Source organism: Notolepis coatsorum (assembly GCF_963971535.1).
Source record: "Notolepis coatsorum genome assembly, chromosome: 10".
In the NCBI taxonomy this organism is placed as follows: Eukaryota; Metazoa; Chordata; class Actinopteri; order Aulopiformes; family Paralepididae; genus Notolepis; species Notolepis coatsorum.
The window spans coordinates 46,228,695-46,372,873 of record NC_140174.1 but is presented as its reverse complement, the minus strand read 5'-3'; the positions used below and the strand labels follow the sequence as shown (position 1 = coordinate 46,372,873).

The following is a 144,179-nucleotide window of genomic DNA, read 5'->3' as shown; positions in this document are numbered from 1 at the left end:
CCATCCCGGTGCAAAGAACAATCTTGTGGTCAGACTCCACGACCGTACTCACATGGATCCGGTCTGATTCGTGCAGATACAAGGTCTTCGTGGGAGTCAGAGTCACCGAGATTCAAGAGTTAACAGAAGTAACCAGCTGGAGGTATGTGGACACCAAACAACCCAGCTGACGTCATCACCCGGGGAATGTCCCTGGATGACCTCACCCGTCACAACCTCTACAGTGACGGGCCAGAGTTCCTCAAGCTCCCCGAAGAAGAGTGGCCTACACCCACCCCACAGGAGGCGAGTAAAGAGGAGGCAGAGAACAAGAAACCTATGTTCTGTGGGTTGACACACACTCGTCCCCACAGACCCGGTTCTAGACGATTGCCTCACCCTAGAGAGTGCGCAGCTAAAGACATTTCTGTGGCACCACCCAGAGGCTCAGCCCACAACTGACATTTCAGCAGCTGACTACGAAGAAGCAGAACTCCTTTTACTACAACGAGCCCAGAGAGACTCGTTCCCCGATGAGCTAGCCTGTCTACAGGGAGGAAAGCCCGTCCCATCAGACAGCAGACTGCTCCACCTAGCCCCCGAGAGCGACGCCCATAATCTCATCAGAGTGGGTGGTCGTCTGCGGAGAGCCCCAGACCTACCGGATGACGTTAAGTACCCGATAGTCTTGAACAGCCGACATAAGGTCACAGAGCTGATCATAAAGAAATACGACGAGGATGTGCACCACGCAGGGGCAGAGAGAGTCTTCGCGGAGATCAGACGTCGTTATTGGATACTGCAAGGGAGAGAAGCAGTGCGGCGCTTCCAGCGAACCTGTCTAGACTGCCGTAAGTGGCGCGCGCAGCCCAGTATACCCCGGATGGCTGACCTACCTCCCTGTCGCCTCCGACTTGGCGACAAGCCCTTTCACTCCACCGGTATGGACTGTTTTGGCCCGCTGTATATAAAGAAAGGAAGAGGAACCGAGAAGCGGTGGGGTATTGTATTCAAATGCATGACCACCAGAGCGATACATATCGAACTCCTACCAAACAATAGCACAGACTCATTCCTTATGGCCTTCCGAAGATTCACATCACGGAAAGGAAAACCGTCTACATTGTTGTCTGATCACGGGACAAACTTCAAAGGCGGAGAAAGAGAGCTGAGAGAGAGCTTCCAAGCTATGGGCCCAGAACTTAAGACCCACCTCGCTCCATCCCAGATTGACTTCCAGTTTAATCCCCCGAACGCACCTCACTTCGGTGGAACCTGGGAACGAGAAGTACGTTCCATAAAGACAGCCCTGTACGCCGTGCTTGGGGCCCAGACCGTGGCGGAAGAAGTCCTAATGACAGTCCTCACGGAGATCGAGGGAGTATTGAACTCAAAGCCCCTCGGTTACGTCTCAAGTGATGTAGCAGATGTCGACCCAGTCACCCCCAACACCCTCTTGATGGGGCGGCTGGACCCCGCGCTACCACAGACAATGTACAGGCCTGAAGAAGCGAACGGCCGAAGAATGTGGAGGTACAGTCAAGTACTGGCTGACAAGTTTTGGAACAGCTTCCTACTCCACTACCTACCGTCTCTACAGACCCGCCAGAAGTGGGTAAAAGAGAGAGACAATTTGACAGAAGGAACAGTCGTCATGATTATCGACCAGTCACTACCCAGAGCTATGTGGCCGGCTGGCCGCGTAAGCAAAGTGATCACCGGTGCCGATGGAAAGGTCCGAGCAGCTGAAGTGCTCGTCCAAGGACGGACTTACACCCGACCCGTGGCGAGGCTGATAGAACTGCCAAGGCTCCCCGATACTATCGATGACGACCATGACCCTATGACTTTGTGAGTTGACTGACCCTTACAGCGGACATTGAGTAGTGGACAGTGCGGTTAATCTGTCTCTGTTTAGCTAATTAGGTGGGACTAATTAGGGGGCGGCTGTTGTGAAGGATCAGATTAAACCGAATATATATATTTATTTATGGATATATATTGAATAGTATTTGTATATCGTTTGATATCCCTTGTATATTCCTTGTACATATACACGGAATATCCCTTTATTCTACTACAGCCCATAATAGTTCATTCTCTTATTGGACAAAAGGACCAGGCGCCAGGGACCAGCCCCTGGCGTTCAAGTTCAAAGGTACCGACGAGACATGCCCTTACTAGCCCCGGCTCCGCGCAGGAATGCGGCTACCAAAAGCAGAGTGGCACTATTTGTCCACCGTGCATATAAATATGGCGCAAGAAATGTAGAATTCCTCTTAGTCCTTTACCCTTCTACCCAACTAAGTAACAGAACGTGAAGCCTCACCCCACGATACCGCGTGCGGTGTAGTATGGCCTGTTTGGCCTTAGAATAGCAGTGAGACCTCGTGCGAATTAATAGCTGAATTGCCAGAGTTTGGCACCGTATTTCTATTGAGTAATAATAGTCTATTATGTATGGTGCATCGTGCGGTTAGAGTTCTAAAGTGAGCAGCACCCCCATCGCTTCCTCGTGTTATCTAGAGTCTTAACCAGGTTGGGCAGACCACACGTGGTGCTTTCATCCGAGGAGTTCTAGGCGAGGACCGAGTGGACCTGTACATTGGATTACCTACCCGACGACTGCTGAGCCCTATGCGGCATGGAATATATATTTGCTTTGGTACTTTGATTTGTGGAGCGGATAATCGCCAACACCGGTGAGTGTTGGATCTACCCCGAAAGGAGTCAAGGTGAGACGGCGCTCAGACCAGACTGAGGTCGCCTCGCTTCTTCTTCACTGTGGAGCTACAGCTACAGCCTACAAGAGAGCCAAGGTGTATTCATCTGTGGATCAAGATTCTACTGCACCGTCTTCTGTACGTGAAGTCTCTCTAGACATCGTTGACCAGACGGGATACTGCCGACGGCTCTCCTACCCCCCCTACCGACCTACAACCGGGAGGACCCCTACAGTATATCCAGCTATAATCATTAAGTGACCATAGATATAATTCCTTAAGAGCCAGGTTGTATACTTGCTTCCTGCGTAACCAGAGATTGGACATTCAGTGTTGATTTGCCTACGAGTACTCATTTGCCTTACAAGAGCATTCAAATCATAAATGTAATGGTGAATATTATATGTACCTTTTGCTATATATTAAATATTTGATTATTACCTTTGTGTGGACCTGGTTTCATGGTGGGAAAGTGTTCATCATATTTAGATATTGTGTACTGTATGGCCAGTAGTTAAAGTACATAAAGCGGTAGTGGTTTAATGATACCATACTTATCAATACAGTCAGGGAATTGTACCCCTCAGTTACAAGTAGGCTATGATGTGTTCTACCCCAAAATGCCCCGAGTGGGAGGGTAGTTTATTTACCAGTGTTGTGGCTATGTTTGTGAAGAAAATGTTTAAGTAATTGGCCACATCCAGCTGGTCTGTGATGAGCGTGTTGTCCGTCTTTATATTTATGTTAGAAAATCTGTTTTTTTACTGCAGCCTAGTTGTAATTTCCAAAGTTCAGGGTTTATTTTTGTTCCTCAGTTCATTGATGAAATTCTTTTTTGCAGTTTATGTCATTTCTTAGTCTGTTTCTTTGCAGTTTGAGTTCAGTCATGTGGGCTTGGGGCATTTGTCTCAGATTTTCATAGCGGTCAATATTTCTGAGTGCATCCACGGCTCAGCAAAATGTTTTACCCTGGTGGTTCTTAGGGGGGGGGCATGTCGTTTAGTACCGTTGAGAATTTAGTTTTGAAACCGAGCCATGTTTCTTCAACCAGTGTACCACTGAGCTCTTCTGACTAGTCCAGGCTCTCCAGTTCTAGGTTAAAGGCCTCGCTAGAGTAGGCTTTGAGGTCTCTAGATGCGACAGCCAGCCTTTTGTTTTAGCAGGTACAGAATATCATAAATGATCGCTTAACCCACATGCTATAACCTTTACTGGAGATCTTGGATTTGTCAGAATGAGATCAATGGTAGTCTGTTGATTCACATAACCGGGTGGGTTGGGTGATTAGCTGGCTGAAGCCATGCCGATCACAAAACCTACTGAATGACCTGAAGACTGGTGCATCTATTTGTTGCATATGTGTTCCAGTCTCCAATAATAATTGCTTCTACATCCTCAACTCCAGCTAAACACCCAGCCAGTGTATCATAAAAGCCACTCTGTTCTGTAGATTGTGCTGACTAATACTGATTTAGCAAAAATAATTTCAACCCATAGTTTCAAGAGTCTCGTGATTCAGGTCAGTATAATGAATTTGGTGTCTTTATGCATGTACATGCAAACACCACCTCCATACATGTTCCTGTCATTTCTGACTACTGGGTAGTTCTCAATTTCTATCTCAGGGTCTGTCACAGAAGTTGTGTTTCCGAGAAACATGTTAGCCTTACCGTTTATGAATAATTGTTCAGCCAGTTTGTGTCTCAGGCTGTTTGTATTAAGGTGATTAAGGATTTGATTGGCCCAGTTTTTAAATAAAGTGCGGCCGCAGGATTAATAACGTTAATTCGGCCAGAGAAACAAATATACTAATTAAAAATTGGACCTGCAAGATTGTACTTTGAAGGTCTGCATTTTAAATGAGTAAAAGGTATGTTTTTTCTCTCAGTAAGTGAGTAAAAGTACAAGTATACAAACCTAATAATACTTGAGTAAAGTACAAATCCCCAAAAACAGTACTTAAGTATTGTAACAAATTACTCAAGTACTTTACACCCCTGGTGACCAGGCATGTGCTCTAGCCTAGGTGGAGGTGGTGAGGGGGGGCCCAGTGGGATCATTAATCCCCCAGGCATCACACACACACGTCCTGATGCAAATTCACGCATATTTTGATATATAAAACTATTACACCAAATTATTCAGGATCAGACCTACTGAAATGCTCCATACATAAATCACCATTTTCAGAGCCACAAATGGATAATGAAAGACATTTTTATTTGCAAACAAACATAGAATAATTAGACCAATGAGGGTAAAGACTTTTAAAATTCAAAGGTCTTCTTCACTTCCACAGGTTGAAATACAAGACTACCATCTGTAGTTTCTGGCCTCAGGTTCTCAGCATCAGTCTCCTGGGTGGACAAAATAAATTACAATTCTTTAATATAAAAAACTAATTCACAATTTTAAAGCTACAGTGCAGACATTTTGTTTCCACCTACTGGCAGTTAGCGTACGTGGTCAGTGTTTGCCTTTTTTCTTCTTAATCTGGAGCTTCCACCCCATAAACCTATTTGAAACTAGGTTCACCCAGTCACTACTGTTCTCTGGGCTCCAGTCTGGCAAACTAACATTGTTGGTAGACGTAAAAATCACCACTGGTGCACCAGCACAGGAATGTCTACACAGACACTACTCTAGTATACCGAGAAACACAGAGTCCCCATGACTGCGATAGGCTTAATCAGCATTGTGTAAACTTGCTTGGCAAGGGCTTCAATGTAGACGTTCCATGTCATGTAAGTGAAATTAACTGCATTGGAAGACATTTGTATTAAAAACAGCTAAATCTACCAGCACCATAAGATAAATACTTCATTGATAAGTGGAAAGAAGCAGGTTGTAGCAACTCACAGTAGAGAAGTGCTTCTCGATGAGGCTTTGGGCAGCCAGGTACACAGTCTCGTTCTTATGGCTCTGTAGCATCTCAAGCCGGTCCAGCCCTCCCAACTCCTCAACCAGCAGGCACAACTTCTCAGACTCTCCAAGCTTCTCTGCCGCCTAGAACAGGAGTCAGTTTTAGGACCACTTGCAGATTTTACAAAATGAGTTTCTGGAGGAAGTGAGACCAATGGTGAAATTCCCCCAAATGACAGGTCTGGTGACCCATGCGATTAAAAAAACTACAACTGGGAGAAGAGTCCACCTCTTACCGGGTCCTATAGGACCCGTTTTGCACTTGCGCGCACGTCACGCCATTTTGAGAGCGTCTGGCAGCTCGGGTCTGCATTTTTCATAAAATATAGAGTTCGAATGCCACCTCACTCGACAAAATCCGTTCAGTGGTTCTCGAGTTACATGCCGATATGTCAGGCGTGCGACTTTGTACACGCAAGAGTCAAGATTACAACTACATTGTAATGCTCCCGATGCATGATGTGTGGCGGATTATGGACGATAAGACACCAATACTGGGACTCGCAATCAGATAATTGGAATATTCTTTTTGGGGTACATCCTAGTGGGGGTAAGGGCTATATGATATCAGTCCTGCTGTGATCCGACCATGACTTCACCTCGATCACAAAATGCGTGTAACGTTAGTCCACAACGTATGCCGTTGGTGGCATCAAAAAACGACACCCCCCACCATTTCATGATGAAACATACAGATATAGATTTGATTTAAAAATAGCAGCATGTACAGGCGAGAAACGGCAACATTTAGTGAAATGCACCCATTGTTGCATAGCGTTGTTTTCTGAGATTAGACAGGATTACTCTAAAAACTCTACTCATATTCACCACGGTATAAAACGGGAATGTATGTGTAACAGAGGTATTGTGTGTCTATCCTACAGTCACGATGGACAGTGTTGTGAAGTGACTGGACGGCAGCGGTACTGCAAGTAAACTCACTCCCCAGAGGCGTCCAGACCCATTAAGAACTTGAAGTGAATTCACCTCTTGGTATAGTGGTCTGTGATGCCGCCCGTGGAGCGGGAGACCGGGGTTCAACTCCCACTCTGGGCATGTCAAATAAGACCGGTTACATATGGATGAAAAAATTATTTCTTTAACACGTATTGAACGATAGTCGATGTCAAATGGGCCATAGTATTGTATCCATAGCTATAATATAGAATATAGTTATAGCCCTGCAAACAGCGCCACTTATTCCCATCTCTTAGAGCTTGGCATGGCAAGTACAAACTATGCTCAACTGTGTGGCGTCCATTGAGTTAATATGCATGTATTTGTATTTGTATTTATTGGTTTAAAATACAGAGACAGTGCATATTAAGGAACATTCGACTGTAAATATGCCAGTTTAGCCAAGTTGGCTAATTTTCAACTGTAGTCTCTGGGGCAGGTGACATGAGCACAACAATAATTAAAACACAGTAGGAATCAGTATAGGTTACAATACTGTAAAATACAGACAAATAAATACATTAAAGTACAACCCCTCAGTTAAAATGGTCGCACACTTGACCATCTCTCAACCATGATTTTAAGTTAGTTTTAAATGAGATTTAACTTTGATACTCCCTGAGCCGTGTTGGCAGACTGTTCCAGGTGTGGGCTGCTCTCACGGAAAAGGCTGTCTGACTAAAAGCAGACCTCCTGTTTGGGACTACACAGTCCCCTCTGACTACAGACCTGGTATATTTATCAGCAGACGCTTTCTGTTTTATGAAAGTACAGAGGGGGGGAGGAGCCAAGCCATGTAGGATTTTATAGGTAAGGCAGGCATCTTTGAATTTGACAAGATTGTCCCAGCTCAGTAGGTTCTGGTTTGCTATGCTATAACAATGGTGTAATATGTATATAAATAAGGACTCCTCACCATGAAGATATTGTTGATGGCATCCAGTATGACCAAGATGGTTTTTGCATCTTTGACCTGGAGCAAGTTAACAAGGCCGTTCAGGCCTCCGTTCTGCACCAGGAAAACCACCTGTTCCACGGTGCCCCCACTGGTCAGGTTGGTCACTGCCCACACCGCCTCACGCTGGGTCTTGAAGTCTCCCTGGAAGACAAGAGATGGGAATCTGCTTACTATACCAACCTATTCATAAGACTTCCATCTATATCTCCTGCACATTTCCTTTCAATGTAAACTGAATAACCCATCTTGCATGTAGGTGAAGTATTGACATTGCTCTTGATATATACTAGGACACATGGACAGTTAAACAGTACACTCACATTTGTGAGCAGCTGAATCAGTGGAGGCAGCAGGCCACAGGTGATGAGCTGTTGGATCTGCTGACAGGGCCCTGCAGCGATGTTTGACACGGCCCACGCCGCTTCCTTCTGCACACTGGCCTTGGTGTGCCTCATCAGAGGCGGCAGGGCTGACAGGACACCGGCGTCGATGGCCATCTGGGTCTGCAGGTCTGAGCCGCTCACTATGTTCCCTATGGAGCGAAGAGCTGGGGTCTGGAGGCGCAGTAAGGGAGACACCAACAGCTCATCACTACAGGAACTGGCAAGAAGTCCTCACTTGTGGTATTAAAGTAAGTTTGGGCCAATATTGCACCAGTTATGATGCAAATGAACCCATTTCACTTTGACAATCACTATATTGAAACAGGGGCTCAACCTAGTCCAAAAAAGAGGACATGTTCCAGCCTCGATACTTCGCACAATCGAAGCTTATCTTTATACATTATGCTTATAGCACATGCATAAGCCTGGTCTCTTTTGAAAGATAACATTCTGAAGTTACTAATGCAAAAAGGTGCCTTTTTTTTTTACTTGAACTTGAGGACTGCACACTTTTTTTTCAAAGCTTATAGGGAGGTGTAGTGGTTACGTCAGTCGTTTCTGGCCGGTCCACCTTGCTTGAAATTGCAATGCATTTCCAATGGACACATTAAATAGTCTCGTTTAAAACAAATAAAGCATGAACATTGGCATGGTGTACCTGTGTGTGTTCATCCACAATCTATAGCTCAACATGAAACAATTAAATCGTAAAATAATTATGTTTCATTTATTTCAACCAAAAAAGCTTAAACAATAATGTTAGTGATAGAAGGGAACTCATTTTGTGCAAAAATGGAAAGCTTGCCAATGTTCATGAGGCAGAATTATTACAATAGCTGAAATACATTTTCCCAATGATAAATCCCTAAACGGGTGGACCGCGCGGGCGGTCCAAAGTGACGTCAGACTACACCTCCCTATAGCACATGCATAAGCCTGGTCTCTTTTAAAGATACCATTCTGAAGTTACTAATGCAAAAAAGGAAAATCCTTTTAGTGCTAATGAAATAGATCTGAACTTTAACACATTTCTGTAGTGGTTGCAATATCCCAAATTTAACCACATATGGGAACAGAAGTGGATTTTTTTTTTTACTTGAAGACTGCATACACTTTTTGCAAAGCTTATCTTTATACTTATAGGACATGCATACGCCTGATCTCTTTTGAAAGAACATTCTGAAGTTTCTCAAAGAAAAATCATTTTTAGTGCTAATGAGTAACATGGGGCTGAACTTAGAGTACTCACGTTTGTGTAGTAATTGCAATATTTGAAAATAATATTTTGTATAAGCTGGAGCACACCGCAAATCCATAGCCTGAAGTCGTATGTAGTACAGGTCCAAATTTGATACAAATCAGTTCAGAAATTTGTCTTCTAGAGACATCCAGGTAAACTGTGCCAAGAAAAAAAACTCCCCCATTTCCTCATCCAAGTAAATTCAGTCGGAATTTGTATCACTTCCAGTCTTTGCTTGTAAATTTCCACCTACTGTAGATCCCTGATTCGCACACACCCACGTGGGTCATCACTGGAAAGCTACTCATTGTTGGCTACAAGTTACAACGCTGACCAATCATTTTCGCAATTGGCGGATGATTGACTTCGGGAGCCCGGGGTGATAATCTGACGCATGCACGTAAAAGGCACGCATGACATATCGGCATGCAACTCGAGAACCGACGCAGGGATTTTGTTGAGTCACGTGGCATTCGAACGGCAACAAATAACACTTTAATTCTGTTATTTATATGTTGAGCCTTCAGACGCTCGCAAAGTGCCATGAAACTGAACAACAATGAAACCCGGACATTCATGAATTTATAAAACCCTCCCGGACAGGGCGTGAAAAGAGGACGTTTGGTCACCCTAGCTCAACCTATGGTTCAAAGTGGCAATTGAGCAAAAGGTCGGGCCACTTTAACCCCGACAGCCCTATCACGCCATAAATCAATCAATACAGAATGGAGTTTCTTTTTCAAACGTAGCCAAGAGTAAAGATCCTAACCCTATCAAAACAGCAGTCAAAGTGTATATTTTCAGCACTAAGTTTGTTTACCAATGATTTTTAAGTGTCATCGAAATAAGTGTATAAATATTTCGGTGCATCCAGAGAGAAACCTGATGAAGACACGAGGAAGCGTTGCGATTCCGTTTGTAGTCTTATCAGGAGAGGAGACGCAGGGCTTTTGAAATTCATAAAACTACACTTCCTAGCTCACGTAGTGCCTGTCAATGATCCGACTTCCAGCGTGATTTTTATTTTTTGCATGATTTTTGGGATATCTCACGGGGAGAACAAACCTGATGTCATTGCCATAAACCTTTCTGTGAACATTTAGGAAGAAAAAAAACTTTACATTACAAATTCAGAAGTGAACTGCTGGGACCAGTGACTTTTTGCATCAATGTTGTCTAGATCTTTTCACCTAAAATCCTGTCAACTCATTACAGACAGCTTCTGTAAGCAAGTTGCATTGCCCTTATTGGGACAAATCCACTCGACCATATGAAACTTCAATCTAGATGACACCTGTGAGATTAAGTAATCTGGAGAAACATTACCACTACACTGAGCTCTTCAAAACCCATGAGTTCCACCAGTCGAGGGACGATGCCAGTTTTCACTACGATGTCAATGCGGTCATTGGAGCCATCAGTGAGGTAGGAGATGGCCCAGCATGCATCAGACAGGACTTCCTTATCGTTGAGGTGGAGCAGCTGCACCAGAGAGGGGAGAACCTGCCAGACAAGAGATTGCACTACCATTACCTTCATTATGAGAGACTTGCAAGATTTAACAAATTCATAACTTCGGTAAATAAAATGTTGCAGTATTGTAGCTAAACTGGTGTGCCGAAGACTTTTGACCAGAGCTGCCCAGTACAACTAGTCTTTGAATTGTTGGCAGGATTTCATAAAAAAAGTCAACAGGCTGGCATTATGGAGCACTTCCAAGGCCTTTAGTACATTAATTATATCCATAGAAATTGGTACAACTTTCTTTGGCTTGCAATCCCTATAATCAAAGGCATGCTTACATATCACCAACAGGTGTGCACACATGTAGTATGGAATTTCAACACAAGATTTTCCTTTGACAACTGGAGGAAGCTGAAGCTTTTAAACCTAATTTCACAAACGCAAATGTGTATTAAACATTTTCACATAATGAAAATGGACCCTTCCACAACCCAGGTTGGGAAATTCTGACCCATGGCCTAAAGTAGCCTTACTTGCTCGACTGCAGACAGGGGTGGGAATGGGTTCTTGTTCCGGCAGAGGTTAGACAGGGTCCACGTCAGGTTACGCAGGTAGCCCACCTGGATGGAAGGAACATTAAAAGGTCAACTGGCTGACAGATCTCCAGAGAGCTCATCATGTTGGTATAATGTAGTTGAGCTACACAATAAGTTTGAGAGTTCAGTATGGGAATCAAATTTGTGGTTAGTCTCCATGAATGACATCAGTCTATAAAAGGCAGCCAAATGTGGAACAGTCTCGCCGCTTCCCGAAGGGAAAGCCCCACCCTTGCTACTTTTAGAGGTCAACTCAAACAATGGCTGAAGACAAGTCATGTGACCACAGGTGATACATCTCTAGCATTTGTGCATTGCTGCTACTTATGCAGTGAATTTGCTGCCATGTATTTCCGAGTGCATTGCTGCTACTTATGCATCATTGAGTACTTCTGTCACTTATGTACATTTTATATATCCCATCTTTATGTTGGGGACAACGGATGGAAATTAGCCTTGTGCTAAATCCGGCAATTTACACTTTTACCATGTTCCAGGTGATTCATGTTGACCTCGTTCATTCATTTTACATTGTCCCGTCCAAATAAACTAAAAGAAAAGTACTTAACATGTTTTGCCATCCCTTTGATACATTCTGCACTTGAAATGTCATGATTTAAATATTGCCACCAATATCACCAGCGCTATGCCGACTCAAGCTTCACTGGTAAACAAGCAATTGAGTTGAACCTTTTCCACCGTCTCACGAGGCCCGTGTTCAAACAGCCTCTGCCTGCAGAGTTCTCACAAAGCTCATGAAATCAATACACAGGAAAACAAAAATGCATCTTCTCTACCTTACAAGCATGTCCATCAGTTACTGAACAGGTATTTTAAGTTTGCTGTCATTTTTGAGCCACCTGGTCAAAAATCAAGATCCAGCTACATCATAAACTTAAATATCTGAAATAGTTAGTTTTATTTCTTAATTTCATCTTTTACCATCATGCACTTTTGCTACAAGTAATCTACCTTGCCTATATTACTTCATATGCCAATACATCTACCGTAATTCCTCTAATAGTAACCCCGGCTTGTATTTGTTTCAACTGTAGCGGGTACCAGGCTTGTATTAGGAGGAGGCCTGTATAAGAGGGAGGCCTATATTTCAAATTTTCAAACGGATCATAATGAATAAATCAACATTTTGTGTCAGTTTGAACCCAGTCAAATGTACTGGGTTCATTTATTGAAACCAAGTACTGTATGAAATAGTAAACAGTGCAATTACAGGTGGTCACTGGTCATTTCAACGTTTTCAAAGTGAAATCAAGTAACTAGCTCAGTATGCAGCTCAGTATATTAGTAACCCGGCTTGTATTAGGAGGCCGGCTTATAATTGCTTAGCTCAAGAGCGCACCCGGCCATTAATAGAGACCCGGCTTGTATTTGAGACCCGGTTACTATTAGAGGAATTACGGTATAATACTATGTCTATACACTGCAGCACCAAAGTTAACCGTTTGACTAACATGGTTACTTAGTTGAAAGTTGTTGACCTGTTACTTTGGATAAGTCTAAATGTAAATAAAAACTTTCCACTAAAAATGTTGTCCAACACATATTTTAGGTTCCTTTTGAAAATGGGAGCAGAGAACCACAAACCAGCATGTTTATCCAATCGGGTGCATTCCACGAGGGGAAGTAGGGAAGGGATACATGCACACAACTGCTGCCCAAGGTCGACAAACATAACAGCAAGAGAAGAGAAAACTCAAGACACCACACAACTTCTAGTGTGCTTTTAAGAACAATGGTCCACTTAGCAGTCTGTATATGCCGTCCTGTCTTTGGCACGATGTAGTTCCATCAATACAGCCTAGGTCAGAGGTGCTCCCTTCAGTGCTAAGCTCAAATAGTTAATTTACTACAGGCAGGGTTGTACCACCCCTATAAGAATGAATGAACTCAACTGATGGTATACATTCATTGTGCAAGAACTCCTGGGGAAATCACAGATCTACATACCAACTCTATACTTACAGGCGTCTCTGGGGTGATGCGTGCCAGTAAGGCAGAGATGACATTGCAGTCGATCAGAGCGTCTCTGTAAGCCGGACCATCACCTAATGAGGTTTGAAAATGCAGTCACAAGTTCATAGTACAAACACCCATATGATGAGTTATAGCTGTAATTTCTTTTTTCAAACTTGATTTTAAATTGTTCCAAGGGATGAAGTGTGATCATAACATTTTTTTTTTATAAACCACAAGAGAAGTGCATTTCATCCCTCATGGTTTCTCTCCCAAATTCACATTTGTTAGCATGGAGCAGAGTTACCTGCTATGTTCCCCAGGGCCCAGACAGCCTGTTCACTGATGTGCAGCAAAGGAGATGCCAGCAAGGAGATGAAAGCTGGTACTGCTCCATGCTCCACCACCTATAGATAAAGTCATTTCACTTGAAATCTAAGATTTTAAACAAAATAGCACATAATTACAATTATTTATTATATCTAGACAAATGTACATTTCAGGATGGGTGAAGCCAAATTCCTTCTGTGCTGGTGATATTTTTTGCCAGTTCCATGAAACTTGATAAATGTTTATTCCAAGAAGCCATTAAACAATACATTTCCTGAAGCAGGGAACAGTTAATTTCCAGTGGAACAGTCTGATTGAAGCCGGATTTCAGGCACCACTGTTTTTTTAGAAGCTGGGTGCAACTTTTATATTAATATCTTGCATCTTTAGGGAGATGCAGCTCAAGGTGTCACTTAAGTCTGACCGCTCGCCACACTTGTGCCAGAGCAGGAGAAAATCACTGCTGCGCATGAGTCCCACAAAACATCCCTGCCGGGTCATTCTCGAGTGAGGTCACTTTGCCGTGCATAGTCCACGGCGCCGTGGGTGAAAAGGGAAGGAAACCTGTTGGGTGTGCCAGGAGGTTCCTGAAGCGATGTTGGTGAGCGCCCAGGCTGCCTCAAACTGCAGGGTGGGCTCATCGTCCCTGCCTAGGAACTCCACAAAGCGCGACAGCAGGCCGGCGTCCACCACCTCCTTCAGAGGAGGGCTACGCTCCTGAGACAGCAGCTTCCTGAAGACAGACATGGCTTACTTAGAATTACAAGGATACTTGCATTTGGATTTCTTTTTTTTTTTAAACTTTGGCCATTCCGCTGGCTCTTTTTTGCGTTTATCGCATTTACTCTGGTCAAGAATGACCGACAGAAACAGGCTGAAGGGGTACAGATGGGGGGGAAGACACTCTGGGAAAGGCACGGATGCAGTCCGGGATTCGAACTCGCTAAACCCCAGATCCGTGACGAGCACGGTTGTCCCCGGCGCCGAAATAGCGCTCGAGGTACGCGGTGAGCTACTGGAGCTCCCTGCATTTGGATTTTTAAGAGGTTTCCATTTCAAGAGATAGTTTTGATTTTATTAACAGATGCAGAATGGTACAATACAGTAAGATTAAGATTAAGATTTGTTTATTAAGGACAAAGCAAATTAATGAACATCATTTACATGTGTATGCATAACATCACAGCATGATGACGTAAATATGCCGGGAATAGCACAGGGCTAATTTCCACCCGTAGTCTTAACATAAAAACACAAAACGGACTATAAAACGTTCATTCATAAAAACTGACATGACCACACTAACATCCCTAATGAGTGCATATTTGGCTGTCTAACAGCCATTTCCTGAGTTGGCCCCTAAAGGTGGACAGGGTGGTACATTCCCTTAAGGGGACTGGAAGGCTGTTCCATGTTCCACTTCCCTTTATCGATAGAACATTTAGCTGAAGGCGGTCTTTCTAAAATAGACCTCACAATCCCCTCTGGTGTTTGACCTAGTGGCTAATCCAGTACAGCTCAATACACACAATTGTTAAGGGTATGCAGACCAGAGAAAGACTTTAGTATTGTTTACATCAGGGTCCCCCATTTTCAATTTATCATAACTTATGACATACAGATACAGTACTGCTACATCTATACATTTATGACATTGATCGGGGTAACTGTACATTGGATTATCGACGAAACCTTACTTGTTCCAAGAAGAGGGTCTCGTGTATTATTGGGTTAGGACATTTACAGGGGCCAGTTTCGAATTGCAGGTTTTTTTTGGCGTTTTATCGCTTTATTTCTACTGGACAGTCCAGTAGGGAGAGACAGATGAGGAATGCGAGACAGAGTGGGGGGGGAAGACATCGGCAAATAACGACGGGTTCGGGAGTCGAACCCGGGTCGGCCGTGTCGCGGCTGAGCGCGCTATGTGGTTCGCCACTGGGGCGCCCCCTTGAGTAGTTTTAAAAGTGGGTAGTGATTCACATTCCTTTACAGCTGTGGGTAGGGCGTTTCACATTGATGTGGCATAATTGCGAAACGCGTTTAGTCCCTTGTTTGAGCCGAATCTGGGTTTAACATGATTTGTGGAGCTCCCTCTGGTGTTGTGGTCGTGGTATTGACTGACCTTTGGGAAGTATTTTGACATGTACATGGGTACCTTAGTCGTGTAGTGTATCTTGTAGACTAGGACCATTGCAAGTTTCTGTACTGTCGTCTACTCTAAGCCATCCTAGGTTGTCAAAGTGGGCAGGGGTGAGGTGGGTTCTAGGAGTAAGGTCAAGCAGTAGTCTGACCAGTTTGTTTTGTGATGTTTGTAATTTTGTTAGCGCCTTTGAGGTGCAAGCATAGTCGTAGTACCCTTGAATGAGTGCTCCTGCCAGTCTTCAGGGTATTCTTGTTTACCAGAGAGGGGATCCGGTACAAGAATCTAGTTTTTTTTTTATTACATTGGATGCCATTTTGTCACAGGAAAGATTAGCCTCTAGGATGGAACCTAGGTATGCAATTTCATCTTTCCTTGTGACAATATTGTCACCCACTGTAACTGAGAAGCCGTCGGCCTTGCTGAGTTTGTTATTTGAACCGAAGAGAATGGACTCAGTTTTACCCAGGTGTAATAGTTTGTCGTCAGCGAGCCAGGTGCAGATTTTGCCTAGTTCAGAGCCGAGGGGTTTTTCAACCTGTAACTTGTTCTTGTCAGAGACCAGCAGGGCTGAGTCATCCGCGAACAGGAACAAGTTGCAGTCACAAGTTGACGACATGTCATTTGCATAAATTAGGAACAGTAGCGGTCCTAGTATGCTTCCTTGTGAAACACCACAGCTCACTGGGAGAGGGGGGGGATAGGGTACCGTTTACCTCCACCATCTGTTCTCTCCCCTCCAGGTAGGAGTGCATCTAGCTCACTGATTAGACTATCAAAACCAATTGCTTTTAGCTTGTCAATAAGAATGGAGTGATTGACAGTGTCGAAGGCCTTTTGCAGGTCCAGCATGACCATGCTGCAGTATTTGCCCACTTCCACCTCTTGTTTGATGTGGCCGTTCAAATGGAGAAGGCATGAGTCAGTGGAGTGGGATGTTCTGAAGCCAGATTGGAAATCGAAGATTAGATTTTTTTCCCGCAAGGTACTTTTCGACCCGTTCGTATACTCTTTTTTTACATGACTTTCGAGATTGAGGTAAGAATAGAAACAGGGCAGTAGTTGTCTGGGTCTAATTTGCTGCCCTTTTTGTGCAGAGGGGTTACTCTTGCAATTGTGAAGTCTTTGGGTATGTGTCCCTGTTTTATGGAGAGGTTTATTATGCGTGTGATGACTGGGGTGATGGCGGCTGCGTAGTCTGAGGAATTTGGAGGGGATATTGTCATGGCCAGTGGCCTTATTAGGTTGGAGGGCGCTCAGTTTTTTTTAGTACCATTAGGCCTAAAAGAAAAATTAGTTTGTTTCCGGTTGCCGACCGACTGCCGATTTAGCTGCGACCCAATTTATTTTATGAGTTTTTAAAAAAAAGTTTCTTTTACAATAAAGTTTCATAAAAATCTTGGTCAAACCTTTAGTATTATGGATATTAAACATGCATCCATGTTGTTGTGAACATTTTAATTAAATAAAGAAACTCCCTATCCATAGTCACCGTGGAAAAGAATAAAAAATATAAAATAAATTCCCTACCTACCCATGGCCTTAACTGACAACCAACAGGAAACAAGCAATATTTTCTTTTATGCCTTAAGTTATGTCACATTATGGGTGGCTGGTGGGGGAGGGGCTCTGAGTCTGTACCAGTCCTTCAGAACACTGTTCTAGACTACATTCTAAACACACTAGTGGTTCTATACTACCCCCCCCCCCCTCTTACACAGTGCCTGTGGAAAATATTTGCCTCTTAACTCAATGGGTGCCAATAACGATTGCAGACGTCGGTGCACGGCAAGTAATTGTAATAGATTTCGAATTATTAAATGATAACTGTGGCAAATGAGCCGTGACATTGCACAATATTGTATGGCAGGGCTATTCAACTGGCGGCCCGCAAAAGATTACATGATAATAAAAATAAAAATCATATTCTCTTTTAATATTTTTTCTTTTTACTTTCTTTTTATGTCAACGTTCACACGCACAATTGAGCCAAAAGTTGATCAATTAATGACAGATTTCATTGATAAATTGAGGGAAAACTTTGCAAGTCTATTTGATGAATTTGACATGCCCAGAGAATTGATGCATTTTGTGAGCAACCCATTTGCCAATGTAGCTGCTATTTCCACAAAAGGACAAGAGTTCCTTGCATCACTTCACATTGATGAAGGTCTCCTGCAACTTGAAAGACATGCAAGCATCATCTGCTCTGAAGCAGGCACTTGAGAATGAATCCACCACAACATTTTGGATAAAGTGTATTCATGTCAACACATTCCCCAAAATAAAAATGCTGGCAATATCTGTGCTAACAATGTTTGGCTCAACAATACACCTGTGAATCCAGTTTCTCTCACATGAATGCCATTAAAAAAAGCAACCGTGCCTCCTTGACAATGAGCATTTGCATCACCGTTTGCGGGTAGCCCTCACTTCCTATGAACCCTCTCTCTGCCATTGCCCAGTCAAAGAAGTGCAATCTCTCTCATTAGATGTGTGTATGTAGGCTAGGCCTGTCTGCCCCCACCCCCCCTGATGTTTGAGAGTTAAGAGTGGACAATAAGTGCTAATAATATGCTGTGATTTGCTGTTGTTGCACAGACATGAAGCACTTTTTCATAAGCTCAGCTGCACTATAAGTGTTTTTGTTCAAGTGTTGATGTTAGAATGTTCAGATGCACATCATGCACTTTGTTTTTTATTTTTATATTGAAATGTTGAAGAGGAGATGTTGCAGTTGTTGCAGTCATAAATGAAGCACTTTTTGCAGGAGATGTTGCAGATGTGGCACATAAATGAAGCATGTTTTTTTTTTAAAGTATACTACTTTTGCAATGTAGTTAAATAAAAGTTGTGAAAATGTAGTTGCGTGTTGTGTCAAGTGTACATATATTCATAGCACGGGGAGGCGCCGTGGCAGTCCGGCCCCTGGCCCCTTGGGTTTCTGACAATGTGGCCCCCTGAACAATTTAGTTGAATAGCCCTGTTGTATGGCAAAGATCCTCATGAGAATACTATGAAATTTGCTGAACTTGGTTAGGCACTTTGTTAAGTAACACTGGTCAAAAATAGGCATTTACTGAAATACGAAACAATGAATTTTTTGGAAAAAACCTTACAGGTGTGTTCCATAGACCGAATTGTGTAAAATTGCCCAAATGGTGAAAGAAAGTAAGATAGTTCCCCTTTAAATGCTCAATTAGTGATGCAAATGACTAGGCCTACTTTACTGGATTAATTGAGCTCTTGATGCATGGCTTACATGTAAAACGAATCTATATATTTTGATTCTACAATTAATTAAGGTTCCAAATGCCATACCTACTATGCTAAACTGGGTTAGGCACACTTTAAGGTGAATAGACTGCAGCACCCAACTGCCAAAACATTTTAGTGTGTGTTGTGTGCCCAAATATGGATAAATAATTTATAGAGTAGCCACTCTGCTTCGTAGCTTTTTTGTAGTGCCACCTCCCGTCTCAGTGGAAAGGTGATCGTTCCTACTGTACTCGTGACTGCATGAGCATCTTACCTGGCTGCCTGACAACCTCGAGTTTGCGCATCCTTGCAGTCGCTGTTCACATCTTTGATTATGTCCTCAATAGTAAACGGGGTCCCCTGTAAACAAACAACATTGGTTGAACTTGTGGCCGTCCGGCCTTACAGTTTAGGCGAAGTACTAGAATACGAAGCACATCATCATCATCATCATCATGCCTTCCTTTACCCTTTTATCATCAGGTGAAAGAGCGTCCTCATCCGGGAGAGACGATAACGTAATATGTCTTCTCTTCAGGAAATTCTCATCCTTATGCGCCTTGCGTAGTTCCACGCACTCCGTAATTCTTTTATCGCGAAGTTTCTGCATTGGAGTAAAGTTAGGCAAGTGTTTAACGAGGCATTTCCAAAGGCGAAGAACAAATGTGCCGATTTACTCTAATCGCAACACAACTCACCGCTGGGTCTTTACCCTTGTTTTTGAACTTGGAGAGGCGCTCCTCTGGAACGTTATTTGTCGGCATTGTGGACTTGACATGCAGCTGAAACCCCCCAACTGAAGCTCACATGCAGCAGCGATTCTGGAGTTAAATACCCGACGACATGTCCTCTCAGGTGCATCTAGTTAATGATGATTTTTGCATCGCTCATCATTGGTCATTGCGTGCGTCTATCAGTCACTAGTGTGGCCTATCAATTGATCAGTCAGTAGCAGGCGGGAGGCCTATAGTTGATTTCATACCCATGTATTAGGTAGAGACAGTACTGTACTGACAGTACTGTCTGTCCACTATGTTTGTTAATTTGTCATCCCCCCCCTATGTAAAGCGACCTTGGGTCTTCTAAAAGGCACTATATAAAATGAAGTTATTATTATTATTACTAGTATCGCCAAACTCTGACTGCATTGCAACACTGTCCAGGTGATGATGGACAGTGACGTTTTGAAGCGTGAATCAAGTGTGAAGATTTGATATCGTGATATGTTACGTGTCATCCAGTAGAGGTCAGTAGAGCATTACAAAAAATATGAGTCAGAGAGAGAGAGAGCGAGAGAGAGAGAGAGAGAGAGAGAGAAAGGGAGTTAAATTGAGAGTGTGTGGGGGCTTGAGAGAGACATTGATATACAGAAATACACTTAGGGCACAGGTTTGGTTTCAACATTGGGTGGCACACTTTAAGCGGGGTCCTCCCCCAGGAAAAGTTAACACTTACTTTTATGAGACGCACTGCAAGGTTGAGATGGTATGGTCCTGTAGGCCAGGGGTGTCTGAAAGTATTGGTTAACCCTTTCTTTCACTGCCACACGACAGAAGGCGACCGTCGGTTGTGTGATAGTAAAGGGTTAACCTTCTGTCGTGTGGCAGTGAAAGGGTTAACCGGCTGTTGTGTGGCAGTGAAAGGGTTAACCTTCTGTGTATTGTTGCAGTGAAAGGGTTAACCGTTTGGTAGTGTGGCAGTGAAAGGGTTAATAGTTACAGTTTTTTTCCGTCTTTTAGGGAGGGGGTTGTCTTTCATATTAGCTATATATTTTTTAGATGGACGAATTTACCTCTTCTCAATTTGAGTGGGACAACAAGACACTCCCCAAAAGTTACAGAGAGAAGGGGGGATTAAAATGATATTAACAGAAAGAGAGTGAATGCGAAGAGAGTGGAGAAAGAGGAAAGGTATGAACGGTGAGTGATGGTGTTTTATTCTCTTCCTCCAGTGTATTAAAAGGGTTGAACAATAGCAGCTCACTGGAGGTTTCCTCCTTGCTCTGTTGTAATAACTTCCTCTGGATGAACCGACATCTCCTCCTGGATGACGACCAACCACCTCAAACTGAACCTAAGCAAAACAGAATTGCTCCACCTGCCGGCCAAATCCTTCCCCCTGACCGACCTTTCCATCACAGTCAAGAATGCAGCTGTGACCGTGTCTGAGCAACGTCAGAAGGATCCCTAACTAACCTTACTGTCATGCACTTGTCCTAATATACTAACCTGCACTGTAGCACTCAACACTTTGATGAACATTGTTACTCAGCTAATAGAGTTGGGCCCTTCCTGATGATTTGGATAAAAGCGTAAGCTAAATGACTAAATGTAAATGAACCACAGACAGACAGACAGACAGACAGACAGACACACACCTTACATTCCTTTATGAACATGTGCACACCTTACATTCCTTTATGAACATGTGCATGTGTCTACAAACACATTGAGGCCCCTCAGCCTAATTATAATATTTCCCTCCAATTAACACACACTCACATGTGCACAATCAATGACACATACGCATGATTGCCAAAACACTCACCATACTTGCACACACTTTGGAATGAACTAATACATCCAATACACAACAGACGTTATATTTCGTATAGCTTTGCGCTCTGCTCTATTGGAACTGTCCCTTTAATCATATGCTATCATGAAAACTTTCAACCACATGCACCTCCTCACCTGCCTGGCCACGCCCACATCCGCTCACACATAAGCGGGGCCATGGCCATACTACCAGCTCCTTCCCTACTTTCACCACCGTGAAGTCCGTGTATAGCACCTCTTCAAGTTCAGTGCTTTAAAGTAGTTAGTTTAGTTATAGGAGCTGTGTTGGCATTGTCTTTTGTTTTTCCCTCTCTCACTAAATTACGGGAAAAAGAAAGGATAATGTCGTCACCACCGGAGAGTCTAGAGAATTATTCTGACCTCCACCGGCGCTTCACATTCGGGCTTCCTCGGGGCGTAGTGGGGCTTGCCTGCTCCACGTTTGTGGCAGGCAGGTGAGCCTCGGCGGCGCCGGAGGAGAGTGTGCATCGCTGGGCAGTTCCCCCGCCAGCGTTGCTCTCCGGCTGTGCAGCTGGATACTATTGTCGCGAGAGGCAGTCGGCTGGCCGACGGTCTCTCTGGGTGGATGGTGTCTTGCAACACGGGCTCTCCGCCTCTGCTCGATCACGTCAATTGGCGGTGAGCGGCGGGGGCGGACGGTCTAAACAGATGTGTCAGTTGTGCAGGGTCGGCTGCTCAGGCATATGGCCCTGCAGAACAGCCAGCTCCAGGCGAGGATTCCTCCGTTACCTCTCCATCACGTCCGAGATACAGTAACTGGCTGTTAGCCTGTAGCTAACCATTAGCCGGTAGCTAAACCGTTGGCCTAGGGCCAGCCTGTAGCCTGACCGTTAGCTTGTAGCTAGCCGTTAGCCGGTAACGTCCTATGGACAATTGGGATTGCATGGAGGGGACGGGAGTTCTTGTTTGACGCCCCACGAAGACAGAGGCTTTGTCTTCCTGGGAGCCCCGATTCCGAGTCTGGGTTCAAGTCCCCGCCTCTGAGGAGGGATGCCCACTGCCATCCGCACTGGACGTTGGCCCCCGCCTTTCAAGAAGAAAGTGGGTTGGCCTCCCGGCGCGAGGGATGCGAGCTTGCATGTTTTTTATCCCCGAGCTTAAGGCGGCCTGCATAAACGGGGCTTCGCTGCCGACGCCACTGTATCTCTTGCAACGCCGTCCTGTGAGGGAGGCGGACGTTGTCTGCCTTTTTTTCTTTCGGATAAAGAAGAGGCAGTCGGCTGTCTGGAGTGACTGTGGTGTTGATAGTTTTAGTTCATTGATCTAGTAATATTTGATGTCAATATCTTATATCTGTGCTTGTGCAGGCTGCAGGCTGCACCCTGCTCTGTGTCTCTCAGTCTGACCTGCTGACCTCGTGGCTGTCTCCTTCCACACACACCCCACACACAGGGCTCCCTGTACATCCTGATCACGCGCCTCACACACACACATCCTCCTCTTCCGACGCGCACACGCACACACACTCACGTACACACGCACACACCTCTCCCCCACCCAGCTGTCGCGCCCATGATTTGTTGGGATGTTGTTCGAGACTAGGGGTCTCTCCTTCTCTACATCTGGAACCCATTAGCCCCCCCTTCTGAAACAAGCACACACACAGACAAGCACACACACCACACACACACATACTACACACACAGATACATATACACACATACACCCCTCCCCTCCTCCTCTGTATAAATGACATGTAGTGTGATGTACTTCTTTCTTCTACTGGTGCGAGGGGATGAGCCCGTGCGGGGTGACTGTTCTTCTTCTCTGTGAAATAAAAGCTCTGTTTGAAATACTCTGTCGTTCTGCGAATCTTTTGGTCGACTGGTCCACGACCATATCAATTCAAGGACTCACGAGGGACAGGTTATCCCTTTCAAATGGAGGTTCCAAAGTGAGAATTGATGTGGGCCAGCCGCAACCAAGGACGGAACGAGGAATGGAGACACGGAGGAGAAGACGATGCAGAAGATCCAGACATTCACACCAGCTGTCTGCAGCGCGTCTGAACCAGGGGTGAGATACCAGCAGCCCCTCAGACGTCCGTGACGAGACCGCCAGACGACCCTCGACGGTGACAGGCAGGAGGAGACGGAGGACAGGCCAGGATGAAGAGAGGCAGACCGGAGGAGATGGCAGCTGAGCAGCAGAGACCAGAGATCGACAGCAGCCAGGCACCGCAGATCATCTACGACAGGCAGATCATCCACGACGAGAACGGGAGAAACGGCAGCAGGAGAGACACTGAGCTGAGCTGGAGTGACGGTGGGCCAGCTGAGGAGAGGTGGAGAGGACAGTCCAGAGACACGAGGAGGCAGCAGACCAGAGGAGACACGTTTGTCTAGGGGGCCGCACCCTGGGACGGGGACCAACTCAGGAAGGGGCCCTTGCCCTCTAGAAGACGGGGCCGACCCAGGTGGGCGGTGTACTGTAACAGAGGGAAGGTAGCGCCCTGATGGACGTTGCGTGTGCCTAAGTAAGGGGGGTCCCACAGGGGTTACGTGTATCGTCTGAGAAAGTTACAAAATCTGTGTTTCTCTCTTTCTTCTCTCTCTCTCTCCCGCTCCCCCCCCCCTCCCTCTATCTCTCTCTCTCCTCTCCTGGGCCCTCATTCATCAACGTGGACGTAGAACTTGACCTACTTCCACACGTAAGCACGGAATGTAGAACTAGCGTACGCACAGGGAAGTCGGCATTCATCACACGTGCGTACGCAGGCTCTATGGTCCTCCGTGTTGATGAATACCACTTTGTTCTACCGTCAATGCTCGTGCATGATTATCCATATATGGTCATGAAAATGAGGAAACACCCCCCATGGGATGTGAAATAATGGACGGACCCGAGCGGAACCCTGAGAAACTCCACGAAGATTGTTCACTGCTGTCGAACCAAGAAGACACTATCGCGTATTGTGGGATAAATAAAAGGCGGACTCGAAACGGTGATGTCAGATATCAACGGCTCCCTAAGACCATTGCTGCAATTCTGCCTGGACAGCTCAAAATACTAATAAAGACCGTTCGTTGACCACTGTTTGGCGTTGGTTGTGTGTCATTATAATCGTGCTGTAATATGAATGCCTTTATTAGTTGTGTTCGATTGGCTATATGATTTTTAGATGCATCTATTTTGTTGTCGGCTAATAAAGACCGCGCTGGAATATGACTGCCTTTTCCCGTGTTGTTTGATTAATACCCCAGGGATTAAAGTTCTCCTCAATTTTATTCCAAATCGCGATGGATCTCCCGTCAATTTTCTACCTGCTGCATATGATTTCTAGAGGCATACTACAATCTATTTTGATGTCAGTATTGGGTAGCCTATATAAACAATATAATACGAGAGCATATACAAGAACAATGAATCTTACTGCATGTATGATAGCCTGCCTTTCAATACATGAACTTGAATTCCATCATGTTTGTGTGCGGGACTCACAAGGCTGTTGTCACAATGGGTGGTACCGGTGTACAGTAATAATAACAGTCCACACAATATCACGATCCATGCCATAGCCTATGTTCTATTAGGACATGATCTGTGACGACAAATGTTCTAGAATGTTTGATTAAGATATCATACTCTGACAGCATGCCTATGAGCAACAAAAACGCGAACTTGAATCCCATCATATACATAGTCTGTCCACTATAGTGTCATTGCAATGCGTTTTCTATTCTTTCTTATACAGTAAAAAGGGGGAAGAACACTATATTCATATGACTTGTATTCTGCTTACAGCTTCGAAGTTCCACTTGTTTCGTTTAACGTAAAGCCTTTTAAATATAATCAAAACGTTCCCGTGTTTCTGCGGTCTGCGCAGAATAATAACGAGTTGAGCTTTATGATTTATGATGAATTGAAAATGGGGGACCCTGATGTAAACAAGACGAAAGTTGGTCTGCATCCCCAATTAACAATTGTATGTACTGAGCTGTACTGTACTGTACCCATTCTGCAATCTGTTAATAAACGTTTCAATCAATCAATCAATCAAGCTACGCGGAGCGCAGTCAGTCAGTAGCCTACACCCCGTATATTCCGATAACGCTATATAAACCATGCTGCATTCATTCTGAGAGAAAGATCTATTATTCCAAATGCTATTTATAGGGTTTTGACCATAATTACACTACTGTTGCTATTTTACAATGAACTATAATGAACTACGGTTCGTACAGAACGTGCCAGTGTTATTATGCACAGAAGCTCATTTCCTTGTTGTAATAATATATTCTACCACTGGGCGCTAGGTACGCCAGGTCTGAACTGTGCGTAGATGTAAGCACGAAGTCAAGTTCAAATCGAAATTGATGAATCCCACTCTTTGCTTAGAAATGATCGTACGCACAGGGTAAGCACAGATCTGTGCGTAGAACACGTTGATGAATGAGGGCCCTGGTGTTGTTATCCCGTCTGGTATTAGATGTGATGCATGTAATGGTTGACAATCGACGGGTACAGATCCATCAATGAACTGTTGTGTTGACATATGGATTTATATGTCAAAAGGGGGATTGATAGTTTTAGTTCATTGATCTAGTAATATTTGATGTCAATATCTTATATCTGTGCTTGTGCAGGCTGCAGGCTGCACCCTGCTCTGTGTCTCTCAGTCTGACCTGCTGACCTCGTGGCTGTCTCCTTCCACACACACCCCACACACAGGGCTCCCTGTACATCCTGATCACGCGCCTCACACACACACATCCTCCTCTTCCGACGCGCACACGCACACACACTCACGTACACACGCGCACACCTCTCCCCCACCCAGCTGTCGCGCCCATGATTTGTTGGGATGTTGTTCGAGACTAGGGGTCTCTCCTTCTCTACATCTGGAACCCATTAGCCCCCCCTTCTGAAACAAGCACACACACAGACAAGCACACACACCACACACACACATACTACACACACAGATACATATACACACATACACCCCTCCCCTCCTCCTCTGTATAAATGACATGTAGTGTGATGTACTTCTTTCTTCTACTGGTGCGAGGGGATGAGCCCGTGCAGGGTGACTGTTCTTCTTCTCTGTGAAATAAAAGCTCTGTTTGAAATACTCTGTCGTTCTGTGAATCTTTTGGTCGACTGGTCCATGACCATATCAATTCAAGGACTCACAAGGGACAGGTTATCCCTTTCAGTGTAAGCCAATAGCCTAAGGGAGTGGGCGGGACTTGAGTAGAGTTCAGAGTGCAATTGTGTATGCTCACGGCATGTTGTATTGTGATACACGGACGTACAGTAAAAGCTATAACCAAAGGTACCTACTGTCTGACTGGCTCATTGAGGTATAGGAACACATTACACAACATGGTGTCTGAAGTGGACCTACTTTGAGCCAAGTTCGACGGGGGATTTCATAGTGTTTGTTCGAAGCTAACGGACTAGCAACCGGCTAATGGCAAGGAGACGGCGCAGGAGAAGAATAATGGACGGTCAAGCACAAGCAGCGGGAGCTCCATTACCTGCGCAAAATGTGGTAGTTCTTCCGTCCGCAACTTTCACTATAAACCCTCCAGAACCTTTTGACTTTTCCAAACCACAAGAGTGGGAAAAATGGAGCAGGAGGTTTGAACGTTTCAGACTAGCTAGCAACCTGAACAACTCACCCGAAGCTAACCAGGTAAACACGCTGGTTTACACAATGAACTGTTACGGGACAGATTGGTAGTTGGTCTCAGAGACACAGGGCTATCAGAGAGGATGCATTTAGACAAAGATTTAACCCTGACAAAAGCCATTAACATGGCGAGGCAGTCTGAGGAGATTAAGAGACAACAGACTGACCTAAGGAGTGAGATGACTAGTAGTAGCAAGATCGATGTGGATGCAGTGCATGCTAGCAAGGGGAAACCCTGGGCTGTAAACAAAGGACAGCCACATGCCCAGGCTAAACCAAGGCAATGGCCTCCTAAAGGAGAGGATTATAAATATTGTTTCAGATGTGGTAAACCTTCTCATCCAATATCACAGTGTGCTGCTAAAAATGTAGTGTGTCACAACTGTGGTAAACTGGGCCATTATGCTAAAGTATGCAAATCAGCCAGTGGTGTGAACGCTGTCACAGAGGACAGTAGTAGCATATTTTTAGGTAGTGTGGAGGCAGGAGATGACCCATGGACTGTAGACATCGGCATCAGAGACTCCAAGGTCAGATTTAAAATCGACACAGGGGCAGATGTTACAGTCATGCCAGAGCAGGTGTATGAAAAGCTAGTTCAGTCAGGCTCTATTCCAAAACGGAAACACAATTTAGCGTTTTCAGTATGGCCACAACGTTTCCGGCAAAAACGGCATTTCTATGTAATAGGGACAGTATAAAAAACGTATAAAAACGAGCACAAAAACACTGTGTGTAACAAGGGCCTCAGAGCACAAGCTGATCAGTCCATGTAAGCCACTGTTTGGGCCCGGACGGGTGCCACTAGAGGTGAAGGGAGCTGTGAGGGAAGTGTTGTGCTATGGAGACAGGACCGTAACTGAGGATGTTTACATAGTCAAAAACCTCCATACATCCCTGCTGAGTAGACCAGCCTCTGTCAAGCTTAATCTAGTAGCTAGAGTAGATAGCATAAGCTTAGACACAGTGAAGGAGAGCTACCCAAAGCTCTGGGAGGGGTTGGGTCTGTTGCAAAAGGAATACACAATCAAGCTCAAGCCTGATGCCAGGCCGTTCGCACTCAGTGTTCCACGACGAGTTGCGCTCCCATTGATGGGAAAGGTCAAGGCGGAGCTTAAACGGATGGAGCAGCTGGGGGTCATCACCAGGATCGAGGAACCTACAGACTGGTGCTGCGGCATGGTCGTAGCCCCGAAGAAGGCGTGTGGACTTAACCCTCTGAATGAGGCTGTGTGCAGAGAGAAGTTTATTCTCCCCTCAGTTGACCAAACCCTCGGCATGCTAGCAGGAGCACAACTCTTCACCAAACTGGATGCTAATATGGGGTTCTGGCAGATTCCTCTGGCGAAGGAGTCTGCACTCTACACTACGTTTATCACCCCATTCGGCCGTTACTACTTCAATCGACTACCATTTGGAATTTCTTCTGCCCCAGAACATTTCCAGAATCGGATGGTGACAGACGTCACAGAGGGTCTCGAAGGAGTCGCCTGCCATATGGACGACATCCTCATATGGGGCTCATCTCAAGTGGAGCACGATGCAAGAGTGCATGTTGTCCTGGAGAGGGCGCAAAGGGCCGGAATCACTCTCAACATGGACAAATGTGAGTTTGGCGTGCGCGAGGTGAAGTTCCTTGGACACGTTGTCTCCGCGGAGGGGGTGAGGTCAGACCCGGACAAAACAAGAGCGGTTCAACACATGGACCAGCCAACTGACATGACTAAGCTCAGGAGCTTCCTGGGCATGGTCAACCAGCTCGGGAAGTTCATTCCTAATCTGGCGGAGAAGGACAAGCCGCTGAGAGACTTGCTGTCTAAGAAGAACCTGTGGGTCTGGGGACATGAACAGCAAAAGGCATTCGACAACCTCAAACAAGAGCTCTCATCTACACCTGTTCTCCAGCTGTATGATCCCAATCGTGACCTGAAGATTTCGGCAGATGCCTCATCATACGAATTGGGAGCGGTCATGCTACAGAGAAACGATGACGTCTCGGCACCTGTAGTGTATGCCTCCAGGTCTCTCACACCCACAGAGCAGTGGTACGCCCAGGTTGAAAAGGAGGCTCTGGCCCTGACCAAATGGTACGTCATAACCAGCTAGTCGTGTTTCAGTCATAACCAGCTAGTATTTCAAATGGTACGTCATAACCAGCTAGTAGTGTTTCAAATGGTACGTCATAACCAGCTAGTGTTTCAAATGGTATGTCATAACCAGCTAGTGTTTCAAATGGTACGTCATAACCAGATAGTGTTTCAAATGGTACGTCATAACCAGATAGTGTTTCAAATGGTACGTCATAACCAGATAGTATTTCAAATGGTACGTCATAACCAGATAGTGTTTCAAATGGTACGTCATAACCAGCTAGTGTTTCAAATGGTACGTCATAACCAGATAGTAGTGTGTCAAATGGTACATCATAACCAGCTAGTGTTTCAAATGGTACGTCATAACCAGATAGTGTTTCAAATGGTACGTCATAACCAGATAGTGTTTCAAATGGTACGTCGTCATAACCAGCTAGTGTTTCAAATGGTACGTCATATACCAGCTAGTGTTTCAAATGGTACGTCGTCATAACCAGATAGTGTTTCAAATGGTACGTCATATACCAGCTAGTGTTTCAAATGGTACGTCGTCATAACCAGCTAGTGTTTCAAATGGTACGTCATATACCAGAGTGTTTCAAATGGTACGTCATAACCAGATAGTGTTTCAAATGGTACATCAATAACATCATAACCAGCTAGTGTTTCAAATGGTACGTCATAACCAGCTAAGTGTTTCAAATGGTACATCATAACCAGCTAGTGTTTCAAATGGTACGTCAATAACGTCATAACCAGCTAAGTGTTTCAAATGGTACATCATAACCAGCTAGTGTTTCAAATGGTACGTCATAATTTTTATTTTATTTATCCTTTATTTATCCAGGAATGTCCCATTGAGATACAAGATCTCTTCTTCCAGGGAGTCCTGACCAACACGGCACACAACAAGTTTCAACATAAAACAGGGCATTAAACAAAAAACATACAATTCAAATATAAATACAGAAGGCCATTTGTGCAGTGGCAAGGAGCATAATCAGATCAGCAATAGCATCAGGTAAAACAGTTACATGTTTCATAAAGGGCTAATCGTAGCATACCTTTAAAAGCATTCACAGTAGGAAGTGCCTCTAGACAAAGTTTTACTTGCAGCGTATTCCATAAAAAGGGAGCATAGTGGGAGAATGCAGCTTTACCAAGTTCTGACTGCATCAAAGGAACATTTAAAAGCATCCCATTGGCTGCTCGTCTGGTATTAAAAAAGCAAGTATAAAAGGACAGAAGTCTGGAGATATATAAGGGCAGCTTACCTAGCAATGACTTAAGGATAAAAATCAACATGTGTGATTGTCTTCTTTGGTACAGAGACCATCCTAAGGACTGATACAAAGTGCAGTGGTGGGTGCGAGAGCCTGCACCCGTTACAAAACGTATGGCAGTATGGTACGCAGAATCCAGCTTTTTAAGCAGGGAGGAAGGAGCATGCATATAGATCACATCGCCATAGTCTAATACAGGCAGAAAGGAACTCTGCACAATTCTCTTCCTGGCTTCAGACGGGAAACATTTCTTTAACCGGAAGAAAAAGCCCAGTTTAGGTCTACGTTTTCTCAGTAGGTTCCCAATATGAACATCAAAGGCCATCTTTTCATCAATCCATATGCCCAGATATTTATAGGATGCTACTTTGTCAAGGCATGTCCCTTCCAGTGTCAGAATCGGAGGGACAGCTGTATTAGCTCGAGAGCGAGAGAAGGTCATAACCAGCTAGTGTTTCAAATGGTACGTCACTCATAACCAGCTAGTGTTTCAGTCACTAAGTTGTGTTTTGAGAAATCATAACATTAAAAAAAAAATGTATCCTTTATTTAACCAGGGTAATCACATTGATATTTCCACCTCTTTTCCAAGAAGGCAGCATACAAAAAGTAATTTGTATGAAAACACTAACAGACACTATTAATAATATGATCACTCCATGACAAGAATGTGCCCAATTTCTTCTTTACAATGATCAATTCCCATGAGGGATTTATTGGGGGTAACTATTCATGACCCACTATAGCATGCGCAGTAGCAGTGGTAGTAGCAGACTATAGCTGTCTGTCTGTCTGTCTGTCTGTCTGTCTGTCTGTCTGTCTGTCTGTCTGTCTGTCTGTCTGTTTGTCTGTCTGTCTGTCTGTCTGTCTGTCTGTCTGTCTGTCTTGTCTGTCTGTCTGTCTGTCTGTCTGACACGTTGTGTCAGTGCTGCTCAGGCTTCTCTGTCTCCTTATGCAAGTCCTTCCCTTGGTAAAGCTTAAGGACTTTGGCGTCATGCAATTTCTTCCATGTCTTCATTTCCATGATGTAGTCGTGGTTGGCGTAGAAAATTACTTTGGTTTTTTCATGCCTCTCAACATAATAGTTGGGGTATTTACTCCAGTCCTCTGTCATGAATCCATATATATCCACCTGAAAGAGAGAGATAGAGACACACACACACACACACACACACACACACACACACACACACACACACACACACACACACACACACACACACACACACACACACACACACACACACACACACACACACACACACACACACACACACACACACACACACACACACACACACAAACTGAAATGACACATGATAGTCTTGTAATACTGAAGTTTAACAACCTACAGAGTGTGCACAGAAAAACACATAGGAACACATTAAATGTCACAGAGAATTGCAGATATTGTTCAGATTCTCATATCACTCATAACAATAAACAAACTCCTGCAGATAGGAGGTGTGTTGGAGGCCTAATATCAACCTACCACATCACAGGTGTGCAGAGCCAGGAAGATGGTGAACGCTCCGTTAGTGGGTCTGACTATAGCCCAATAATTACGGTTAAGATTTGGAGACTTCAAGAACCTATGGGCAAAGAGGCGTGCGTGCGCCACACACACACACACGCACATACACACACACACACACACACACGCACACACACACGCACTTAACACTTAAAAGCTGTTTACACACATTTCAAACTAATCTATACATCTCGGCGGTACATTTGCACAGGATTAAGGATGAGAGGATGCTGACCTGTTGCGCACATATCTGAGGAAGTCTGGATGAAGAACGTAGAAGCGTTTCTCATCAAACTGCTCCATGTAGTAGGTCAACGGCCTGGTATATAGGAAGAGACACTATAGTTATTGTCATTATTATTACACATAACATAGCAGGCACTGGAGTTGTATGAAGAAGTCAGGCCTCAGCGGCACAGATTCCGTACAGTGGATTTGAATACCTCTTTAACTTGAATACAGCAGACGCTTAAAGGTACAATCGCGATCCAAATCTGAACAAACAGCTCGTCTCACCATAGACTGTATGTGCCAACAAAACATACTGTAAGATTGCTTTCTACTACCTCCTTTAGTAGTGTGTTTTTGTGTGTGTGGTGTGTGTGTATGAGTGTATTAACCCATCCAGGGATATGTACTGTGTGCACATGTTTGTGTGTGTATGTGTGTTAAAGGAACACACCAACATTATGGGATGTTGTAATGCTGGCGTGTTCCTTTAACCCATCCACTAGTAATGTGTAGACAGGGATATGTACCGTCGTCCATGGTAAGGGCCCGTGGAGACTCTGCCTTTATTGAGGAGACCCTGCAGCCACTGGAAATCCCTCATACCCTCAGGGATCATCACATATTTTATACCCTATAAAGGAAAGAGGATAAAAATACTCAGCATATTGTACATGTGTGTGTGTGTGCGTGTGTGTGAGGCACAGCTTAAAGCGGAATATCACCCAACTTAAAGGAACACGCCAACATTATGGGAAATGTGCTTACTGGTTTCTCCAGAGTCAGACAAAAAGATAGATACCAATTTCCACTCTGTGTGTTCAGTAGAAAGCTATTCTGCTCCAAGCTAGCCTAGCTTAGCACAAATAAATGGAAGCGGATACCGATCACCATCATATAATGGGTGTTTTTGGCCAACAGCTAGGCTAGCTGGTCCGTATCCACTGCCATTAATTTATGCTAAGCTAGGCTAGCTTGCATCTGGATAGCTTTTTACTGAACGCACAGAGAGGAAATTGGTATCTATCTTCTTCTCTGACTCTGGAGAAAATGGTAAGCGCATTTCCCATAATGTTGGCGTGTTCTTTTAAAGGTGCTGTAAGTAGTATTTTCTTTGTTAAAATAAATGGTCTACATTTTTGGCTTGACAAGATTTCTTGAAATAAGTAAAAATATATAGGGTTCGCTCTCCTGATTGGATGAAGTGGGAAGGGATACCAGAATATGTATTTTCCGTTTACTGTAGAGTGGACGAACTGGGAGACATATGTTACTGACCAAACACACTATATCAGTGATGGCTGTCGGAATGTAGAGCTATTTGATTGATTGATTGAAAACTTTATTAACAGATTGCAGAATGGGTACAATACAGTACAGCTCAATACACACAATTGTTAAGGGGATGCAGACCAGAGAAAGACTTTCGTCTTGTTTACACTTAAACAAACTTTAACAAAGAAATACCACGTACAGCACATTTAAACTGAGTGGTATACCCCTTTAACATTACTCTACAACAATCATCTCAAGTTTGAGTTTCAGTACCTCATCATGAGGGATGTTTTTGAATCCATACTTTCTGAAAATAATCAGTGACGTAGTGATGGAGTGGGCTGTGTGAACGTACACCGCTGTTTTGTTTCCGACATCCTCCTCGTAGCCCTCTGTGGCGGCACCGTTCATCCTGACGGAACCGGAAGAAACCAGAAAAAACCACTCTCAAATGAAACCCACGGAAACATCAAAAGGACATTGAAACATCAAGATACACACGGATTTCCACCGGACATCACGAATAGGTCCTACAATTTACCACTGTGTCATGTCTTTTCATGTGCACCTCCCATGCTATCATATTAAGTTGTGAGATGTTGATGATATTTTGTGTGGTCTACTTCTACAGTATGTTTGTCAGCTAAACCAGTGATTCTCAAACTGTGGGGTCCAAGCAAATGGAGAGAGCCTGCATGCACACAAGAGACATTTTCTGCTTACTTTTCAACCCTAAAATCTTACAGCATAATGCTACAGTGACATGTCATATACTGAATGAAACAGCAAATTCTAAGGTTTCTGAAGATATGATGCATTGTATTCTACCTCACCCAGAATCATAATGAAAGCCAATGAAAATATTATTAGGCACATTTGCACATAAGACGCAAAGCTACTGTAGCCACTGTGCCAAACTCATCATGACGCAGCTCAACTAGACCCTGGAGATATACATTACTTGGTTTATGTCAGGAGCAAGGTTTCTCCTACGAGGTGAAACACTGTCCGTAAACATAATAAATAATAATACATTTTATTTATATAGCACACTTTAAACTAAAATGAGATCTCAAGGTGCTTCACAGCAAAAGAGAAAATAAAAGGTTAAAAGTAAAAACATAAAAACATAGGAGCAGCAAAAACAGGCCCTAGTGGAAGGCAGAGTAAAATAAGTGAGTCTTAAGGCTGGTTTTGAAGGCAGCAAGGGAGTCTGAGGATCCTGGCAGCCGATTCCACAGGTGTGGCCCCAGTGTGGAAAAAGCATGGTGCCCCATGGTTGACAGCCTGGTGCGTGGGATGCCGAGGAGGTTTTGGCTGCCAGACCTAAGTGACCTGGATGCAGATTGAGGGGAGAGAAGGTAGGTCGAGCCAGAGTGGTTAATGGCCTTGTAGACCAACATCTTAAAGTTTATCCACTGGTTTATTGGCAGCCAGTGAAGGGAGTGGAGGACAGGTGATGTGCTGAGATTTCCGGGTTTTGGTGAGGACACAGTCCTGGACCTCTGGATGGAGGGAAGGCCTGCCAGCAGAGAGTTACAGTAGTCGATGCGGGAACTGACAAAGGCGAGTGAGGGTCTAAATTTTGAAATATTCCTCAGGTGGTAAAAGGAGGTTGGACAGACCATTTTTATGTGAGCATCAAAGGACAGTGATGAGTCCAACTTTACACCAAGGCTGGTGACAAGTGAGGAGAGGGGGATGGAGTGATTGTCAACAGTGATATGGATGATACCGGCCTGTTTGGTTTGATGGGGGGTGCCGATGAGGCTGGCTTCGGTCTTACTGCCATTTAGCTGCAGGGAGTTTCTACTCATCCAGTGGCGGATGTGTTAGGGTTTGAAACCGACCTCAAACGCACGGCACAGACAGGTAGTTCAGGGTTAGCCAAATACTAGGGCGTATTTATTTACAGAGTCAAAAAGGAGTCAAGTAACAATTTCGAAACAACAAAAAAGGAGACTGCCTTCGGCAGAGTTATCTGCGGCTCTGCAGATCCTCTTGGTGTTAGAGGTGGGGAATCGGCGTTGACGCCGTAGCGGCTCTGCAGATACTCCCAGCTTCAACTCGAGGTGGAAACGGAGAGAGAGAGAGAGATCAATAACAGTCCAACTGTACACAGAGGCAGTGCAGTTCCCTCCTCCCTTAGCTGAGTCCAGAACAAACACGATAATCTTCAGTGTTCTCCACAACACACAACTTAGCTGAGTCCAGTGCAAACAAAAGCGATACTCTTCAGTGTCTCTTCTAAACACACAATTTAGCTGAGTCCAGTGTAAACAAAAAATGATACTCTTCAGTGTTCTACAAACACACAAAACAGAAAATCCAAAAAAGGGTTTGGTTCCAACTCACCAAAGCGCAAACGCGTAAAGCGGGCAACGAGGCGCAGCTCCAAACGGAGGAACAAGGTATTCACCAGCGGCAATCCAAAGATGTCCTGGAGGGAAAGTAGACGAGGCACAGCAACGGGGGGAAAGCAGGCAGAAGCAGAAGTATTCAAAGCAGTAGTACTCAAAACGACCCGACCACGATTGAAAGAAGGTCCCAGTATATGAAGCCTCTGGAGCGCTGATTAGAACACACATCAGGTGCGTGATGGTAATTGGTACTTGACCTAGAAGTGTGCGTTCGGCAACGGACCAATCCTCACAGGATGTCATCAAGGCATCTGGTAGCCCGGGTGAGAGCCAGGTGTGAGTCAGGGACTGTGTTGGTGATGTGCCTTTTGAAGCATTTCCACCGCACATCAGTTATCCACATTGGCACAGTGTGCGCATTTGCTTTATCAATCCAGGGACGCTGCTGGAGAGTGGGCCCAATTTCAGTTGAAATGGGTAAACATAGCTATGGCCCAGGGGAATGTTCTGAGTAAATGGGTAAAACATAGCTAGGCCCAGGGGAATGTTCTGAGTAAATGGGTACATTTTGGGTTTCAGAACTGAGACCACTACTGTAGAATAAAGCTTTGGGTAAAAAAATAAATAGAACAAACATTCTGTGGGTCTCGCATTCATTGTCAATGGAGAAGCTCCAGACTTTATACCTGATGTCTATTTACAATTTCTTCAAAAACTATTTCTACTTTATAGGCCTATTTAATATATAAGATCTTCCATCGACAACAAACTGAACGGGTCAAAACACGCGGAGGCACTCTACAAGAAGGGCCAGAGCCGACTCTAAGGCTGAAATCCTTCAACGTCTGTACAAGGATGTTAAGGATGTTGAGGATGTTCTACGAGTCGGTGGTGGCGGGCGCCTTCTTGTACGCTGTGACCTGCTCAGTGGTGCAGTGCTCATGGGACGCGGTAGCACGCCGTTCCACATCCTTTCTGAGCAGAAGCACACAAAAATGCGTTCCACAACTTTCACTCGACTCGTCGTGCCGTGCGCCAAGTACCCACCTGGCTACTTGTCTTTGCATAACAATATAGCATAGCATAACAAAGAACAAGAAGAGCAAAACCAAAATAATACAAGCCCTGTACCAATTGGTGGGGGTTTGCTTGAGCTGTGGAACCTCTCACTATGTGACAAATGGTCCAGACTGGAAGGATGAGACATTTCTTAAGTTGTGCTTCAGAAGGAAACTGTCCTCCTCTGGAAGATAAGGGTGTTGTACAGAGGGCTAACATTTTCAACAAAGGCCAATATTGATTAAATAGATTAAATAGCTTTGATAAAGCAGGTCTTACTGTACCCATTGGTGGGGGCTTGCTTGACTGTTTTGAAACCACTGTTGTGAAACAAATTACATTGAAAAAGTGTAATTGTGTAATTTTCTTTTCCTTCTCAAAATAAAGGAAGTTCAAGTAAACCCAAGTTGTCTGATTATTTTAACTTTGCTTTTGTGTTTGTCTGTGTAAAACAATTTCTTTAATTGAATTAATTTAAACTAGAAAAGTAAATACAAACTAAATTAACAATGTAAGTGACATTGTTAATTTAGTTTGTATTTACTTTTCTAGTTGAAGTTAATTCAATTAAAGAAATTGTAACTACAATTACATTTAAAACATTGTTTGTTTTTCATCTGTTGACAATATAATTTCTTTATATATTGAAGGCTACATCCTGCTACCTTTTTCAGCTTCTCTATTTCAAGGCAATATTTACAAAAACTAAACAAAAACTAGTAATTTCCTATACAAACATGTTTCCTACTATTTATGCACATAATAATCATTATAATCATAATGCTGGTCGGAGCTGTTCTGTGCGCACACCGAGGGGACATTTATGCACATGCGCGGGAACACGTGTGCATGTGACATCACTAAAACACAGTGCAACCCCTTATAAAATCACCACTGGACCTGCTGGGGCAGCGGACTGAGAGCGGGGGACGCAAACAGGCTGGACAAGCTGGTCAGTAAGGCCAGTAACGTGGTTGGGGTGAAGCTGGACTCTCTAGCGGTGGTGGCGGAGAGGAGGAGCCTTGCTAAGCTCCATGCCATCAGGGACAACCCCTCCCACCCACTATACACAGACTTGGCTGACAGGAGGAACATGTTCAGTGCTAGACTAACACTCCCAAAATGTAGCACTGAACGGCACAGGAAGTCCTTTATTCCGACAGCCATCAGACTTTACAATGCATCACTGTGCCTCACTGCATCACTGAGCACAGAGTGACAGTTACCATCTTCCTGGACTTTTACTTTCAAAACAACATTGTCAATATTACACTTACAGTACACTTAACACAATGGCGCCCAAGGACGGATATATCCGTGTTTCGAATCCATGCTTAATGGACCGAAGGACGGATATATCCGTGGCAAGTTGTTTTGGCTTTTATTCCATTTTAATAACCTATTCAAGGTCGCCGAGCGGCACTGCAGATTTACCCTACTCTTTGAATTCGAGAAAGTGCATTACCGACCAGATCCTCTTAGGGGCGCTGTATCGATAATGCAGTGTTCCCTGTGGCAGAAGCTGTCTTTTTTTTTAGGATCTTTAATGTAGTTTTCTACTCACCTGAAGCGAGCGCTATTGTCTGTTGCACGGAATACGCGGATTTCACTATGCAATAAGGGGATTTATCATCAGCCAATGGACATATCGATCTACCAGATGGCGATCGATAACTGGGAAATGCTCGGGGGGATCCAACCAGCTCATGGTAAGATCTTTTTCACGTAAATTACATGATGATCAGAGCTTGCTATGATACTCAACCAGCTGACCAGCGTATGTGGCTACTTAGACGAACACGGTTATTGGTAATCAATAGGGATGTCCGATATTATCGGCCTACCGATATTATCGGCCGATATTGGCATTAAAATGTGATATCGGAAATTATCGGTATCGGTTAAAAAAAAGAATTATATAACGATTTTTTTAAAGTTACATTTATTTAACCTTTATTTACCCAGGCAAGCAAGTAAGAACACATTCTGATAATTTTTATTGTCAAAAGTATGCATAATGTTGTGTTAATTCCACGACAAGAGATATGTAATGTTAATTACCTGAAATGATTCAGTTTTTTGGGGGGGGAAACCCTGCATATATCGGTATCGGTTGATATCGGTATCGGAAATGAAGAGTTGGACAATATCGGTATATCGGTATCGGTAAAAAAGCCAATATCGAGCATCAATAATCAGAAACGACATCCCCCGCCCCCCCCCCCCCCCCCCCCCTTTCATGCATACATGCTTGAGGATCATACCGATCATATGCAGTTTGAGTTTTAACTGTAGCTTTTGTATAACGGAAATGCCATTGGATATAACGTTAGTAGCTATTAGCCCTTTATCTAGCCTTCCAGGAAATATACTAGACCAAATGCCGTATAACGCTTATATTCACGGCGCTATAAAATGAGAAGGTATTGATGAAAAAATTATTTCTTTAATCCATTTTGAAGGGACGGTTTATGGTCTCAATTGACAATGAGAATGGACAGATAGCAATACTATATAGTATAGATTTAGCTCTACAAACAGCCCCACGGACTGTGCAAGTCTGTTTACATATGCTGGTCGTCTAACGGAACGTAGGCCAAATGCGTCCACATTTTTATAGGATTCTATCACATTTTCATAACAATAGCACCCTGCGCCGTTTTCATTGAGGTTTCTTACAAATTAACGATGCTTTATCTTGTCCTTTATATGCCGATTATCATTAGAATCTTAAATTGTACCATATGTCCCCCTTTAGACAACATATGTAACGCTACCAGCGCACTTTTGTTAAGATAATTAGTTGGCCATTCTCGGTCGCTATACCGAGGTCGCAGTAATAGTTTAACGCTGTTCAGATCACGTCGGAGAATATAGACCCATCCCAGTGACCTGCGACCTGTGCTAACGCTCTTGGGAAATGCAGTGTTGTAGTTCTCAACATTTTCAGCCTTTAATGTTAAACCAATGCTGCCATCTACTGACAACAAAAAAGTGGGATCATACCGATCATATGCAGTTTGAGTTTTAACTGTAGCTTTTGTATAACGGAAATGCCATTGGATATAACGTTAGTAGCTATTAGCCCTTTATCTAGCCTTCCAGGAAATATACTAGACCAAATGCCGTATAACGCTTATATTCACGGCGCTATAAAATGAGAAGGTATTGATGAAAAAATTATTTCTTTAATCCATTTTGAAGGGACGGTTTATGGTCTCAATTGACAATGAGAATGGACAGATAGCAATACTATATAGTATAGATTTAGCTCTACAAACAGCCCCACGGACTGTGCAAGTCTGTTTACATATGCTGGTCGTCTAACGGAACGTAGGCCAAATGCGTCCACATTTTTATAGGATTCTATCACATTTTCATAACAATAGCACCCTGCGCCGTTTTCATTGAGGTTTCTTACAAATTAACGATGCTTTATCTTGTCCTTTATATGCCGATTATCATTAGAATCTTAAATTGTACCATATGTCCCCCTTTAGACAACATATGTAACGCTACCAGCGCACTTTTGTTAAGATAATTAGTTGGCCATTCTCGGTCGCTATACCGAGGTCGCAGTAATAGTTTAACGCTGTTCAGATCACGTCGGAGAATATAGACCCATCCCAGTGACCTGCGACCTGTGCTAACGCTCTTGGGAAATGCAGTGTTGTAGTTCTCAACATTTTCAGCCTTTAATGTTAAACCAATGCTGCCATCTACTGACAACAAAAAAGTGTTGTCTAATCGTCACCTTGAGAGCTACTTCCGTATACAGCGCCGCCCCAAACCCATTCTAGAGATTCCCACTTTTTGCTGGGAGTGGGGCGTGGCCGTATTTGGTCCCAGACAATAAGAGTGGCTGCGATTGGTCACCGTGACGTGGTAGTGATATTAGACACATCCCAGTGGCCGCGAAAGTGTTAATGTAGATCTCTGTATTTTTTCCTGTATATTTATATTAGAATGTACATACATTACATAGGAAATGTGAATTCCAGACCGTGCTTTATTTTATCTTATTATTATTATTATTATTATTTTATTCTTTATTCTTAGGCAATCTTTTGTTATTCTTATTCGTGATTTGTTTGTCTATACCTATATGTTTACTGTGAGCGATTTGTAGTGCCAAATTTCCCTCTGGATGATTGAAGTATTTCTATTCTATTCTATTCTTCCCAAAGCCATTATTCTGGCTGTTGACATTACAGGAAAAATAATGGCCTAACAAATTCGGAATTCCATGGTATACCTTTAATGAGTGGCACTGGGTGTCTTTTTCTACAGAAACATGGCACTGTATAACTCGATAAAGGTACTAAAATATTGAGTATTGTGAGTGTCGGATTTGCAGCTTGGCCAGCAACGTCCCCCTTCCAGATCCAGACAGGATCTAGGCACTATCATTTTACAATCACTACAGTCATCTCATGGCTCCACTGTTCACATTAGTTTGATAGTCCTAACCATAGAATGTAAAAGTAACGCACTATAAGGCTTAGCAGAGTGGTTGTTACTACACTATCATTAGTGGATATACAGTATGTCTAGTTCTTTTTAAAGTTTTTTTTCTAGTGCATAATCTACAGGTTGATGAAGGTGTGTCTATTGCCTACTGAGAAGATCTGGCTGACTGTCAACAAAAAACGTGAGAGACACTTCTTTATTTTACCCAACACACACCAACGGCAAACATAGATAAGCAGTATGTAATGCCTACTTCAACAAAGGAGGGGCAGTCAGACAAAGAAGCTCTAACGGAAACTATAAAAACGGTTGTCATGGCAATATTATCATGTCATTATAGATCTGTGTTGAAATACATATTCTATCATACATATTCGACTAGTTTAATATAGGTCAACTAGCAGAGCTCAAAGACACTAGGGCGACAGTCTGGCTGATGTTCTTAAAACAACCTCAAGGGCCAGGATAGATAGACACATTTCCAAGTAAATCACATCTTGTTCTTTTCTTGTTTAACTCGACTCAGTCAGATTTACTCGGCTCGTCGTTTCTTCTCTTAAAGTAATTTCCACGACACAGTCCACCTGTTCTATTGTGTTAATATTGAAACAAGACGCGGCTAGGTGGTGCAGTGGGCAAGGCGCTCACCACCAATGCAGGATACGCTCGGTTCGAGCCCAGCTCTCCGCATTGCATTCAGCTTTGCTGGTCGTTCATACTAATACATTTGGCAGTATTAGGGGGTGGGAAGCTGATGGGTGGGGATCGGACGTTGTGGACAGCGACTCCTACAGGTCGGTTGGTGCGCCTGCGCAGTAGAATCAGGAAGCGACGGGGGCGGCGTCCCTCCAAAGCGCAGACCCCCGACGCTGAAAGATTGCGCTGTGCAGGTGAAAAGATGCGACGGCTGCTACCTCGAGTACCGGAGGGGACTCGTGCAATGTATGGCTTCGTCCACATTACAGCCGGCTTGTGGGAGGCATGGCCAAACAGCGTTCGAGACAGGGGAGGGTAGAATTGGACGATACGAAATTGGGATGGGAGAAAAATTGAAAATGGGAGAAAAAGTAGATAAAAAAAAATATTGAAACAAGACAACCTTATTATAGGTGGTAAGTGAATAACACACTAAATAGCTTTCCGTTGTATTGTATTGCCCTTTTACCAGGGGTGTAAAGTACTTGAGTAATTGTACTTTGTTACAATACTTAAGTACTGTTTTGGGGGATTTGTACTTTACTCAAGTATTATTAGGTTTGTATACTTGTACTCAATTACATTTCAGAGAAAAAATACATACTTTTTACTCCTTACATTTAAAATGCAGGCCTACAAAGCACAAATCTCGCAGGTCCAACAATGTTAATTAGTATATTTGTTTCTCTGGCCGAACTAACGTTAACGTTATTAATCCTGCGGCCGCACTTTATTTAAAAACAGCCAATCAAATCCCCATCAATGGAAAATTAACCCGCCCATACCCATGCTGATTGGTCCTTGTGCAAGACTAGAAAGCGGGGATCTTTGATTAAACACCTGCTATCGGAAGAATAGACAGTCACTGTCAGAGTGACAAGCTACAGAAGATGGCCACAAACGATAGGACTGTATTACCCTGTATTTGACTGTCGTACACTTTTACTATTATGTAGACTATTCTGTTTTGTGTTTTTGTGTTTACATGTGATGTATTGTATATTGTATACATGCACTTTTATTATGTTCTTGTGTGATGTACCGCACATTGTATTGTAGGGCTTCCCACCCTCCAGAACATTTACAACAAGCGGTGCAAGGGGAAGGCTAAGAGAATTATTAAGGACTCGAGCCACCCGAACAACTGCCTCTTTGAACTGCTGCCGTCAGGCAAGCGATACCGGAGTCTTATGGCGAGCACAGAAAGACTCAGAAGGAGCTTCTATCCCCAGGCCATCAGGCTGCTAAACGAACAATAATCGCTAAACGAACAATAATCACTATGCAACAACCATCAAATGCACACAGCACACACACCCACACGCACACACTCACTCAAACAAACAACTCACTGCAGCACCCACTCTCCACACTTTAGATCACACAAACACACTTACACTTTATATTTATTGATAAAGGATTTGCACTACAACTCGTACACCTACTGTGAATTGTACCTAAACTGCACCTCGTCCATTTATGCCTTGCACTATATAGTATAGTATTGTATATTAGTACACTGCACAGTATTGTATATTGTATGGTAACTACGTCTACGAACATTGTACATATGTCTAAACTGAACACTGTGACCTCTTTTTTTACTTCTAATTTTTACTATGTTTTTATTTCATACTTATCTTGTCATGCACAGTCTCTGGAGCGCAACAGTAAGAAGCATTTTGTACAAAAGTATTCTGTACTTCTGTATGACAACTATTAAAGAAACTTGAAACTTGAAACTTGAAACTTGTCTGATATATTGCAAATGTTATTGCTGTCATCTTGGCCATGGGTCTCCCTTGCAAAAGAGATCTTGTATCTCAATGCAACTTCCTGGTTAAATAAAGGTTAAATAATTTTTTTTATAAAAATTTAAATAAAAAATAAATAAAAATGGCCCCGGAATTAAAAAAAGTACTTAAGTACATTTAAAAGTAGAAACTTTTTTACTTTTACTCAAGTGTGTTTTTAGCCAGATACTCTGACTTTTACTTGAGTAAGATTTTGAGTGACGGTACCCATACTTTCACTTAAGTATAATTTCTGGGTACTTTTTACACCCCTGCCTCTTACCGAAACACATAGTCATGTGCGTCTATCTCCTCCCCCATGCCAGAGCCGTAGAGGATTCCTCCATTACCCACAACAGCACAGCGAACGCACCCGTCAGGACCTCTGGGCAGGAGGAGGGGCTTCTTTGGCCTTGGAATCAAATCCACTACAGGTACCACACCTGTAAACCCCAAACAAAACATACATAGAAAAAAGTTCTCATTTAAAACAATATGGAAATTAAATCAAGAATAACCGTTACTCTTGTGTAGAACATGGACATGTCTTTGATTCTATATTAAATTATGAATTTTTTTTTTGCAGGGGTGATTTTAGAATTTTCTGCAATCAGACCCGCTTTATTTTTAAAGGAAAGTGGCACCATTATGGGACATGTGCTTACCATTGTCTCCATAGTCAAGAAGATAGATATCAATTCCCTCCCTGTGGGTTCAATAGAAAGCTGTCCGGCTAGCCTAACTTAGTACAAAAGCGGATACGGACCAGCTAGCCTAGCTTAGCACGAAAGCGGATACGGACCAGCTAGCCTAGCTCCACTTCCAATTCCATTGTCTGACTATGGAGAAGACGATAAGCACATTTCCCACAATGTTGCCATGTTCCTTTAAAGGGAGTGTATACTGCATGAATACAGTAGTTATGCCAAGAAGGTATGACAGCAATATCATTTGATATTAAGTAGCCTACTTTCACTATTGCCTGTTGAGAGCCTTAAAGGGGCACTTCACTGAAAAACAACAATTTATTTTGCACATAATCGCACACATATCCCAACTGGCTCTAAACTGTTTTGCACACATTCATTTAGTTTGACAGTTATTGAGAATGAATGAGTCTGAACGCATGTACGCACACACACACACGCATGCACGCACGCACGCACGCACGCAAACACACACACACACACACACACACACACGCACACGCACACGCACACACACACACACACACACACACACCTTCGTAGTTGAACCCCATGAAGCCAAATGGATTATTAAAATGGGACAGTCTGTTCCACTCGCTTATATTGAGATGCTCTTTGTACATGAAGAGGCGGATGTTGGGAGAGAATGCCTGCTTAAAGCTGGGATCTTCAGAACTCCGCAGAGACTGAGGACAGGTCTGAGAATGTAAAAAATTAATTTGATTAATATAATTTTACACTCTTTAAACAAGATGTGTTGAAATAACACAAGAAGTGTCTCCCTATAACTAAACACATGCAGGTCGGATGAAAACCACTTATCTCCAAAAAGTAAACTTTTCGGCATCACTTTCAGATTGACATCCATGTATTTTTAAAGTCAATGGGCGGGATCCACAAAGGGTTTGCGTGGCTTTTTCCGACGGAAAGCCAGTACATATTGCTCTGAAACTGTGAAATGAGTTGGCGCATGCGTTCTGTCAGCATTGCATCCGGTGCAATTGGCGCATATTTAAATTAGGTAATATGGGCGGAACATGTCCCCTTTCTATGTAAATGAGCCTCGTTGGAATCTGCTCGGTATCCAGAAAGGCTGGCGCCAATTGCACCGACCAGTTAACAGACATGGTGGTAAATATGCGCAGATCCCTAAGTGCTATAAAGAGGCATCATGCCAGCGTCACTGCCAGCGTCACAGGTGATCATGGCAGCAGTAATTGTTGCCAGACGCAGGCATCGTAATGCCAAGCGTGCCCGTGAAAGAATATTTCGAAGGAAAATATCACCTTTTTTATTTAATTGAGACCGAAATCATCCGGAGACACAGGTTGCCAGCTCAATCTACTGGATGAAATAAAGGATGGCATTGAGCCATGCAGCCACCCAGAGATCCCATGCAATCGTATTTATTATTATTTAAATATTGTTATTTAACGTTGGCTTTCCCAATGTTGTCAGTGTTATTGATTGATTGATTTTTAAACGAGATTTAGATTTTGCATCATGCTGCAATTTTTATTTGTGTTATGCATTGCTCTTGCTGCATGTTTTATTATGTATTCATTATATATAAAGCACTTTGAACTGCAATCCGTGTATGAAAGGTGCTATATAAATACAGTTTATTATTATTATAATTATTGACTCATTATTATTATTATAATTATTGACTCACTCATTCATATATGCTCCAGCATAAACGTTTAATTTATAACATGTCATCCCCTGAGGAGGATAGACGCTGGAAGCAGGCCAATGAAACGTTTATTCTGGAGGATAATGCTGAGGTTCTATTATAACTAAACATTAAATACAACTTGCTCACTAAAAATATTCATCAATTATGAAATATCTTCACTGGCACAGTGCCTTAATTGTCAAGAGGGGTGGGTTGTCGCGGGAATTACAGTATAGTACTGTAACGCTCCCTTACATTTCGTCCTGTACAGTCAGAATCTGGATGGATTTTGTTGGTTGAGGTTTCGTTGGAACAGCATAAAATAGATCTTATAAACAGTATATAAGTTGTTCAAGAAATATGCAGCCCCAGGCTATAAGATAGCCTTCGCAAAGTGGCGTGATTTGCTCCAAGTTTGGCAGTGAACACTATAAATAAGGCTAAGCAAACCAGGTAATTTCAAATGCTTGGTTCTGAGATTATTATACAGTAAACATTTATTTCTGATAGGTGTGCTGATCATCAGCAGTAATGCAACGTCATGATTATTATTATTATTATTATTATTATTAAATGAAAAATAACTCCTCTCCTTCACTCCTTTTGGTGATGCAGGGTTAAGTTATAATCAATAAAAAGGTGGTGTAATATAAAATGAAATATGAACTAAGTTAAGCATAATATAATATAAGTATGAAATCAAATATAGGCCAGGGCTTTACAACTTAATAAAGAGATTGAATAGAATTAAATGGGATATAAACAAAATAAAATATAGCACAATACAATATAGTACAATTATATGTGACAAATGTAATTGGAATAGGACATTACAAACATATGCAATGACGGAAGATAGTGACAAAAACACAGGACGCAATGTGTCATGAAAATACAAATTACAATACGTGACCGTTATGTCACAAATGTATCAGTACTAAATACCTATATGTCCCTATGCCATAAATGTCATGTATGTTGTGTATGTCATAAATGTCTATATCAGTGGTTCTCAAACTGTGGTACGCGTACCACTAGTGGTACTTGGTGGTACTGCTGGTGGTACTTGAAAACATTTCCAAAAAAGCTAAAAAAAAAAAAAAAAATTTTTTTGCAGTCAGGCCACTGAACTTAGAAGCAGGCCAGGCCAGTGTTTCTGGTTGCGGTGGCGCGATAGTTAGATAATCTAAGTGGGGAACAACCAGGAGATCACTGTGACAGAGAGTAATGCTGCAGTCTAAACAGTCATACATCTTTAATTCAACTTCAGCCCTGATCATAACCATTTATTTTAGATTTCTTGTAATGTCAGATAAAAAAAAATGAAATACTCCCACTTTTCTGAAAAGAGTTGGTGTTAAATCTGACATTACAAAAAATAATTTACTTTGCATTTGATATATTGAAAATATTTTACTTTTTGTGTGTTTTTTTTTAACAATAATTTGTGATGCCATCACACAAACTGGCATTTAAAGGATAAACATTCAAAAATGTATTGAATATGTGTTTTCTTTTCTTTTTTACAATAATTTGTGATGCCCATCACAAACACTGGCATTTAAAGGGTAAAAAATAAAAAAATTCCTGCACCAGAATGCAGGAAATTAAGTTTTTGTAACAAAATAATTGTGTGTGTGTGTGTGTGTGTGTGTGTGTGCGTGTGTGTGTGTGTGTGTGTGAGTGTGAGAGAGAGAGAGAGAATGACGGACAATTGCTTGCTGTGTGAGAGAGAGAGAGAGAGAGAGATAGAGAGAGAATTAAGTACATTTGCTGAAATACAGTTGTTCTTAATTTTCTCACTTGCTATGTGAGAATGTTAGTTATTATGTTCTCAATGCCCCTTGCATTGTATGAGTTGTGTGGAAGCGTTTGCTAGTTCTAGTGCTATCCCTTTGTACATTGTGGCTGTGTCTGACAAAAGTTAACAATAAATAATGGTATTAGGAATACATTTGCCTCCTGCGTGAACTGTGCATAGCTGAATAGACTGTATTTTAACGCCGGATATATGGTGGTACTTGGAGAGCCAGCTACGTTCTCAGGTGGTACTTGGTGTAAAAAGTTTGAGAACCACTGGTCTATATGAATTGAAAATGGGGGACCCTGATGGAAACAAGACAAACGTCTTTCTCAGGTCTGCATCCCCTTAACAATTGTATGTATTGAGCCGTACTGTATTGTACCCATTCTGCAATCTGTTAAATAAAGTTTTCATTCATTCATTCATACAATACGAAATGAACGGAATACTAATGGTGAAAAATACGTTATGTGCATAACGTATATTTTTCACCATTAGTATTCCGTTCATTTCGTATTGTATTTCGTTTACTTCGTAATGTATAGAGCTTGCTTAATTTGTATTTTGTGTCTATAGTCCAACGCACACGGCGGGCGATTTTTGCCAGGTGTAACTGAGGGGTACAATTCCCTGACTGTATTACTAGATATGATACTTACTACCACTACCTTTGTACTTAATATTCGGCCACCCAGTACTCGGCATAAATATATTATGATGAACACTGTCACGTAGATGAAACGGATCCAACACAAATGTACGAATTAGAAATAGGTCTTTATTTCTACACAGCGATGGTGTGTAGAGCAAGCACTTAATCAAATCAATCACATTTATGAATGGGAATTAGTATGCACTTTTATGGCAAGAGTATTCGTCGGTATATCAATAGAGAATGTCCAATCTCTGAAGGCGCAGGTGGTACATATACGACCTGGAATAGTTTAAGGAATAACAGCAATGATACTTCAATGATTATAGGCTGGATACACTAGGGGGGGTTAATCCGGTCGCTTGTAAGCCGACAGGAGTAGGAAGGGGGGGGGGTAGAATCCGGCTGCCTCATCCGGCCAAGGGTATCCCAGGTGAACCCACTGTAGTGCCGTTCAATGCGCCGGCGATCCTTTGACCACAGATGAAAGCAGGTGGACTCTTTGTGGGCCGGCGTCCTCCGGTCCACGGAGGAGAGACGTGAAGCGACCTCGTCTTGCAGAGCGTCTCCTCACCTTGCGTCCTCTCCAGGGGGGGGGGTTCCAACACACGGCAGTGTCGGGGGTCTTTATCCATGGAATAATCAACGTATACAAAGCATAATCCGTGCCTGGGAAGGCGGGCTGTCGTCGGTAGAATAATCCGGTATACAGGTCCACTCGCTCGTCGGCTCTGGGGCTCCTCGGGTGCAGCTTCACGTGGGGTCAACCACCCTGGATAAGCCGCCAGTTCTCTGCCCGAAACGATGGGGTACTGACTACGGTAGTATTCTCACCGTACGAAGCACTATATATTAACAGACTATTATTAGCTTAATAGACTACGTCCAACTCGACGATATAGTGCCAAATATGACTATTCAAATATTAATATACACGATGTCTCAATACCGATGGTAGGCGAACTTGGCCTTACTCCCACACGTGGCGTCGCGGGGAGGCTTTACGTCTGTGACTCTATTGGAGGGTAAGAAACTGGACTGAAAAGGGAGTCCTACTTTAGTAGCGTAGTATATATACGCACTATGAACAAATAGTCCCATTAGTGGTGCGGTAGCCAGATTCCTACGCGGAACTAGGACTTGTTCGTACATGTTGAGCGGTACGTTTGAACTGGGTCTGAGGGGTATGGCAGCCTGGCACCAAGGTCTCGACCAATAGTAGAATGGAGACTATTATGGGATGTTCAGTAGGCTTGAATGGATATTCAATGCATATTGTACAAGGAATATACAAGGGATATCAGGGAATATTAGAGAATATACAAATACAATTAAATATATATATAAATAAATATATATATTCGGTTTAATCTGGCCCTTCACAACACCAGGCGACCGACTTCTTAACTCTGTTAGGGCAGCGGTAGCGGAGCCCAATAGCAGAACACAGGGAGAGAGAGAATGGAGCGTTTTAAGTAGGTTTTAATTCCTTTGGGTACCAAGCAGACAAGGCAGTAGAGAATATACAAGAATGTGCGACTCTGGACGAGTAGTGACTCTTGCTAGAGTTCCTCAGGAATGTCCAGGCAGGTAGTACGTCAGGAGACAGCATCGGCCGGGAGTGGTGGTCCTGGGCACAGGGAGAACAGAGGTTAGGACATGGCAGGCAGTACAGACAGAGCAGCCAAGGCTAAGTACGTCCTCGTACCTAGGTTAGATAGGATAACACTGAGACGATCCGGAACAGGATCCGCAGGGTTGATATCCGGACCGTTGATGAGCTGACGGCTCTCAGCTGGGCTGATGGGCTGATGACTCTCAGCTGGGCTGATAGATGGCGTCGGATGCTGCCCATATAAGGGTGTGGAAGTAGGTAGAGAAATGGCGGCGCTCGCCATGATTGTGACAAACTCATTAACTGCCACGCCCTTTTCCCATCTTTACTCAATGGCACCATTGACCATTTTCGCAATGTTTGCGGACCCATCGTGTGTTCTGTATTATAGCTATGGAGACAATAGTATTGCTCATTTGACAGGCATTGTTTATAGTGTTTACACTTACAGACGTCGCTCACCTGTCGTGTGCAGACTGCTCCGCGAGCCACACATAATGGGCGTGTCTGCGCTGGTATCTCATCCGCGCAATGTCCTTAGTGCATAGCTCGCAAAGACGGAGCAGAAACCGTGTGCAAACCCTGCGCAATTCCCACCTCGCAATCAATTCTTAGTGGATCCCGCCCAATGTGTTTCAGAGGTCATAGGGTCATGAAACTTGCTCACATGATAGACAACCATGTAAACATTCATTCCCAGTCAAATAAAATGTTTAAATGACCAAAGAGATAAGTGGTTTCCATCTGACAGCGACAATATGTTAATAACATCACACATATTCAGTCAGGTTGTGTTATTTCCTAACACATCTATATGTGTTTATTCTGGGACAACACGTCCTGTCTTGCTTCAACACGTATTTCTAAACAGTATTTGTTCCCAAGAACAAAAGAAGAGGTGCTGCATTAACTGTAGGACATCATAGAGGAGAGGATGAGGCTCATCATTCTTAAAATGTCCAAAGAATATCCAGTACGTATTTATTTACTGATTAAAAAACATGACCTTTCGGTCTAACAGAGCATCATCAGGTGTCTTAGACTGAAACGTCATGTTTCTAATCAATACATATTTTTTAAGTAGCTTATGTGTTGCGCCTCATCTTCTCCCCTGTAATATCCTACATCCTATAAAATAAATGTTTCCTGTAGGATAATCGCTTTACAATGTGTAGAGTATAAATGACCTCCACCACCAACATGTAGCGCCTGATAACCTTTGGCTACGCGGGCTGAATGGATGCCATGTACACCAGCACCAGACGCACAACACACATACTGTATACTGAACAGCTCAGGAAACAAGGATAGATGTTAGCCAATTGGAGAGGGATGATTAGGCCATAGTGCGAAGACAGTAATATAAGGAAAGAGCTGGTTGAATGAACAACAAAGAGGACGGACAAAAGACAGATGATGGAACACATCAAGACTAACAGTAATATAAACCAAGACCATTAGAAGTCAGAAGCACAATACAACAGACACGCACGCACGCACGCACGCACGCACGCACGCACGCACACACACACACACACACACACACACACACACACACACACACACACACACACACACACACACACACACACACACACACACACACACACACACACACACACACACACACACACACACACACACACACACACACACACACACACACACACACACACACACACACACACACACACACACACACACACACACACACACACACACACACACACACACACACACACACACACACACACACACACACACATTCAGTAGGCTGATCCTACTGATTCATCATAGGCCTCCATACCGTGGGGCAATTCCTGACATAACTTAGGTTGGATTTACTGATGATCGAGGTTAGAGGCTTAGTATAATGACTTGGTTAGAAACAGGAACACAGAACACAGATACAATATGTCATGACAGTACACACACCTAATCCCAATGCCTAAAGATATCAGTCATGCAGATGATTTAATATTGAAAGTGTCATCAAACCGATCTTGTCTGCTTACTCTCTGTTTGGGTGGGGCGTCCTCCTGGGTGTATACACCATCAAAATCCCATTGGGGTAATTCTTTATAGTCGTCTACGTGGAGGACAGGCATGGGGGTCTCCCTGTAGGGATGTACAGGTCCTTGTGTCGTGTTCCCCTTCAATAACATTTCATCTGTCTTTAGTTTAACTAGGTCTAATTTTGCAGGATCAAACACTGTTGCGCTTGGCGTGTTTAATGGAGGATGTGAAGTATGGTTGTGTTTGGGACCGGCTAACACTGACGTTTCATCTCCGCCAGTGTGTTTACCTTTCCCTGAGTCAGCAGTTGAGTGGAAATGAAGACTTGACATAGAACAACAGCACAATAACAACAAAGAGTTAGTCAAATATAACCTTTATCATTTGTGAACTGTGAATATAGTTACACGAACGCACGCACACACCCACACCCGCACACAGACACTGCATACTGTATCTACAAATTAAAGCACATATGCATAAAAAACAATGATTTACCAAACAATAAACTTCTCTAAATTATTAATTCTTTTAAAGTTGCCTCATGCAGTTTTGAGTTGCCTGAAAACTTACTGTTTCACTGTTGTTTAAAATGGCAACACCCACAATTAATTTTACAAACTTATAGGCTTTGATTCAGTGTCTCAAAATTATTTTGTTTTGATTTATGATGACACAAGATAGAATATAATTCAATACATAGTAAATATGTTTTTTCAATGAACTGCAGGCTCTACAAATGTAAATAAATCCCTCAACTGCGTAGTGCACCTTTAAAGAAAATCTAGAAAATATTGAATTTTATAATTTACAAGACTTACAATACACCCAACTGCCCTGCTCTATTATATTGAAGAGTATATACATCTTAAGGGAACCTACCTGATTGATTGTGTTATACCTCCCCATGTTAACATATAAAGCAAAATGCACACTGAGACCACCAACAGGAAAAGGGAAATTCGTTGGCCACGTCGAAATGTCATTCTTGAGAGAGAGAGAGAGAGAGAGAGAGAGAGAGAGAGAGAGAGAGAGAGAGAGAGAGAGAGAGAGAGAGAGAGAGAGAGAGAGAGAGAGAGAGAGAGAGAGAGAGAGAGAGAGAGAGAGAGAGAGAGAGAGAGAGAGAGAGAGAGAGAGAGAGAGAGAGAGAGAGAGAGAGAGAGAGAGAGGAGGGAGGGAGGGAAAGAGAGAGAGAGAGGATTTGCCTGTCCAGTTGAATAGTCTGACTTGGCTGTCTTTGGCCCTCATAAAGAATTAGTCAAGTTTGCCCAGGTACTGGTTGGCTAACCACACCTACATACAGTACATTATTATTTGAGTAAGATCAGATATAAGCAAGGATGTGTGTGAACTCCCTCATATGCACACACACAGGGCCGGTGTTCTGCCAAATTCTACTGTTCCTCGAATTCTGCTGCCAGCGCTCCTGCGCTTGCGCACGCATGCGCATGACCCACAATCGTTCACTCAACAATATTCTGCCACCTTGCTGACGAACGTCTTGTTGAGTCTTGTTGATATATCTTAAACAATATCTTAAATATATGTTTTTCATTGCACCTTTTGAACTGTATACGCATGTAAATATTTGCATGTAATTGGCTTTGCAGCAGAATGTATTTGTAGATGATAAAATATCGGTACACCTGTTGGAGTTTGGAGTGAACTATAGGGTGACGTCACCCAGCTGTCAAAAGATATAGGCGATTCGCGCTACGGCAGCAGTTTTCGAGGAAGCAGTAGAATTCGGCAGAACACCGGCCCTAGCATTTCAGCAGCTCTAGGCGAGATTATGAAAAGCGCCCCTTGCGTGCGGCTGCTGAAACAGTCTTAACTCATTGAGCGCCAAAAACGAGATATCTCGTTTCTGAGAGCCAACACTTGAGTGCCAATAACGAGATAACTCGTTTCTGGTTCCTTTTTAAAAAAATTCATTATTATTATTCTAAACACTCGTGCAGGCCTTTGTGAGTGTGCCTGGGACTTGCAATGATGATTGAATCCAGACAGGTGGCAGTATTGCCTACCTTATGAACTGCATGGGCCAGTTTAGTGTGGACCGCCCCACGACGCAGCGCGAGCTCACAAAGCACTAGGGAGAGCAGCAGTGAGCAGTACAGCCAACTAACGTTCGACAATGGCGATCGCCTTGAGCAAACTATTGGATATTAGAAGAAGACAAAACGGATTATATGGATGATGATTATGGATGATAAGGTGCGTTTTCACCAGACTATGTTGACTACTACCAGACTACTATAGTCAAACCGGCCGATGAGGAAACCTATTCAGCTCCGTGGTATAGTCTGGCCTGAGCACACAAATGAAGAAGAAGACAACGGATGAGGGCCACCTAACGTTATATGTATTGATCCTGTTCTGATCGAAGACACTTGGAGCGAGAGTGGAGTACCTGCTGACAAAGGTAACGTCTATTTTATGTCTATTTTACCGAACCCCATCATAAAACATGCTTTTGTAATGATCGCAGTGTCGGAAAACGACCCCCCCCGATGGATTTGTGAAGAAATATGGTTGTGTACCTGCTGACAAAGGAAACGTCTATTTTACCGAATCCCATCATAAAACATGCTTTTGTAATGATCGCAGCGTCGGAAAACGAAGAGTTTCTCTCAGCTAATGACTGAATGGTGACCAACCTGGTTAACACCTCAGTGACCTCACGCCATCTCTTCCTTTCTGTGTCGATCAGTCTCATCTCAATCCTATTGATAGTTTGACCCTTTTCTAAGCGAGATTTCATGTGTTTAGTATGTTCTGGATTCCTCTCATGTGCTCTCAGTAATTGGTGGCAATTTTTCCAATCATTTAGTCCTGCATTGATTAAGTTGTACCCTTTCTGGAAGAACAGGTTGCAGCAAAAACTTATAGCACATGCATGAGCCTGGTCTCTTTTGAAAGATGACATTCTGAAGTTAGAATAGAATAGAATCTTTATTGTCATTGTTGGTACAACAAAATTTAGTTTAGAGCATCACCACTGGCATACAAACAACAACAATGGCTTGCAATTGATGGAATAGTGTATAGTGCAGCAATGCAAGTCCGGTTCACAGTTTATTGTTGTAATGTAGAAGTGGGAGTTATGTCACCGGGGGTTGGGGATGGGGGGTGATACAATAAAGAAAATTCACTTTTAGTGCTAATTAAATAGAGTAACATAGGTCTAAACTTGAGTTGTAGAAAAACTTGTTACTAGTAGTTAGTAGTCCAGAAGTAGTATTTCCAAAGAAATGGGATAGGCTGAAAAAACACCCTGGGTCCATAGCCTGAAGTCTTGTGTAGTACATGTCCGAATTTGATTTAAAGAAATTCGTCCAGAAAGGAGTGATTAGGAGCGGTTTTGGTAAGAAGTGAGAAAAAAAATAACTCAGAAAACAATTTTCTCATTGACTCCAATGCATTCGATTGAGAATTCTCTTCCTGTTTTCGCTCATGACTTTTCACTGGATTCGCTCATTCCCACGTGGGGTATCATTGGAAAGCCACACTCATTCCTTACAACCGTGTCCAATAATTTTCGAGATTGCCAAATGATTGACGGATTGACCAACAACTCCAAATCCCCCATTGCCCCAGTCCCCCACCGTGTCCCTCAGGGTTCAGTACTTGGCCTGCTGTTCATCCTCTACATTCTCCCACTTGGACAGATCACCTGCAAACATGGCCTCCGATTCCACTGCTGATGACACACAGCTCTACCTTTCCACCAAGACCATCACTGCCGCCACCCACTCCACCCTCATCACCTGCCTTTCTGACAAAAATCTGGATGCAAAAAAACTCTTAAAACTCAACTGTGACAAATCTGAACTACTCATCATTGGCCCAAATTCCCTGACCCGCCCCACCCAGGATTTTTCAATCAACATCGACGGCTCCATTGTCACCCCCTCCACCCATGTCCGCAACCTAGGTATCATTCTTGACCTCACCCTTTCCTTCCTCCTGCATGTAAACCAGATCATAAAAACCACCTTCTTCCACCTCAGGAACATTGCCCATCTACGCCCCTCACTATCCTTCTCTGCTGCTGAAACACTGACCCATGCACTCATCACTTCCCGACTGGACTATTGCAACAGCATTCTGTATGGCACATCCACCAAAATCAACAAACTACAATACGTCCAAAACTCTGCTGCTCGCATGCTCACCTCCACCCGCCGCTCTGACCACATCACCCCCATCCTCCACAATCTCCACTGGCTCCCCATCATATACAGGATTCAGTTAAAAATTCTACTCATCACTTTCAAAGCCCTCAACAACCTGGCCCCCTCCTACCTCTCTGACCTCCTTCACCACCACACGCTTACCCGCTGCCTCAGGTCCGCAGATGCTAACCTCCTCCAACCCATCAGGACTAAGCTCCGGACCTGGGGCGACAGGGCCTTCGCTGCAGCTGTCCCCACCCTCTGGAATGCCCTGCCCAACCATATCAGTCATGCAGACACCCTCTCATCATTTAAAAAAGCCCTAAAAACCCACCTTTTTACCCTTGCCTTCAAGCCTTGAACTCCTTCCTCTCTCACCTTTTATATAATTTTTATTTAAATTTTTATATAATATATAATTTGTATTGTTTATTTTGCTTTGTTGTTTAAGTGTCTTTGAGCATTCGGAAAAGCGCTATACAAAATGTATGTATTATTATTATTATTATTATTATTATTATTATTATTATTATTATTATTATTATTATTATTATTATGAAGACGTTCGAGAGACTGGTCCTGCAACACCTCAAGCCCCTGGTGCATGACTCCCTTGACCCCCTGCAGTTTGCATACCAAGCAAACATTGGGGTGGAGGACGCCATCATCTATATCCTCCACAGAGCTTACACGCACCTGGAGAAGCCGCGCAGCTAAGTGAGGATTATGTTCTTTGACTTCTCCAGTGCCTTCAACACCATCCAGCCTTCACTGCTATAGTGGAGAAGCTCTCCGTGATGCAGCTGGAGCACGGCTTGGTGGCCTGGATCAAGGACTACCTCACTGACAGACCGCAGTACGTCAGACTACAGGACCGTCAGTCTGACGTACTGGTGAGCAACACCGGCGCCCCCCAAGGAACTGTGCTGTCACCCTTCCTTTTCACCCTCTATACCTCAGACTTCTGCCACAACTCAAGCGGGTGCCACCTACAGAAGTTCTCTGACAACTCCTCCATCGTAAGCTACATCACCGACACCGATGAGGAGGAGTATAGAGCCCTGGTGGAGAGCTTTGTGGGGTAGAGCGACAGCAACCAGTAAAACCAAGGAGCTGTGGTGGACTTCCGGAGGGGCAAGAAGACTCTCATCACCATTCGAGGGGATGAGGTGGAGATGGTGGAGTCATATAAGTTCCTTGGGGTACACCTGAACAATAAGCTGGACTGGTCGGACAACACAGACGCCCTCTACAGGAAGGGACAGAGCAGGCTGTTCTTCCTGAGGAGACTCAGGTCCTTCAATGTTTGCAATAGACTGCTGCAGTCATTCTACCAGTCTGTAGTGGCCAGCGTCCTCTTCTATGCTGTGGCATGCTGGGGGGGCTACATCAACTCAAGGGACAGCAAACTGAACAAGCTGGTGAGGAAGGCTAGCTCCGTGGTGGGAGTCGAGCTGGTCAGACTAGAGGTGGTGGCAGAGAGGGGGATGAGAAGGAAGCTGGCTGCTATCCGGTGAATCCCTCCCACCCCCTCTACGATGAGCTAGTCAAGATGAGAAGCATGTTCAGTCACAGACTCATACCACCCGACACTCAACTAACCGCCTCGGCCAGTCCTTCATACCAGCGGCCATCAGGCTCCACAACAGTGTTGTGGACAGACTGCTGCCAGACATCCAACTACTAGGAACCTAGTAGCTGACTCCCACCTAAAAGGACAATATACTACCTTATGCATACTGCACCTTATGTGAATACTGTATGTATACTTCATCAGAGCATATATTTAGCATTTAGCATTTTTAGATTATATATTAGATTAAGACTATTGGATTATTAGATTATATATAGCATATATTTAGCATTTTAAGATTATATTGTAACGTCCTCGGAAATTAATGACTCACATAGGCTGTTGTTATTTCTCACTTATGTCTTTATTCAACACTTAGGCATGGTTCTCTGTACACAAGATGGGGTGCATCACCTCTGCTTGACAGTAGACTCATCTCCATAACTTCCCATACACCAAGAGAGCGCACCCTCAGGTGTAACGCCCTCTTATACCTTCCCACAGGTCAGCCCCTGCCGCCTCCCCTCTACCAACCCCGGGCTTGCGTGACCAATAGCGTCGCCTGCCAGGCCCAGGTTGGTAGAGTGCAGAGTGACAGCTCGGCTGACCAATCACCCACATTCCAGGGTCGCTACAATATATTAGATTAGATTTCGTCTATTGGATTATTAGATTATATATTGCATATATTTAGCATTTAATTTTTTAGATTATATATTAGATTAGATTTTGATTATTAGATTATATATTGTAACTATATTTATTGTAGGGCAAAATAACAGAGGGCATACATACCCTCATCTCGCACCTTGTTGCCCATAATGCGCATGTCCAGAGTTAATTATATTGTATATTGTTTACACTGCCTTTTTATAAAAACTATTTTTTTTTTTCACTTCTCCACTGTACTATAATTCTGTGACCTGTACCTCCCCTCCCCCATCCTGCTATGATACCTGAATTTCCCCAAGGGGATCAATAAAGGAATATCTTATCTTATAAGCTCATACCAGCACGAGAGATAGTCATGAAGGACACAATCTCACCACGAAGTACAGCACAAGACGTCCCGTCCCCGTCCCCCGTCCCCATATCACACAAGGCCATCTCGTCTGATCAAATGTCCCCGAAAGCACAGTGCAGTCAGTACGGTACAGTATAGCACAATTACCATGCCATCTCTCAAAACATACAAGTAATCATAACTAGCCAATGGCATGGTGAAAAATATACGCCACCAATGCGTTTACCTGCTATTAACCTCAGGGCCATCACGGTCAAACCAAAGCAGACCTCCTCTAAAGAAGTCCAACAAATAAAATTAGCTTTCCTAAATGTCAGATCACTGAATAATAAAACATTCTTAGTAAATGATCTGATTAAAGAAAATAACTTGGATTGCATCTGCCTAGTAGAGACATGGCTAAATAATGACACAGCTACATCAATAATGATAGAAGCTTGTCCACCAGACTATAACTTTTTTCAAATACCCAGAAAAAATAAAAGGGACGGAGGAGTTGCAGCAATCTTCTCCTCAAAACTCTTGTTTAGAATCACAGAACTAGGCGAGTTCATGTCAATGGAATATCTTGCCATTGAACTAAAAACAGAATCAACTATTATTGTCACAATATACCGCCCGCCTAGACACTCACCAATATTTATACAGGAGCTCTCTGAACTGATCTCACTATGTGTTACCGGATATGATAAGGTGATCCTAAATGGAGACCTGAACATCCATTTTAATAAGAAAACAGACTCCAAAACTATGGAACTAAAAAATCTACTGGATAGCTTTGACCTAATACAGCATATAACAAATGCAACTCACCGGCTTGGGAATACACTAGACTTAGTTATAATAACAACTGGGCTAAGCATAACAAATATCTCAATAACTGAATTACCTCTCTCCGACCATCACTGTATATTTTTTGATACTCAAATAACCCTTACTAAAACAAAAAAAGAAATCATAGTTAAAAAGAGGCTCCTAAACGACAAAGCTGAATCAAAGTTCATTGATCTTATCAGACTACATGAACCACACAATCATGACAGCTCTCTAAATGAAATGGTAGAAAATCTCAATGATGCAATGTCATCTATATTAAATTCTGTCGCCCCATTAAAAACGAAAAAGAAGAAAACTAGAGCCTCGCCCTGGTTAAACTATAATACGGTCAACAAAGAAAAAAGGAAATGTCGTGCAGCGGAGCGAAAATGGAGAAAAACAAAAACCACCATATGCTGTGATATATACAAAGATGCTTTAACTGCTTATAATAAAACCATCCGCTTAGCAAGGAAAGATTACTTCTCTAAAATCATTACAGAAAATGCTGGAAACTCCAGAATCCTCTTTTCCACTATTAATGTACTACTCAACACTGCCCCTACACCTCCTCAGTCATCAACGGTTAAGTGTGAAGAACTTGCACTATTCTTTAACAACAAAATAACCTTGATCAGGGCCAGCATTACTCATGATGGAAATAAAGTTGATTGCGGCAAACCGTGCAATGTAACCATGAGAAGTTTCACATGCATCACATTAGATGTACTCTGCAAAACTGTCTCAGAATGTAACTCCTCCACTTCAGACATTGACCCTATACCTACAGCTTTCTTCAAACGGGTATTTAATAGTGTTTCAAGCCCTGTGCTAGATATCATAAACACTTCCCTTAGGACTGGTATTTTCCCGGATGCCTTTAAAACAGCAGTTGTAAAGCCATTACTAAAAAAACCTAACTTGGATAGTAATGAAATGGCAAATTATCGTCCAATATCCAACCTACCATTCATTAGTAAAGTACTTGAAAAGATAGTTTCAGTTCAAATAAATTCCTTTCTTGAAGAAAACAACATCTTAGAAGAATTTCAGTCAGGATTCAGAAAATATCATAGCGCTGAAACTGCCCTCACCAAAATAATCAGTGACCTCAGACTAAACTCTGACGAGAATAAGATCTCCATCCTTATCCTGTTAGATCTCAGTGCAGCATTTGATACAATCGATCACGATATTCTAATCGATCGTCTTGAAAACCATGTCGGTTTCTCAGACCATGTGCTGGGCTGGTTTAAAACATACATCAGAGGGAGGAAATTCTATGTTAAACTAGGAGATCACATGTCTGATATATACGACAACAACTATGGAGTTGCACAAGGGAGTTGCTTAGGTCCTTTACTCTTCTCCCTTTACATGTTACCGCTGGGTGATATCATCAGAGAACATAATGTAGATTTCCATAGCTATGCAGATGATACACAACTGTACATATCTGCTGAACCAAATGATACAGCGATTAGCTCCATTACAAACTGCTTACTGGCAATAAATAAATGGATGAGTAAGAACTTCCTGAAACTAAACGAGAACAAAACTGAAATTCTAATTATCGGCTCCAAAACTAAAAAAGAAACATTAATAAAGAACCTGGGGGGACTAACCCCTTGGATCAAATCTGAGGTCACTAGTCTTGGGGTTATCATAGATTCAGAACTGAACTTCAATTCTCATATTAGCAAAGTGACGAAAACATCGTTCTTCCATCTCAGAAATATAGCAAAAGTACGACCATTTATTAATCAGAACGATGCTGAGAAGCTAATTCATGCATTCATATCTAGCCGGTTAGACTACTGTAATGCACTTTTCACAGGTCTCCCTAAGAAAACCACAGAGAGGCTTCAGCTAATCCAAAACTCTGCAGCCCGACTGCTAACTAGAACCAAAAGGAGAGAGCACATTAGTCCAGTCCTAGCCGCTTTACACTGGCTTCCTGTAACATTTAGAATTGACTTTAAGGTCCTTCTCCTTACATACAAAGCTCTAAATGGACAGGGACCTAGCTACATCGCCAACACTCTAATAAATTACACACCAGCAAGAACACTGCGATCATCAGCTGCTGGACTACTAGAGGCTCCCAGAAGCAGTCAAAAGAGGATCGGTAATGCAGCCTTTATCAACTATGCCCCAAAACTATGGAACAAACTACCCCAAAACATCAGGGAAGCCAACTCGCTAGACATCTTTAAAAGACAGCTTAAAACCTATCTCTTTGCTCAGGCATTTCACTGATAGATATCTGCTACCACCTAGTGGCAAGAGGAAACATCAGGGATATCCTGACACAACTTGTATTTATTCTTACCCTGGCTACTCTTTTACACTGCCTATCAAATTCATGTGTCGGTTATTGCACTTTTATACTTCTTACTGATGACTATTTTTAAACTGAATCATTTTAAACTATTCTTATTATTTGCTAGATCCAAATGTGAAACACTGATTATTTATGACTATTTTTAAACTGAATCATTTTATTCTTATTATTTGCTAGATCCAAATGTGAAACACTGTGATTATTTGTTCATGAATTACAGGAGTATTACTGAATAGAGAGCCTATTAGGATGCTAGATCCTAATGTGAAACACTGTGATTTGCCATATCTTGCTATGCTCGCTCATGCCTGTATTTTTTATGTCCGTTCTATTTTATAATTTTTTGACTATTTTTAAACTGAATCATTTTAAACTATTTTTACTATTTGTGTTACTGAAAACTGTAAGCGGAGAGCCTATTGGGATGCTAGATCCTAATGTGAAACACTGTGATTCTACCTGTCTATCTTTTTATGCTCGCTTATGCCTGTATTTTTTGCTGTTGTGAAGCACTTTGAACTGCAACCTCTGTATGAAAAGTGCTATACAAATAAAGTTATTATTATTATTATCTTATAAACCAACTTTCACTCAAGTAGTACTTAGGGTGATGTGGAATTTCCCATTCAATTTTACTTTTAATGTTATGCCACAACAATTGATCCATGTGTCTGTTTTTAATATATTTTCAATGATTAGTATCCAGTTGTTGGACAGAGTTCACGTTATAGGTTCTAATTTAAAGATAAACCAACGGACAGTAATACCTTCTGTCACTTTTCCATTTGTTCATTGACAGACGGATCAATGTAGCACATTGATCACATACTGAGCAAACATACTGATGCTGGTACTGATGCATAGCATAGAAGAGCAAGAATTAAATTCCAGAGGGACATTCGGGACTGCAACGTCTTTTGTTTCACCGAGACTTGGCTCACGCCAGACGTCCCAGACCACGCCATACATCCGGCTGAGAACTTCTCCGTTCACCGTAAAGACCGAACGTGTACACAATGTACGTTTCCATAGTTACGCAGATGACACCCAATTGTACACATGTCAACCAAAGTGCTGTACAGAGGGTAACAAAACATTAGGGAAGCTAGATCTCTTAATATTTAAAAAAAATAAGCTCAAAACTTACCTCTTCAGCCTTTTAATACACTCCGCTGTCGATTGTGCTGTAGCTCTATTTTACTCTGTCCATTACATTTTATTGCACTGCACTTTGCACTGTTGCATAATTTTACTATGTTTATTCTACAATTGTATTGCACTGCACTATTTTACTCTGTCTATTACTTTTTATTACAGGTTCAAAACTGTCAGGTATTAAACTGTGTGGGTATCAAACAAGAAAGACTGTCAGGCTTTAAACTGTGGATACCAAACAGAGAAAGTAAAGACGACTTTAAACTGTTACAGTAATCCAGAACAATTGTATTGCACTGTAAACTGTGATTTTACATGTCTGCACAAAGTGCACATTATGTGATAATTTCATGTCTATTCTATTCTACTACTTATTGCACTGCACTATTTTACTCTGTCTATACTATCTTACTCTTTTTATTATTGTCTATTTTAAAAACTGAATCAAACCATAAACAAGGTGGCCTGTTGGGATGTTAGATCCTAATGTGAAAAACTGATTTTATATGTCTGCACTTTATCAATCAATCAATCAATCAATCAATCAATCAATCAATCAATCAATCAATGTGTATTTTTTCTGTTGTGAAGCACTTTGAGCTGCAATTTCTGTATGAAAGGTGCTATACAAATAAAGTGTATTATTATTTTATTATTACTAATTACAGGAAAGCTGGATCTATTTCTGTACAGGAAGCCAATTTTCTGTCGCAGCTTGGAAGCATGAATATCCACATGGAACATAAATGGAAAATTCTCATCGAGCCACAAGCCAAGATATTCATACTCAGTGACTCTCTCAATGGTAGATATATGTACTTCATCATAATCAACATTTTTGTCTCTGGAGAACAGCATACATTTTGTTTTACTAGCATTGAGGACTAATTTAAGATTGATAAAAGCTTCCTGGAGAACATAAAAAAAGCTGTAAGTTCTCAGTGGCCAACTGAACAGTGTCAGATACAGTACACAATAGTATCGTCCACATACAAATGGGCATGACAGTCATTCAAAGAAGAAACAATATCATTAATATAAATAGTAAAAAGGACAGGACCCAGCACTGAACCATAGTTATGGACAAGAATTCAGATTGAGCATGGCCTGATTCGACACACTGACGTCTAAAAGATAGATTATCCTGAAACCAATCACATGCACTACTACCCATGCCAATACTAGATAACCGTATCATTGCGTAATGTGTAGTGTCGTCTCTAGATCATTCTTTCTCTCCTTCACATGAAGTTAAAACTACTCTGTAAGTGACAGACACGTTCAGTTTATAATGTTGTTGTGGAGTAACGTTACACACACACATTGTGATCGATGTGAAATCATGGTTGGATCAAAGCAGGATTGATGTCATATCGTCCTTACCTTCACTAGGAGGTATCCCAAAAAGAATATTCCAATTGTCTGATTGCTAGTCCCAGTATTGGTGTCCATCGTGTCACCAACATAATCCACCACAACAGATGCATAGGGGGCATTGGACGAGTCTCAATGCCATCGAGTGAACCGCTAGACTCCCCTGACCAAGAAAACTGCACCCGGAGACATTTGAACGTAACACAGGGCAAGATATAAGGTTTCAAAGGGTGCTCGATACTGCCACATGGCAGGATGCGGTCGGTATTGCACTTTGGCAATCTCAGGATGATTCCCCATGTTAACCCCGATGTCCGTGGGCCTGTAATGAATAGAAATATTGAATAAAAGAAATAACGATGAAAACCCGACTATACTCAGGTTTGGCGCTGAACGGTTGGCGAGATAACCCGACTATCCTGGGGTCTGGCGCTGATTGAGTTAAAAGAAAATGTTGATTTAATTTGTTTTCGTTTTAATTTTTTTAACTGATGATTTGACCTTATGGACAGACTTACTCATACTAGCTATTGGTTTTAGAAATTCCCAAATTTTGGTTCTTGAAAATGGCGTTTGTATGGCAATTTTTTAACACTGAAGTGAACAGGCACTTTTTGCATCCGTAACGTAAAAGATTGCTTTCAGGCGACAAAATCCGTTCAGCGGTTCTCGAGTTACATGCCGATATGTGAGGCATGCGCCAAAGTCTTTAGCAGACTTTAAATCTTTTCGAATACCACTCCCGACGCTCTAGCTCCGTCAATCATTTGGCGATCTCGAAAATTATTGGACAGGGTTGTAACCAATGAGTGTGGCTTTCCAATGATACCCCAGGTGGGGATGAGCGCATCAAGGATCTTGGTGAAAAGTCACGAGCAAAAACAGGAAGTAAAAAATGTTGTAGACTGGAAACTTGACATTGGGCAACAGATGCTTGATTGATTTATAACTTTATTAACAGATTGCAGAATGGGTACAATACAGTACAGCTCAATACACACAATTGTTAAGGGGATGCAGACCAGAGAAAGACTTTCGTCTCGTTTACATCAGGGTCCCCCATTTTCAATTCATCATGACATATGACATACAGATAGACAGTACTGCTACATCTATACATTTATGACATACCAGATTTGCAAATACAGTACGGTTTGTGATACAAAAAGAATCCAGAAAAGAGTATATACATTTGACGTAAAAACTGTACATTGGAGGAGGTTGGGTGGGTGGGGGGGGGGTCAATGCAGTGTTGGTCAATTGACCTGTCTCAAACCCTGCCCTCTTTTATTGTTCGTTTTCTATGAAGAAAATATACTTCTGATACTGTTCTTGATACAGTTGTGATGGGCAGGGCTTGATAGGTCGATCACTCAATATTTGTGAATAATGTGAAAAGTGAAGAATTTGTTAAACATTTTGTATTTGAAATCAATAATAATAAAAAACAAGAATGAAATACTATATTGTATATTTAAGGATTAAATTAATCAAGTAAAATATTCTGCTGTATAGTATACAATCATATTTTCTTTCCTTTACATCCAACATTTCTGCTAACTAAAAACACAAACAATTATTAAGTAGGTCTGAGACTTCAGCAACTGATTGATTAATCAATTTCCTAGGTACTTAATCATCATCCTTGTGCCACCAAAAGTGCTACCCTTGAATAGAAATCCTAAAAACAATCTTTTGAAAACCTACCTGATGTCATGTCCCCGTGATAGCAAATAAAGCAGCACACACGACCGAACCATCATTTCTGCAAGAGAACAGACTTGCCTGTCCAGTTAAGTAGAGCAGTTTGCCTTTAGCTCCTTTGAAGAAACTAGTTAATGTCAACCCAGGTGGAGCTTACACGACAGCATCCTGGTTTGCATGCTCTCCACGCCTTAAGCTACTATTAAATAAATAAAATGCACGTGCTTACACACACTCATGAAAGTTACTTACAATATTTACTTACAACTATTAATAGTATATTTCACAACAGTCTGACATTATACACAATAGGCTTCACAGGTGCCACAAAAATAAACTTAAAAAATTTAATAAAACAAATATTGAGTCATGTGTATTGCTTTTGTCAGAATATAAAAGGAAGAATTATCAAACTCCTTTAGTCATTATTTACATATGAACACCAAATAATACAGATACTGGGTTTTTTCGACAGACAGCTGCTTTGTGCTGGTCTCCACAAGGACTGGACTGTGGATGAAAGGTGTTTGGAATACACAAACAAACAAACAATAGGAAATATAAACAACCGGTGAATGGTGGTTGGTCTGGAATGATATTTTTTTCTGCATGGTCATAATGAACGAGCCAAACACAATATTTTCCAATTTCTTTGGAATGAGTTTATAGTTGGTATGCCGCAATAGACCTTGAATAGGGCTTGTGCGTAAAAAGTAGAATCTGCTATCGGTACAGAGTCGAGCTGCAGAAAGGTCTTACGCCGGGGACAGTTCTCTTCGTGCGAGAACAGCTCGCGTGGCCATCCACACCGAGTCTGACTTCAGAGTGGGCGGAAGTGCGCAGATTTACATTGGAACAGTTGTAAATGCCTATATGCGAAGTTGTAAATGCCCTTTGAAGTTTTTTTTTTTTAAGATTTCCAGTTCCAGTTTTCTATTCTGTAATTGTCCATTTTGCATGTATAACCCGTTATCATCTCATTAATTAGATGAATTAGATGAATGAATTTTAGAATGATAAATCAGTGTGACTGTACTCCTGAAAAAGTATAGTATGGTTTATTTGTATTGGGAAAGATACAGACACATTAGCTGGTTGAACAACATCTTATATGTGTGGTAATAATGCAGATATTGAAAATGCGCGTGGTGCACGCCTCAAATTCCAACAGAAGCGAAAAAATGTGCTTCTCGCCCGCCCTGATGAGAGCGAAAGTGAAGCGCTGATGGCTCGCCCGCCTCACGCCTGCGTCCGGTGTGTTCGTGCCGTTAGACAGAGTAGAGTTTGAGCTGCTCCTCCATGTCTCCTTCAGACACCTCGCCGAACGTCTGCCTGTTGTCCTTCAGAAGCTGAAAGATGGCTGCCAGCTGCTCCCGCTGCACTCTATACACACAGACACACAGACACACACACACAATAAATTCTTAGCATCACTTGATCTACATTAGATCAATGGCAGCTTTATTACATGTCAGGGGCTGGAGAAATAGATGATTTATCATGCTGCATCCATTGTCTGGGTGAATGCTGTGATATCTTTGGGTAGAGCAATCCCCAGAGAGAAGATAGGATCTTTGCATAAAACTCTTAGGTGGCTCACCTCAAGTGTTTTCTTTTTCCTGACTACCCAAAAAAGATTAAATTTTTTCTTCATAAAAGTGGTGCAAAATATTTTCTATTGTATCATCTTCATATGAGGCTTTGTGGATTCCTAGTCCCCACCCTCCTACATATGAAACCCATTATTTGACCACCTAAGCCCTCCCTAAAAGCTAGAGAAGAATCTGCAATGATGCAGAATTGAAGCCGAACATATATATAGCAGCAGTTTTGGAATACAAGCAATGCACTGTTGACCAATGAAAACGTAAAGTCTGTAGCTGGGCAGAAAAACTAAACAAAAAGCCAAGTCAAACCCAGCCAAAGAATTCGTACACACACAAAGACAAGCTATGGCACCATGAGGATGTTAATATACTAATAACACAGACAAGATATGGCACCATGAGGATGTTAATATACTAATAATAACACAAAGACAAGCTATGGCACCATTCATTCTAATTAGTGTATATAATTGACCACATCTGCCCAGTTGTACAGCCCTGGCCTATTCCTATTTAATTGTTTACTTATAATTGTACTATATTCTATTGTGCTCAGTGTTGGGACTAACACCGTTACTTTTGGCAGTAACTAGTACTCTAACGCTATGAAAATGGGGGACCCTGATGTAAACAAGACAAACGTCTTTCTCTGGTCTGCATCCCCTTAACAATTGTGTGTATTGAGCCGTACTGTATTGTACCCATTCTGCAATCTGTTAAATAAAGTTTTCATTCATTCATTCATTCATTCATTCATTCATTCATTCACGCATTACCTTTTAAATTCAGTAACTCAGTTACCATTACTAAATGGTTTGTTACTGCGTTGTTTTTATGTACAGTAGATTGGTAGAGAGCATCCTCCTGACTCCTGTTTCACATGTGGAGATGTGGGCGTGTTTGTGTTGACTTGACTCTAGTCTAGACTGTCATGGCGGCGCCCACCAAGTCGAGTTTTTGCACATGGAGATATTCTCACAATTTTTTTTTGTCAAGCACAAAGAAAAGAACGTCTTAGTTAATGTAAATTGTGTCTAAGGATCCTATCTACTGCCCAAAACAATTCAAATCTAACACACAAAGACAAGCTATGGCACCATGAGCATGTTAATATACTAATAATAACACAAAGATAAGCTATGGCACCATGAAGATGTTAATATACTAATATCACAAATACAAGCTATGGCACCATGAGGATGTTAATATACTAATAACACAAAGACAAGCTATGGCACCATGAGGATGTTAATATACTAATAACACAAAGACAAGCTTTAGGGGCACTTCATCCAAATAAAAACGATGTTGATTTATTTTGCACATTCTCAAGCATATCTCAAGGCGCTAAACAATTCTGCACACTTCAATTTAGTTTGACAGTTATTACGAGTTAATGAGTTTGGATATTTCTGCCAGTGATGTCATCGGAAGACACTGGATCCTTGTGTTGTGTTAATTACAGTTCAATTAAACAATGGAGATGAAAAATATAAATCCCTATTGCAATTATTATTTAAATTTTTCATCTAGATAATTGTATTGAGCTGTAATTAAGAACAAGGATGCAGTGCAACTAAATTATATTTATATAACATAATATTTCTGTGAAATATAACATTAAATGGATTCAAATATTATTTTAATCCATTTAATGTTATATTTCACAGAAATATTATGTTATATATGAATATAATTTAGTTTGACAGTTATTGAGAGTTAATATGTTTGAATATGTCCTCCAGCGATGTCATCAGAGGATACTGCATCCTTAAGTGTCTTATTTCCAAAGAATTGCTATGGGACCCTATTCACTTCCACTAGCATTGTACTAACAAATTCTGCTTCCAATATCCCAAGAGCTAAAACACAAGTTTAGCTATCAAACTAACTAATCTGAACCTTTAATGACGTGATGTGGAAGCCCTGGCATGTAAGCTTACTTCATACATTAATGAAGAAATTCCTGTATTTGTCCTTGATCTTTAGGCATGTTATTTCTGTGTTGCTGAAAAGCCTTGCAAACAAGTTGCTCATCTGTTTCCACAATACTGATCTGTTTTGTACTGCAGTGTGCCCCCCCTAGAGGTTAAACAGAGGAGTGTCCTCAGAGGATTAACTAAAACTCATTTGACCTTCAGTCCTGAGGTGAGAATTGTTATGAAACACAGGCTGTGCTCAATCAACACTGTGCCAACATACAAGAAACACCTGCTTTCCCCCTGAGAAATAGAGCAAAACAAATAGATCCGGAAATAGATCCAATCCAAGCAGGCGGGGTGGGGGGGTGTTTATGGTTGGAGGTGAAGTGGGTTGGGTTGCTTTCACAGGCAGCCATTATGAGTCCTGGAGCTGAGAAGCCTCTCAAAGAGTAATATGAATGATCAATGAAAAGAATATATACACATATATATATACACCGTTATATATACGGCTGTGGGTAGGGCATTCCACATTGTTGTGGCATAATTGCGAAACGTGTTTAGTCCCTTGTTTGAGCCGAATGTGGGTTGAACATGATTTGTGGAGCTCCCTCTGGTGTTGTGGTCGTGGTATTCACTGACCTTTGGGAAGTATTTCGACAGTTTCATATGCATGGGTATCTTAGTGGTGTAGTGTATCTTGTAGACCAGGCCCATTGCAAGTTGCTGTACTCTGTCGTCTACTCCAGTGGTTCCCAACCTTTTTCCCCCCAGGGACCCCCAAACATCTCTGATGAAATTCGCGGACCCCCTCCTAATAAGATACCATAAAATACTTTTTTTTTTTTCATTTTAATAACAAACTGCTTATACACAGGCATATGCATCACAATTAGACCCACTATGCTTCTTTGACTTGTGCCTTCAATCAACAAATCTCATCTTGCACCATATGCATTTCAAAATGTTTGGCCAATATTCAAATGCTGTATTCATCCTCTCAAATCAGGCCCTAATGGTGAACGGTTTGCATTTATGGAACAAATTAATGCAACAAATTAAACTAAATATGAGACAGGAAATTCCAATCAGTAGCAGAGAGAATCTGTCCTAGCTGGGTTTAATACCTTTTTTTTGTCATTTTAATAACAAACTGCTTATACACAGGCATATGCATCACAATTAGACCCACTATGCTTCTTTAACTTGTGCCTTCAATCAACAAATCTCATCTTGCACCATATGCATTTCAAAATGTTTGGCCAATATTCAAATCCTGTATTCATCCTCTCAAATCAGTCCCTAATGGTGAACGGTTTGCATTTATGGAACAAATCAATGCAACAAATTAAACTAAATATGAGACAGGAAATTCCAATCAGTAGCAGAGAGAATCTGTCCTAGCTGGGTTTAATACCTTTTTTTTGTCATTTTAATAACAAACTGCTTATACACAGGCATATGCATCATAATTAGACCCACTATGCGTCTTTGACTTGTGCCTTCAATCAACAAATCTAATCTTGCACCTTATGTATTTCAAAATTTTGGCCAATATTCAAATCCTGTATTCATCCTCTCAAATCAGGCCCTAATGGTGAACGGTTTGCATTTATGTTGAATGAAGTAAGAATCCACTGCAGTAAAAATATCCTCACCTCGAGTGGTGGTAGTAAGGTTGACTGACATGAGAATGTCCTGCTTCAGATCCTCATTTTCAATATATTGCACATAAACGATAAGCACAGCCTCGTCTGCGACAGTTGTAGTTTCATCAAGTTGTATGGCAAATGGACCCTTTCTAAGCTTTTCTGACAGCTGCTGCTCGCAATCACTTGACATCTTATCAATTCGGTATTTCACTACATTGTTAGAGAGTGGTACTGATTTTAGTTTATCCGCCACCTGTGGGCCGCACAGTTTCTAAACCATTTTGATGCAGGCTGGTTTGATGAGCTGCTCGCCAATATTGTGCGGTTTCTTTGCTTTTGCAATTAAAAGCGAACACTCAAAGGAGGCTTCGGTAGCCTTCTGTAAATCACTGCCACCCCTGCTCCACGCTACTCTAACATCAACAGGCTTGTTCGCCTTGAGAGACTGTTCTTTCCTCCGAAAAAAGTCTGGATCCTTCCCAACGGTTTCTGGGTGCTTAGACGCCTGATGTCTCTTCAGCTTGCTGGGCTTCAGGCTCGAGTTTGCCAACTTTTCTCCACAAATCACACACTCAGGTCGTTTGTCTGGTCCCTCAGTGAAGCCCATGGTGATCTAATTTTCGCGATTGCTGTAGGTCCTAACTTTTTTTGCAGATGAGCTGCCATCATCTCCTTTTCGTTTGTCACACATTTTCGCCTCTGGCGGCTGACTGCAGACAAGCCGAGAAAGTTAACTAGCGTGCTAGGCTAGCTACAGAAAGTGATACAGTCAACTGATTCGCGTTTTAGCGGCTACCCGGTAGCCTACTGTTAACATTCAAAAATCATGTCTAGATGTTTATTTATTTATCTTTATTTTTTTATTGTAGTGGAGAGACTATTCATGCTTCTGATGATAAAAAAAAAAAAAAAAAAAAAAGCAAAAAAAAGGTAAAAAAAATTAAAAAAAAAAAATCACCTGTGGTCTGGCGGACCCCCTGCGCCCCCTGGCGGACCCCCAGGGGTCCGCGGACCCCAGGTTGGGAATCACTGGTCTACTCTAATCCATCCTAGGTTGTCAAAATGGGCAGGGGTGAGGTGGGTTCTAGGAGTAAGGTCAAGCAGAAGTCTGACCAGTTTGTTTTGTGATGTTTGTAATCTTGTTTTTAGTGCCTTTGGGGTGCTTTGGTACCATGAGGTGCAAGCATAGTCGTAGTACCCTTGAATGAGTGCTCCTGCCAGAGTCTTCAGGGTATTCTTGTTTACCAGAGAGGAGATCCGGTACAAGAATCTTGTTCGTTGGTTGACTTTTTTTATTACATTGGTTGCCATTTTGTCACAGGAAAGATTTGCCTCTAGGATGGAACCCAGGTATGTAATTTCATCTTTCCTTGTGACAATATTGTTGTCACCCACACTGTAACAGAGAAGCCGTTGGCCTTGCAGAGTTTGTTATTTGATCCAAAGAGAATGGACTCTGTTTTAACCAGGTGTAATGATAGTCTTTTTTTTTCATCTACTTTTTCTCCGCATTTTTCTATTTTTCTCCTGTCCCCAATTTCACATGGTCCAATTCTACCCTCCCCTGTCTCGAACGTTGTTAGACCATGCCTCCCACAAGCCGGCTGCAATGTGGACGAAGCCTTGCATCACGTGTCCCCTCCGGTACTCGAGGAGGCAGCCGTCGCATCTTTTCACCTACACAGCGCAATCTCTCAGTGGCGAGGGTCTGCGTGGGAGGGACACGCCGCCCTCGTCGCTTCCTGATTCTACTGCGCAGGCGCACCAACCGACCTGTAGGAGTCGCTGTCCACAACGTCCGATCCCCACCCACCAGCTTCCCACCCCCTAATACTGCCAATTGTATTAGTATGAACAACCAGCCAAGCTGGTAGCAACGCAGAGAGCTGGGCTCAAACCCAGCATCTCCTGCGTTGGTGGCGAGCGCCTCGCCCACTGCGCCACCTAGCCGCCCCTAATGATCGTTTTTTATAGTTGGTCCCCGGGCGGCGCACTATGTGTGGTGGCTGCCCACTGCTCCTAAATAGTTGGGATGGGTCAAATGCAGAGGACAAATTTTCCCAAGATGAATTAATAAAAGTTCAAATGAACTTAACTTAAAAAGATGAAGACACATGGTTTCCACTGTGTTTGTGTGTTGCTGGAGGACCCCTATGTAAACAAGACGAAAGTATTTTTCTGGTCTGCATCCTCTTAGCAGTTGTTGTATTGAGCTGTACTGTATTGTACCCATTCTGCAATCTGTTAATAATGTCTTCAATCAATCAAACCATTCCGCTAAATGTCTGAAGAACTACATTACTTGGCAGAAGAATTCTCGCATTTTTGTTGCTGTGTGTTTATTTCATGAAATCTTGCCAGGTATTCATATTGGTGAGTTGGTGACTGTTGGATGGCCGTGGGATATGGTTATTATATATGGTTATTATTATATTATAGTGGTATACAATAACCATATAATACCAGTACCACTGCCTGAAGTGAGCTATTGCTTAATTACAAGGGGGTGGCAGTGACTCAGGAGTAGAGCGGTCGTCTGGTAATCTGAAGGTTTCCGGGTTGACCTGGTTTGCTCCTCCCGGCAGCAATGAGCAGGTTGGCACCTTGAATGGTGTGTGTGTGAGTGAATAGGTGAATATAGGGCATAAATTGTAAAGCGCTTTGAATAAAAGTTCTGTATAAATGCTGTCCATTTACCATGATATAAAAGACACTTGGATGACCAATTCTTATGGCATCTTCTATCTTTCTGTCCCTACTCCTCTCTGAATAAAATTAAAGTAAGGCCTTGATGTACCGACTTAACAAATAGCTTAAACGTTATTTTCTAAAATACATTCCCGCCGTCACTGAGGCCTCCGCCTTGGCGCAAACTCAATCTCACCTTGTTCAATCTATAGCCCAAAGCCTATTTGAGGGGTGACCTAGTAAACACAGAACACTCTTGGTAACTGGACAAGAACACACAAGACACACGTGGAGAGGGAGCAGAGAGGGTTCACAAGAGGCAACGGTAAGGATGCAGACAGACATCAGGCTGAAGGCCAGAGAGAGCTGAGTGCAAACCAGGATGGAAATACATTCACTTACAATTCAGTCACAACAATGGCCATTAATTCAATTATAAGACTAATTTCACAATATAGTGTATGTTTTTTCAATTGGCAGAACTGACGAGAATCTTTTTTGTAAGGTAGTTCTCCCTTTTTACCAGTTAAGATTTCTCATCGACTGAACCGAAAGTGGATACCAAACTATTAGAAGACTAATTTACACATATGGAATTTTGGGTGACATAATTGTACAATAACTATTTTCAGCTCAAGATTAGTAATAAAGCTTGGTGATTTGTTGCCTTGTTTATGTTGCCTTTATCGACCAATGGGTGCAACATAATTAGCCTAGCCGTTGAAAATCACATTTACAACATGTTTTCTGAAATTCACAATGTTATTGTGAGATTATGTGCGGTTAATGAAACTTGTGGCATTGGTGCCATGCTTCAAACAGGGAGATCTTAAAAGCTGCAGGTGGACTGACTCTCACAGAACTGTCTTGTCAGATTAGTCCAGTCTCCCAGAGTCACTGACCTCTGCTCCTCCTGCAGTTCATCTCTGGACATCATCGTCTCCACCTGGGAGGTTCGCAGCATCCCGGGGACATATTTCAAGGGCATGCCATCGGCGTCTACTTCCTCATCTGCTGAAACAGAGGGATGATTATGATTAAAAAATCCATACCTAACCTTTACATCAATAGATCAGATTCTGAAAGAATTAGCCGTTAACATTTTCCAAGATTAATAACAGATTCTTAAAGGAAAACTCCAACATTTTGGGAAATTAGCTTATTTGCCATCTACCCTGGAGTTAGACAAGAAGATACATACCTTTTTCTTCTCTGTGCATGCAGTAGGAGTAAGAAGACGTTGGGAACTAGGCTAATGGAGGAACCTACTTCCAGTGACTGACGCTAAGCTAGGCTAACGGTGCACGTCTTCCTACTCCTACTGCATGCACAGAGAAGAAAAATGTATGTATCTTAACACTCCAACATCTTGGGAACCCTGGAGTTAGACAAGAAGATGCATACCTTTTTCTTCTCTGTGCATGCAGTAGGAGTAGGAAGACGTTGGGAACTAGGCTAATGGAGGAACCTACTTCCAGTGACTGACGCTAAGCTAGGCTAACGGTGCGCGTCTTCCTACTCCTTCCTACTGCATGCACAGAGAAGAAAAAAGGTATCTTCTTGTTTAACTCCAGGGTAGATGGCAAATAAGCTAATTTCCCAAAATGTTGGAGTTTTCCTTTAAACAGGGTAAATGTCATTTTACTTCATAACTCTTGACACATCATATCGGAAATTGACAATTGCATAAACATTGTTCCACACAGTGCTTACCGTTGCTCCCTGTGGCATCCTCGGTTTGGGGGTGAGAGAAAGCACATTTTAGGAGCTCCTTCTCAGAGAGCCCAATGACTGATCTACTGGAAGACGCCTCGGACGATGAGTGGAAGCTCATATCCCTTGACGACGTGGCGTGGCTGGACGCGGGGGTGCACTCCTCTGTCGTATCCCTTGACGACGTGGCGTGGCTGGACGTGGGGGTGCACTCCTCTGTCGCATCCCTCGACGACGTGGCGTGGCTGGACGCGGGGGTGCACTCCTCTGTCGTATCCCTTGATGAGCTGGCGTGGCTGGACGTGGGGGTGCACTCCTCTGTCGTATCCCTTGATGAGCTGGCGTGGCTGGACGTGGGGGTGCACTCCTCTGTCGTATCCCTTGATGAGCTGGTGTGGCTGGACGTGGGGGTGCACTCCTCTGTCGTATCCCTTGACAACGTGGTGCACTCCACTGTCGTATCCCTTGATGAGCTGGCCTGGCTGGACGTGGTAGTGCACTCCGCTGTTGTTTCCGGCTCCGCAGGGCTAGGGTTGGAAAGTGACTCTTCCTGTTAAGAGAGTAAAAGGGTGAGATGGGGCACTGTGGTTGCAGCAGATTTTCCCATGCATTCAACTTCTGCTATTGGGGTATTTTGTATTTCCTCCTTGCACTTCTTGTGCCACTGAATAAAACCACAAACAAGGCCTATTGGGATGTTAGATCCTAATGTGAATAACTGATTTTTATTTAAATTCTGCACTTTATGAAGTGCTCATGTTGTGCCTTGTCTGTCTTTTTCTGTTGTAAAGCCCTTTTTGAGCTGCAATTTGTGTATGAAAGGTGCTATACAAATACAGTTTATTATTTATTGTCAATTCCACGTGGGGGTCTTTGAATGAGGGTTTTTCTCACGTTATGGGTGGAGATTAAACCTTGTGGGCAGCCCATAGGTCATATGTTGCAACGCATATTTCAAACCAGGGATATAAACAATGACAAAAGATTTGAATATCTTGTTACCTGGTCTGACTCAACAGCTGTGTTGCTGAGGCCTAGGGCACCTCTGCCTTCTTCTGACCTCATACCCTTTACCCACCCTTCATGGTCCTGGGTCTCTCATTAGGTTTTCATGGTGATGAATGAATGAATGAATGAATGAAAACTTTATTTAACAGATTGCAGAATGGGTACAATACAGTACGGCTCAATACATACAATTGTTAAGGGGATGCAGACCTGAGAAAGACGTTTGTCTTGTTTCCATCAGGGTCCCCCATTTTCAATTCATATAGACATATATGACATACATGACATACAGATAGTCAGTACTGCTACATCTATACATTTATGACATACCAGATTTGCAAATACAGTACTGTTTGTGATACAGAAGGAGTCAAGAAAAGGGAGTATATACATTTGACGTAGAAACTGTACATTGGAGGAGGTTGGGTGGGGGGGGTTGGGTACATTGGGATATTGACAACCATACTGGGTAATTTACATTGGAGGTGGTTGGGGGGGGGGGGGGGGGCACACTGTATAAACAAGTAACACTGTACATTGAGGGGGGGGGGGGGGGGAGGAGACACTGTACAAACAAACACAATTGTACATTGAACTATTGACAAAACCATACTAGGTAAATGACTGTACATTGGAGGGGGTTGGGTTAGGATATTTACAGGGGCCAGTGTTGAATTGCAGTCTCCCGTAGGTGTCCCTTGAGAGAGGTTTTGAAAGTGGGTAGTGATCCACATTCCTTTACAGCTTTGGGTAGGGCGTTCCACATTGATGTGGCATAATTGCGAAACGTGTTTAGTCCCTTATTTGAGCCGAATCTGGGTTTAACATGATTTGTGGAGCTCCCTCTGGTGTTGTGATCGTGGTATTCACTGACCTTTGGGAAGTATTTTGACATGTACATGGGTACCTTGGTCGTGTAGTGTATCTTGTAGACCAGGCCCATTGCAAGTTGTTGTACTCTGTCTACTCTAAGCCATCCTAGGTTGTCAAAGTGGGCAGGGGTGAGGTGGGTTCTAGGAGTAAGGTCAAGCAGTAGTCTGACCAGTTTGTTTTGAGATGTTTGTAATTTTGTTTTTAGCGCCTTTGAGGTGCTTTGGTACCATGAGGTGCAAGCATAGTCGTAGTACCCCTGAATGAGTGCTCCTGCCAGAGTCTTCAGGGTGTTCTTGTTTACCAGAGAGGAGATCCGGTACAAGAATCAAGTTCGTTGGTTGACTTTTTTTATTACATTGGATGCCATTTTGTCACAGGAGAGATTAGCCTCTAGGATGGAACCCAGGTAGGTAATTTCATCTTTCCTTGTGACAATATTGTCACCCACTGTAACTGAGAAGCCGTCGGTCTTGCTGAGTTTGTTATTTGAACCGAAGAGAATGGACTCTGTTTTGCCCATGTGTAATGATAGTTTGTTATCAGCGAGCCATATGCAGATTCTGCCTAGTTCCGAGCTGAGGGTTTTTTCAACCTGTAACTTGTTCTTGTCAGAGACCAGCAGGGCTGAGTCGTCCGCAAACAGGAACAAGTTGCAGTCACAAGCTGACGACATGTCATTTGCATAAATTAGGAACAGTAGCGGTCCTAGTATGCTTCCTTGTGGAACACCACAGCTCACTGTGAGGGGGGGGGGATAGGGTACCGTTTACCTCCACCATCTGTTCCCTCCCCTCAAGGTAGGATTGCATCCAGCTCACTGATAGACTATCAAAACCAATTGCTTTTAGCTTGTCAATCAGAATGGAGTGATTGACCGTGTCAAAGGCCTTTTGTAGGTCCAGCATGACCATGCCGCAGTATTTGCCTGCGTCCACCTCTTGTTTGATGTGGTCATTCAAATAGAGAAGGCATGTGTCAGTGGAGTGGGATGTTCTGAAGCCAGATTGGAATTCGTAGATTCGATTTTTTTCCGCTAGGTACTTTTCGACCTGTTCGTAGACTATTTTTTCCATGACGTTCGAGATGGAGGTGATTGCAGCCATAGATAGACCCACAGATGAAATGTGTGACAACTTGTGGATGTGGTATAGTCTACAATGGTATTTGATTTATTCTAATCAGATACGCGTGCCTATGTGTGATAGGAGGAAGGGACGGGGGCGTCAATGGGCTGTAGTCTTTGTATGTAGCCACAGCCAGAACTATGTAACAACAGTACCAGTGAGTGAGTGTACTTACGGAAAGCACAGATTGCACTACGTCCCAGTGGTCGTGGGTACTCCCGCAAACTTCTGTCCAGTCGTCAACTGCTGTCGTTTTCTTGTTGTCTGATATATGGCCATTGTGCTTTGGGGCAGATTTGTCTCGGCTTAATCCTCCTGCTTTAGCTTTCCCGGTGTGTCCGAAACAACCCCTTGCAACGTCCGCTGAAGGTGAAGAGCGATTGAATACTGATGCTGCCACAACAACAGCGAGAAGCGTGAAAATAATAGCGGACAATATAAAAGTTATATCCATTATTATGGTGCGCGTCGACTTTTATTAAGGCCTATGTTGTTGTAGCTTGAGCAGATCCTTTCAGCCTTCTATGCCAAATATATTGTTTAACGTACCCGTCAGGCGCGGTCAGCCATCCTGTTTTCGATTCATTCGCTGAGACAAACCGCGATAATAGCGATCAACATTTGCTGTATAACGTGTCGCCTCGACTCCAGCGTCCTTCGGTTCCGCCCCTAGTCGCACCTCGCGAGTGAAGAGTGTTCGCCGCTATATTCCAACTATATTCTGAGTCTACGGCTCAATAAGGTCGCTGGTCACTTTGCAACGTGCGCGACTCGCTAATGAGCAGGTAATCGCATCAGGGTAACGACGTGTTGTGCACCAGCGGGGAGACTCCAGTGGTCTGTGGCAGCAGGAGCGGCGAGGATTCAACATAAACATAAAGACGGACAACACGCTCATCACAGACAAGCTGGATGTAGCCAATTACTTAAACAGTTTCTTCACAAACATAGCCACAACACTGGTAAACAAACTACCCGCACACTCAGGGCAGTATGGGGTAGAACACATAGTAGCATACTACAAGAACCTAGGGGTCCACAAAGACGACTTCAAACTGGAAATGGTAACAACAGATGAGGTACTCAAAAAACTGAGCGCCCTCCAACCTAACAAGGCCACTGGCCATGACAACATCCCCTCCAAATTCCTGAGACTCAGCAGCCGCCATCACCCCAGTCATCACACACATAATAAACCTCTCCATAAAACAGGGACACGTCCCCAAGGACTTCAAAATTGCGAGAGTAACACCCCTGCACAAAAAAGGCAGTAAATTAGACCCTAAAATTTTCCATCTCGAAAGTCATGGAAATTTTTTTATACGAACAGGTAGAAAAATACCTTGCGGAAAAAAATCTAATCTACGAATTCCAATCTGGCTTCAGAACATCCCACTCCACCACATGCCTTCTCTATTTAAACGACCACATCAAACCCAAAACAGATTCGGCTCAAACAAGGGACTAAACACGTTTCGCAATTATGCCACAACAATGTGGAACGCCCTACCCAAAGCTGTAAAGGAATGTGAATCCCTGCCCACATTCAAAACCGCTCTTAAAGAGCACCTACGGGAGGCTGCAATTCGAAACTGGCCACCGTAAATGCCCAAAACCCACCACCTCCTAATAGATAGTCTCCTCCCCACCGCATGTATATATTCCCTCCCCGCCGTATGTATATTTCCCTCCCACCCACCCCCTCCTAATGTACAGTCCCCCCTCCCCATCATATGTATATACTCTGTCAGGATCTAGGGGTAACAGTACTGTATATTTGAATACCGCTTATGTCACAAATGTATCAGTACTAAATACCTATATGTCCCTATGCCATAAATGTCATGTATGTTGTGTATGTCATATATGAATTGAAAATGGGGGACCTTGATGGAAACAAGACAAACGTCTTTCTCAGGTCTGCATCCCCTTAACAATTGTATGTATTGAGCCGTACTGTATTGTACCCATTCTGCAATCTGTTAAATAAAGTTTTCATTCATTCATTCATTAAGCTGGACGCGGCAAATACTGCGGCATGGTCATGCCTAGCCCCTTACGTGACTGCAAACCGCAGTCACGTAAGGGGCTAGGTCATGCTGGACCTACAAAAGGCCTTCGACACTGTCAATCACACCATTTTTTATATTGATCTTTTTCCCCCTCCCTTTTCCTCCGATTTTCTCCCATCCCAATGTTAGTCGTTATGCCAATTCCCAATCCCCTTCCTGGTCGCTGCGCACTTACCCCCCACAGTCGGTCTGGGAGAGTGGAGGCTACCACGTGCTCCCTCCGACACACGTCCAGCCAATCAACCGCTTCTTTTCACCTGGCAGCGCGGATTCTCACTGAGAGGGCGTAGCGTGTGGAAGGATCACACTATCCCACTTAGATCCTATCCGCGCTTAGCAGGCGCCCCGACCGAACTGTAGGATTCGCTGTTTACAACGACCCGGACGCACCCCGCCAGCTTCTCCCACCCTCTAATACTGCCAATTGTATTAGTGTGAACGGCGAGCCAAGCTGGTGACAACCCCGGAGCTGTGAGCTGGATTCGTACCCCCACCCCCACCTACCCAACCTCCTCCAATGTAGTTTCTACGTCAAATGTATATACTTTTTCTCTGGACTCTTTTCGTATCACAAACAGTACTGTATTTGCAAATCTGGTATGTCATAAATGTATATGTAGCAGTACTGTCTATCTGTATGTCATATATGTTACGATGAATTGAAAATGGGGGACCCTGATGTAAACAAGACGAAAGTCTTTCTCTGGTCTGCATCCCCTTAACAATTGTATGTATTGAGCTGTACTGTACTGTACCCATTCTGCAATCTGTTAATAAAGTTTTCAATCAATCAATCAACAAGTTACAGGTTGAAAAAACCCTCAGCTCAGAACTAGGCAAAATCTGCATATGGCTCGCTGATAACAAACTATCATTACACATGGGCAAAACAGAGTCCATTCTCTTCGGTTCAAATAACAAACTCAGCAAGACCGACGGCTTCTCAGTTACAGTGGGTGACAATATTGTCACAAGGAAAGAAGATATTACCTACCTGGGTTCCATCCTAGAGGCAAATCTTTCCTGTGACAAAATGGCATCCAATGTAATAAAAAAAGTCAACCAACGAACTCGATTCTTGTACCGGATCTCCTCACTGGTAAACAAGAATACCCTGAAGACTGCAGGAGCACTCATTCAAGGGTACTACGACTATGCTTGCACCTCATCGTACCAAAGCACCTCAAAGGCGCTAAAAACAAAATTACAAACATCTCAAAACAAACTGGTCAGACTACTGCTTGAGCTTACTCCTAGAACCCACCTCACCCCTGCCCACTTTGACAACCTAGGATGGCTTAGCGTAGACGACAGAGTACAGCAACTTGCAATGGGCCTGGTCTACAAGATACACTACACAACCAAGGTACCCATGTACATGTCAAAATACTTCCCAAAGGTCAGTGAATACTACAATCACAACACCAGATTCACACTCATAAACCCAGATTCGGCTCAAACAAGGGACTAAACACATTTCGCAATTATGCCACATCAATGTGGAACGCCCTACCCAAAGCTGTAAAGGAATGTGAATCACTACCCACTTTCAAAAACACCTATGGGAGAGTGCAATTCGAAACTGGCCCCCTCCAATGTACAGTAAATTACCAAGTATGGTCTTGTCAATATTCCAATGTAGTTTTGCTTGTACAGTTGTAGTGTCCCCCACCCACCTGATGTAAACAAGACGAAAGTCTTTCTCTGGTCTGCATCCCCTTAACAATTGTATGTATTGAGCTGTACTGTACCCATTCTGCAATCGGTTAAAGTTTTCAATCAATCAATCAATCAGTGCCAGATGGTAAACCCCAGCCCCCACAAGCTGTCGATCTGTGCAGCCAAGTAACTCATTACATGTAATTGGATTACAGTAGACCCATTTAAATGACAAAAATGTGGTAAATGGTAATCGTGATTGTAGATGGTTATTTAAATGACATGTCTGTAAATTGCAACACATTGTACACTTTAACCCCCCAATTCTGTACATTTAAGAGACAAAGCAATGCTTAAAATGATCGAATAGTCAGGCTGCATTACTGTTAGTAATCCAATCAATTACATTACATGCTCGTAGTAGTCTAAGAGTCTAATCTAGATGCCTTTTCTCAGTGATTGCAAGATTTTCACTAAACTGTATTTCTAGCACACCTGTCCTGCAGATGTCTCTGGTTTGCCTTGTACAGTGCTCACAGAAACCCAGTTCACCAAATTACATATTTTGACAACGCCCACTGAAACCAACGCCTTCAAGGATTTAATAGTAACCTTGTGATTGGAGGATCAAAAAAAAGCAGGCCGATTTGACATAGGTCAATTAACAAATAATTTTTAAAGTAACATTTATGTTCATGTATACAGCTCGTTATGCATTAGGTAATTATACACTAAAGTAATACTACCCATTATAAATTATTAACCACCTCCCAAGTGTCAACTGCAGGATGGACATCTCACAACTGAAATTGACTTCAACTGAGAAAGGAAACCAAAGCTATTACAACCAAATGCATTTAGCAAAAAAGTGAGTTTAATCAAATTTAAAAAAAAAATAATCACACTGGCAACAATCTTACCACAAAAAAGTTACTTTTATTAGCATTCACCTGAAGCATTAACATTCAACTGAACAAGACATCTGAAGGTTAACAGAGGAATGCAATACATATTCATTCATCAAGAAATTGCCCTTAAAAGCCCTCCACTGGAATCAAATGACTCCCATGTCTTCTGCGGGCAAAACCAGCTCAAGAGCAGAGCATAAACCACAGAAAAAGGGGGGGGGTAGAGAGAAAGAGGAAAGACAAGGAGAATGACGGGTATTTGTACAGAACATGAAGGGGGGGGGCATGACTTTTTTTCATAGCCGCAGTTTGCGGAGACACTCTGATTGGCCACTGACATTTCTGGTCATGTGAGCCCAATCGCATGACGCCTGTGTCTTTGCCCATTTCCGCCTCGAACAGCATGCAAACTACCTAACGCCTAGTTTATCACTGGTTAAGCTTAGGCGACTCTTTCGAAGTTGGTTACGGTTAGAGTTTGGAATCAGGGCTGGTGTTCTATCGCCCTGCTCTAAGACAAACTAACATTAACCAACTTCAAAAGAGTGCCTAAGCTTAACCGATGAAAGAAACAGGCGTCACACGATTGGCTGCACATGTCGCACGACCAGAAACGTCAGTGGCCAATCAGAGAGCGTCTCTGCAAACTGTGGCCACGAAAAAAAATCACACGGGGGGGGTCACAACACAAGCAAATATGGATGATCTGCCACACCTGTGATCTTTACAAACCGGCAAACGGCAGCGGAGGGTTGAGCCCCGGGCACTCTGCACCGCAACACCCCATCTCACCACCGCACTGCACCGCATCTTAACAGCTAACCAGCAATACTCAACTGCTACACAACTGCGCCTAGTGCACAAAAGATACAGGAAAGAAGGTTAGAGTCACAGGAAAGCAACTTTAGCCAGACATCAAGATCAAAAGAAATAGCTCACAATAAAAATAAAGAAAACTACGTTGCTGGATGAATTAGCGGGATCCCAAAGTTCGAAGCGGATCGATTTGTGACATGTGAATGGTTGAGCGTTACCTTTGTTGTGCCATATTTAGTGGTATGAATTTCTGTAAGGTTGTGCATATCCAACATAACATTTTTCAACTTGGCAAATAAAACAAACGGAAAACTCACATCCACCTGGAAGGAGAGCTAAACAAGGGATTTCAATTTTCAAAACAGAAAAATAGACTTGACCTTGAACAATTTCAACCGTATGCAACAAACTCAAAAACAAAAAGAAAGAGGTTCACCTTACAAATCCCTTTCATATGCTCACCTAAATGAACAATCCTAAACCACACGGTTCGAAATTAATGGGGGTTTCGCTGCAAAAATGCCCTTGAACTTCCGTTATGGGGGGCAAAAAATGCCATACAGTTTACTTGCTTTTTTCATGCCATGAAGTTACAATAAATCTAACTGAGAAGTGAAAGATGTGGTTTATTAATCCTGTGTGATCAAACAGCGACGAGTCCCTCCCACCGTCTCAACGTTAAGCTAAGTCTGCTGCGAGCAACGTCGAGGAAGACCAGGAACGTTGAGTACAGTGGAGTCCTGGGAATCGGACTGTGTTGATCAGATCCTATTGTAAAGAGTGCCGTCAGACCCCGGCAGCAGAAACAGCCAGTGTGAGGAGCCGTCACTGTGGATGTTATTTGTCGACTGAATGAAGGCTGTTAAAAAAAGCTGTTTTCCATAATAACATTTCAATGCCCCCAAAAATGTATTAAGGGTGGCAAAAAAGAGCCAAATAAAGCAAAAAAAAGGTTGAACCCTGACCCGATACTAGTACAGAATTTTGGGTCAGTGAAATAAAAACAAATTTTAAACTTTAGACCAAATTCCAATAACCTTTTGGTCAGTAATCAGTGGGCTTAAGAGTAGAGTCCACTTGTACTATTGGGCTCTTCCTGATGTCCTCGGTAAAGGCTCCATCGTTTGAGATCTGGAAGGAAAGACGAGACACCATGTTAGTTGGTGCAGAACGAGATGGATAACTTACACAATTTGCCTGCCTATGTATAATAACCGTATTCAATTCCAATTTAAGATTTGATTTTGTGTGAGGTAAACATTTGTGACAGTCAGTTTCCAGACTACCGTTTAATCTGCCTTCTGGAACGGTCAAGTTCCTGACAAGTCGACATGTAATTTATGTATTTTCACACTATCCCAAGGCCCCCACCCAATTCACAGCTCTAACAAACCGACTGTCGGGAATTGGTTCTCTGGGCATATTTGAAGACAAACCTTGGGGGGGTACATCCCCTCTTGCGAGTGGTCAGGGAAACCAGAGAAACAGTACGACACAGCATTCTGTGTGTCTGCAGTCCTGTGAACGTACCTCACCACACCACCTCATACCACCAACTGAGCCCGAGCCACCGACATGACGACCTGCTCCATAGCAACCACAGTTGCCCTGGCGACTTGCTCCATAGCAACTGCCATCACCCTCAGCAACAGGCAGGTCACCAGGGGCGGGTCACATACTAACTGCTCTCACACTGCCACACCCCCAACTCCTCTCTTTGCAAACAGGACTCCCGCAGCTTGGGGGAAAGAATTCCACATTTAGGTGAACGTTTCGATTGAAGCACCTGCCCCATTACCACATTCACACATACCAAATCTCACATTTCATGATACTCAACTCAATGATGCATATGAAAGTGGTGGTCCATAATCTGTTAGTATGGTTGAAAACAGTATGGGGTATTAAATATACTAAGACAGACACATTCAGAAATAGGACGATATGCTACATCAGTCCCACTTGTCTTTACATGTGTTTTTCTACTTAAATGTCTAATAGTCAGAATTCTGCTGTGTATGTTACTGGTGTTGGTTGGAGACAAAGTGACATCAAGACTGCAGAAAACTACCCCCCCCCCCCAGAGATGCACACCCACTACGATTCTCCCATACCAGCCCCCCCTTCCCCTGTATACCGTCTCAGGCTTGGGTTAAGATTGTCTCGTTGTCCACTGGAGATTTGGGCACGCTCTTGCTCCTGGAACGGGACTTTCTGTTAGAAGTCGGGGTTCGGCTCCTAGATTTGGACTTTGAGCCAGATCGTGACCTGGAGGGAGTCTTGGTTTTGCTCCTGCGGGGGCTCCTGGACTTGGAACGAGAGTAGGAGCGGGACTTGGAGCGGCTGTAGCGGTTCCGGCTGTGAGACCTTGAGCGGCTTCTGCTGCGTCTGCGGCGACGGGGGCTGCCTGAGCGGCTAAAGGGGAGCAAAGATCAGGTTAAAACAGACAAAACGAACATTTAAAGTTCAATGCCAAATTGGTTGTTTTGGCATAGCACCAATCGGTGTGCTCTGTGTTTCTGTACAGCCATTCGCCGCCATAGTGTTCAAATCTGATGTAAAGTACAGATGCGGAAGTGTTAAAACATAGCTATTAGAAAATATCCCAGAACACACTATCGTGATTACAAAATCACGATTACCTGACTCGGATAGTCTTTCATCGCTGTAGTTTGTGCTTTGAAATACATGGAAGTGAACTAGCTAGCCATCAGCTCATTGGAATGCGTTCATAGCGATCTAGATAAACAAAGATGTTGGCGAAGAGAATAAGGCGAATAGATAAGGGATTGTGTTGCTAGGGAATCGTTTAGGCCCAAGTGTATTTCCGGTTAACATTTGCATTAGCAAATATTGCAAAAGTAACTACACTTCGGTAATTTAAGCATGTTATTGTTGCCACTTTTACAAATCTATAAAGCACATTAAGAACTTGCCTAAAGTTAGGTTGCACGTGTGGACACAGCGTTCCTGTCGATCAAGAGGACATAATGTCCTCCTGAAGTGGGAGTGACAAAGTAATTGCTAAGAACTTCGCAAAGAATCACAAAATCAAAGTTGCATCCTACTGCCAGTGCAGCTTATTACCTCCTGCTTCTGCGTCCAGATCCACCAGATCCTCCGGATCTCCGGGGCGGTCCTCCGCCACCTCTCCTGCTGGAGTGAGAGTCTGGTGGGCGGCCATAGCGCGCCATCTGCACCCGCAGCTCCCGCCCGTCGAGCAGGGCGCCATCCATGGCATCCATTGCGTCCTCTGCGTCGCGCTTATCGTGGAATCGCACAAAAGAAAAACCACGACTTTCCTTTGTGTATCTGTCCCGGGGAATATACACATCGCCTACACGGCCATATTTCTCAAAAACTCGGCGCAACGTCTCGGGCGAAGTGCGATAAGTGAGGTTGTCCACTTTGAGAGAGGTCATTCCCTCGACGTCGGGTGGGGGTCTCCCGTAGCTCATTTAGAAAATAAGACGACGGGACAATAAAGACTAACCTCTACGGTCCGACCGTTGAGTAAAAAAACGTCAGTCCACAAATAATTTACCCTTGATATGACGAACTCTTGCTAGATTAACTAAATTGATTACTGCACAGACGATGTTGTGCGCGCGCTGCCGGACCGCACATGAAATGGCGGCTAGAAGCTTCCGCTCTGGTTGGCCTCTTCTGATTGGCTACTTTAGTTGGTAGAGTGTTTGACAGTCTGCCGACAGCGCCCTCACCTGGAATATCGTAGTAGTAGCCGAATGATAATACTTGGCGCTTTTGTATCATTCAGTGTAGATGCAATAAGTTATTATTACTGCGCAGTTATTTGGTAACTTTACCAGCCACTGTGGCATGTAACACCGTTATCCATGGAAGAAGCTGAGGCTTCACAATTCTTATCTAATCGTATATGTTCGTCGTGTCTCTCTCTATAGTCCACTTACTATTACTACTACCACCACTGTGGCTAATGTTATTAATAGAATTTCGAATTAATCTGAATTGTTTAGGCTTAGCCTGTAGCCGTAAAACTCAACTTGCCGGCTCTTTCCACAGCAAAACAGTAGGCAAGGCACCCTGGTCTAGAAATGCAGGCTTCAATCTATGTTGTTTAGTCTATCTGTTCAGTAGGCCTACTGCTCAGCACTGCATGTTTTAAGATGCACAATGAGCTCTTCTGAGAGAATTGTTGAATATAGATACAGAAATGTTCTAGAATGTTTGATTATGACATCATACTGTGACATCACAAATGTTCTAGAATGTTCTATTATGACAAATAAGACGGTTCAATGACTTTATCTAAATCCAATCAATATTCCTAATGCCGTTTCAATGTATGGTTATAAAAATAAACATATAAACATTCATATAATACAATAACCTAAATATATACAGCTAAGCCCCATTGTATTCTGAAATGTAGACTAAATTTAACAGTGTAGGCAACTAAATATATATAGATACACAAATGTTCTAGAATGTTTGATTATGACATCGTGACATCACAAATGTTCTAGAATGTTTGATTATGACTCATACTGTGACATCACAAATGTTCTATTATGACAAATAAGACGGTTCAATGACTCTAAATCCAATCAATATTCCTAATGCCGTTTCAATGTAAGGTTATAAAAAAAATATATAACCCAATAGAGTATAACTCATGAGTGTTTTGGCTCGTATGTCTCTATAGTCCACTTACTATTACCGCCACTGTGGCTAACATTATTAATAGAATTTCGAATTAATCGGAATTGTTTAGGCTTAGCCTGTCGCTGTATTCACTGTATTCTTCTGGCACTCGTTGCACTGCACTGCAGTCAGTGCTGTTCACACATGTATCGCAGGAAGGTCACGTTATAGCGGCTCGGGAGCTGCTGGATGGGACTGCGCAAAACCACGCTCCGGATCTGTACCTGACGTCATGGGGAGCAATAGAATTGGTCTTTGACAGCAACACGGAGAGAAGAAGAAGGGGCTGTGATAGCGATCAGCATCTGTGAAAGCGAGAGAGATATCATGTCGAGTACCTCGTTATTTTCTATCACATAGCCCCAAGTTGAGGATCATTTGCTTTTATTTGGTCTCAAACCCGCCTGGCATTGGAGATGCGACAGCGTCGCATAATGAAAGTGCCTCTCGGTTAAAGGGACTCGGTCGCTGCCTTTCTGCTCAGAACCAGGTCTCCAACGGAGCCGTTCAGCCGGGAGGGATCAGCAGCGAGAGAACAACAACTAATCCCCGGGACGATCATCACAACACAGCCGCCACATTCTGAGGGCCTTGTTGGACCAAACGGAAAATGGAAAGGGCAGGGAGGACTGGATTAAATGACAGTAAATGAGGAGGCGTTGAGAACAGCGAATGTAAACTGTTATGTTCTTTAGTGTGCGCTTTAATTTAACTGGAAATGGGAGCTTTGACAAGCAGACAAAATGTAGGTGTGGAAGAGGTGGACATACCGTCCAATTCGGTGTACCGTTATCCGCCGAAATCTGGTAAGTCATGAAACAGTGGTCCCAGTTTGAGTGTGGTCGGGACTCGGGTAGCCTATGCAGTCGCCCTCATACGGCCTACATTGCAGATTATCATTATGCAATCTCTGCATAGTTTAGGGAACTAAAAACAAATATCCAAGTCATCATCATCATCATGCCTTCTGTGATCATAGTAGGCCCACGGCCACGGGGACATTGCCTCTGTCCCGTTACTCCGTATCCTGCATCCGCCTTTAATCTGAAGGAGTGGACTATAGCTACCTGTGGAGAGGGAGGCCGCGCCAGCAATCTTGGGGGATTTCTGAACATTTTGATAACCCAAACGGATTGATTGTCTGTATTTATTTAAGTGGAAACACCACCACGTCACACGAGAGTAGGACAGATAATAAGCATATGATGCACCTCTGGCATAATAGTTATCTTCCCCGTTGTACAACGATGAGAGGATCTATATATTCCGTCGAAAGACCAGCATAGCAAGACCACTGGTAGTTGGAGAGGTGGTGTGGGTATACTGTGTGACCACCAGCACACGTCCATGGTCATTTGGCTGATAGATGCTCATTCATATACCTATAGAAAGAGCAAATAGGTGAGTATACACCCCACTCCTGCTTTAACCCGCATACAGTCGCTATATGTCGAACGCTGATCACAGAATTGAACAGGAGATTCTCGCATTGCTGTAACCATGGCATCACTAGAACTGATCTCACTGCTTCTCTAGCTAGAGCATGACTCTTGGAATACTTGATAGCTCCCAATCATCATCATCATCATCATCATCATCATCATCATCATCATCCAATGTACAGTTTCTACGTCAAATGTATATACTCTCTTTTCTGGACTCTTTTTGTATCACAAACAGCACTGTATTTGCAAATCTGGTATGTCATAAATGTATAGATGTAGCAGTACTGTATGTCATGTATGTCATATGTTATGATGAATTGAAAATGGGGGACCCTGATGTAAACAAGACGAAAGTCTTTCTCTGGTCTGCATCCCCTTAACAATTGTATGTATTGAGCTGTACTGTACTGCTGTACCCATTCTGCAATCTGTTAATAAAGTTTTCAATCAATCAATCAATCAATCAATCATCATCATCACCATCATCATCATCATCATCATCATCATCATCATCATCATCATCATCACCACCTCCGCCACCTAGAAATATACTCCACCAGCCCAGGCCCTTCATCATTATAGATGTGAAGTGAAATGAGGCTTATTACCCAGTTTAAAGCCAGTTCCATCCCAGCTCACCTGAGCTAACCTTAAAACGTCAAAGTAGTATATGAGTTTGTCCCCAAAACATATGTGTTTAATATCACCCTGTATGTTTTTGTCTTGCCACTGAATTCACTTGGAGTTATGTTACAATAATTAGACCCAGAGGAAGGCTTTTTGCCAAATAGTTTACAATTTATGCCTCATATTCACCCAATCACTCACACATTCACACACCGATGGCGGAGGTAAATGGCTGCATTTATATAGCAGCTTTTATCCAAAGCGCTTTACAATTTGTTCCTCACATGTTTACCCATTCACTCACACATTCACACACCGACGGCAGAGGCAACCATGCAAGGTGCATGCTCATCAAGAGCAATTAGGGGTTAAGTGTCTTGCTCAAGGACACTTCGACACGCTGCCCGGGAGGAGCCAGGATCGAACTGGGAACCTTCAGATTACCAGACGACCGTTCCCCAGCATATATACAGTATGGAGCAGCAGTGTGTGGTCTCACTCTCCTCATATATAATCAGTGCTAATATCTACCCAGTCTGACCAGTCATGCCCAAAAAGGACAGGTATAGAAGAAGAAAAGGAAGCAGGTTGATTGAAGTGTTGGAATGCGGCCTGAGTGGGTCCAGAGAGCTGCTACTGTTAGTGGCTCTGGTGAAACTGATCTGTTTAGTCCCAGTTCTCATGGCTGGGATCTGGTGACAACACACCACAGCTCACCTCACCCGTCCCAGCAGGTGTAATTAATAATAAGATGGGAGAGAGCCCATGTCATAGGTTTAATCATGGTGTGTACCCACATTTTGGTGTGGGTATAATAATAATAATAATAATTATAATTATAATAATAATAATAATAATAATAATAATAATAATAATAATAATAATAATAATAATAATAAACTTTATTTGTAGAGCACCTTTCATATGAATTTCAGCCCAAAGTGCTTCACAGCAGTAATGTAGAGTTGTAGACATAATGGGCATAAAATAGATATAGGCATACAATGGGCAGATAATTGACATAAAATGAGCAGAGAATTGACTAAATAAAAGCAACGCATAAAGTGCAGACATAAAATGTGTATAAAATAGACAATAATCATAAAATAGACGACATGCATTCATAAGTTATCACAATTGACCTGTGCTACGCGTCCTATCAATCGATCAATAATACACTATGAATGAACAAATTGTTAATACTGTATCCATTAGCTGTATGCTCTATTCCGCTTAAACACCACATACCCCAGTGGGTATAAATGAGAGGCGCCTCAATTGATCGATAATGTGCTATGATTAAAAATGATGGTGTTGTTAATGAAAGGGCTATCGTAAGATTGAGAACTCATGACTATGTCTTCTCAATTACAAAATTTGGTCGGTGATGAGATGATTTGCTGAGCCTTCGTTGAACAAAGTCTCAAGTCAAGTTTATTTCACCCTGTAATCACAGCCTCTCAAAGGGCTTTATAGGCCGCCATGACAACAGAGTGATCTTGACCATCTTTAAAGACGAGGAAACACTCACAAAACCTTCAAGAGGAAAAACATGGAAGAAAGGGAGATCCCTCTTCCAGGACGGTCAGGCCAGAACACTTTTGGTCAGGTGTGTACTGGGCGCCAAACAGGGACAAGAGGGAAACAAGGTGCAACCAGATCCAGGACCAGATTCCCCCCAAATACCAGCAGACGATGACTTGACATGTCTAACATGTGGTTAAAATCGCTCCCTGACCACAGATCTGCTATTATAGTCTTATCATAGCAGACTCTGATTATGGGGAGAGCTTCCAGGTGCTACTTACACCCTGTTGTCAACAACAACCCAAGGCTTGTCCGCTCAGCTGTGCAACCTTTTTGTCCAAAGCCCAAAACAAACACATCAGGGTTATTCAATTGATCAAGGTCTTTGTTATCGGTATGGTTTTGCCCCCATTATTGTGGTGTTTAATATCTTGACTTTGACTCCCTCTATCCGCAGGAAGTTACTTTGCCAGCCACTTCATCATGGGAGGAGAGAAGTTTGACTCGACCCACCCGGAGGGCTACCTGTTTGGGGAGAACACAGACCTTAACTTCCTGGGAACCAGACCAGTAGCGGTGGGTATTCAGACATCTGACCCCTCTGTCACACTAACGCCTGCTACCAGCAATAAAGGAGAGATACAGTATATAGTGGACTGTCTCAGTGTTTCAAAATGGTAACACAACATGTACGCATCAGAAAAAATGGAAACGTCCGGTGTGACGGGTGAGTGAGTGATGAGGCTTATTACCCATCCCAGCTCACCTGAGCTAACCTTAAAATGTCTCAGTAGTATTTGAGTTTATCCCCAAAACATATGTTTAATGTCGCCCTGTACATCTTTTCTGGACACAGGGCCTGTTTTAGCAGCAATCAATGTTGTTTTTGTCTTGCCACCATGAATTCACTTTAATTAGTCAAAGGCCATTTGGAGTTATGTTACAATAATTAGACCCAGAGGAAGGCTTTTTGCCAAAAACGTTTGGTCAAATAAAATGTATTGCATATAGTAAATAGTACATGGACTGCATTTATATAGCACTTCTATCCAAAGTGCTTTACAACTTATGCCTCACATTCACCCAATCACTCACACATTCACACACCGACGGTGGAGCCAACCATGCTAGATGCCAACCTGCTCATCGGGAGCAGTTAGGGGTTCAGTGTCTTGCTCTTATCTGGGTGAGTGAGTGTACGGATGAAATGGGTGCTAGTACTGACCCTGGAGTTTGATGACTGATATAACCTTCAGTTATAGACCGCTTGCTGCTACTACAATCCATGCTGACTTTGTGTGTCCATAAAATGTTTGTGAGCTCTTAAATCCAAATGAGGTTTAAAATCTGGTTCAGACCTGTTAGCATTCACTACAATACTGTTTGGGTGTGAGAACTCCACTTCACATTTTATGGATGCACGGCTCCATTCGGTGTCTATGGAGCAGCCCTCGATTTTTACATCCAGATGAAACCACAAATGCAAGGGTTCTCGCTCTGATTTCTAGCTTTGGGAGAGAATGGTGTATGTTCATAAATACTGACTGGATAGCGCAGAGCCACTGGGAAAAACATGTGAATTCTTAAAATGGGTGACATTTCAATTCCTCAAATGAGTTTGTGATACGATAAGATAAGAACTTAATGAATCCCTGTGGGGAACTTTGCGATTAAACAGACCGGGTTGTGGGTTATTACAATAACCAACATGATTTGAAAGTGTAGTGTCTCATGCTGTCAAGCTAAGTGAAATGGAATGAAATTAATTCTCTTCCCTTCAGAGAGACAGAGACAAATGGCAGGTCTCACGTCTCATTCATCTTAATTATAAGCTTGAAGGTCAGGCTAATGAGAACTGCAGCTTAAAATGAACAGAACCCCAGAGAGAGAGAGAGAGGGGAACATTTAACTGAGAACTCCCCTGTGCAGTTGTCTGTATTTCATTATTTTTAACAGACTGAGAGGTAGGGTTAGGGTGATAATGCAATATTATAGTTTATACCTTGGTCTGGGTGAATATACTCTTTTCTGATTGGCCGGCAGGTGTTCGTCAAAACCGTTTAATGCATGCGTTAGTAGGCTCAAAGTTTAATCACCGTTCTAAATTCATCCGCTACCCAACCTGTAACCATAGCAACATTAAAAAGCACAGCTGTCAAAGCTTTACTCGTTATCGACTGCGGCAAAGCACAGCTGACTTATCAACTTGATCAACTAATGACCGTGAACTAAGGAAAACACACCAAATGGCTGATTTCAACATTTCTTTCAATCTATTTAGAGAATACAACAGTTTTGAAGAATGGGACTCAGCAGAGGAAAAAGAAAAGAAAGAAACAATTTGTAATAATTTAATATAACATTTTAATATATGTGTGTGTGTGTGTGTGTGTGTATATATATATATATATATATATATATATATATATACACACACACAAAGAATAATAATAATAAACAAATAGATAAATAGAAAAAAAATTATATATAAATAATATAATAATTCTATAAACGTAATTTATACTGTGAGTCTGTGACTAACCAACTTGGTTATAAAGGGGAATAGACTTATTCCTAGTCATGACAACAGTCAGCTCTGGCTTCATAACCTTTAGATTAAACTTAAAATAACCATGCTGTAAGCGGAATAATCAACGAGTAGGTGACAGTTTTAAGGCACTCTGCTGCGTGTCGGGTGGTTCTTTGCCTATTTTTTTTAAGGGAGTTTTGGTTTGATACCACACTTTTACATATCGTGATGTATATTGATATCGCAAGACATTACATTACAGGTTATCGTGATATGAATTTCTTTCATATTGCCCAGCCCTACTGAGAGGTCTGTTTTCATGATGTCATAATAACACTGTTATGGCTGAAACACCCTGATTGGCTGAGAGCGAGTTCCAATCCACCCCTTTTTCATCTCAGTTCACACTGCTGTGTCTGTCTAGACTGAGGATACAATTATGATTGTAGTCCGTGTCCTCCCCCCCCGATTATGATGGCGTTCATAATCTCCCTTCTGTCTGTGTGTGTGTGTGTGTGTGTGTGTGTGTGTGTGCAGAGCAATTGATGATTGTTTGTGTGTGTGTTTGAAGCTGTGTTATTATTTTCCAGCATTATATAATTTCTGTTGGTTTCTAAGCAGATGGCACTGCAGTCATAAACCTGAATACAATTCTCTCTCTCTCTTCGGCTCCCTTTCTCTGTCTCTCTGTCTCTGTCTCTCTCTCTCTCTCTCTCTCTCTCTCTCTCTCTCTCTCTCTCTCTCTCTCTCTCTCTCTCTCTCTCTCTCTCTCTCTCTCTCTCTCTCTGCTATTCATAGAGGTTTTCCCAGAAGCGCAGGGATTCACACAGGGATTTATTTTTCATATTTCCTTAGTTATATGTTTGCTTATGCCTGTCTGTACAGTTTATTTTGTGTGTGAAGGATACTGTATAGTATATCATGTATATCAGTCAGGTTGGTATCAGGGTGTGTGGTTGTGTGTGTTTTGAGTGTGCTGTCTGTCTGTCTGTCATTATCGGCACAGAAGCTGGTAATGTTGCAGATTTAGACGGCGGCTTTGTTGGTAATACAGAGTCACTTTCAAGCTTGAGGTGTGTGTGTGTGTGTGTGTGTGTGTGTGTGTGTGTGTGTGTGTGTGTGTGTGTGTGTGTGTGTGTGTGTGTGTGTGTGTGTGTGTGTGTGTGTGTGTGTGTGTGTGTGTGTGTGTGTGTGTGTGTGTGTGTGTGTGTGTGTGTGTGTGTGTGTGTGTGTGTGTGTGTGTGTGTGTGTGTGTGTGTGTGTGTGTGTGTGTGTGTGTGTGTGTGTGTGTGTGTGTGTGTGTGTGTGTGTGTGAGTGAGAGAGAGAGGGCGAGGGAGAGGGAGAGAGATATGGAGAGAGAGGGAGATAGAGAGAGAGAGGAAGAGAGAAAGAGAGAAATATAGAGAGAGGGAGGGAGAGAAAGAGAGAAAGATGGGAATAGATAAAGAGAGAGAGAGAAAAGAGAGAGATGGGAAGAGAGATGGGAAGAGAGAAAGAGAGAGAAAGAGAAAAAGTGAGAGAGAGGGAGAGAAAGAGAGAGAGATCTGCACGTCTTCGGGCCACACATGTGATTGTATGTGTGTGTGTGCGCGCGTGTGTGTGTGCGTACGTACACACATGTGTACCTTTTAACAGGAAAGGCAGTGGGTTCATTTTCTCCATAGGTGGCAGATTGAATGAGTCTCCTGAACGTTGCCAAAGTGTAAAGTTGATTTAAAGTGTTAAGTTTTGTTCGAGCAGGAATGTGGCTGAACAGAGTTCTGATGTTCCACGTGTTTCCCAACTTATAAGACCTACCACTGTTGCTTCCTAGTTCCCTAATGAATGGTGCTTTTCAGCATCTGTCACTGTGTGTGTGTGTGTGTGTGTGTGTGTGTGTGTGTGTGTGTGTGTGTGTGTGTGTGTGTGTGTGTGTGTGTGTGTGTGTGTGTGTGTGTGTGTGTGTGCGCGTGCATGGTTTACAGGGAGGGCTCCTGCTGGGCACAGATGTGTAATAATACTGAATACTGTACTATTCACAGACACACACACACACACACACACAGACACAGACACACACACACACACACACACAAACACACACACACACACACACACACACACACCCACCCACCCACACACACACACACACACACACACACACACACACACACACACACACACACCCACACACACACACACACACACACACACACACACACACACACACACACACACACACACACACACACACACACACACACACACACACACACACACACACACACACACACACACACACACACACACACACACACACACACACACACACACACACACAGGGGCCAACATTCCAGTGTGCCCCTCCTCCAAGCCCATATGAGGGGCAGCAGTGTGGGGTATCTAACCATCTAACCACATCCTGCTCTAGACTGCCCCTCCTCACAGTTACCCAACAACCACATAGTCTCTCTCCTTACTCGCCGTCAGCTACTTCTATGTCAAACATATAATAGGACCAGAGAATACTGAGAGAGAAGGACCCTCGGATCCTGTCAACTTCTACGATCAGTCTCAGGCATGAAATAGGTTGAACAACTCCTGGCCCTAGATTTCCACGATAGAATTCCGAGAGAGCATTCCAAAAAGCTTCAGACCTGAAAGGGTTAAAGGGTGTGTAGTGGGTATACTGTGTTTGAAGGTATACGTCACGGATCCACATTTTCTATAATAAAACGCAAGATACTTGTGCCCTAATGATAAGGACAAGCTCAATGAAGGAACCCAATCCCCTTGTCAAATGTCTATGCTACTCATAGTGGTCAAATTGAAAGGTCATATGTATATATAATATATATGTGTGTGAGTGTGTATGTGTGAATGGGGGGGGGGGGGGGGGGGTAGGTGCACGAGGAAATTGTTAAAATGAGAGCTCCAGGTATTGACAACGCCTAGCATCTAGACCTGCTTTATAATAAAAAAAAAATTGATCTCCCTTTTCTACAATATGGGGCCTTTAAAGAGTTTGCAATGAACATTAGGCCATTTTAATGGAAGTTGCACCATGACAATTTTTCTCCAAAAAAGGACATTAAAACAATGTTATATCCCAGTGCAATTTCTATTGGATAAACCTAATCACGTCAAATATAGTTATACTGTTGAAAATAGGAAACATTTTGTGATACTTTGGGTGGGAATCACCAGTGGCTCCACGATACTATATTGTCACCGATACTAGAGTCACTGTATTGTAATATCACGGTATTGCTATAGTATATATTGCGATGTATTACCTTATTTCAACTGCAAATTATGTCCCCAACGGAAAACCTTGCTAACATCTGCAATAGAAATATATCTGTTTTATCTAATAAGGTAACGTTTTTCGTCTGTTCACCTCGGTTCAATCATTTCTGTTACAGTCAAATGGGATCGTCAATCATGAAATGGGATTAAAAAAAAATATTGATACCCGTCGTCACTGTATTGATATAATATCGACACACAAAATATTGCTATATATTACTGTATGGATTTCCCCCGCCCCTATGTAATACCATATCACCCAACTACTCTTCCACTTTGTGGCGTGATGTGTGCACACGGGTCTGAGAAACACAGCCTGGAGTGTGAACCTTGGCCCTGGAGAGACACCGCCTCTGCAGGTTTTTACTCTTAGCTCAGCTCTTGTCAGCACTACTCTGATACATGCTGACAAACCAATGCTATTCTGGAATTTTGTGTTAAGCCATGGAGGCCCAGAACCAAACCATTACCACTGGGCCAAATGTTAGTTCAGCGTTGCAAGGACTGAGCAGCATTATACGGTCTATCATTCTGCTCTCAGATTTATTACTGGTGATGGATATGGTATTCACCACTGCATCCTGTATGATAAAGTGGGTTGGTCTTCTCTGGCAGAGAGGCGAAATAAACATTGTTATCTGTTTATCTCTAAGGCCATTGCAGGGAAATTACCACCTTATATCACAATGTTGCTAGATTGGATCTATGAACCCTATCTGACACGCTCAAATGACTGGCTTATGCTTCAGGTCCCCAGGGTGCAGACTGAGCTCGGAAAGTCAGCCTTTTGTTTTAATGCCCCGGCTTCTTGGAAAGATCTTCAACTCTCGCCAAAAATCAATACAGCGCTTAACCCACAGACCATTACAAACCTCCCTGTTTCAGTCTGTGACTGTTTTCAATTTAGATTTGAGTTTTTTTGCATCTGTTTTTGTCTTATTTATTCATTGTCTAATTTAACAAAGCTGATTTTATTTCTCTTACTTTTATTTGGTGTTTTTTTTATCTGTTTTAAGCCTGTGAAAAATCTCTCGACAGCATTGTAAACAAGAGCTTGCTCTTAATGATCTTTTCAAGATGAAATAAAGACCAAATTGAACTGGATATGTTAAATAACCTAAAATGACACGCTACCACCCATAGTTACACACTGTATCTCTGTGATGCATTTATTTACCATTGCAGTTCCCGTACGCTGCCCCTCCCCCCCAGGAACCGGTGAAGACGTTACGAAGCCTTATAAACATCCGCAAGGACACCCTACGGCTCGTGCGGTATGTACCTCTACCTCGCAAACACAAATATACACATTCCCTCAGTGTTGAGAAGTGCTTTACCTCGACTCAAATTCTTGCTTGGTTCCTACATACAATCATCCAGAAGTAACACTTAATAAAAATGCTTATAGGTATTTCAGGAAACACTCATTCAGCATGGAAAAGGCATAAAAAACTACTAATTTGACTAACAATGTCGACTAAGCGGCTGATTATTCGATAGATCGACTCAGTAGGCACAGCCCTCGGTGTCGAGAGATGATCTAATCCTGTGCCCATTTAGCTATTTTGGGTACAGGTCTAAAAGAGCCATCTCCTCCCAGGATACTGAAACACTGTCTGATTATTGAAGGCCAGATCACTACTTAATGGGGTGCGGATGGGGATTATATTTCTCCTCTGTCCTAGAAATGCCCTCTCTGCCTCCTCTCTCCCTTTCTCTTTTTTATTTTTTTTAATCCGTCATATACACCCTCCCTTCCTCTGTTAGATGCAGCGAGGACCTGAAGCTGCCAGGAGAGGAGGTGGCAGGAAAGAGCACGGCCTGTTATAACATAGAGTTCACCTTTGATGCCGACACCCAGGTGGCCATCACCATCTATTACCAGGCCATAGAGGAGTTTCACAGTGGAGTGCCAATGTAAGTGAGTGTGTGTGTGGGTGTGTGTGCCAATGTAAGTGTGTGTGTGTGTGTGTGTGTGTGTGTGTGTGTGTGTGTGTGTGTGTGTGTGTGTGTGTGTGTGTGTGTGTGTGTGTGTGTGTGTGTGTGTGTGTGTGTGTGTGTGTGTGTGTGTGTGTGTGTGTGTGTGTGTGTGTGTGTGTGTGTGTGTGTGTGTGTGTGTGTGTGTGTGTGTGTTGGTGTGTGTGCCAATGTAAGTGTGTGTGTGTGGGTGTTGTAATGGGAAATATTAAAGGGACAAAACGATGAGCCGTTTACACTAATGATTCTGAGTCATTATTAATAATAGGAAAGTTTATTTCACCGTGGCCACAATGAAAGGACAGTTTACAGTCAGAGACAACATGTTAATACAGTAGCGTCTGGCCATAGACTGACCCAGAGCGCTGTTCACACGTATGTTAAATACACAATTGAAATGACGTCCCCTAGACACCCAGATAGGTAAACAAAGTCTGCCCGAAGGAGAATCAGCCTTGGCTAGGCGGTGACTAACTGAATGTTAAACAGTCTTGCTAGCAGAGAAGAAGATTTAAAGGGACAGTAGTGTCTGCCATATCTGAGCACATTATATAGCTGGTCAAAGTGCACCAGTCAAGCTGTCTAATGACATGATAATATATTCCACGACACTGTGTGTGCCAATGTAAGTGCGTGTGTGTGTGGGTGTGTGTGCCAATGTAAGTGTGTGTGCGTGTGTGTGGGTGGGTGTGTGTGCCAATGTAAGTGTGTGTGTGTGCGTGTGCAAGCATGTGTGTATGTGTGTGTGCATGCCCCCCCTCAACTTAGGAGACCCCAATGAGAGATGTAAAGGTTTTGACCGAATGTGGCTATTTTTGTCTTTACCATAGAAATTTAGATAAATATTGGACTGTATCTTATAGAAGGTGTTCTGAACATTTGGACACTAAATTGACACTTTTCTGACCTGTAGATTTAGCAAGTCTGGGCGTTTAATGACAGCGCCAGTGTAAAAGTCCCGCCCACTCAGGAGACAGGGACTGTTCCGTTCTCATTCCGTTGGTGTCCGTTGGTGTTCTCATGACGCGTCGTCTTCCTCTATTAGAGCGTCTTTGATCTGACTCTGCATTTCTCTCCAGCTACCTGCCCCAGGACAGCTCGCTACAGTCGGAGACGGTGCACTTTAAGAGGGGAGTCTGTCAGCAGTTCTGTCTGCCCTCACACTCTGTCAACCTCAGCGAGTGGGCCGATGAGGAGGTAGGCTGTGTGTGTGTGTGTGTGTGTGTGTGTGTGTGTGTGTGTGTGTGTGTGTGTGTGTGTGTGTGTGTGTGTGTGTGTGTGTGTGTGTGTGTGTGTGTGTGTGTGTGTGTGTGTGTGTGTGTGTGTGTGTGTGTGTGTGTGTGTGTGTGTGTGTGTGTGTGTGTGTGTGTGTGTGTGTGTGTGTGTGTGTGTGGGGTGTGGCTCACAAACACCATGTGATTATAAGGGTTGTGTGTTTGTGTAAGATCAATTTGATTGTGTACAGTGCCATGAGTTCCTGTAATGTTTGCATGTTAAGGACCCCCAAGGTAGACGGTAGAACAGGGGTCTCAAACTCAATTTACCTGGGGGCCGCTGGAGGTAGAGTCTGGGTGAGGCTGGGCCGCATCAAATATTCCACAAAAAAAGGGTTTCAAGTATTCCAAAAAAAAGTACAACTGATCCAATCTTCTCAATCTTTAGCAATAACATTTCAGTACATGAACAGTTCTTCAGAACATGAACGGTTCTTCAGAACATAGGCTTCTCAGTGGTGTCAGTGGACTCATCCACAGCTATGGAAATGCACTGTGCATTTTTTTATTCTATCACAAAGCTGTTTAATCAAATCACCAGCCAGTATTTCAGTTATTCTGGTTGCTGTGCGATCTGAGGGGGATTTGCTTTTGTTTGCCTTCAAACATGGTCTCCATCACTTCATTCATACATTATTTTATTATGTATGCATCAGAGAGAGAGAGAATGGCTTCTTGTGTTTAGCCAACACCCATGCAGGACTTGGTTGCTTTTTCTCGTTGTGACATAGATTTAACAATAATTCTGCTTGCAGCTTGATATGATGATTTCATTCCATTTATTTTTGTGGTTATTAGCACTGAATTTTGAGGAAAGGTTGCATTAAAATAACTGTTTTGTTTCGTAGTGGCGTTTCAAATTGCCACCCTTCACAAGAGCTACCGTTTCTTGGCATATTAGTCACATTGGTTTGGTGCTGGGACTCAGGATGAACGCATATTTTTCAGTCCATTCACCTTTGAATTGCAGTCGACTTTTCTTTTACTGACCATCTTTGAACATGCCATATTTTTCTGCTGGCTGCCTGCTGGCGAAACTAGGCTACTAGCTACATTTATCTCACGGAGATAAAACTGGGAGTGAGGCTACTGTAGATGCGCTGTCAACTCTGCTCTGACTCTGACTGTTTAAGACCCGCCCTACTCTGCATCTGATTCGCAGACTGTGGGTGGGGGGGGAAGAACGCTGACGGGACGCTGAATGTGATTGGACCAGAGCAGAGTACACAGACAGTGTGGCAGTGCAGCCGGACATGCAGAGCACTGCTCGCATAGGAGACAGCGAGGATGCATTTGCCTTCCACTTTACTTGGTATCACTCCGGAATCACGTTTCAACCAAGTCACTAACGTAACGTTGCTGTCAAATAAATAAAACTTCCAACTCTCGCGCAACGACTCGGCAAACAGTTGCGCGCGGACCGCACTAACACTAAACTTTGATGTCAAGTAGGGGGCCGCAAAATATCATCCAGCGGGCCGCGAGTTTGAGACCCCTGCGGTAGAAGATCTTTTGCTCAGTAATTTAGTGTCATTTGAATGAAGAGGTTTTCTTTTTTTTTAAATTATCTTTTTATTGATTTTCACTATGGTCCATACAAACAATATCTTGACTTCGCCTTCTGCTGTACAAATTGCATCAATTGTTAATAATTATTACTTAACTTAAAAGTTGCAGTGCAGAAGTACCATTACGTGCATGAGGACCCATACAGTCAATAACATCCTATACTTCTTTTTTTTTCTAGACAAACAAAAACAATAACAAGAAATAATAGATAACAAAATTATAATTTATGGTACCTCTCCAATACATCTGCATTTACCATAAAGTAAACAAATAACAAAATAATATGTTGGGGTGCATCTTCCTGATACTCTACTCCATTTACACAAGTTTCACTTAACAATTATCCCGAATGATCATTTCTATATACCTTAAACAAATGAAGATCGTAATGGTGTAATGTACATTATCCATCTTTCCCATTTCTTCCGAAACTTATCCTGTTGCAACCTAAAAGAAAAAGTAATTCTTTCCATCTTAAAAATATCATAAATAATATCAATCCAATCATCCACTGTAGGAATTTCTGTTATTAACCACTTTCTAGTAATGGCTTTCCTGCTAGCCGCACTTAATATCTGAAATATATATCTATCCCCATTTTCTGATGGCCTGGCGCCGAAATATAGACTTTCCAACTTAAATGGGATGTCCCCCTGGAATATTTTTTCAAAAATTGTATGGACCTCCCTCCAGAAAGGCATCAGCAATGGACAAGACCAGAATATGTGGTAATGATTTGCCTCTGAGAGGCCACACTGTCTCCAGCAGTTGGAAGATTTGGTATGATGGCTCCCTTGAGCTGGAGTACTAAAGAACCTAATCAGGGATTTCCAACAAAATTCTCTCCATACAGTGAGCTGTGGTGTTCCACAAGGAAGCATACTAGGACCGCTACTGTTCCTAATTTATGCAAATGACATGTCGTCAGCTTGTGACTGCAACTTGTTCCTGTTTGCGGACGACTCAGCCCTGCTGGTCTCTGACAAGAACAAGTTACAGGTTGAAAAAACCCTCAGCTCGGAACTAGGCAGAATCTGCATATGGCTCGCTGATAACAAACTATCATTACACATGGGCAAAACAGAGTCCATTCTCTTCGGTTCAAATAACAAACTCAGCAAGACCGACGGCTTCTCAGTTACAGTGGGTGACAATATTGTCACAAGGAAAGATGAAATTACCTACCTGGGTTCCATCCTAGAGGCTAATCTCTCCTGTGACAAAATGGCATCCAATGTAATAAAAAAAGTCAACCAACGAACTCGATTCTTGTACCGGATCTCCTCTCTGGTAAACAAGAACACCCTGAAGACTCTGGCAGGAGCACTCATTCAGGGGTACTACGACTATGCTTGCACCTCATGGTACCAAAGCACCTCAAAGGCGCTAAAAACAAAATTACAAACATCTCAAAACAAACTGGTCAGACTACTGCTTGACCTTACTCCTAGAACCCACCTCACCCCTGCCCACTTTGACAACCTAGGATGGCTTAGAGTAGACGACAGAGTACAACAACTTGCAATGGGCCTGGTCTACAAGATACACTACACGACCAAGGTACCCATGTACATGTCAAAATACTTCCCAAAGGTCAGTGAATACCACGATCACAACACCAGAGGGAGCTCCACAAATCATGTTAAACCCAGATTCGGCTCAAATAAGGGACTAAACACGTTTCGCAATTATGCCACATCAATGTGGAACGCCCTACCCAAAGCTGTAAAGGAATGTGGATCACTACCCACTTTCAAAACCTCTCTCAAGGGACACCTACGGGAGACTGCAATTCAACACTGGCCCCTGTAAATATCCTAACCCAACCCCCTCCAATGTACAGTCATTTACCTAGTATGGTTTTGTCAATAGTTCAATGTACAATTGTGTTTGTTTGTACAGTGTCTCCTCCCCCCCCCCTCAATGTACAGTGTTACTTGTTTATACAGTGTGCCCCCCCCCCCCCCAACCACCTCCAATGTAAATTACCCAGTATCGTTGTCAATATCCCAATGTACCCAACCCCCCCCACCCAACCTCCTCCAATGTACAGTTTCTACGTCAAATGTATATACTCCCTTTTCTTGACTCCTTCTGTATCACAAAAAGTACTGTTTTTGCAAATCTGGTATGTCATAAATGTATAGATGTAGCAGTACTGACTATCTGTATGTCATGTATGTCATATATGTCTATATGAATTGAAAATGGGGGACCCTGATGGAAACAAGACAAACGTCTTTCTCAGGTCTGCATCCCCTTAACAATTGTATGTATTGAGCCGTACTGTATTGTACCCATTCTGCAATCTGTTAAATAAAGTTTTCATTCATTCATTCATTCATGTTTTCCATTGTATTTCACATAAATCCTCCCATTCCTCTTCTGTTATATTTAGGTTTCCCTCCCTTTCCCATTTCTGTTTTACATACAATGAATTACCTTTCGTCTGTTGTAATCCCTTATAGAGTCTTGAGATGGTTTTTTGGTTTGAGTTCGAGACATAAGCCTCTCTGAAGACTTTTAATAAAATATTTTCAGAAAGTGTTTGTTTACTTTGCTGAATGATGAAGGGGTTTTCTAAAACACAGTTGGTATGGATAGGATTTTTTTCAAAGAGGAAACTAAAGATATCCCTATACGTGTGGACTTTGGCCATAGAGACCATATACATAGATGCTCCTCATTTAGCCGTGGACCACCTGGAACCCCCCAAGGACCTGCTAAATAACGTGACGTTTCCTCTCTCCTTTTCAGCTGCTGTTCGATGTGGACAAGGAGGTGTTCCCTATGGTGGTGCAGGCTGTGGTGGATGAAGGGGAAGGTGACTTATACTCCCATCTGATTATAGCTGTGGATTCATAGAGTGGGTCAACATGCACGTTATTTTGATACTATTTGAGAGAATTGAGGATTCCATGAAACTTACCACATGCCTCCTCCAATACATGTGGAGTCACCTGACAGCTGACAGGTTGGAGTTTCACTGGGAGAGCATAACATGCACAGAGGTTCACGTTATCTCCCCCAGATCCCCTCCCTGCTGAACAGGCACCCTGACCGACCAGTAGGAGTCGCTATTGCAACGACCCTGCAAACACTGCCAATTGTGTTCGTAGGGGCGACTGGACAAGCCGGAGGTAGCACTCAGACCTCTATGCTACCAAGCCTCCCCAGATCCCATTTATAATAGCCGGGACAAGCTCAAATCCTGACTATGAGAAACCCGAATATGATTATATCATTGGGATACGATATTAGCCAGAATACTGAGGCATGTAAACACCTTGTCTTGTTTGCTTGGATTTTGTGGTTTGTGTGAGTTCCATTTCCATGGTAATAGTTATATAATAATATAATATAATAATATTCCATTTACTCATGTGTCTGGACATATTTGGTTATCAGGATATGAAGATGCATATAAATGCCTGATCTTGCCGAAGACCCTATCTGGGACATATTTTAGTATGGAGAATATCGATATGCATATAAACACACTATGTGATTATGTTATCTGTGTATCTACTTCTTGTCTAAGTCTGCTGTATCTTGATCAGTCCAAACTCAAGCGGGGTGTGCTTGTAAAACTGTAGAATCTTAATTAAAGATGTGCTTTTTGTCCCTTATGTCCCTCCATAGATCACATGGGCCACTCTCATGTACTGCTGGCTACATTTGAGAAGGTAAGACGGAATTGTTTTGCGGCAACTTTCTGGTAACAGAATATAAATATGATGGAAGAATGATGCAACAGCTTTTCTCTAATATCCAACTGAGGTTTCTGTGTAAGTGTTCACTGTAGATTATGGTACCAGCAGGGATGTATTGGAGGAGGGCGTAAAAGAAGCTAGACTCAGTTCACTCGCCCTACTATAACGTGAAATAGAATTTTACCAATGTTTTAACCCTTTCACTACCACCTTATAGAAGGTTAACCTTTTGTAGGGTGGTAGTGAAAGGATTAAGCTCATATAAATCCTCATGAGTGAAATTCATTGTATAGATTATAGTAAGTAGGCCTATCGCAGTGATTCAAGTTACATGAAAATAATGTTACATTCGAGGAAATGTAATACAATTATTTAATAAAATAATTGTATTATATAATGAAAATATGCAGTATAGTGTTTATACTGGTGATTGTCATTGGAGTTACAGTGGTCGTCGACTGGAGTTTGTAGTTTACCAACCTTGTGTTTTGCCGCTCCATCAGATCCTGTGTTTTTAGATACGTGTCTTGATGTGTTTGAGTTTTCTTTTTGCAGCACATGGACGGAAGCTACTGTGTCAAACCTTTGAAGCAGAAACAAGTGGTGAATATGTCTCCCTTTCTTCTCTATTACACCTCGTCCTCCCTTTGTCCTGGCGTTTCCCACCACATTCAGTGACCCAGTGCACTCAAGCTTCAATATGAAGCCCAACGTGAACTGTTTTTCTTCTGTCTTCCTTCTCCAGGTGGATGGAGTGAGTTACCTCTTGCAGGAGATCTACGGTATTGAGAACAAATACAACAGCCAAGAATCAAAGGTAAACCTGCCAGTAACGCTAACTGATACAGCATGACAGGTTTCCATTTTCACTCAATCAGCATTGACACAGTATGACACACAATGGAAACACAGTAATATGAAATCACCACGGTCTTTAACACTTTTGTGATTTTAAGGTTTTTGATCACCTGGAATGAGGACCACGTAGACTAAACCATGTGCAATAAGCACGTAATATCTAATAGTCTAATTTATTCTACAAACAGTTCTCGTTCAATACAGGCGGCAATGAGGACCTTGTAGACTCACTCTACAAGGTCCTCAAATGATCAGAAATCGTAGTGAATCTTTAATGTTTCCTCATTCATTCAAACGTGCCGCTTGGTTCCAGGTAGCGGATGATGAGATCAGTGACAACAGCGCGGAGTGTGTGGTGTGTCTGTCAGATGTACGAGACACGCTCATCCTACCGTGCAGACACCTGTGTCTCTGCAACGCGTGCGCGGACACATTGCGCTACCAAGCCAACTGCTGCCCCATCTGTAGACTGCGTAAGTACCCCTAATGCTGTGATCTCATTGGACGCCATCTTGAATGTGCCTGCACCTTTTCCCCCTTTTGTTTTCAATGGTTTTGTTCTGATAGGCCTCCTCCAAACTACACGCATCACGTTTTTGAAGCAACGCTTTTTCGGGTGCTCTCAGTTGAAAAAGTTTAAACTTTAGCCATGGAGCGCACCGACGTCAATGTCACCTACTTGTCGACGGACCAATCAAATCAACTAAGGGGAGGGATTACAAATTTGAGGTATCTGAAGAGAAATCAACACCTCAATGTTGAAAATGTATCAATAGTTGCCAACGTTAGTTAGCATTATCTACCATTGGTAATGTATGTAATTTATGTCTGAGGTAGCAACAGTAGCTATTCAGTGGTATTGCTTGTTGTGCCCTGTGTACACTGTGCACTTTTGATTATCTATTTACACCGATACGCCTCATGTTTGAATGCAAGAAAGAGGCGTCCAATATGATCACAGCCTTATGAAGCAGATTATTTAACCATTTGAGGTCTACGATCTGACATCTGAGATTAGACTGACTAATGATGATGTCACAATCTGGTGGACAATCTGCAATATGGTTGTCATCTTATTTTGAATATGCAGTTATTATATGCAGTAGTTATAAATTAACCTTGATCCATCCCTTCCCAAAGGCTATAGGCTATATCTAAGCAAAAGATAAGGGGGGCTTTTATTGCAAAAAAAAGGTTGTTGCCAAACAGCTCACTGCTGTCTTGAATGCACACAACCTTTTAGACACAAGCTGGTTTCCGACTGAGGTATTCCACTGAAACACCTCTTCTCAGAGTCTCCAATGCTTCTGATGTGGGTGATTGCTCTGTTTTCATGCTGCTGGATTTTAGTGCAGCTTTTGATACTGTATCCTGACTGAAAGGCTTGGACAATGAGGGGGTGTGTGTCTGGAACACCCTGGATTGGTTCTCCTCCTAGGAGTTTTTCTGTGTTGCTTGGTCTCTACATGTCTGAAACTGCTGTTCTTTCCTGTGGTATGCCTCAGGGTTCTTTTTTGGGTCCTATATTATTTGCTTTGTATATGCTTCCCTTAGGTCATATTATTAGCAAATTTAAACATATCTCATATCCAGTGTTGCGTTGCTCATATCAACACTGGTTGCACGCACGCTAATGACGCCACGTGCGCGCGCTCCCGCGCATGCGCATAAATGTTCCCTCGCATAAGGACAGACTAAAGACAGTGCCTAATTTCCTCTACGAATGGAATGTAACACCTGACGACCGGCGTTATTGATATGCAAAGTAGCCAGGTGGGTACTGCGAGTTGGCGCATCAGTCGAGTGCAGCGCATTCCTGTGTGCACGCGCGTGCACATCTGTGCATGTGCGTGCACGCGCTTCTGCTCACAACTTTGGTTGCACGGAGTGCAACCCCGTCCCATGAACAACGCATCACTGCTCATATCACATCTGATATTCAGCAGCTGTATGTCTCTTTTAAGCCTGGTGAGACTGACAAACTGTCGGTCTTGCACAATTGTCTGACTGCCATTAAGGACTGGATGGCTAACAACCTTTTGTTTAGCTAAATGCAGATAAGACTGCTGTCCTTATCATTGCCTCAGATAGCATAGCTTCCAAGGTTGCTCAGTGTATTGGGTCCCTCACTTCAGCTGTACAGTCTAATCTTAGAAATCTCTGTGTTATATTTAAACACCCAATCTGGGCGGGGGAAGTGAATGAATAACTCTCTCATCCCTCAATACCAACTGCTGAAGTGCCCTTGAGCAAGGCACTTAACCCCAACTGCTCCAGTGGAGTTGCTCAGTGGCCAACACTGTCAGGTGTGAATGGAATCAGGCTATATACTTCGATCAACATATCAAAGCGTTGACCCGTACATCTTTCTTCCATTTAAGAAACATTGTCAAACTCAGGTCTGTTGTATTGCAACCTGAGCCAGAGTTGATCATTCACACCTCATCATCCTAGCTGGACAACTGCAATTCCCTTTTCACCTGCCTCAGCACATCGTCCCTGGACTGTCTACAAATGGTCCAGAACGCTGCTGTGAGGCTAGTGACCAGGTCCAGCAGGTCAACTCACATCACCCCCATCCTATCTTCTTTACACGGGCTTCCCATTACGTTTAGGATTTATTTGAAATACATTTACATTTTTAGTTTTCACATAGAGCCTGGTATGGTCAGCCACCTGTGTATCTGTGACCAGATTAATCTATATCTCACCAGTAGGTCACTTAGGTCTTCTGACCAGGGCTTACTGGTTGTCCCTCGCTCTCAATTTCACTCAGACACTGTGGAACACTCTTCCTATAGACATTCTCTGTTGACATCTTTAAAATGCAGCTGGAGACTAATTTATTCAAACTGGCCTTTGTTTCGCCTCATGCTGTCTAGTATTTGTAATTTTGTGTGATCTTTATGGTCTTATTTTCTTATTCTTGTGAAGCACTTTATGACCTTGCTCTGTGAGATGTACTACACTAAATAACCTTTACTTACCTTCTTAGTTACTTACTTAAAATGGCTCCTGGCCATTGAAAGCTAGTGAGTGGTACAATTCTAAGATAGAATTCTGAGAACACCAGGGCCCTCATTCATCAACGTGGACGTAGAACTTGACCTACTTCCACACGTAAGCACGGAATGTAGAACTAGCGTACGCACAGGGAAGTCGGCATTCATCACACGTGCGTACGCAGGCTCTATGGTCCTCCGTGTTGATGAATACCACTTTGTTCTACTGTCAATGCTCGTGCATGATTATCCATATATGGTCATGAAAATGAGGAAACACCCCCCATGGGATGTGAAATAATGGACGGACCCGAGCGGAACCCTGAGAAACTCCACGAAGATTGTTCACTGCTGTCGAACCAAGAAGACACTATCGCGTATTGTGGGATAAATAAAAGGCGGACTCGTAAACGGTGATGTCAGATATCAACGGCTCCCTAAGACCATTGCTGCAATTCTGCCTGGACAGCTCAAAATACTAATAAAGACCGTTCGTTGACCACTGTTTGGCGTTGGTTGTGTGTCATTATAACCGTGCTGTAATATGAATGCCTTTATTAGTTGTGTTCGATTGGCTATATGATTTTTAGATGCATCTATTTTGTTGTCGGCTAATAAAGACTGCGCTGGAATATGACTGCCTTTTCCCGTGTTGTTTGATTAATACCCCAGGGATTAAAGTTCTCCTCAATTTTATTCCAAATCGCGATGGATCTCCCGTCAATTTTCTACCTGCTGCATATGATTTCTAGAGGCATACTACAATCTATTTTGATGTCAGTATTGGGTAGCCTATATAAACAATATAATACGAGAGCATATACAAGAACAATGAATCTCACTGCATGTATGATAGCCTGCCTTTCAATACATGAACTTGAATTCCATCATGTTTGTGTGCGGGACTCACAAGGCTGTTGTCACAATGGGTGGTACCGGTGTACAGTAATAATAACAGTCCACACAATATCACGATCCATGCCATAGCCTATGTTCTATTAGGACATGATCTGTGACGACAAATGTTCTAGAATGTTTGATTAAGATATCATACTCTGACAGCATGCCTATGAGCAACAAAAACGCGAACTTGAATCCCATCATATACATAGTCTGTCCACTATAGTGTCATTGCAATGCGTTTTCTATTCTTTCTTATACAGTAAAAAGGGGGAAGAACACTATATTCATATGACTTGTATTCTGCTTACAGCTTCGAAGTTCCACTTGTTTCGTTTAACGTAAAGCCTTTTAAATATAATCAAAACGTTCCCGTGTTTCTGCGGTCTGCGCAGAATAATAACGAGTTGAGCTTTATGATTTATGATGAATTGAAAATGGGGGACCCTGATGTAAACAAGACGAAAGTTGGTCTGCATCCCCAATTAACAATTGTATGTACTGAGCTGTACTGTACTGTACCCATTCTGCAATCTGTTAATAAACTTTTCAATCAATCAATCAATCAAGCTACGCGGAGCGCAGTCAGTCAGTAGCCTACACCCCGTATATTCCGATAACGCTATATAAACCATGCTGCATTCATTCTGAGAGAAAGATCTATTATTCCAAATGCTATTTATAGGGTTTTGACCATAATTACACTACTGTTGCTATTTTACAATGAACTATAATGAACTACGGTTCGTACAGAACGTGCCAGTGTTATTATGCACAGAAGCTCATTTCCTTGTTGTAATAATATATTCTACCACTGGGCGCTAGGTACGCCAGGTCTGAACTGTGCGTAGATGTAAGCACGAAGTCAAGTTCAAATCGAAATTGATGAATCCCACTCTTTGCTTAGAAATGATCGTACGCACAGGGTAAGCACAGATCTGTGCGTAGAACACGTTGATGAATGAGGGCCCTGGAATCTCTTTCCTCGTTTAACCCGGCGTTCCCCTACTCTCCTTCTCCCGATCCCTTTCCTCTTTAGCATTCCGAGCTCTGCTGCAGATCCGAGCCATGAGGAAGAAGCTGAGTCCTCTCTCCCCGTCCGGCTTTAACCCCGTCATCACCTCCCAGACGTCCGACTCGGAGGAGCACTCGGTATGACAGAATCACGACATGGACAGAGCACCCCTTTCAATAGACACGTTATAGATCTACAGCACATAGATGATGTTGATGTAATTGTAGATAGATTTCTGGTACATGGGGCTAACATACCAGAATAAAAAAAAAACGTATAAGTTGGACAGTATGACAGAAACACGGTCGAATAACAAAAGGACAACTTACATTCAATGTGCAGGGACATCAATTTACAATTTTGTCATTTAGTGGACGCTTTTATCCAAAGCGACTTACAGATTGTGAACATCATGTCACCAGGAGGGGTACATCTCTGGCAGCTAAGGGTCAGTGGCATTGTTCGTCAAATAATATTGAGCTTGAGTGTTACACTCAGAGTGCATAGTAGTATAGACCTATTAGTAGTAGACAGGTAGTAGTATAAGAATAGTAGCATAATATTAGGGTACATAATAGTAAAAAGACAGTAAGAGAATGTGTTTTTAGTCGACGGCTATAGACTTTATGTATCACTATAAATATTTATTTAAGTATATTTATTAATGTAGCTGTATCAGTTTTACAACACCTTGCGGTTGTGAAGGCATCTGATTGGTGTTTTTTTTTTTATGGGGAAAGTTGCGTTGGGCTCCAGTAGTTACCGCATGGGGTTGCCGGGGGGAAAAACGGAGCAGCGTTTCGTGATAAAGTTGAACTCGAGTCAACATTGGCCAAAACATAATCCCTCCCCACGCTGCGGCGGCCAATCGATCACAGCAGAAGACAAGGGATTGGGGGGGTTTGGATAGGTGTGTTGGACCCAGGTGCAGTGTAGAACAGACAAGACGAGAGACAATTGTTGGTTCTCGAATTTGAGCACTGCTCCTTTAAAGGGGACGTGCACTGCTATTCCTTGCACTATTTGGGCAACTTTACACAATTCCTGTGAGTCTATTGAACACATCTGTAAGGTTTTTTCAAAAAAATTCATTGTTTTATATTTCAATATTTTTTTGTCCACTTTTTCTCCCATTTTTCTATATTTTCTCCCATCCCAATTTCGTATCATCCAATTCAACCCTCCCCTGTCACGGACGCTGTTTCTTGCCTCCCACAAGCCGGCTGCAATGTGGACTAAGTCATACATAGCACAAGTCCCCTCCGGTACTTGAGGTAATAGCAGTCGCATCTTTTCACCTGCGCAGCTCGATCTCTCAGTGGCGAGGAGTAATGCGTGGGAGGCTCACGCTGCCCCCGACACTTCCTGATTCTACTGCGCAGGCGCACCAACCGACCTGTAGGAGTCGCTGTCCACAACGCCCGATCCCCACCCTTCAGTTTCCCTCCCCGTAATACGGCCAATGTGTATTACTGTGGACGACCAGCTAAACTGAAAGCAAATGTGGAGCGCTGGGCTCGAACTGACGAGCCCAGCGTCTCCAGCATTTCGTGGCGAGTGCCTTGCCCACTACGCCACGTAGCCGCCCCGTTTTATATTTCTAATTAAGTACTCAAAAGCATCATTTTTCTCCCTTTGGATTTCAGGCTGTGTTGGCCTGCCTCCGCCCATAAGCACTTTGAGTGACTGGCACAGAGAGAGATTGAGGGGGATACTAATTAATTTCGCCGCAGGGGGGCATAATCCCACGGGACAATGCATTGGTAACTTGTTTCAAATGACAATATATACCTCTGTGATTATTATTGTACGGATCGGAATACGGGTGTGCACGTGGGAGCATGCGCAAAGATATTACAGTGATATGCTAGTGCTCCCGACCGCGAGGGAGAGAGAGAGATAGAGAGGGAGAGAGGGAGAGAGAGAGATAGAGAGAGAGAGAGGGACACACGGAGGCACGGAGAGAAGACGGTCCCTCTATCTCCCTCTCTCGCTCGCTCGTTCTCTGCCTCGCAGTCAAAACCCGTTTGAGGAAGTGTCGGGTTACACTATGCGCTACAACCCCTCTCTCTCCCTCCCTCTCTCTATCTCTCTCCCTCTCTCTCGCTCGCTCGTTCTCTGCTTCGCAGTCAAAACCCGTTTGAGGAAGTGTCGGGTTACACTATGCGCTACAACCATAGAGCCAATCAGATCACAATCAGCTCCATCAGCTCCATGCTACGTCACATTGCGAGTCAAATCAGAATGACCTAATTCACTGGAGGAGGAGATTGTCTCAACTGAATTAGAGCAATCCGCCAATATGGTAATTAGAGACACAGACCCATTGATACTAACCCCATATTGCTATAAAACAATGCTAAACACTGGAAAAAGCCATTTATAATGCACGGGACCTTTAATTCGAGTACTTGTATATCAAAAATCAAAGGGAGAGAGCAAGTCTCCAAAACATGCTAAATGCATATAATAGTGAACACGGTAAACTATACAATAAAGGGGAAAAGAAAGGGGGAAAAGCAAGTCTCCAAAAAAGCACTAAATAATAAACACGTCACACGACGGTGCTGCATATACTCGCAGTAGGAAACACTTTAAATAATGAATGCAATAAACGGCAATCATAACGATATGGCGACTCAAACAAAATAGCGAAACAAGGTTATCCTCCGTGGCAAGGAGCGATAACGCTTTCACAAGAATACACAGGACTACTCACGGTAATGTTCAGTGAATGACTGACAATCTGACTAGTAACCAGGAAGGACATATAAAGCCAACTAAACTATACACACCAAGTACCAATAGAGCAGTGGTGCCCAACCAGTCGACCTCGATCGACCGGTAGATCGCGCGCTGGTTTCAAGTAGACCGTGAGATTATTTAGGTAGGTAACAGTGCATTGGCAAAAAAAAATAAAAAAAAGATCAAGCGAAAATCCGCGAGCCCAACTCAGATAGAGTTTTCCACCTGGCCGCTGTGTGTATTTGCCATGTCTCGCCTCTGCATCAACGGAGGCACAGTATTGCAATACACATCTTCTTCTCTTCTTCTTCTAAATGGTGTTTTACGGCGGACGGCCACCAAATTTGGGGCATTTACCGCCACCTACCGACCCGGAGATCGGGCCAGTCTTCCATTCTCCCCTCTCTAACCACTAGTCTAACCAACTACCTAACCTATAAACACCTTCCTACAACCACACTGTCCACCATCCCTATAAACCTACATCTACATTATACTACATATCCCACCCTATGCACCTCCTCCCACCCCAGCCCCTCTACTCCCAAATGACTCACTGCTGCCTTCACTACCACCTGAACCTTTGCAGTCCTAGATGTAACCCCGAAAGCACTATTAATCACCTCAGCTACAAAAAACACAAGCGCCTTCTTCTCCACTAATATCCTTCCAGCCATCTGCCTATCCACCTCACCGACCACTACCTCCCTCGCCTCCCGCCCCCTGGCCTCTCCACCTTGTCTCCCCTCCGCCCTCACTGCCTGAGCATATGAGAGCCGACCTTCCACTCTCACCTTCTGGACATTCGTCTCCCTCCTCATGACCTCACACTCCCCAGAAGCCACATTATGCTCCCCACCACAGCTACAACACCTAGGCTTCACCTCCCTGCAATCCCCATACTCATGGTCCCCCCCACACCTCGCACACCTCCTACTTTCCCTACATCCCCGGGCCATATGGCCAAACCGCTGGCAGTTAAAGCACCGCATCGCCCTCGGCACATAAGCTTTCACAGAGTAGCTCACATACCCCAAATTCACTCTTCCAGGCAGCCCCTCCCCCTCAAACTCCAGTAATACTGCCTCACTAGGCTCCTTCTTCCCATCTCTAGTTATTTGCAACCTCCTTACTCTAACTAGCATACCTCCCTTAAGGTTCTCCTTTAATTCTTCCTCACTCAAGCCCTTCGGCACCCCGGCTATCACCCCCTTACTGCCTGCCCCTCTCCGCTCCCCCACCCTACCCACCTGCACCACTGAACAATTCACTACCACCTTCAACTCTTTAGCCTTCTCAGCCTGCCCCTCACTCTTACATGAAACCAACAGGTTCCCATCAGGAAGGACCCTCGCATATCCTATACTCCCCAACTGCTTTTTCAGATTATCAGACAGCACCATCGGATTCATCCCTCTCATCATTTTCTGCTCCGCATCCCCAAACCGAACTACCACCACAATTTTCCTCACTTCTGCACTAACATTTCCGCTACCCTCACCTTCTGACCCACTCGAGCTATCTCCCCTACCCTTCTTCCTCTTTATCCCCTTCCCACTGTCTCTGCTCCTCTTCTCCACCTTAATCCACCCTTCTCCCCCGCTCTCACCCCCCTCCATACTGTCACCATCTGACTCCCTTCCCCTGTCACGACCGTCCCCGTCCCTATCGACTCCTCCCTCGCTCTCACTACCCTCCCCAGCTCCCGACGTCGAAAGCAGTTCATCACAGATCAACAAGGCTGCCACATCCATCTCCTCGTCACCGTTATAGCCATCAAACTCGACCCGGCACTTTTTCCCTTCGATCCAGGAAACAACCCCTGAGTAACTCTTGCCGTCCCCCGAAAACACAGCACGACAGCGAGATCCCACCCTAAACGCCGGTACCGCCTCCACATCTCCGCATAACTTTCTGACATCAACTTCCAAACTCCGCGCCATCACCCTCTCGTCCATCCGCCGACACACTTCCTCCCAATTCTCAGACCCTCCCCCGCCACGCTTCGACTCCGCTTTCTCTCTTTCTCTCTCTCTCCGAGGGACCGGGTCCAACCCTCCTCCGTGCCTTCCTCCTCTCTCCGACGCCATCTCAAATGACTCAGCGCCAGCCCTCATTCCGAAGCAACACCTTCTCCTCCAACACTGCAATACACATCTCATACATCAGCGCAGGCCACGTCTGGTCTTTTGTGAGTCAGAGGAGCGCAAAGTGCTGCGACGTGCATGCGCGAGCGTGCGTGACAGCCCTGCGCAGGTATATCGACCGTCTGGTCTTTTGTGAGTCAATGTGTACTCAGATATTTGTGATTGACACTGTCTCGTAACTAAAGCACTTCCGGGGGGGGGGGGACTTTCCAGGCCAAGCATATAAAGCTGATTTGATTAATTTAACCTGGACACTCGCAACTACGGTTTTAGAGCAGAGAAAACTGTGCTGAAAACGGCAACAACCGCGCGTCAACGAAAAAGGACTACATGCTTTGTTTATTGTTGCCAATTGGATCGCAAAGACTGGGAAACCCCAGACACTTGCAGAGAGCTTTTGGTTGCCCTGTACCAAATATGTGGTTTCTGTCCTTTGTGGACAAAGTGTTGCAGAGCAGCTCCATACAATACCACTGTCAGCTGACACTATTTCAAGAAGAATTGACTGCATGTCGGACGATGTTAAGAGCCAAGTTGTGGAAAAACGTAAGCAGAGCCCGTATTTAATGATTTGAAGCCCATCATCTGTAGCCACATAGAAGGGCTCATTGATCAATTTCGGAATTATTTCCCCGAAAGAAAGAGCACGGACAATTTGAACAACTGGATCCAAGATCCGTTAATTGCGCATGACGCTCGCAACATGCCTCCCTCTGTCTGAGCAGGAGGCGTTGATCGATCTTTCGTGTGACGAGCTACTGAAAGTCAAGTTCACTGGACAGGCCCTCGCAAAGTTCTGGATATCAGTCCGGAACGACTACCCAGTGCTGTGTAATGTTGCGCTGAAAAAGATTGTCCCGTTTGCGGCAACATACCTCTGTGAAGCGGGATTCTCGGCTCTGACATTAATACAAAATAAATACAGATCTCGCCTCAGAGTAGAAGCGATCTGCGCCTCTTTCTCAGCACAACGCAGCCTATGTTCAAATGTACAAGCACATGGGCGGCTAGGTGGTGCAGTGGGCAAGGCGCTCACCACCAATGCAGGAGACGCTGCGTTCGAGCCCAGCTCTCCGCATTGCTATCAGCTTGGCTGGTCGTTCACACTAATACAATTGGCAGTATTAGGGGGTGGGAAGCTGATGGGTGGGGATCGGACATTGTGGACAGCGACTCCTACAGGTCGGTTGGTGGCGGTGCGCCTGCGCAGCAGAATCAGGAAGCGACGGGGGCGGCGTGCCCTCCAAACGCAGATCCCCGACGCTGAGAGATCGCGCTGTGCAGGTGAAAAGATGCGACTGCTGCTTCCTCGAGTACCGGAGGGGACACGTGATGTAAGGCTTAGTCCACATTGCAGCCGGCTTGTGGGAGGCATGGCCTAACAGTGTTCGAGACAGGGGAGGGTAGAATTGGACGATACGAAATTGGGATGGGAGAAAAATAGAAAATGGGAGAAAAAGTAGATACAAAAAAATATGTACAAGCATACCCTTCCCATTAAGTCTTGTTTTTTTATTCTTGAAAAGCGCATGTGAACGCATAAAAAATTGCTAAATATGCCTTGATCGTTTTATAAATGTGTAAAATAAAATGTGTAAAAAAAAATAATAAAAAAAGACGCACTTCTTCAACCATTATCTGAATAAAAAAAAATTATCTAACCCTAACTAACCTTACTGTCATGCACTTGTCCTAATAAACTAACCTACACTGTAGCACTCAACACTTTGATGAACATTGTTGCTCAGCTGATAGAGTTGTGCCCTTCCTGATGGCTTGTCGTACAGAACATGTAAGTCGCTTTGGATAAAAGCATCAGCTAAATGATTAAATGTAAATGTATATTCTGTTTGATAATATTCATTCATTTCATTAATAACATTCTTGTCATTCTTGTAATTCCTACACTACACCGTTACAATGATATATAAAATATCATATTATAATATATACATTCAATATGCACATGACAGAAAATATTATATGCCATATAATATTTTTTGTCATGTGCATATTGAATGGGTATTATTAATCTACTATTAGGCCTACTACTAATACTAGCCGAGAGTAGGTCAAATTTGGGCTGGTAGCTCTCGGCTAGGTGGCAAATTAAAAAGTAGATCTTGGTTCAAAAAAGGTTGGGCACCCCTGCAATAGAGCAATCAGGGCAGATAGACAGGAAATTACCATCGTGTAACGCTAGGGTTTTTGCTCCCAGATGAGAGCAAAACCCCAAACATTCCACTCACAGCATGATGTCATACAAATGATCCCTCCACACCTACGCACCAACCTGCGGCGAGGTGCTGCATTGTTACACATTGATTAGATGAGAATGAGCCCTTACTCGTTCACGAAATACATACTTACTACATACACGGACGCAGACCTATAAACATATGCACATACAGGCGGTCAGGTGGCGTAGCGGAGATTGCGCTCGTCACCAATGCCAGAGGCTGCGGTCTCGACTCCCGGAGTCAGCATTGCCTTGGCTTGGGCTGATCGTCATACTAACTCGTTTGGCTGAGTTAGGGGGAGGGAAGTCATGGGTGGGAATCTGGCGTTGTGGACAGCGACGCCTACAGGTCAGGTCTGGGCGCTTGCTCAGCGGAGGCAGGATGAAGGCAGCGTGACCTCCCACGCGTTACGCTTCACCAATGAGAGTCCTCGCTGCCAGGTGAAAAAAGAGTCACTGGCTGTCGCTGCACGTGTCGGAGGAAGCGTGCGGATGACTTCAGGGTTCCCTTGTACCGACCAGTAGGAGAACATGCGCACAACAACCAGGCAGGGTAGGGGGGGAATTGGCACAACGACTAAATTGGGACGGGGAGAAAAACAGAGAAAAAATCTGAGAAAGAGAGGATAAAAAAAATAAAAAACATATGCACATACACATATATTGCCATGAATTAGGGAAGACCCACACATCCACACATACACAGCACATGTAAAATGACTGCAATGGGATTATTGTATGATCATGCAAAGAATGTCGCAATTTACTATGTGCTCATTTTAACTAATGTACTTTTGGTAATGATGTAATGACCACTTTTAAGTAGAAAAGCCTAACCAGGGACAGGGGTGGCAAACTAGCCTTGGCTAGAAATCCTACATGCAATACATCTTGTTATTGTAACTTGTTACAATGTTTTCTTTTGCATTGTCCCTGACAAATAAACAAATAAATAAAATAAAAACATTCATTCAGTTAGCTACTCTGCCCCTAGTGGTGACTCACAGGAACTATGCCTTTTAATGTTGAGAATGCTTTGCATCTATGACGCTTTGTGTCCTTGTGTTTTTTTACTGTGCATATTATTGCACATTTATAAAAATGTGTAATCAGTTTTCTGTTTAGCTGTTTTACCTGTCCAGGGACAGGTAACCCTTTTCCAGTGTGTCATAGCAGGGTAAACACACCTGCTGCTAATAACATTAATAATGGGTCTGCTTGATTTAGGTGTGCCTGCGAACCAGCATTGACAACACTGAATAGTATTGTCAATGCTGGCTCCCTGGCACACCAGAATCAAGCTGTGTTTACCCTGCTATGACACATCTGTGAAAAGGGGCTATTAACATTATTAATGTCATCGTTCGCATTAATTGTTCCCACCGAATAAACAAACGACACAAAACAAACACGGATGTCTACTTCTGTCTTCTTCTCATTGTCAGGCGTCGGAGCACATCCCTCCAGGCTACGAGGTGGTCTCCCTCCTGGAGGCGTTGAATGGCCCTCTGAACACGTCGCCGTCTGCCCCCCTCCACTCGGGTCCCAGTCACGTGTCCGGGGCCCTGCCCCCCTACAGCGGTGATACCCACCCGGCCCCGGCGCGCTCCCTCTCCCCGCTAGACCACTCCAACTCCAGCCAGGGACTCAAACTCAAGAAGAGTGGTTCTAAGTGAGTTGGCCATGTGCAAAAAAATAAATTGAACATTTTCATAGAACACAAGTACCTTGGCTTAGATCAGGGGGGTCCTCCAACTTCTCCAGCACGGGATTCAAACTGAGTAAAGTCTCACCTGTACTGGTGCTTTTATCAAGAGGGGGCCACCAGAGACTAACCTGTTTAGGGTCCCGAACCAATGTTTATAAAACCCTGCCTCTGATTAATGTAGGCTCAGAATGACATGTTCTACAGTATGTTCCCTTATATTCTTCCTTCACTCACTCACTCACTCACTCACTCACTCACTCACTCACTCACTCACTCACTCACTCACTCACTCACTCACTCACTCACTCACTCACTCACTCACTCACTCACTATGACACTGCATGTCTCATAAACACGTGTTATGTTCTCTCTTCCAGGTCACTTTCCCAGAATTCATCTGTGCTCCCTGAGGAGGAAGATGAGAAGTCCTGCAGTGAATCAGAAGTCCAGGCCTGTCGGCGTAAACTAGCTGTGGACCAGCAGGAGGTGTGTGTGTGTGTGTGTGTGTGTGTGTGTGTGTGTGTGTGTGTGTGTGTGTGTGTGTGTGTGTGTGTGTGTGTGTGTGTGTGTGTGTGTGTGTGTGTGTGTGTGTGTGTGTGTGTGTGTGTGTGTGTGTGTGTGTGTGTGTGTGTGTGTGTGTGTGTGTGTGTGTGTGTGTGTGTGTGTGTGTGTGTGTGTGTGTGTGTGTGTGTGTGTGTGTGTGTGTGTGTGTGTGTGTGTGTGTGTGTGTGTGTGTGTGTGCGCGCGCGCGCGCGCGTGTGCAGTTTTATCTTCTTCGGCCTAACGTGGGCCAGGAGCTACTCAAGAAGCTTTTTCCATGAAAAGGTTCTCTAGTGCAGGTTTAAAATCCTCTGGAGTCAGGGTAGAGTGTGTATATAATAGATATAGGTGAAGAGACCTTTATGCCCCGAGACGACTCAGACAGATAAAAACGCGGTACAACTCTGTATTAACCCTATGTCCTAAATGTCTTGTACACTGAGTGAATACATGTGTTGTATATGTTAGGTTTAAGGTCAGTGGGTAGGGGTTATGGTTCTGGTGAATGTCTGGGGGAGGGGCAAGGGAGTGAACGTTGTTAATGGGAGGTCCTCACCCAAGTATAGTAACACGAGTATGTGTGTGTGCGTGCATGAGTGTGTGTGTGTGTGTGTATTCTTGGGTGTGTTCATCTTAGTCTAAAATATCTCTGTATGGTATGCATGTGTGATAGATAGTTTGCGTGTGTGCATGCATGTGTGTGCCTGTGTGCGCCTGTATATGTGTGTGTACATGTGTGTGTTTGTGTGCTATTTTGAGTGCATGTCTAACTCTAGTTCTTGTCTTACAGAATGGTGTGACTCCAGAGAGTGAGAACCTGACTCTGTCCTCGTCTGGAGCCATCGACCAATCATCCTGCACCGGAACTCCCCTCTCCTCCACCATCACCTCCCCCGAAGGTATACACACACACACACACACACACACACACACACACACACACACACACACACACACACACACACACACACACACACACACACACACACACACACACACACACACACACACACACACACACACACACACACACACACGAGGCACGCACATGCACACACACACAGAGGCATGCACACACACACACACACGCACGCACGCACACACACACACACACACACACACACACACACACACACACACACACACACACACACACACACACACACACACACAGGCATGCACACACACACACACACACACACACACACACACACACACACACACACACACACACACACACACACAGAGGCACGCACATGCACACACACACAGAGGCATGCACACACACACACACACGCACGCACGCACACACACACACACACACACACACACACACACACACACACACACACACACACACACACACACACACACACACACACACACACACACACACACACACACACACACAGGCATGCACACACACACACACACACACACACAGACGTGCACACGCACACACACACAGGCACACACACAGACCGGCATGCATGCATGCGCACACACATACACATTTGAATGATTTACTGTATTTGTGTCCACATAATGATCAAGCAGGCAAGGGACATTAACATTGTAAATGCATTCAGATATTCAGAGACCTTTCAGTTACATACAGTATGTACTCTATTGACGATCAGGTTGAGACATATGGCACAATTTGGCAGATGGCAAAATGACACACAGTCTGCTTCAAAAGGGTACGGCTATCCCTCTTACTCCATTAATCGCTGTTGTTTTTGATGTGAATTGAATTATTTCCTGAAGAAATGGTGAGCATGTCTCTAGTAAGCACTAGATTTAAGATGTTGTTCTGCGTGATTGCATGTGGGAAACACGTTTTACAGACTTGTTGATTAACTCAACTAAACAATTATTCGACAAAATCCTGAATTTATTTAGTTGATGAAAGCCCTAAAAAGCAATGTCTCTTCCACACTATGCAGCATTACATCAGATACTGAACAACACCCTGTTAACAGCCTGGTCCTTCTACCGGTGAGACCTGCTCTCTGACCCAGGAGCTGTCGCCTGTAGCCTAGCTGTGAAATGCTCTGCTCCAGCTGGTGATATTTCAGCAGCTTGGTTCAAAAGATACACACACACACACACACACACACACACACACACACACACACACACACACACACACACACACCTACACACCTACACACATACACACACACAAACAAACAAACACAAAAAAACGACTAACACAAGAAAGTGTCAGACAATCTGCAGGATCCCAATTGACATACAAAGATGCCAAGCTCTACTATCATCTCTACTATCATCTCTACTATCATCTCTACCGTCATCTCTACTGTCATCTCTACTATCATCTCTACTATCATCTCTACTGTCATCTCTACTGTCATCTCTACTATCATCTCTACTATCATCTTTACTATCATCTCTACTATCATCTCTACTATCATCTCTACTGTCATCTCTACTGTCATCTCTACTATCATCTCTACTGTCATCTCTACTATCATCTCTACTGTCATCTCTACTATCATCTCTACTATCATCTCTACTATCATCTCTACTGTCATCTCTACTGTCATCTCTACTGTCATCTCTACTATAATCTCTACTGTCATCTCTACTGTCATCTCTACTATCATCTCTACTATCATCTCTACTATCATCTCTACTGTCATCTCTACTATCATCTCTACTGTCATCTCTACCGTCATCTACTATCATCTCTACTATCATCTCTACTATCATCTCTACTATCATCTCTACCGTCATCTCTACTGTCATCTCTACTGTCATCTCTACTGTCATCTCTACTATCATCTCTACTATCATCTCTACTATCATCTCTACTATCATCTCTACTATCATCTCTACCGTCATCTCTACTGTCATCTCTACTGTCATCTCTACTATCATCTCTACTGTCATCTCTACCGTCATCTACTATCATCTCTACTGTCATCTCTACTGTCATCTCTACCGTCATCTCTACTATCATCTCTATTGTCATCTCTACTGTCATCTCTACCGTCATCTACTATCATCTCTACTATCATCTCTACTGTCATCTCTACCGTCATCTACTATCATCTCTACTATCATCTCTACTGTCATCTCTACTGTCATCTCTACTATCATCTCTACTATCATCTCTACTATCATCTCTACCGTCATCTCTACTATCATCTCTACCGTCATCTCTACTATCATCTCTACTATCATCTCTACTGTCATCTCTACTGTCATCTCTACTATCATCTCTACCGTCATCTACTATCATCTCTACTATCATCTCTACTATCATCTCTACTATCATCTCTACTATCATCTCTACCGTCATCTCTACTGTCATCTCTACCGTCATCTCTACTGTCATCTCTACTATCATCTCTACCGTCATCTCTACTGTCATCTCTACTGTCATCTCTACTATCATCTCTACTATCATCTCTACCGTCATCTCTACTGTCATCTCTACTATCATCTCTACTGTCATCTCTACTATCATCTCTACCGTCATCTCTACTGCTGATGAGAAGCAGGATGGAGAACAGCATGTGTCTCTTGTGTCTGTCAGACCCAGTGAGCAGCAGCCTGGCCCAGTCAGTGATGTCCATGGCCTCGTCCCACTCCCAGCACTCCCACATCAGCACTGACACCATGTCCTCCATGTCAGGGTCCTACCTGGCCGGGGCCGAGGGGGAGCCCGATGGGGAGGAAGGGGGAGAAGCAGAGGAGGAGGAGAACCAGGACGCCCCCATGGAAAGAGGACCCTCGCAGCAGGACGGGGTGAGGCCATGTGGGAGGATGGAAGGATGGATGGATGGATGGACGGAGGGAGGGACAGACGGACAGACGGATGGATGAAAAGATGGAAGGATGGATGGATGGATGGATGGATGGATGGATGGATGGATGGAAGAAAGGAAGGATGGACGGATGGAAGGATGCATTGGATGGGAGCATGTGTTGAGAGAGAGAGGCTGGGAGAGATGGGAAGAGAGAGGGACAATGGGGTATTTTTGAGGAAATAAAACAATACAAGCCCTGAGGAAATACCCAGCCTATACACTTTTGTGTGTGTAGTGTTGATTATTGGTGTTAATCATTGACTATAGTTCATAGGTCACCCACTTTTTATTTGACTACTGCATCACTGAGGACTATAAAGGATTTAGGACATTGGGTGGGACGGTCACGTGACCCAAATCAGCCAATGGGAGCGAGGGTCTGGAGAGTGTGGGTCCGCAAAGTGTTGCGGTCCTGAGTGTGTCGGTGCTGTGGTCCTGCAGCTGGATACTATTGCTCGGCTGCGCAATGCATTGGTTTGTGACGTCGCCCGATTTTTTTATTTTAAATATAAGAGGGTATTGGAACGAGGCATTAAATTAACAACATTTAAAAAAAAAATTTAAATAATAATCTTTGAAAGATAAAAAAAAAATATAAAAAAAAAAAAAAAAAAGTATCTTTGAATTGCGGGACATTGTTTTGTTGTAGCGGGACGCGGGACAAACGTCCCAATATCGGGATTGTCCCGTGAATCGCGTGACAGGTGGGCACCCTACGTGCGGTAGATTGGATGAGAACGCAGACAGAGATCCCTTCTTTTATAGTTCGATTTCTGATACTGCATCCCAATCAAAATCTACATCCAACTCCGGGACATCCTTTCTCCAAATCGTATCCAGGGGGAGCTCTTTATACGAGGTCATGAGTAAATGGCGATAAAAGTCAGAAACGAAGCCTCTCGATGTCTCTTTGTCATAAAAGAATTTGTGAAAGCGGTGATGCACTAGTGGAGCGTCCCATGGCACGCCATGAGCCTTCAGAGCTGCTCTTATTTGTAAATAAAAGAAAAAGGAGGTTCCGGGGAGATCATATCCGTTGGATATATCCTGGAAAGAGCGGAGACCAGAGTTATCGATGATATCCCCCAATGTGTGGATGCCTTTCTTTTCCCATCTAGGTTACCTAATAGGTCAGGGGTGGGCAATTATTTTCCCCAGGGGGCCGAATGAGCAACTGAAAATATGTTGGGGGGCCGGGCCAAAATTCCAAACTCAATTATGCATAATATACATTTTATTTCTATATAAAAAGCAGTAAATGGCATTGTTTTGACCCCTGGTAAGAGTGTATGTTATTATTTGGCAATTAAAAGGTGAGGTTAGCTTTCAAAAATATAATTTATTCAAATATAATTTATTTCCAAAATGATAAACAAAATGTGAAACATTAATAACAAAGGGCATTTTGAGTTTCATATACTATTGAAACAAGGATTTTCTTAGCTTTCTAAAGACATCACATCATCTTATAGCAAAAATAAACAAGACATGTCACTGAACTGTGTAAAGAAAAGTGTACCAGTTTTGTAGCCTTTTTTACTTTACATGCCTATATTAATGTTTTCAGAACTGTGCAAAAAAAAGAAAAAAAAATATCAAGTGTCCCATTTCACTTGTTATATTTCCACATTTTAGTGTTCTTCAGCTCTTTTTTTTTCATTCAGTGTGAGAAATCCAGTCTCTGTTGAGCTTTAACAAGTCCATCAAAGTCAGGTTGCATGTCTGAGGTGGAGATGCGAAGCACAGCTGCCAGATGTTCATCAGTGAGAGAGGATCTGTACCTGGACTTGGTAAATGTCATGACCGAGAATGTCTGTTCACATATGTAGGTGGATCCAAAGAGAACCAACATATTCTGAGCATGTCTCCTAAGCATAAGCGTAAGCATAAGCATAAGCTCCTAAGCGTGTGAACGTTGACATAAAAAAAAATTAAAATAAAAAAATTAAAAAAAACTTTTTTTTAATTTTTTTTAATTATCATGTAATCTTTCGCGGGCCGGTCAGAATCATCCGGCCCGCGGGCCGTACAATGCTCAGGTCTGTAATAGGTTGTTGTCCAATAAGGAGAAGATTGTTATTAAATAGAGGGGAATGCGTGCCATTGATGGCGGTTTGTACCCACTTTCTGAGTGTCACGCCAAGTTTGGATCACATGTGTGATTACTAGAGGGCCAAATCGTAATTTACATTGTTTAATTGATATGTTGGTATACACAATATCCTGAATTCTATATGGGGACACCAACTTCTCCTCCAATGGTCGCCAAGATACAGCTGCTTGAGCGTCAAACCAAGTGATCAAAGGTCTCAGAGAGAAAGCTTGAAAATAATATTTAAAGTCTGGAAATGCTAAGCCCCCATCGAGTTTACTCCTTTGGGCAGTTGATCTCTTCAAGCGCGGGCGTTTATTGTTCCAAACGAATTTTTTTAACGATTTCTGATACTCTGTATTTGGTACAGATTCTGTCTCTCTTGGTCAGACAAATTTTGGAGGCTGTGATGTACAGAGACGTAGAGACAGCTCTGTGTAGGAGTGTGAGCTGGAATAGAGCTTAGCACCTAGATGATTGTGATTGGTTGAAGAGATACAAACAACGCATAGCCTTTACCCGCTGCCCCCCATCACCCCCCCAACTCTCACCCGCCCACCCGTATTCATCCATGCTAATTCTTTATTTTTTTGCACTGATACACTGGCACAACGGAATCTGAAGAAAGAAAGGTCTGGGCAATGGGAGACTTGGCAAACAGCATGCCATGTTATTGGGACTGCCCCAATTAAAACTATGGTAGCCTAAAATGAAAGAATAGCCTGCTTTGATACCAGACGCCCCGGGGTGTCCTTAGCAATAGGGACCGGCACTGGTGCCCGTCCTTCAGCATGAGAAGTACTGACGTAGGAAAGGTGTAGAGATAGGTGGTAGGAGGATAAGGATATCCTGAATTTGGAGAGAAATCGATTGGCAACTTCTATGACGATCTCTGTGTATGCGTTTCCTCATCTGTGTTCAGGAACTTCCCAAGGACCAGACGGAACAAAACTACTCTGGGGGAGTAGTAGAGGACCAGGATTCAGAGGTGAATATAATGAACAATGTTCTCCATGGGATTAATACCCCAATATCTATTAATACTCTGCTATCTATTCATGTCTATATTTATTTATACATTCTTTTACATGTATTAATATTTCATAGAAATTCTATTTATAGTGATTGATGGAGTCTCTGTCCCTATCACCCCCCCCCAACCCACCCCACCATTCTAGGGAAATGATGTCACAGAGGAGGACTGTCCCTCCCCTCATGAGAAGGGTAATTAACTCTTTAACCTCTCACCCCTGACCTTGTCATCTCCCCTTTGCACTCGCCACCTTCTGGCCATATGGGAAAAGAAATACAAACACCCTCTATCACAAGGCCTCAAAGCCTCTCTAACACTAATATTTGAATGCATTCACTCTAAATGTTTGGCTACTGTACACAATCATTGATTTCCTCTCAAATATTGCTTAGCGAATGTTCCTCTTAAATATTAATGCAGTACTTACTCACATGGCCAGTCAATAACGACCCACATGATGAGGGATCTTGTGTCAGACATCGTCCTCTAGATGGGGCTCATTGCAAACGCTGTAAGACTGGCTGGAAAAGCAATAACCACATAATGATAGACGTATGGGTGACGTGTGCAAAGACCCTATTGTCTGACGTGAATCACATCAGCAAAGAAATTCAAACCATTACACTCAGAGAGAGAGAGAGAGAGAGAGAGAGAGAGAGAGAGAGAGAGAGAGAGAGAGAGAGAGAGAGAGGGAGAGGGAGAGGGAGAGGGAGAGGGAGAGGGAGAGAGAGGGAGAGAGAGAGAGAACACTCAACACAGTATATTTGTATCATCGTCACATTTCATGGCTCAGTTTTCAACAGTCGAAAGCTTTGGATAAAAGAGGTTCTGCTGTGTACTAATAGTGATCTGCATCTGCATGCAAGGGATTTGCACCCCTTTATAAATGTTGTATGTGTGTGTGTCTGTGTGTGTGTGTGTGTGTGTGTGTGTGTGTGTGTGTGTGTGTGTGTGTGTGTGTGTGTGTGTGTGTGTGTGTGTGTGTGTGTGTGTGTGTGTGTGTGTGTGTGTGTGTGTGTGTGTGTGTGTGTGTGTGTGTGTGTGTGTGTGTGTGTGTGTGTGTGTGTGTGTGTGTGTGTGTGTGTGTGTGTGTGTGTGTGTGTGTGTGTGTGTGTGTGTGTGTGTGTGTGTGTGTGAGAGAGAGAGAGAGAGAGAGAGAGAGGTTCACCTTTACCATTCCTGTAGTCTTGTTTGCTCTGCAGCCTGCATGTGATTTCTACCTGCTGCATCATGATATAAGATTATTTATGGGCTCCATCCACATTTCTATGGAATGCTATATTTGTCTTTGTCTCTGTGTGTGTGTGTGTGTGTGTGTGTGTGTGTGTGTGTGTGTGTGTGTGTGTGTGTGTGTGTGTGTGTGTGTGTGTAAGAGAGAGAGAGAGACAGAGTTGGAGTGAATGGAATGTGTGAGTTATATTTCTTGTCGTCCTGTGCCCACCTCCACACCCCTCTCTGTCTCAAGGTCAGACTAAAGAGAGCTTGAGGCTCACATGACGGTGCTCCCTTGTACAGCTCAAATACAGTATGTGTGGTGGAGCAGATGGGAGTCTGTGGTTCTCTGTGGATTGTCGTGTTGTGTATGTGTGTGTTTGTGAGTGTTTGTGTGTCTCTAAATCCTGATACCTTTAAGCCAAACAGAGATAATCAGTGAAAACCGACGTTTTTTTAATGTGTTATCGGCTCCTTAGGAACCAAGACGCCTTGTGCTGCCTGACATATCGTACACTGCGTCTGTGTATAATGTAGGATGTGTGTTTGCGTGCACATGTGTGTGCATCTGCACCAACCCTGCGTGCCAGCTTCTGTATGCGCCCTGTCTATTTGCTGAGCTGCCAATCATTCAGTCATCTCAGTCAGTTTCTCATAATAAGCATGCACGCACACACACACATATGCACGTGCACGCACACGGCACACACACACACACACACACACACACACGCACACACACACACACACACACACACACACACACACACACACACACGCACATCATTTCTATCAGTATCTGGTCATGCTTGAAAAGGCAGAAATACTGTACTTTATCAACCTTTAAAGTATTTGTATTATCTAAATCTAGCTTTATACATTTGAATAATTAGATAAACAGTATTCTCATACATTTGAATAATTAGATAAACAGTATTATCATACAGTTGAATAATTACATAAACAATATTCTCATACAGTTGAGTAATTAGATAAACAATATTCTCATACAGTTGAATAATAATATAAACAATATTCTCATACAGTTGAATAATTAGATAAACAATATTCTCATACAGTTGAATAATAATATAAACAATATTATCATACAGTTGAATAATTGGATAAACAGTATTATCTTACAGTTGATTAATTAGATAAACAATATTCCCATACAGTTGAATAATAATATAATAATATAAACAATATTCTCATACAGCTGAATAATTGGATAAACAATATTCTCATACAGTTGAATAATTAGATAAACACTATTCTCATACATTTGAATAATTGAATAATAATGATCATGCAATAATGTGTTATCATTGCCATTCCAGCATGACCACCCAATGACCATGCAACCCCCCCCCCCCCCCCCCCCCACCTCTGACACCCCCCCCCCCCCCCCCCCCCCCCCACTCCCACTCTCCCTGCTGTGCCTGGCTGCTCTTGTTTGACCTTTGCCCTCGCTTGCAGGTGGGCGGAGCAGGTGTCCAGAGTTGGCCAATAACAATCAGGGCGTCGCCCTCTGTGACACGCCCTCTTTGGGGTTGGATAATGAGCAGGCTCCCGACAGCCGATTCGCCGGTGAGTGGCAACCTACCGAACATGGACCAATGAGAGCTGAGGACTGGGCATGAGAATGTTGGGACTGGGCTCAGATTGGGGGGAGATGGATGAGGGACGACACCAGAGAAGAGTTGCGTTACAGTTAAAAGCATTGCATGAGCACAAGTGGAATTATGTGAGGCAGGAGAGGAGAATGGTCAGTCGACTTGGTTGTCAGAAACATTGACGAATACTCATCTCATCCAGTTAAAGCAAAAAAACAGAAGTAGCATTGGAAGTTGTGGGACCAGTACCTGTGACGCGCTTTTCACAGACTTCAAAAGATACCAGTGTTCCGTCCAAAACACTCAACTGTAGTGAACTGTAGAGCGACTCCAGAGGAGCGTGTAGAGTTTGTCTTTGCCCAGCATGAAGAACTGGGGCCTTCAGCCTTCCTTCTCTTCATCCCTACCCCCCCTTTGGTGTTGTGGTGGATCGTGTTGTTGATCGTTGTTGTTGTTGTTTTCTCAGAGTAATGGGGGTCTGTGCTCCCCCAGCCCCCCCCTCCCCACAACCCCCCCCCCCCCCCCCCCCAGAAAAAGCTGTGTGTGTACCGTACTGTATGTGTGAAAGGGGATGTCAGTTTTAATGCGTGCGCCTCCTGCATGTAGTTTCCTGTAGTTGTGTGTATGCATCTGGATGTGTGTGGAGGTGTGTGTGTGTGTTTGGTCCATCCCAGAGTCCAAGCTCATGTTCAGTGTCTGCCAGCTCCGAGCCGCTTTGCCAAACATCTGCAACTCATTCTTAAACCCCTTCATTCTCCTCCATCCTCCTCCTCCTCCTCCCTCGCTTCATAGATGTACAGTTGTAGTGCTGGATGGGTTACTGCAATGAGAGCAAAAGGTATTGTTTTATTATTATTATTATTATTTGTTATATGGATACAAATAAGTTACTACAGTATTATTAACACACCCATTAGCGCGTACGCATCACTGAAGTGTCAAGTCAAGGTACGTTGGGTGAAAAACTCCCAGTATACCAACGAGTATGCTTTGGCTTTGCACCAGTCGAGCACCTCTCTGCCTCGTATCCACCTGTCCCCTCGTCCCCCCTCCCCCGTCCATGTCCCTGAACCCCACCCCAACCATTGATGTTTTGTTGTGGATGTTGTGTGATGTATTGTGCTGTAAAAGTATTCTGTTCTGTTATGTCTCTCTCTCTCTCTCTCTCTCTCTCTCTCTCTCTCTCTCTCTCTCTCTCTCTCTCTCTCTCTCTCTCTCCGGTTTTCTCCTTTCCCCCCGACATTTCATATTCCTCTGTCTCTTTCTGGATATTCTCCCTTTGCTCTCTCCTCTCTTTCTCTCTCTCTCTTTCCCTCCCTCCCTTCTTTCGCTCTCTTTCGGATGGACAGATGAGGATTCGTGCCCAGTGCACATTGAGGAATAGGTATGGAGTTGCGGCTAGCTGGTAGATTAGATGCTGCTAACGCCAGAGCCTCACATGTTGTAGCTCTCTTTGCCCTGCACTCTAAGACTTACCCGGCTTTCGTTAACCCCCCGTATTAGATGTCCAAGCATGATTTCACTGCAGTGGCACCCAGCAAGCAAGCAAGCTGAGTCCAGGCCAACTGAGCCATTCAACCTGTAAATCCTCATGTAGGAAGACTTTACCTGAGACTTTGAGGACGCTGTTTGGAGTGCGTATGCCGATAGTTGAAGCAGTTGTATTTGAAATCCTCATCTTATCTAAATGATTGGTCTAAAGACTGGCCCAGTGGCCAATAGAACATTGGCCAAAGTGTTTGCTGGGTAGTATTCTCCCTGATTCTGCAGACATGCAGAACCAAGCCCAGACCCCAACTAGGTGTTAGTCTACGAACTCAAATTGTTTCTGGGCTCATTTTAAAGGTGGACTATGCAGTTTCAAGGGAAAGGAGATTTGTTTTTACATTTGCAGGACCTGCAATTAGTTTACAAAACATATTTACTATACATGTACATCTACACAATTATTCTATCTTATGTCACCATGAATCAAAACGAAATTATTTTGAGGCACTGTGACAGTTTTCCCCAAAGACCCACCAATCTTCCTCTGAGGACAGTGCTTATTATTATCTGCTTATTCAGTTATGAAGACATATACCATACTGTACATTTCCCCCCCCCTCCCTCTTCCTCTCCCCAAAAAGTACATAGTGCACCTTTAAATCTCACACGCCCTACTCATAGCTGGGTAGCCACTGCTGTGTAAGTGGGTTAGACGGGCTGCTGTGGCGCTTCTAACCAAAAACAACACATAGAATAATAATAACACTAAGTATATACACAAACGTGTTGGTGGTATTGAATGGGCAATCTGCTTCAGAGATATACCCCGACAGCCCTCATTTTTAGATACAGAGGTCCCAGTCACGCCAATGGATATTGTGCATGCAGCCTGATAGATCCTAATTTGACCCCTCGCCCCCCCCAATAAGCCATGGAACGCAGCCATGTCCCTGAGTGATGTCAACTACTACATCACAGCACAAGGGCCTGTCATAAAGATGCATTTCTCTCTCTCTCTCTCTCTCTCTCTCTCTCTCTCTCTCTCTCTCTCTCTCTCTCTCTCTCTCTCTCTCTCTCTCTCTCTCTCTCTCTCTCAGGTCTGAGGTATCTCGGGGGGTACAGGCCCGTGATGGAGCCCCTCCCCCACCACGCATCCACCAGTAATATTAACCTGGAGGAGCAGGTGGCGGAGCCTATGGACGGCCAGAGTCCGAAACATCCCCGCCGCGGACCACTCATTGTGTAATGCACGCACACACACAGACACATACACACGCACACACATGCACATACACACACACACACACACACACACACAAACACACACTAAAACCTATCCGTCCAGTGTCAGCTCGCTATCTGCCACATGCTGGAGACTGTATCCACTGGCCGCGGAGACCCTCCATTACGACGCTTGTCTTGGACTGAATGTGATTGTCTTCGCTGACGATGGGACTCTTCTCGTCCAGAGTTGAGAGCAGAAGAAGAGGAACTGGAAAAACAAGACCAACCCCTTCCGTCGTCATCCGAGCACATTTATCGCAGGGGCTCCTTTGCCCCACATTTTTCTTGCTGTGAAAAAAAAAGAAAAAAAGAACTTCCATCAGATTAGTCTGCCCCTCCTATGTTAGCTTACCAGTAAATGTCTTTATTTAACCGCTTGCCTTTTGGTTAGACCAGTGGTAGGTGCGTGGTTGAGACTCTGTCTGCAATGCACTCTTTCTCCTCTCCTCTGTTTCTCTTTCTCCTCCTCCGTTTCTCTTTTCCTCTCCTCCGTTTCTCTTTCTCCTCTCCTGTCCTCTTCTCTCGTCTCCTCCTCTTTATTACCAGCCAACTAGTCAGGGGCTACTGTGATCTGCAATCGGATTTAATATTTAATGTACTTCTTCTCTGCTATGTGTTCAATGAGTGGTTGAACACTCTAAAGATGAAAAAAAGAAAATAATCTAAATCAGCTACACCGGGCTACCTTACCAGACTTGGCTTGACTGGACTGGACTGACCCCTCTCTACGGATCAGGAGGCTCCAGTCCTGGTTTTTGCATGCAGCTCTCTGATGTCTCTGCTCACTTCTACTGATGTCTCTCTCTCATTCCCGTGGTGATTTTACAACCCAAAACAAACCCGCTCTGATTGTGACTCAGTGAAAGACTTACTAAAGTCTGGATTTGTAAGATAAACCCAAAAATGGTTGACATGGTTGATGAGCTTAAAAATGGTGGACCGTGGTCAAAATGAACATGAAGTGGAACGTTAAAGGAGACAAAATATCTCAAACAGAATGTATGATGATGATGATGATGATAGTGATGATAAATGGAACTTAGAAGAAGGAGAATGTATTTTAAACGTGTGTGTGTGTGTCTGAGTGTGTGTGTGTGTGTGTGTGTGTGTGTGTGTGTGTGTGTGTGTGTGTGTGTGTGTGTGTGTGTGTGTGTGTGTGTGTGTGTGTGTCTGAGTGTGTGTGTGTGTGTATGTGTGTGTGTGTCTTTTGGGGGATGAGTTGTTAACCAAACTAGATGAACCCTTTCATGAAACTTGCCATGTTGAACCTTTCCCCCCAAACCCCCCCTCGTCCCCCACTCTGACATGCCGGCTTGTCCTCCTCCAAACCCAGCCTTAGCATGTCAGTATTGACCTATCTCAAGCCCCGCCCTCCTTTCTCAATCCTCCAATCACAACTGTTGCTTCTGAGGGAAGCAACAGTTGTGATTGAAGCAACAGTTGTGATTGAAGCAACAGTTGTGATTGGAGGATCAAAGAAAAGAGGGTGGGGCTTGAGGTAGGTCAATCATCTCCATCAGACCGGAGATCCACACAACTACAAAGATACTACAAAGCAATAAAGATGCTCAAGCTGCATCCTCTTCCCTTTTCCCTCCAAAAGAAAGCTCTCATATCCATTACAGGTATAAACTTGGTCCAAGTAAAGTGTTTGCACTGGCTGGCTAACATTATCTCATTCAGCGTACATTTTACACTGTGTTTTCTTTGTTGCTATTGTAAGGGACTTAAGGCTAATAGACCACACCTTACATGGGGATCTGTAAAGTCAAGACTGTCACACTGGCCACACTGTAGTTATTTGACATGTTGCTTGACCTCACACTCACCTGACATGCTAACCGAGCCCTGGGCTGTTCAACAGACAGGATGAACGTTCTTCTCCTCATTTGTGAAAACTCCTTTTAGTTTAGTTTTATTTTGTATTAATTTTAGTGTATAGCTCACCTGTTATTGATGTTATATGATCTGTGTTTTATTTGTTGCAAAAAAAAAAAAATACAAAAACTGTGTTGTTTATTATTATGTGGATGATAATATGTGAAAATTAGTCATGGTTTACAGACACACACACACACACAAACGAGCACGTGCATACAGACATGCACGACATGTACAGTACACACACACACACACAGGAAAATGCACATGCCTACAAACACTGTTGCATACAAACACATGACTTAAAAGGGACGATATCAACATTGAATGCACTACCGGCTGTTTCCTTGACAGCACACTTTGCGGTGCATGAGGCGATTGTAGAGTCAGCATGTTAGTCTAGGTCAGTCAGCACCCCTCTGTAGAATACTTACAATGGAACACACCCCTGTTGGAAACGCCTACATGGTTCGCCCCGCCGTAACGCTCTGTAATGTTATATATATATATATATATATTGGTCATGGCGCCCTTTGACCATTGCGCTATGGTCAAATGTAATGCACTATATATTGAGGTACGGTGTCATTTTACATGGCGGTGTGTTGCACGAGACACACCGAAATACCCTTTTCCTTATCCATAGCTGCATACAGTACGCCACGGCTCTCGCTACATCACAGTCAGAATGTTAAGACTAAGCCATTCTCTTGTCACCATTTACAGTATGATATCAAAGGAACAAGGTCCCTGTCCTCCTCCACCCACTTTTCTAGAATTTAGATTGAAAAATGATCATGACGACATCAAAAGAACAATAAAGTTTTTGCAACGAAACCATCGTCCTGTCTATGTACATGCTGTCGAATGTGATTAAAGACCAGAGAACGATTGACCTTGAAATGGCAAGATCAAGATGGCGGTAGAAACGGAGGTGTGACCGGATATGTTACAGTTAGACTAACATTGATTCCTGGCCTGTCTGGCGGTGTCTGCATTAAATAATTAACATGGTTTCAGACCAAATTGACCAATATTCCCCTGAAATCAAATTCTACTTTCTCAGATAGAGGCAGGGATAGAGAGGATACACTACCTGATGTCTGCCAGCCGGCATCACACCCTCTACTGCTGATACTGTTTTGAGCAGCAGGCACTCAGTTCACATTAACCTTACTTCCTGACCCGCCTCAGTCCACCTTCAACCGTGAGGCCCATCTCTCACCATCCTCTATAATCAAGCCTAAACGTGGTATAAACTTGATCTGCTTGTCCTCTGTCGCCCTCCTCTTCCCCCAATCATCTCTCAACCATCCTTCAAACTGTCCAATTGCGTCGCCTCCTCATCTTCCTCTTCTGTAACCCAATAAGAATAGGTGTGATGTTCATCGTAGGCGGAACCTTTCATTTCAGGCAGCGAGCAGACTGACCATTAAAGGGAAAATCCCACCCTAAAACAGCATTTACATTGAGCTCTTCCAATGATCCTGGATCTTGAAATCAACAACAAGATGACGACATCACTAAGGGCTTGTATCTCTGGTGTTCAGCTTAAAGAGAGTTTTGATCATGTTCACAAATTCAAACGGAGCCGTACAGCATTATAGAAATAACGTGTGAATTATATTTCAGGGTGTATTTCCCTTCAAGATCTAAAAGGTGGCTCTGTGTTGACGCTACCTCCACTAAGGTGAAGTCATTAGTGTTTATACATTGTTACTCAGCTGAATAAGTTGTATCCTTCCTGCTGACTTGTCGTACAGAACCTGGTCACTTTGGATAAAAGCGTCTGCCAAATGACAAAATGTAAATGTTAGGTAAATGATACTGGGCCAGCCTTTTCCCTTTACCCCCAATCAACCGTTGGCAGACAACACAGACAACACATAGGGGACCAAATCCATCTTGTGGCTATTTATCAGTACTGCATGTGTTTCTGTTTGATTGTAGTGATTGATTGATTGAAAACTTTATTAACAGATTGCAGAATGGGTACAATACAGTACAGCTCAATACACACAATTGTTAAGGGGATGCAGACCAGAGAAAGACTTTCGTCTTGTTTACATCAGGGTCCCCCATTTTCAATTCATCAGGACATATATGACATACATGACATACAGATATTCAGTACTGCTACATCTATACATTTATGACATACCAGATTTGCAAATACAGTACTGTTTGTGATACAGAAGGAGTCAAGAAAAGGGAGTATATACATTTGACGTAGAAACTGTACATTGGAGGAGGTTGGGTGGGGTTGTGTGGGGGGGGGTTGGGTACATTGGGATATTGTCAACCATACTGGGTAATTTACATTGGAGGTGGTTGGGGGGGGGGGGGGGGGGAGAAACACTGTATAAACAAGCAAAACTGTACATTGAGGGGGGGGGGGGAGACACTGTACAAACAAGCAAAATTGTACATTGGACTATTGACAAAACCATACTAGGTAAATTACTGTACATTGGAGGGGGTTGGGTTAGGACATTTACAGGGGCCAGTTTTGAATTGCAGTCTCCCGTAGGTGTCCCTTGAGAGTGGTTTTGAAAGTGGGTAGTGATCCACATTCCTTTACAGCAGGGCTATTCAACTGGCGGCCCGCGGGCCAGATCCGGCCCGCGGGATGATTCTGACCGGCCCGCCAAAGATTACATGATAATTTTTTTTTTTTTCATGTCAACGTTAACACGCACAATTGAGCCAAACGTCACTCAATTAATGACATATTTCATTGATAAATTGAGGGAAAACTTTGCAAGTCGATTTGATGAATTTGACGTGTCCAGAGAATTGATGCATTTTGTGAGCAACCCATTTGCCAATGTAGCTGCTATTTCCACAAAAGGACAAGAGTTCCTTGCATCACTTCACATTGATGAAGGTCTCCTGCAACTTGAAATAATTGACATGCAAGCATCATCTGCTCTGAAGCAGGCACTTGAGAATGAATCCACCACAACATTTTGGATAAAGTGTATTCATGTCAAGACATTCCCCAAAATAAAAACGCTGGCAATATCTGTGCTAACAATGTTTGGCTCAACATACACCTGTGAATCCAGTTTCTCTCACATGAATGCCATTAAAACAAGCAACGTGCCTCCTTGACAAATGAGCATTTGCATCACTGTTTGCGGGTAGCCCTCACTTCCTATGAACCCTCTTTCTCTGCCATTGCCCAGTCAAAGAAGTGCAATCTCTCTCATTAGATGTGTGTATGTAGGCTAGGCCTGTCTGCCCCCCACCCCCCTGATGTTTGAGAGTTAAGAGTGGACAATAAGTGCTAATAAGATGCTGTGATTTGCTGTTGTTGCACAGACATGAAGCACTTTTTCATAAGCTCAGCTGCACTATAAATGTTTTTTTTTGTTCAAGTGTCAATGTTAGAATGTTCAGATGCACATCATGCACTTGTTTGTTTTTTATTTTATTTTTATATTGAAATGTTGAGGAGGAGATGTTGCAGTTGTTGCACAGTCATAAATGAAGCACTTTTTGCAGGAGATGTTGCAGATGTGGCACATAAATGAAGCACTTTTTTTGAAAAGTATACTACTTTTGCAATGTAGTTAAATAAAAGTTGTGAAAATGTGGTTGCGTGTTGTGTCAAGTGTACATATATTCATAGCACGGGGAGGCGCCGTGGCAGTCCGGCCCCTGGCCCCTTGGGTTTCTGACAATGTGGCCCCCTGAACAATTTAGTTGAATAGCCCTGCTTTACAGCTTTGGGTAGGGCGTTCCACATTGATGTGGCATAATTGCGAGTGCAACTGACCTCAAGCATTATGTCAGTATACTATATGGAACAATGTAAACAGTATGTACAACTAAATGGAACCTATAAACATGCTTTTATCAATGGTATGTTGACTTCTATTTAGAGTAGATTCAACGTTATTGTCATTGTACAGCACAAATACAGTACAGCAAAAATAAGTTTGGCATCCAACTAGAGTGTAAATGTAACAGTAATATACAATGTACAGGAGATTAAACTGGGTATAAAATAGACAAATTAGTACTACTGAGTATAGTGTTAATCAGATATATATACAGAGTTGTAATATTAATATGTAGGCCCTACAGTATGGTAGTACTGGCCACCAGCGTAACTAGTTAGAGTAGGTAAGGGATATGTACAGATATAGATATAGAATCTACAGATACTGTATGTAAAAAGGATTATATGTACAGATATATATATATATATATATACGGTAGGTATGTATACATTGAACCATGTACTCCCTAACCCTATTACAGAGATATAAAACATTGTTATAATCACTTCTTGTAACATAACAGTAGCAATTGGTCCCACCATTAAATAAAAGGTTTTTGCAACTACATTTGTGTGATCTGTATATCAGCATGTTGTTAGAATGATGTATGCTCCCATTGGTGCACTTGCACAATGTGGAGGCGGCATATCCGCTTACATCTTCCAACGTGTAGACTTCTTCCGGTCCCATCACAATACATAGACTTTAGCAACTTTTCTCCCGTCAATTAAACAACTTTATTGTCACTTTTTTTTTTTTTTTTTTTTTTATTATCTTTTCCCCCCTCCTTCTTTTTCCGATTTTTCTCCCATCCCACTGTTAGTCGTTATGCCAATTCCCAACCCCCTTCCTGGTTGTCGCGCACTCCCCCCTACTGTTGGTCCGAGAGGCCGGAGACTGTCACATGCTTTCCTCCGACGCATGTGCAGCCAGCCGGCAGCCAGCCTGGCCGCACAGATTCTCACTGGGAGAGTGTAACGTGTGGAAGGTCGCACTACCTCTCTCCAGATCCTACCCTCGCTGAGCAGGCGCCCCGACCAAACTGTAGGGGTCGCTGTCCACAACGCCCAGGACCCACCCACGGCTCCCCTCCCCCTAACTCAGCCAAACGAGTTAGTATAGCGATCAGCCCGAGCCAAGGCAATGCTGACTCTCCGGGAGTCGAGACCGCAGCCTCTTGCATTGGTGACGAGCACAATCTCCGCTACGCCACCTGACCGCCTTAATTACTTAAAAAAATTATTCAATAAGCAAACGTTTGTAAAGTGTGTTTGTCAGCGGGGTCTTATACAACACATGCATAACAGCAAAGCATGTCAGAATTTACCTTTGGGGTTGAATGAAAGCCTAAATCATGTCAGGTTGTGACAATACGTCTGTGGGCTTGGTCTCAGGTTGGTCCGATATTTGATGTCCATACTGTGTCACTTCACAAAATCAATAATCGATACTAGTGATGGGAATTATGGCTTTTTGAAGGGAGCTGGATCTTTTGGCTCCGTTCCTTTCCAATCGTTCTTTTTATTTAATTCATTTATCAAAATCTTTGGTTTATCAGCGGAATAATCACTAGGATAATGATAGGATACGATTTGGATCAGATTCAAACTTAGATAGTTAAAGACTCTGGAAACAAAGCCTCAAATCGTTAAAATGTACAGTATCGTATGTATTATCCAACATGAGTGATATTAACACTTTGGTTGCCTAAGGTTAAATTCATGATATACCATAGATTGCCAGCGCTATTTGTCTATGGAGAAAGTCCCCTTCTTTGCAGGGCTATAACTTTTTAAATTCTATTGCTACATTGCCATTATTAGGGCCCATTCAAAGTCCTATATGTATTGTTCATTGTGTAGCAACGTTAAACTTTTTCATTCACATATTCATAGTAAAGTATGGTCTAATGTATAAGTATGTTTTCATCTCTTTCTGCAGCTTTCTCCAGAACGTGATATATAGCCCCAAATGCATTATATTGATGATGAAATACAGTTTGATGGCAATCAGCGCGATATAAAAAATTCCAACTAGACGTACTTCTAGAAGTTACTACACGTCATCTGATGTTGACCGGATGGGCGAGGGGGCATTTATAATTCCGTGGGCAGCGTTATACCAATCATCTAATGTGGGTAAAATGTTGATAATAGCAGTTAGTATCTAAGACGGTAACGTTACACGCTGAAACTCACCCCAGTCTCCGCGCGCCGTTGGGCGATCATCGTCGAGTAGAAATTTTATCATTATGGGATATATTTTTACCCGGTCCATCTCCAGCTTGTATAATGGTATATACGTCCAAATCATGTTGTTTATCGAGTTATTGCCAATCGATCACCGTGTAGCGTGACGAGCCAGAGTCCCATGAACCATAGCGAGCGCCCGGAAGTACTACGGTCGTCATGACAACCTCTATTCAACATCCTGTTTTGGCGATTGCGCCGATCGGCCACCAGATGGCGCTCCTGAACCGCCAGAGAGCTCAGTGGGTCCTGCTGGTGGATCTCAGGCCAGCGGAGGGACATTATGAATCCGATCGCAGATTTTTGAAATATTGATATAAGGACGCTGTACAGCGTCCCCCGGCAACTTTAGCATGGCCAGCAAAGACGTGAAAAGACGTGTCCCGGCACTCAAAGTGTTAAGCGTCCACCAAAGTTTGAATGAAAATATACACCTTCTCTGCTCTCTCCACAGAGATGGAAACCTCCACCCTCCTCTCAGCCCTTGCAACCTCCTTCGACAAGCTCTGTCCCCTCGTTGAGAAACCTGCCCTGCCGTTCCCCACCCAGTCCATGGCTGACAGATCCAGTGAGAGAACAAAGACAGGTCCTGAGAGCGGCTGAGAGGAAGTATAGAAAGTCACGCCTCACTGCTGACATTGACACATATCACAACCTCTTGTTAACATTCTCCAAAACCATTACTAATGCCAAAGCTTCTTTCTTTCACCATAGGATCGAGGCCTCTGCCAAGAATCTTCGCAAACTGCATGCTACCATGTCCTCCCTCCTCACTCCCCCCTCACCCCCTCCTCCCTCATCTTTCTCTGCCGAAGACTTCGCAATCTTCTTTGAGGAAAAAGTGGAGAACATCCGCAGCTCCTTCTCCCAACCCCCACCCATTCCAAATGCTGAATCGAGAACCTCATCCTTCACTCTGTCATCTTTCTCTCCCATTACAGAAGCTGAGACCCTGACACTGGTAACGTCGAACCGTCCGACTACATGCCAGGTGGACCAGCTACCCTCCCCACTCCTCCAGACCATAGCACCAGACATCCTCCCATTCCTAACTGCAACCATCAACTCCTCACTCAACTTGGGGGTGGTCCCCACCTCCCTAAAACAAGCCAGAGTCACGCCGCTCATAAAAAAAAAACCCTGAACCCCACCGTCATAGGCAACTACCGTCCTGTCTCTCTTCTCTCCTTCCTTTCTAAAACACTTGAACGTGCTGTATCCAACCAACTTACTGCTTATCTCTTACAGAATGACCTCCTAGACCCTAATCAGTCTGGCTTCCGGACTGGCCA

The 144,179-nt window shown here is 43.2% G+C and overlaps 5 protein-coding genes across 14 annotated transcripts; 1 reads left to right on the top strand and 4 right to left on the bottom strand.

Annotated features, from left to right (window-relative positions):
* Positions 1 to 4,957: 4,957 nt before the first annotated feature.
* Positions 4,958 to 19,688, bottom strand: kpna7 (karyopherin alpha 7 (importin alpha 8); the record flags this gene model as incomplete). The annotated part of the gene is made up of 12 exons (XM_084323823.1): positions 4,958 to 5,059; positions 5,562 to 5,708; positions 7,498 to 7,680; positions 7,860 to 8,093; positions 10,489 to 10,665; positions 11,160 to 11,246; positions 13,206 to 13,288; positions 13,504 to 13,603; positions 14,091 to 14,259; positions 19,199 to 19,284; positions 19,394 to 19,528; positions 19,623 to 19,688. The coding sequence occupies 12 exons, from the start codon at positions 19,686 to 19,688 to the stop codon at positions 4,970 to 4,972; spliced, it is 1,557 nt and encodes a 518-aa protein (XP_084179949.1). The 3' UTR covers positions 4,958 to 4,969.
* An 11,168-nt stretch (positions 19,689 to 30,856) lies between these two features.
* LOC311236292 (alpha-N-acetylgalactosaminide alpha-2,6-sialyltransferase 1-like) lies at positions 30,857 to 52,616 on the bottom strand. The gene is made up of 8 exons (XM_084323975.1): positions 52,404 to 52,616; positions 45,175 to 45,337; positions 44,216 to 44,375; positions 33,828 to 33,966; positions 32,810 to 32,913; positions 32,287 to 32,370; positions 32,010 to 32,109; positions 30,857 to 31,649 (listed from the first exon to the last, which is right to left on the bottom strand). The coding sequence occupies exons 1-8, from the start codon at positions 52,551 to 52,553 to the stop codon at positions 31,440 to 31,442; spliced, it is 1,110 nt and encodes a 369-aa protein (XP_084180101.1). The 5' UTR covers positions 52,554 to 52,616; the 3' UTR covers positions 30,857 to 31,439.
* Positions 52,617 to 65,935: 13,319 nt separating this feature from the next.
* LOC311236293 (uncharacterized protein) lies at positions 65,936 to 79,855 on the bottom strand. 3 transcript variants are annotated; one of them, XM_084323976.1, is made up of 4 exons: positions 79,335 to 79,855; positions 76,155 to 76,704; positions 75,344 to 75,455; positions 65,936 to 67,955 (listed from the first exon to the last, which is right to left on the bottom strand). In XM_084323976.1, the coding sequence occupies exons 1-4, from the start codon at positions 79,611 to 79,613 to the stop codon at positions 67,841 to 67,843; spliced, it is 1,056 nt and encodes a 351-aa protein (XP_084180102.1). In that variant the 5' UTR covers positions 79,614 to 79,855; the 3' UTR covers positions 65,936 to 67,840. The 3 variants fall into 3 exon arrangements, with proteins under 3 accessions (XP_084180102.1, XP_084180103.1, XP_084180104.1); XM_084323977.1 differs by having other exon boundaries at positions 75,344 to 75,452; XM_084323978.1 differs by lacking the exon at positions 79,335 to 79,855 and adding an exon at positions 77,157 to 77,267.
* A 3,951-nt stretch (positions 79,856 to 83,806) lies between these two features.
* On the bottom strand, positions 83,807 to 88,239 carry srsf2a (serine and arginine rich splicing factor 2a). Its single transcript, XM_084322666.1, has 3 exons — positions 87,702 to 88,239; positions 86,752 to 87,029; positions 83,807 to 85,745 (listed from the first exon to the last, which is right to left on the bottom strand). Exons 1-2 carry the CDS (start codon positions 88,070 to 88,072, stop codon positions 86,756 to 86,758), a joined length of 645 nt encoding a protein of 214 aa, XP_084178792.1. The 5' UTR covers positions 88,073 to 88,239; the 3' UTR covers positions 83,807 to 85,745; positions 86,752 to 86,755.
* Positions 88,240 to 89,527: 1,288 nt separating this feature from the next.
* Positions 89,528 to 137,606, top strand: rnf157 (ring finger protein 157). Of its 8 annotated transcripts, XR_014620157.1 has the most exons (21): positions 89,528 to 90,106; positions 93,357 to 93,475; positions 99,904 to 99,992; positions 100,486 to 100,635; positions 101,775 to 101,892; positions 106,296 to 106,362; positions 107,181 to 107,224; positions 107,807 to 107,854; positions 107,997 to 108,068; positions 108,423 to 108,582; positions 113,051 to 113,163; positions 121,603 to 121,829; positions 122,243 to 122,351; positions 123,196 to 123,304; positions 125,971 to 126,182; positions 129,259 to 129,324; positions 129,515 to 129,560; positions 132,061 to 132,171; positions 132,990 to 133,035; positions 133,547 to 133,581; positions 134,783 to 134,822. XR_014620157.1 is itself a non-coding variant. In XM_084322822.1 (20 exons), exons 1-19 carry the CDS (start codon positions 90,019 to 90,021, stop codon positions 133,579 to 133,581), a joined length of 1,983 nt encoding a protein of 660 aa, XP_084178948.1. In that variant the 5' UTR covers positions 89,528 to 90,018; the 3' UTR covers positions 134,783 to 134,921. The 8 variants fall into 8 exon arrangements, 6 of the variants coding, with proteins under 6 accessions (XP_084178948.1, XP_084178945.1, XP_084178946.1 ...); XR_014620156.1 differs by lacking the exons at positions 132,990 to 133,035; positions 133,547 to 133,581 and adding an exon at positions 136,472 to 136,496 and having other exon boundaries at positions 134,783 to 136,311; XM_084322822.1 differs by lacking the exon at positions 132,990 to 133,035 and having other exon boundaries at positions 134,783 to 134,921.
* The last annotated feature ends 6,573 nt before the right edge of the window (positions 137,607 to 144,179 follow it).

What these genes read in the sequence shown, in the direction of transcription:
- LOC311236292 (XM_084323975.1), bottom strand. Translation starts at nt 52,553, where the DNA reads ATGTTATTGAAGGGGAACACGACACAAGGACCTGTACATCCCTACAGG. An exon ending in GGCCCTTACCATGGACGACG is followed by an intron (nt 32,371 to 32,809) that starts GTACATATCCCT and finishes CCTATATACCAG; the next exon opens with GCCGTTGACCTACTACATGG. An exon ending in CTCTGCACACCTGTGATGTG is followed by an intron (nt 31,650 to 32,009) that starts GTAGGTTGATAT and finishes TCTCTCTTTCAG; the next exon opens with GTGGATATATATGGATTCAT.
- LOC311236293 (XM_084323976.1), bottom strand. Translation starts at nt 79,613, where the DNA reads ATGGATATAACTTTTATATTGTCCGCTATTATTTTCACGCTTCTCGCT. An exon ending in TAGTGCAATCTGTGCTTTCC is followed by an intron (nt 76,705 to 79,334) that starts GTAAGTACACTC and finishes CTCTCTTAACAG; the next exon opens with GAAGAGTCACTTTCCAACCC. An exon ending in GAACTGCAGGAGGAGCAGAG is followed by an intron (nt 67,956 to 75,343) that starts GTCAGTGACTCT and finishes CTGTGTGTATAG; the next exon opens with AGTGCAGCGGGAGCAGCTGG.
- srsf2a (XM_084322666.1), bottom strand. Translation starts at nt 88,072, where the DNA reads ATGAGCTACGGGAGACCCCCACCCGACGTCGAGGGAATGACCTCTCTC. An exon ending in TCTGGACGCAGAAGCAGGAG is followed by an intron (nt 87,030 to 87,701) that starts GTAATAAGCTGC and finishes GCTCCCCTTTAG; the next exon opens with CCGCTCAGGCAGCCCCCGTC.
- rnf157 (XM_084322818.1), top strand. Translation starts at nt 90,019, where the DNA reads ATGGGAGCTTTGACAAGCAGACAAAATGTAGGTGTGGAAGAGGTGGAC. An exon ending in CTGCCCCATCTGTAGACTGC is followed by an intron (nt 108,583 to 113,050) that starts GTAAGTACCCCT and finishes TTTCCTCTTTAG; the next exon opens with CATTCCGAGCTCTGCTGCAG. An exon ending in CCGACTCGGAGGAGCACTCG is followed by an intron (nt 113,164 to 121,602) that starts GTATGACAGAAT and finishes TCTCATTGTCAG; the next exon opens with GCGTCGGAGCACATCCCTCC.